Source organism: Gopherus flavomarginatus, chromosome 11 (assembly GCF_025201925.1).
Source record: "Gopherus flavomarginatus isolate rGopFla2 chromosome 11, rGopFla2.mat.asm, whole genome shotgun sequence".
Taxonomy (NCBI): Eukaryota; Metazoa; Chordata; order Testudines; family Testudinidae; genus Gopherus; species Gopherus flavomarginatus.
Genome location: NC_066627.1, coordinates 1,955,588 through 2,098,652, shown reverse-complemented (window position 1 = coordinate 2,098,652; position 143,065 = coordinate 1,955,588). Strand labels below are relative to the sequence as shown.

The following is a 143,065-nucleotide window of genomic DNA, read 5'->3' as shown; positions in this document are numbered from 1 at the left end:
CTCATCCCTGGCAGCTGTGTGAGATCTCGTCAAGGGGAGTTGTTGTCAGATGCTACCAGTGTGGTGCTCTGCTCTGTTCAATGTTGATATCAACTGGCTACGTGCAAGTTCCCTCTGTGTGCTGTCTCAGCTCTGCGCAGATCGCTGACACAGCAGACCCCAAGAGAACCCCCAATGACCACAGACTGTAGTAAGGTACGAAGGCACTTCGGACAAGTTTATTGTCAAAAGAAGCACAATGATAGTTCCCTCTAGATTTTACTCTGCAGGACACTACTATGAGTATGTGCTCCCTGGCAATGGACTCAGCTCAGTCAGTGGTGGGACTTTCCACCTGCCCCCTCGGCTGGACAAAGACACCACCCCAGGGATGCATTGTTTATACACAGGTACAAACAAGTTACACATCACTCCTGATGTATTGAGGTGTAACTCTTCTATGTAGCAAGGTACAACCCCTCTACATAGCAAGGAACAACCCCTCTACGCAGTAAGGTGCCGCCTCTCACCTTGTATATGTTGGTTCGAACAAAACAACTCTCCATCCTATTACTCTTTTGGCCCTGTCTTTGGGATGGTCTGTCTGTTCCTTGTTATCTGTGGGAATGTTCCAGTATCAGAGTGTCCTGGTACCAGTGCTGATACTTCTGGCGTCCAATACACTATATAGATATATGTTTATACAGCATCAGCCCTTTCCTTGCCCAGCTTCTGTGAGCAGGGCCTGCCTCTGGCTCACAGCTTCACTTTGCTTTATGTTAGCAAAGCCTTGACCATTACTTTAGATCAGGCCTTAGGCCTCAAACGAGGCCTCTGATACCAAGGTTTATATCTCCTCTTACTACAGGAGATACTTTGTGTGTCTATCTCTTTTCACTGCTGTGGATCGAAAGCTCCACCCCCAGGAAATCCCTTCTCTGGTCTCTGCAGGACAGGCTTTTGTCTGAGCTCAAATGGTTTCCTCCTCACTGTGTCTCTCACACAGTAATACATGGCGGTGTCCTTGGGTGTCAGGCCGGTCATTTGCAGGTAGAAGTTGGAGCTGTCCTTGGAGGCTGAGAAGTGCCCCTGGATGGTGAGAGAATAATACTCGCTCTGCCTTGGTTTCCAGTAGCTGACCAGCCACTCCAGCCCCATTCCCAGCTCCTGTCTGACCCAGTCCATATAATAGTCGGTGACAGTGAACCCGCTCGAGGCGCATTTCAGCCTAGTGGATTCTCCGGGCTTCTTCAGTACTGGACTGTGACCGGGCCCCTGTGGGAAAGGGGAGGGAGAAAAGCGACCAATGAGGGAACCGGTCACATGAAACCCGATTCCCCGTCAGTTAACAGGAGACGAATATCAATAAAAGCAGGTTACAAAATACATTTTTAGCTCAGTGCAGAAAACCAGAAACTTTTGCTCCCTTCCCCAGTGCATCTATGGGGAGAAAATACCTTCCAGAACCACCCCAAGGAAAAGTAAATGGAGCCAAAGTCTCATTTTCCCTGGTGCTGGAGGGGAAAGTCTTCAGTGGAGTGGCTGGTAACTGCACAGACCGAGGGAGCTGCGGATTGTCTGTCCGGGGGCTGCTGGGAAGGAGAGAGATTTGAAGAGGAGACACTCACCTATTTGCATATCCCTCTCCTTATTAGAGACAAACTTCTTCCCGAGCCATCTCGTTTTCTTTTCTGGGGTTCAGAGAAAACGGACGAGTCCTTTGTTCTTGCTCTGGGCCTGACCCAAAGCTCATAGAACTCGGTGGGAATCTTTCCTTTGACTGTATTAACTGGATCTGACACTCGGCTAATGGTAATACTCAAAATACCCAGAGTCACGTTTTCCAGCCGTCAGTTTTAGGTATCTTCTGGGCGCGCCCCTCACCACAGCATCTCAGCTCCTCACCAGATTCAATGTATTCAGCCTCACCACACCCCAGTGACGTAAAGATGTGCAATCATATTTAGCAAGCGGGGATCGAGGCTCAGAGCGGGAGATTTTGAAAGGTATTTGGGTGCCCTCAAATGCAGGAAGGCACCTTGTGGGATCTACAGAAGTGACCAGGACTCTAACGCCTCTTGATTTCAACGGAATTTAGGGGAAACTTTAGGAGCCTTCATAGTGTCATTAGGGGTCAATGTCCTTTGGGAACCTAATTCACTTTTCAATCTGGCTGTACGGGACTTGCCCAAGCTCCCAAAGGCAGACAGACCTATAATAATAACACGGTTCCAATGGAACAGGTGGACTTTAATTTTGGCTTCATCTCAGATTGATTGGATGACGCAGGGGTTGGATCTGAGGGGAACCTCAGGGTGCAGTTTTGTGGCTGCTTTTCTTTGAAAACTGTTACCCGTTATTTTTCTCACAGATTTCAGGCAAATTGACAGGGTCAAAGTGCAAATGCCGTTTGTGTGTGTAACGGAGCAGGGTAGGTAGGTAACCCACCGCCCCTTGTCAGTCTTGTCCCCAAGGCCCTGCTGTGCCACATTTCTCATTGCTGCCCCCTCGTGGTACATGGGAAAAGCGGACTCTGCAGCCCACCCACCTCTCTGTTTTCCCTCTTTGTATTATTATTCATATTACATCCAGAAAATGAATATTTGATGGGTTTATTTATTTATTAATTTAACCCAGGCTTTTTTTTTCTCCTAGGAAAATGGTCCTTGTGCCAGAGCCACATTTGGTAGAAAAACATTCAACTGGAAAACAAACAGGCAAGCAAAGAAACAAACCCACATGGTGGGGTCTAGTGAGAGATCGGTGTCTTTCTGCTGGAATGTTTCACTGACACTGGAGACATGAAGTGGAATCCCAGCGTGGGTTATTAATTAGGGTGATAGCACCAGAATGAACCAGGTGGAGGATCTATGGCCTGTGTTATGCAGGAGCTCAGACTAGGTTATCACACTGCTCCCTTGAGGTTTATGAATCTGTGACTATCTGGGATGCTTTTGTCTGGGCTCAGAGTCTGTCCTAGGAAGAGGCAAGAAAGAGGAAGGGCCCCAAATAAGAATTTCCCTGACACAACTTCAGAGCCCGATTACTCTCCGTTTGTATGGGAGGGAGGAGCTTCAGCCCTGGAGCCACCCCGTTCCTCCCCGTAGTGGGGCTGTGGTACTGCGGATCAGTGGGGTTAGTGCCAGGGGAGGGGTCGGGTCACAGATATCCATTGGACTCAGACACCCCTAGAGACACAATAACACCCTGAGTGCTGGGAAATAGCTGGGACTGAACCTCGGCCAAGGCCCTTTCCCGGAAGCAGCGGCTCCACTGACCCGGGCTCTGTCCAGTGGGAAATATTCCCCAGTAGCTTTAACCACACGGTACAATCGCGGTTCGCTTCACTCCCCGGAGGTCTCGGGATTTGCAAGGCGAGGAGAGGTTGGCCAGTGGCCGGCAGGGCTTTGTTCGGTGCTGGTGCTTTGAGCATCAGTGTGGGGCGTTTCCAGGGAACCAGGGAGTGAAAAGCTGGAGTCAGATGCGGGTCCACCCAGGGGCGCGGTCTCAGTCCAGTTCCCACAGCCACGCTGGGTGTTTCACCACTGCTCCCACGCGGAGAATGGGAGAAGGGCGAGTCCGCAGCGGGTCTCTGCAGCCAGGCTCCCCCACGGAGTGTGTCTCTGTTTCCTGACATAGCGCGGTGCTCTCCGGTCTCCGCCCAGGGTGTGCAGGGAGACACTGGAGCTGGCCCTGGTATGAATCCCCTGGAAGGTGTAAGAGGAGCGAGTCCTTAGGATTAACCCCGCTCCCGGCTGTCATGGACTCACAGATCGTGCCCACTCTTGGCCCTGTGTGGTCTGGGGGGTGCCCCTTTCAGTGAGACAGCCTTTCTCAGGGATCCACTCTCTCGGGGTCAGGCCCCTCCACCTCCTGGAGCCGCACCTCTCTGAGCCTTAGCACGTCTGTCTCTGCCGTGGGCCCCCTCCGGGAGTCCGCGCACTCTGGACCCCCTGGGCCTCTTCATCCCTGAAGGGGCTGATGCAGCCCTGTTCTCTAGACCAGAGTGACTCTCAGCCAGCATAAAACAGGTGGGTTTATTGAGAGTTGAACACAGCACAGGAAACTCTCATGGCCTCAGGCCTGGCCTCTCACAATAACAGCATATCTAAGTCCCCCTGCATCCAGGTGGGCTCTGCCTGCTTCCCCTCGCCAGCCTGGAGTCCCTCTGCTTCCCAGCTGGGCCTCTGATATCCCGGCCTGAAGCCCTGCCTCTGTCCATTGTCTTCTCTCCAAGTAAACAGGGTTGTAAACAGGAAGGCCTGAGTCCCCTCTCCTCGCAGCTCTCCTCTGGCTGGAACTGGCTGGTCAGATCACCAGGGTCCTCTCTCTGCAGCCCATTGTCCTCCCACTGGCCAGAACCTGTTGTGTCTCCTGGGCTGGGGTCCCGAGTCCCTCTCCGGTCCTCTGTAACAACAAACTCCCTCTCCCCTCACCTCGTTAAACCAGTAATGCCCAGGTACATTGAGTCCCATCCCCTGTGCATGCAAACCCTGGAAAAGACAGAAAACCCCAAGAAAAAACTCCCACTTCGTCACACCGGCACGTTTCAGCTGCTGGATCCTCTGAGCTGCTTCTCTTCGGGATCTCACTGGGTCAGAACAACCTGCCCACCGTGGGAACAGAGGGAAGCGATGACAACAAACATCCCACATCAGCTGACAGGAGACCAGACCCACCCTGTACACACAGGAGAGTCCGACAAGCAGGAGGCTGGTCTGGGCTCCAAACCCCACAGCAACAGGATGGTGGGTTGGAGGTCTGGTGTGGCAGGGCTGTGGGGACTCAGCCGATAGTGGGTATTGGGTCTCAGTCTGAGTAGCTGAGTCTGGAAGGGGGCTCCGGCTCCGAGCTTTGTCTCTTGCAGATGGAGAGGGACAGGCTGCCTATGGATAGAGGGTGACAGACCCACGGGGACAGCACGGGGATGGAAACGCGCTGCAGAAGCACCATTCCGCCTTCTGCGAGTTTGTACGAATAGTGGCAACATTTTAGTGTGGAAAGCCTGGGGGAGTGGGGGTGCTATTTCACCGCCAGTCATTATAAACGTCCCTTGTGTTTCTTCCTCAAAATCTGTGTGCAGACAGGAGCTCAGTGCTCCAGGGAGTCATCACTGACTGATGAGCCCTGAGATTAGCTGGCGTTTAGCCGCCTTAGGTCCATGTTATAAGCAATGTGGCTACACATCCAACCCCGTTCTGCCGACCTAAAGGGCTCTTAAAAGTGGAGCGGGAGTAGCACTAAAAACGACCTTGCTGGGTCGAATTTGGGGTAGTGTGGACGCAATTCGACAGTATTGGCCTCCGGGAGCTATCCCAGAGTGCTCCAATGTGACCGCTCTGGACAACACTTTGAACTCCAATGCACTAGCCGGGTACACAGGAAAAGCCCCGGGAACTTCTGAATTTCATTTCCTGTTTGGTCAGCGTGGGTAGCTCAGCAGCAGGGGTGACCATGCAGTCCCAGAATCGCAAACGAGCTCCAGCATGGAGCAAACAGGAGACACTGGATCTGATTGCTCTGTAGGGAGAAGGATCTGTGCAGGCAGAACTCCAACCCAAAAGAAGAAATGCACATATATATGCCAAACTCACACAGGGCATGGTGGAGAGAGGCTACACCAGGGACACGCAGCATTGCCACATGAAAGTCAAGGAGCTCAGGCAAGCCTACCACAAGACAAAGGAAGCAAATGGTCGCTCTGGGTCAGAGGCCCGTACAAGCCGCTTCTATGATCAGCTGCATGGCATTCTAGGGGGGGACCCTACTACTACCCCACCACTGTCCGTGGAGACCTGCAAGGGGGGAGTCTCACGCATGAGAGAGGAGGATTTTGTGGATGAGGAAGAGGAGGAGGAGGAGAATGTGCAGCAGGCAAGCGGTGAATCCATTCTCCCTGGCAGCCAGGACGTTTTCACCACCCTGGAGCCAATACTCTTTCAAGGCGGGATCCCCAACCCTGAAGGTGGAGAAGGCCCCTCTGGTGAGTGCACATTTGTAACTACACTACAGTGGTTAAGAGCAATTGTGTTTAATGTTTGATTTGCCCTGAACAATTAGGATCCATTTGCAGCCAGTACAGCTACTGGAAAAGTCTGTTAACGTGTCTGAGGATGGAGCGGAAATCCACCAGGGACATCTCCATGAAGCTCTCCTGGAGGTACTCTGGAAGCCTTTGCAGAAGGTTTCTCGGCAGGGCTGACTTATTCCATCTTCTACGGTAGAACACTTTACTACATCAAGCCAGTAGCAAGTAGTCTGGAATCACTGCAGCACAAAGCAAGGCAGCAAAAGGTCCTGGGTTTTGGTCACATTCATGCAACATTTGGTCTTTATCTTTCTGTGTCAACCTCAGGAGAATGATATCATTCATGGTCATCTGGTTGAACTAGGGGAATTTTTGTAAGGGAACAGTCAAATGACCCTGTTCATACTGGGCTATTTGTGTTTGGCTAAAAGGAATCATCCCAGAGAATAGTCACGTGGTGGGGGGAGAGGCAATGGTCCCTCTAATTTTTGTGAGGCCCTGTGGGCAAAAAAATTATTCTGTGCAAATTTTACACAGGCCATGTGTGCAAAAAAAATCTTCTGTGCAAATTGTTGTGCGTGCAATGTTTTTTCGTGTGGGCGGGGTTTAGGATTTGTGTGCGCACGCACAGCTTAGAGGGAACAGTGGGGAGAGCGGGAGGGATCATCCCAGAGAATAGCCACACGGTGGGTTGGGAAGAGGGTTGTGCTGCACATCCACCCCAGAGCTGCAGCCCCTCCTTTTAAATGGCCAACCCAATCGGCATTGCTTGCTATGGGAAAGGAGGGTGCTGCAGTTTGAAACCTTTTCCACGTGTTATGAAGGCAGAAGAAGTCAACCCCACATACCCTTTGGCTTACCATGGCTGCCTGGAAACCAAATTCTGTTGCCCAGCTGTGTGTGATGTGTCACCATACCAGCAGGTGCTCAATATAAAAGGCAAAATTTGACCTTGTACCTAACGCACATGTGCTGTCTGCTGTGAATTGCTTGGTTCACTGTGAAAGAGTCTCCCTTTTGTTCTCAGAAATGCATCTTCTTAAATTTTACTCTCCCTTTTTATCACCCCGCAGGTGTCTATGCTCCCCCTATCATCTCCGTCCCAGAGGTTATTGCAGATTAGAAGGCAAAAAAAACACACTCGCGATGACATGTTTTTGGAGCTCATGCAGTCCTCCCACACTGATAGGGCACAGCTGAATGCATGGAGGCATTCGGTGGCAGAGGCCCGGAAAGCATTAAGTGAGCGTCATCAGAACATGCAGGAGGAGATGCTGAGGCTAATGTTGGAGCAAACAGACATGGTCAGGCATTTGGTGGAGCTGCAAGAAAGGCAACAAGTGCCTAGACCGCCGCCTTATCCATTTTATAACAGCCTGTCCTCTTCCCCAAGTTTCATATCCTTCTCCCCCAGATGCCCAAGAATGCAGGAAGGAAGGCTCCGGGCACGCAGCCATTCCACTTCAGAGGATGGCGCGAGCAACAGAAGACTTCCATTCAAACAGCTTTGATTAGTAGTGTGGCTACAATAGGCAATTTGGCCTTGTCCTTTCCTCCTTCCCCACCCCACCCAGGCTACCTTGTCAGTGATCTCACTTTAAAAAAAAATAAGTAAAGAATGCATGGATTGAAAGCAATAGACTTTATTTCCTTTGCCAGCTGTGGTCGAAGTGGGGAGGGGGGTTGGCTTACTGGGAAGTAAATTCAGCAAAGAGGGTGGTTTTGCATCAAGGAGAAACACACACAGAACAGTCACATTGTAGCCTGGCCAGTCATGAAGCTGGTTCATGTTTACAAAGCGGGTTGAAGAGAAGAAAGCTCATTAATCATAGTAAATGAGGCGGATTCTCTTTCTGCATTGCTAGCCACTAAATAAGATTCTCTCTATTCCAAGAGTGGGCCAACTTTTTGGCCAGAGGGCCACATCTGGGTGGGGAAATTGCATTCAGGGCAATGAATGTAGGGCTGCGGCGGAGGGTTGGGGTGTGGGAGGGGGTGTAGTGTGCAGGAAGGGACTCAGGGCCAGGAGTTATAGCGCAGGAGAGATGTTAGGTGTATGGGGGGCTCAGGGCAGGGGCAGGGGCAGGAGAACCACCAGCTTTTTTGCCGCCTATGCAGCAGAAGGCCCCCCACCCCCCGAAATGCCACCCCGACAGAGGCGGCAGAAGGTCCCGCCCCCGAAATGCTTCCCCCAAAAGAGATGGCAGATGGTCCCACCGCCACGGTCGCACCCCCTAAATGTTAGTGCCCTAGGCGATTGCTTAGGTGGCATACTGGGTTGCGCTGGCCCTGGCCAGGGGGTAAGGATGCAGGAATGATGCGGGGTGTGGCAGAAGGTTGGAGGCTCAGGGCAGGGGGTTGGGGGCTCAGTGCAGGGGTTTGGGGTGCAGGAACGGTGCGGGGTGTGGCAGGGGCTCAGAGCAGGGGGATAGGGGTGCAGGAGGAGTTCAGGCTCCCACCTGGTGCTGTTTACCTGCAGCAGCTCCAGGGTGGCAGTGGAGCACAGAGAGGCTGGGGCAGGCCGGCACCACATCCTTCTGGCCCCTTAGGGAGAGGGAGCAGAGGGCTCCAAACGCTGCCCTCCCCAGTGGATACCTCCCCCGAAGCTCCCATTGGCCGCTGTTCCCTTTGCAAGCCATTGGGAGCTGCAGGGGCGGTGCCTGAAGGTGAGGGCAGCACACAGAGCCCTCTTCCCCCTCTGCCCCGGGGGCCGCAGGAACATGGTGCAGGCTGCTTCCTCCCACTTAGCCCTGTGGCACCATGGGAGCTGCAATCCTGCGAGCCAGATCCAAAGCCCTGATGGGCCGGATCCAGCCCGTGGGCGGTAGTTTGCCTACCCCTGAGCTAGGCCCATCCACGTGCTTTTGTTCCAGTTTTCATTCACTGAAGCCCCAATCCTGCAAACACCTCTGCACAGGAGCCCTCCACAAGCACGACTGTTTGCAGGATCAGTATCTAAAACAGAATAAACTGTATAAAAGCAGCTAGTGACATCAGTGAAAATACCATCACAGACCTATTGCTTCAAACCTTGGAGTGCTCTGCTTTACCCATACGGTCACTCCCAGGTAGTCACAAGCCCCCAAATGCCAGCAACTTGCCAGAAATCTAGTCACCCCTCCATGAAGACTGATCACCCCCCAGCCACCTCCACTCCCTATGCAGCCTGGTCTCCTCAGCCCCCCACCCCCAGCAGCCTGTTCTCCCCAGTCCGGCTGGGGCTGATACATATCAACCCCCCCACACACTTCATCTCACTAACCCCCACCTACCTCCTACTTCTCTCATCACCTCACCTTCTTCCACCTCCTCTCCAGGGTCCAGGAGGCACCTAATTACTGGACCCAGCCTATGGGGCTCCATTAATTAGGTAGGACACCCTACATTCTCTCTTGTGCAGCAGGCATGTCAAACATGGGCTCCTCCAGGGAGGAATGTGGGGGTCTGCGTCTGGATCCTCTGGCTGCGGGGAGTCTCCAGGCTCCGGCCATGGGGGGAGGGCGCAGGCAGAAGGAGTGGAGCTGGGGGCTAGCCTCCCATGCTGGGGAGATTTAAAAAGGGTCCCTTTAAATTGCCTGGGCAATGGGGCTTTTGCCCCCCTCCATGGGCCTGGGCCTGGGGACCCAAGAACCCAGGAAGGGTGGAAGGCTGAGGCTGGTCTAAGTGGCTCATGAACTCCCAAAGGGAGAAGACTGGGGACCCGGTACCATTACAAGGGGGGGTGGGAACTGAAGTCAAGCCCTGGAGGTGGGGAAGCACCTTGGTTCAGAGCTGCCCCTGGGAGGGGACTGAACTGTTGTGTGATAGTCTGAGACCAGGAGGCCAGTGGGAGACCCTGGAGAAGACAGTGGCTGTGACTGGTCCTTGAAGCTGAGAAGGAGCCAGCAGAGGGGGGTGAGAGGAGCAGTCCCCTGCCATTCCCCATCTGGGCAGGTGGGGCTGCCTTAGGGGTAACATGCATGTGTAGAGGTGAGTTAGGTGCTTGATAATGGGATCTGCAAAAGCCAGCATGCTGAGTGGGGAGCTGCCTCAACTACCCCCTAGGACAGTGGTGGGCAAACTTTTTGGCTTGAGGGCTATATTGGTGTTGTGAAACTGTATGGCAGGCTGGGTAGTGAAGGCTGTACCTCCCCAAACAGCCTGGCCCCTGCCCCCTCTCTGCCCCCTCCCACTTCCTGCCCCCTAACTGCCACTACACCATCCATCCTCCCAACCCCTATCTACCCCTCCTCCCCCTGACAGGGCCCCCGGGGACTTCCATGCCTATCCAACCACCCCCTGCTTCCTGTCCCCTGATTCCCCCCGGGATCCTCCGTTCCTCTTACCATGCCATTCAGCGCACCAAGACAGGCAGCCATGCCACGTGCCCAGAGCCACCCACGCCCACACACAGTCTAGAGCACCTGAGGCTGTGGGGTGGGGGGACAGCAGAGGAGGACCCGGGTGCTAGCCTCGCCAGCCAGGAGCTCAAGGGATGGGCAGGAAGGTCCCGCAGGCTGGATGTGGCCTGCAGGCCATAGTTTGCCCACCTCTGCCCTAAGAAATGCTGAGGAGAGGTTTCAGAGGGGTAGCTAGGATCCAAGCACCCTGAAAGCCCAGAAGGACTCTGTGGAGGGGTTCTGACTGTGCCTGCAAGCTCTGCTGTAACCTGTGTTCCTGTTGTCCAATAAACCTTCTGTTTTACTGGCTGGCTGAGAGTCACTGTGGGTCCCAGGAAGAGGGGTGCAGGACCGGACTCCCCCACACTCCGTGACAATTACTCAACCTGGTATTGATGGTGTCCCATGATGTGTTCCATGTAGATGTTTCTGGACCACTTGATGGTGTCAGATACCATGAGCTATCTCGTGAGCCGGGCGTAGCATTGCCAGACTCTGTATGCTTTCAGTACAGGCTCGTTGCGGGGCTCCCATGAGCCCAGGGCTCCCAAGATCAGAGTGTGTATCTGGATCTTGCAGCCCTGGGCTCTGAGGGTGTTTGCCAGCAGGGTGTACTTCAAAGCCTTCCAAATGGCACCATGACATCTACCATGAGGACCTTCTTTTCTGCATCCATCATGATGATGTCGAGTTGCAGTCAGCTGTCTGTCCCTGGGATGGCGGAGTTGACGGTGATCTCCCCCAGGGATGACGGGATGGCTTTCACCAGCCGGTTCTCGATGGCATGTGGCGGTGCCACCAGGCTCCGGAGTGCTATTTCCTTCCACACAGGATGTGGGGCAGGATCTCGTTGGGGTAGCCACACTTCCTGCAGAGCTTGTTCCGGTTGCCATGGCGGATGGCTCCATTGAGGGGAATCCAGCTGAGTCGGGCCCAGTGGACGAACTGCCAGTCGGAGAACCTGGTGAAGTTGTTCCCGGGGAAGAAGTGGTTGCTCGCATCCCACTTGCTGGACACCTCAAACACCTTGCCCTGGTCTGGCTTCCGCTTGTGGTTCTCGGCATAGTGGCAGTGGAAGGCATCTTTGAGGGTCCTTTCCAGCATTGTTCTGGTGGCCGGGGTGACGATGGTGTGATCCGAGGTCTTTAGGAGCAGCACCAGTATTCCCAGCTCCCAACGCTCCTCGTGCCACTTCCAGCGGCAGACAATCCTCTTTTCTAGGCATCTTGAGGTGCTGTGGGTAAGGGACTAGAGAGAGGACAGGTCTCCCCCCGCTCTCCCCAATTCAGCCTCCAGGGAGCCACTGAGGTAAGTGGCGATGTCCTGCTCAGAGGGGGCCCTGGCGATGCATTTCCTAACCACATCCCTTATGGCTTCCCGCGCGATGCTCCTCATTGTCTGCTCTGGGCACGTCAGGAGGCGGAAGGTGTGGGTGATCACCGCCACATTGCACAGGTCACCCATCCGAGGTACGTTGGCGCCGCCTGCCTGTGGGAAATGTAGACGATGTCTGTGCTGGTCCTCTGGGGAAGGTAGAGCCATTTCCTCACCAGCTGCCTGATGGTGCTGTTGGCCTTGTTCAGGGGCACCTTGGCCATGGCCGATCCCCTGAGGACAAGGAGATGCAGGGGATCAGAAAGGTATTGAGGGCATTGATCTTTTGCCAGGGGGCAAACAGGAAGGAGTCAATTTGGCCATGTCCCCCAGGATCTCTGCGATGATGTCTTTGGGTGTCTGTTGGACGCTGACTTCTGTGGGTGTGCCCAGATGTTGGTATACCTCTTCCTCCTACAGGGAGGCCGTGGGCTCACCCTGGATCAGGAACCATGATGCCTGGACCAGAGCTCTGACACCACCATCAACATGGAGGGAGGCACACAGACTTGTGGCTATGCTAGTGTGGTAAATGGGGGTGGGAGCACTCTTTTATGGACACTCAGCCAGTCAGTCAGCTATAAAATCCTTCTTAGTAATGGTATTCTACTTGCCTTACCTGTAAAGGGTTAAGAAGTCTCACTGAAATGCTTAGGTAAAAGGAAGTGAGTTGGCATCTGGCCAAAAGAGCCAATAGTAAGACTGGAAACTTTTAAAATTGGGGAAAAAAAAAAAGAAAAACAAACAAACCACCTTTCCTTTGTGTGAACTGTTGTTCTCTCAACTGGAAAGGCAGAGCAGCAGCTGTAAGGAGCTTGGGCCAGGGATGAAAATTCCTTAGCATTCATACCTGGAATTACTCATTTGGAACTACAGATATGCAAACAGGATGAGAAATGTTAGCTAGATGCAATCAAGTTTCTCTCTTTATTTTGGGCTTGTGGATTCCTCTGTGCTAAACACAGGTGCTTGTGTTTTCTTTTATAACCTTTAAACTGGACCCCAGGGAAACCATTCCTGGTGTTTAATCTTTTTTGTAAATGTTCTTTAACATCTAGCAGCAACCTGATTTTCCAGATGTGTTTTACTCTTTATATATATATATATATATATATATATATATATATATATATATATATATATATATATATATAATAATTCCCCCTCTCACCCCTATGGGTGGTATGTGTCTTCCTCAAACTCAGGTCCTCTACCAGAGGCCTGGGAGTTTGAGGGTTCTGCGCAGTATCTTAGCTGTTCCTAGCACTGCACTCTTCTGGACAGAGAGCTCTGATGTTGTTCCTGGGATCTGTTGGAGCCACTCACCCAGCTTAGGAGTCACAGCCCCGAGTGCTCCTACCACCACTGGGACCACTTTGGCCTTCACTTTCCACATCCTCTCTAGTTCCTCTTTCAGGCCCTGGTACCTCTCCAACTTCTCATATTCCTTCTTCCTGATGTTGCTGTCACTTGGCACTGCTATATCTATCACCATCGCTGTCTTCTGGTCCTTATCTATTACCACGATGTCCGGTTGATTGGCCAGTACCTGCTTGTCTGTCTGGATCTGGAAGTCCCACAGAATCTTAGCCCTGCTATTCTCCACAACCTTCTGTGGAATCTCCCATCTGGTCTTGGGAGGATATAGCCCATACGCTGTGCAGATGTTCCTGTACACAATGCCAGCCACTTGGTTGTGCCGTTCAGTGTATGCTGTTCCTGCCTGCATCTTACGTCCTGCCACTATGTGTTGGACTGTCTCTGAGGCCTCTCTGCACAGTCTGCACCTTGGGTCCTCTCTAGTGTGGTAGACCCCTGGTTCAATGGATCTGGTGCTCAGTGCCTGTTCCTGTGCTGCTATGATCAGTGCCTCAGTGCTGTCTTTTAGTCCAGCCCTTTCCAGCCACTGGTAGGATTTCCCAATGTCAGCCACCTCAGCTATCTGTCGATGGTACCTCCCATGCAGGATCTTGTCTTGCCATGGCACTTCTTCTGCTTGGTCTTCCTCCCATGTCTGCTCCTGCCTCAAGCATTCTCTCAGCAGCTCATCTTTGGGGGCCTCTTACTGCTGTACTCCTGGATGCTTCGGGTTTCGTCCAAGACAGTGGCTTTGACGCTCACCAAGCCCCGCCCGCCTTCTTTCCAGCTGGTATACAGTCTCTGGGTGTTGGACTTGGGCTGGAAACCTCCGTGAATTGTGAGGAGCTTCCGGGTCTTCACATCGGCAGCCTCCATGTCCTCCTTTGGCCAGCTCACTATACCGGCAGGGTATCTGATAACCGGCGTGGATCTTGTTTTTCCCACTGAGCTGGCTCTTCAGGACCTGTCTTATCCTTTGATGATACTTGGATGTTGCTGTCTTCCTTGCCTCCTCATCGTGGATTCCATGTGACTGTGGGATGCCAAGGTACTTGTAGCTGGTCTATATGTCTGCTATGTGGCCCGCTGGTAGTTCCACCCCATCAGTCTTGACTACCTTCCCTCTCTTCACTACCATCCGGCCACACTTCTCCAGTCCGAATGACATCCCGATATCCTCACTGTAAATCCACGTCAGGTGGATTAACGAGTCGATGTCTCGTTCATTCTTAGCATACAGCTTGATGTCATCCATGTAGAGGAGGTGGCTGATGGTAGTTCCACTCCTAAACCCATACCCATACCCAGTCCTTGTAATTATCTCTGGCTGAGAGGGTTTAAGCTTATGCAGAACAGCAGTGGAGACAGTGCATCACCTTGGTATATGCCACACTTGATGGCCACTTGTGCAAGCTACCTTGAATTGATTTCCAGTGTTGTCTTCCATAGTCCCATTGAGTTCTTGAGGAAGGTCCTTAGTATCCTATTGACTTTGTATAGCAGCAGACATTCACAGATCCACGTGTGCGGCATTGAGTCATAGGCTTTCCTGTAATCAATCCAGGCTGTGCTCAGATTCGTCTGTCTAGACCTTGAGTCTTGGATGACTGCTCTATCTGTGAGCAATTGGTGTTTTGAGTCTCTGGTGTTGTTCCCAATGCCCTTCTGAGCTGTGCTCATGTACTGGTCCATATGGTCCTGTAGCTTGGCGGCTATGATACCTGATAGGATTTTCCATGTTGTGGGGAGGCAGGTTATTGGCCGGTTCTATTCCCTTGCAAGGGTCTTTCATGATCAGCACTGTCCTTCCTTGTGTTAGCCAATTTGGGTGGGAGCCTGCTGCCAGCAGCTGGTTCATCTGTGCTGCTAAGCGTTCATGCACTGCTGTTAGTTTCTTTAGCCAGTAGGTGTGGATCATGTCTGGTCCAGGTGCTGTCCAGCTCTTCATGTTCTTGACCCGCTGCTGGATGTCTTCTACTGTGATGGTAACTGGTTTCTGTTCTGGGAGATTGCTGTGCTCTGTTCTCAGATCCTGCAGCCACTTTGCACTGGTGTTATGAGTCTTCTCTTTCTCCTAGTACTGCTCAGTTTCTACTGCTGGTGGCTCTGCTGTTATTGTACTGTAATTGGGAGTACACCTTAGATGGTTCTTTAGAGAACAGGGCATTTACTTTTTTGGCCTCTGCTTCTCTAGTGTATCTCCTTAGCCTGGTAGCCAGTGCTGTGAGCCTTTGTTTAGCAGTCTCTAGGGCTTCAGTTGGAGTCAGGCCCTTGTATTTTTTCAGTAGCCGAGTCTTATCCTTAATCTCTACACCCTTCTGTAGTTCCACCAGCTGACTAACTTCTCTCCGAGTCACCTTGGTCTTATCCTCCAACCTCATTTTCCAGGGTGGGTATATACTGTTGTTCTTCTTGATCGTATAGCCAAGCATCTCCAGGATTACAGAGGCTGTAGCGTATACCAGTTCATTGGTTTGAATTATGGTGGTAGTAGGGATTGTCATGAGGGCCCTATTGGCATCTTCTAACATAATATCTGATGGTACTTCTCCACTGAGCCTTGGTAATTGGTCTCAAGGATTGACTGTAGCTAGTTTCTCCATGATTTTAAGCCTCATATCAGCTGCTGTGCTCTGCAATGGAGGGGGGAGCAGTGAAGTTTCAGCTTCAGGAGTGGACTGCACAGCCACTTGTTCTTCTAGGCCTTCTTGAGTCTGGGAGGTAATGTGGAGTTGGTCTGTCTCAAGCTGTGAGAGCAGCTTCCTCTTTACTATGTTGAAGCGTGGGGTAACTAACTGTTTCTCACAGTAAGTGTGGATGTAGGTCTTTTGTCTATCCATAGCCCCCTCATACATCCCCTCTCCTTAGGTCTACTGTTATAGCAGCATTCCATCAATTCCAGGTTCTCTTGTCTCACCCACGAATGGTTTGTTCCAGTAGCCCACTTATCGTCAGATTGTCCTCGTTCCTCAACATCTGGCTCGGAGCTTGTTAATCCTGGCAACATCTGAGCCGGTATGGCTCTCCTAGTTTGTGTTGCTCTCATGTTTGAGGTAGGCAGGTGATGCTTTAGGGGTACCAACCAGGATTTGAACCCCAGTCTCCCATATTAAAGGGCAGTGCTCTTAACCACTACACTATGTCACATATATAAAGAGTAAAACATATATATATATATATATTACCTGTTTTAAGAACATTATTGGATTTGTGCCTCTTCGGAGGTAAAGTAAAGAGGTCCGTGTGTATGTTATTCAGTTAGCTACTAAGAGGAACACACAGGTTCCAGGTTCAGCTGGTGGCAACAGCTGATTTCCTTTTCTCTTTTCTTTCCAGAGGGGGGTGAAAGGGCTTGAGAGTACCCACAGGAAGGAATTCCCAAGTGCACCTTCCTGGGCTCTCAAGGGGGTCCTGCATTTGCGTGATGGTGGCATTGATGAGACTCAAGGCCAGGGGATCTGGAACCTTGGGAGTTTAATACAAGCCTAGAGTGGTAAGTATTTTTAAGGTCTTTACAAGCCCCACTTTCTGCACTTGGTGTGCCAGAGCAGGCAATCAGCCTTGACAGCCAGTTAGTTAGCTAATATTTGTACCCACAGGTCACTGAGGAACTTCACGACTCTCCGTTTCCAGTCATGTACACAGCGGCCCTGGAAGGCCAAGATAAGGCCAATGGTTACAGATGTTTAGGGCAGGTAAAAACCCTTCTCCATTAGTGATTCCCATGTAATCTGTGCTGCCAAAAGGACTCTCCAGGGTTTGCCCCCGATGCCTCTTTCTTGGCCTCTCGGAGCACAGGACTGACCCTGTCTCTGTGTCTCCAGCGGGGTCTCTGTGCACATGAAGGGAGGATGGAGAAGGCCAGCGGCAAGGTGATCACATATGCATTAAAGGCGAATATCCCTTTACAATCTTTATACTTCTTTAACATTTGATCGTTTTAGATGTGGCTTCAGGCAGGGCCGGCTCTAGGCACCAGCCCTTCAAGCATGTGCTTGGGGCGGCACTTTCGAAGGGGCGGCACACCCGCCTCCCCTTTTTTTTTTTTTATTTTTTTTTTTTTGCTTGGGGTGTCATTGCTGGGAACCGGCCCTGGTGCAGCCACTCGCCCGAGCCGGATCCGCGCCCACTGCCCAGCCCAGCGGCGCCCTGCAGAGCCCACTGGGATACAGGGCGCCGCCGGGAGTGGCAGCGGGAGCAGGACCCCTCCTCCCTCCATCTCCAGCTCCTCACACGCTCTGGGAGCCCCTCTCATCGCCGCCGCAGCCCGGGCTTGGCTCCCTCTCCGTCCCCGGCTCCTCACAGGCTCCGAGAGCTCCTCACACAGCCAAGCTCGGGCTGCGGCGGCAGCGAGAGGGGCTCCCAGAGTCAGGGCCGCCTGGGCGGGGGGGGGGCAAGTGGGGCAATTTTCCCCAGGCTCAGGGCCCCACAGGGCATGTCAGAGGCTCCCCCCGCTTCCGTCTTCCCCCATCCCCCGGTGTCTCAGCTGGTGAGGGGACGTGGCTGTGAGCTGCAGCTGAGTGGCTGGAACTCAGGCCCCGCTGGAGACACCACGCTGCTGCAGTGCTGTCGGGGAGAGGGGGCAAGTGGCATAGTAAGGGACCAGGCCGGAGCCAGGCACCCCCCTACTCCATCCGCCCCAGCCCTGACCCCCAGCTCCGAGTCCAGCCACCTCTGATCTGGGCAACTCCCCCGACCCCATCCCCCCACAGCCCTGACCCCCAGCTCTGAGACCAGCCCCTCTGAGCTGGGCACCCCCCTGACCCCATTCCCCCCACAGCCCTGACCACCAGCTCTGAGACCAGCCCCTCTGAGCCAGACACCTCCCCTGACCCCATTCCCCCCACAGTCCTGACCCCCATCTCCAGGGCCGATGCTACCATTTAGGCAGCCTAGGCAATCGCTTAGGGTGCCAGGATTATTGGGAGGGGCGGCATTTAGCCGGGGGGGGCGGCAGGCGGCTCTGGTGGAGCTGCCGCAGTCATGCCTCTGGGCGGATGGTCGGCTGCTCGCGCGGCTCCGGTGGACCTCCTGCAGGCATGACTGCGGCAGCCCCACCGGAGCCACGGTGCACCAGACCCTCTGCAGGCACCACTGCGGCAGCTCCAGCGGAGCCGCAGGACCAGCGCGCGGGGCGGCAAAATTGCCATCCGCCTAGGGCACTCAAACCCCTAGCACCGGTCCTGCCCATCTCCGAGCCCAGTCCCTCTGAGCTGGGCAGCCCCCGACCCCATCCCCCCCAGCTCTGACCCTCAGCTCCGAGCCCAGCCCCTCTGAGCTGGACAACCCCCGACCCCATCATTCCACAGTCCTGAACCCAGCCCCTGTGAGTCAGGTACCCCCTAACCCAGAGCCCAGCTCCCCACCCAGCCCTGGGCAACAGCAGCACCACCCCCGGGCAGCGACAGCCCATTGGCACCAACCTTCACCATCACCCAGCGACAGCCCATCATGTAATGGCAAATGTATACATACTGTCACGGAGTCACCAGGTGATGCTCCGGAACTGCTCCCCACCCAGCCAGGCAGGACTTTGGGGAGCCTCCTCTCCCTTGGAGCAGACTTGTTCAGGACATGAAGCTCACACGTCTTCACCTCCTGGGTCTCTCCTTGGAGCATTCAGCATCCTCTGCCCCTCCGTGTGCTTCCCACAGCGAGTCCACCCCAGCGGGGTCCTGGGGAAGCCACCGGGTCCTGCACCCCCACTTTGCAGTCAGACGTGACTCTCAGCCAGCCAGTAAAACAGAGGTTTATTTGATGACAGGAACAGGGTCTAAAACAGAGCTTGTAGATACAGCGAACTGGACCCCTCAGCCGGGTCCATTCTGGGGGGCAGTGAGCCAGACCCCCAGGTCTGCCCTCCACCCTTGACCCCAGCCAGCTCCAGACTAACAACCCCTCCCAGCCCCTCCTCTCCGCTCAGCCCCTTTCCCGGGCCAGGAGGTCACCTGATCCCTTTGTCTCCAACACCTTCAGCTGGCACCTTTGCAGAGGAGGGGCCCAGGCCATCAGTTGCTAGGAGACAGAGTGCCAGGCATTTAGGTGCACTGGCCCTTGCTCTGCCAGATACTTAAGAACTGCCATGGGGACACTGAGGCACCCACAGAGTACTCAGAGAAAACATAAAGAACATTCCTAGTTCGTCACACATACCCTTAAAGCATTTAAGGTTTTTATATCATGTATCTGGTGTATTTTCAAATTATTACAAATTAATTTTTGAATGTATTTCACTAGTTATTTTTTACATTTCCAAATACATGTTACTATAGTATTGCAACTTTTTTTTTATGGAAGGGGCCACCAATATTGCTTTGCCCCAGGCCTCCTGAATCCCCTGGATGGCCCTTCCCAGAGTGTGTGAGGAACCGGGGAGGGAGGGAAACGGGGTTCCCTGGAGCCGAGCCCCGGCTGCGGTGGCGGGGAGAGGGGCTCCCGGAGTATGTGAGGAGGTGAATGGCCGGCTGGGCTCATCGGTGCTGAGCAGGTAGCCCCGCAGCCGGAGATCCTCGCCTTCCCTCATGCTGGGGCTGGGCCAGGGCACCGTGAGGCTGAAGAGCGGCAGGTCCGGGGGGCTCTCCAGGTCTCGGCCGCCAGCATGTCGGGTGTGAGGGCGGTGAGCACGAACTGATCCACTTCGGCCACCAGCAGCGCCACGAAGCCCAGGGAGGGGGCCGTGTTCTCCGTGCCGCCCGCAGCTGCGCTGTCACCTGGAAGTACTCCCACTCCGCACCGCTCAGCAGCTCCACCCGCGTGGGGACAGAGTCGCAGTTGGGCCAGGGCTCGGCTGCCATGTGCTGATAGCGGATCCCACGTTTGGGGGAGCCCAGTGCTGAGGCAGCAGGGGGTGCGGGTGGGGGGGTACTGGTGGGCACGAGGGGGAGCTCATGTCTGGGGGGGGCGGGCAGCCAAAAAAATTTTTGCTTGGGGCTGCAAAAAACCGAGAGCCGGCTCTGGCTTCAGGTGTCACTAATACTTCTGTCTCTTTTCTGCCTTGGTCTAAGACGTCACTAATAACATTTGCTTTGCGTTGTTCACATTAAACTGATTTAGGGGAGAAACCAATGTACAAGCGAGGGGCAGAGGAACATTGCCCTGTGGTTCGATTCTCTATAACTGCCCCCTGCAATGTTTGTGCAGCTGGTGTTTACCGTTGGAGAAGTAGGAGAATGGACTAGTTTGCTGCTTGTTCTCATCCACTGTGACAACCCCCATCTCCCGACGGAATCCTCCTTTGTCCAATTGCTAACTATTTAAACAAGTAGCCACCTGCTTTTTCCTGCGGCTGCCCTCGCCTTGGCAGCGGGATAGGGTGGGGGGAGCGGGGAATTTGGTCAACGCTGCCTCATTATTTCCCTTCAAAGAGCTCCTAAAACCCTCCTGTGCCCTGGAGCATAAGGAAGTATTGACAACAGGCTGCTGTTTTGCTGAGGGATCCCTGCCGACCAATATTGTCTTATTGGTTCCTTGTCTCTCCTCCTCCATGTATCTTTCCCTGCTCATCTGTCTCTTGTCTTACAGTTCATAAGCTCCTGGGGCTCTGACCGGCTGTTTGATCTGTTGGTGCAGCGCCTCGCACACTAGAGCCCTGATCCATAACTGACTCCTAGAGGCCATCGTGCAAAATAATAATATAATAATTGACTTCACTTGGAGCAGTAGGAGCAGCTCCTCCCTCATGCCGGAGAGAAGCAAATAAACCATTCGTACTAATTAGCGCTTAGCTGTTTTCCTTTCCCAGCCTGTGTTTACCCGAGGCCAAGGAAGACAAGCCTCAGGAGAAAAACCTGTCCCCTTCTGCAGGCGTGTTTCAACGAGTGTGTCAGCCTTGCTGGTGCAGGGAGAGGAGCACGAGCAGGCAGAGCAGCCTGTCCCGGCTGAGTGTGTTTGCTGCCAGGGGCTCCCCGCTGCTGAGCGCTTCTTTCCCAATGAACACCCGGCGAGGTTTGTGTCTGAGCTCAGCCCGGCTTCTCCTCGCTGTGTGTCTCGCACAGTAATACACGGCGGTGTCCTCCGCTTCCAGGCCGGTCATGTGTAGGTAGAAATTGGAGCTGTTCTTGGAGGCTGTGAATCGCCCCTGGATTGCCGGGGAGTAGCTGTTGTCAGATGATGAATAATAATAAATCAGCCACTCCAGCCCCTTTCCTGGAGCCTGTCGGATCCAGAACATGTTATAGCTGCTGAGATCAAAGCCGCTCACGGTACAAGTCAGTTTGGTGGATTCTCCGGGTTTCTTAATCTCCGGGCTGGACTGGGTGAGAACCAGCTGTGCTCGGGCCCCTGGAGACAAACAAAGCGGGTTGTTAGAAGTAATGTTTAAAAACAGCAGATTAGCTACACAGACAGATACCCTAGAGAGGAGAGAGACCTGTATGTACAGATTAATCTGAACACTCCCTAGTGTGACTCCCCGGCTGGATCTCAGTGTCTTCCCACGCAGGACGAGCTGCGAGGGGATTTTCTGCAGCACTCCCGTATTCAGCACCACGAGCTCTACCGACTTGCCTAGAGAGAAGTTCCTAGATAACTTTAGGAAAAACCCTCAGCGCAGGAACTGCAGCGCGATCTCAGACCGACGATGAACAGAGAAACAAACCCACCGGAGAGGCCAAGCAGGAAAACGCAGATTCTCAGCGGACCCAGCATGGTGATGGATGGGAGCGCGGCCCGGTAAGTCCCTGATAGGATGCGGGGCCGTTGGCTGAGATGCCGGAGTCGGTGGTTAAGTACGGAGTCGGCTGTGGCAGCTTTGCATATTCGGGGGGAAGCCGGGGGGTTGGAAATAAAAGGGGCTGAACCCAGCAGGGGGGCAGGCCGGGCGAGAGGCTGATGGGGGGGGGGGGGCGTGGCGCAGTGAGGGTCGGGGGGTGATCTGATATAGTAGAGAAGAGACCGGAACTCTGAGCCGGAGAACGGGACTAGGTGAAAACAGACGGGGAAGAAGGATTTCCTGCCCCAGACTTGGGACACGAGCTACAGACAATCTGAGAGCGGTGCTTCCTCACTGCCTGTTCTTGGCAGTTTGGTCCCTGGGCCAAGCCCCTCGCCACAGGCCCTGTCGAAGCCCATTGCGTGAGGAACCCCCCCACCCCCCAGGAATGCAGAGCGTGAAAGCTGGGACATAAATAGGCCCCGTCAGTCCCTCTCTGACGCTCCAGGGCTTCATAGTTCTCTGCAAAGTGCACGCGGGGTGTTTTATGGGCTGTGAATCAGGGACCCCGGGGTCAGTTTTGTCTCTGCTACGGACTCACTTTGTGATCTCGGGCCTGTCACTTAGGCTGAGATTTTCAAAGGAGGCAGAAGGAGGCAGGAGTCCCATTGCCAAGCAACGGGATGCGGGTGCCTAAATCATTTGGGTGCCTTCGAAAATCTCAAACTAAAAGATCTGATGGGTTTCTTGGGCAGTGTCCTAAACAGCTGGGTTCGAGTGCAGCCAGGTGGGTAGAACGATCCTGACGTTACTCAGGAAAGGAAAACCCAACCTTTACCTACGTCCCCACTTGCCCTTCTACATCCCAGCCCAGTCTTGAATTGGTCAGTAGCCACAATGCGCTGCACAAGCAGCGAGCGGCCTTCTGCCAGTCTGTGCGAGTAGTGGAAACATTTCGGTGGGCAAAAGCGGCGGGGGGGAGGGAGATGTTCCACTCCCCGGTCCTTATACAACCTCTCTGGCATGTCTTGCTCTTAGTTCATGTTTGCAAAGCGGGTTGAAGAGAAGAAAGCTCATTATTCGTAGTAACTGAGGCGGAGGGATCATGGTCCAGGATGGGTTGTATGTGATGGCCAGTGGAGTTCTGTTGGTACAACATACAGTCCCCAGCTAAAACCCCTCCAACGCATCATCAGGGATCTACAACCCATCCTGGACAATGATCCCACACTTTCACAGGCCTTGGGCGGCAGGCCAGTCCTCGCCCACAGACAACCTGCCAACCTGAAACATATTCTCACCAGTAACTACACACCGCACCATAGTAACTCTAGCTCAGGAACCAATCCATGCAACAAACCTCGATGCCAACTCTGCCCACATATCTACACCAGCGACACCATCACAGGACCTAAACAGATCAGCCACACCATCACTGGTTCATTCACCTGCACATCCACCAATGTAATATACGCCATCATATGCCAGCAATGCCCCTCTGCTATGTACATCGGCCAGACTGGACAGTCGCTACGGAAAAGGATAAACGGACACAAATCAGATATTAGGAATGGCAATATACAAAAACCTGTAGGAGAGCACTTCAACCTCCCTGCACCTGGGAATAGAAAGATATTATAAATCGTATTAATATTAATAGTGATAATAGACTGCTCGCTTGCCCCGATGATGCTTTCCAGGAGAGAAGATACCTTCCAATGCTGCTCCAATGAACAGTAAATGGAGCCAAAGTCTCACTATCCCCAGAGTTGGAGGGAAAAGCTCTCATGGGATTAGATGATAACTGCACAGACACAGGGGGCTGCGGATTGTCTCTGTGTGTGCAGCCTGGGCAGAGAGAGAGAGAGATTTAAACAGGAAGTTTCACCCCATCTGCATATCCCGCTCCTTATAAGAGACGCAAACTCTTTCCCTGAGCGATCAAATTTCTTACCCTCCGATTCTGAGGGATGGGCGAAGAATGTGTGTAACGTTCGGACCCAAACTCCCCTGAACTGAGAAGGGACGTGGCCTTAACTGCATTGACATGGATCAGCTCCTACATGAGAAGCAAATATTTAATCCTGGGCTCTTTAATCTGATGGACAAAGGGTGTAACAGGAACCAGCGGCTGGAAGCTGAAGCTAGACACATTCAAACTGGAAACAGTGCAAATATCTAAGTGAGAATAATTGGCCATTGGACCAACTCATCGATGATCCTGGTGTGTTCTCCATCGCTGACCATTATTTAACAAGACTGTACGTTTTTTCCCTAGAAGATCTGTCTGAGGGATTATTTTCAGGGAAGTTTTCTGGCCCGTGGAGGTCCGATTAGATGTTCGCAATGGTCCATTCTAGCCTTGGAATTCATGAATCAATGAGCAACCAGTCACCTGGATAATGGTGCTGACCTCCCTGCAAAGCGCTTTGAGATCTGAGAGGAAGCGGTGATGGTGTTTCCCAGTCACTTGTCTCTGACAGCAGCAATCAGTGTCACCAGCTTCAGGAAATGGAGTGATACGTGCCCTAGTGGGAAGTTCTGAGATAACTTGCCCAGGGAGAGAGAGAGTTTCCACTTCCCACTAGTTGTAGGTCGCCCTATGCTGTGGGGTTAGTTCCCATAGATTTACAGCATGACGCTCCGGCCACAGAAGTGTTGGAAAGTAGGTAGAGGGGATGGTCAGTTAAGAGGAGATTTTCAGAGGCCCAAAGGGCAATCGGGGGGGCTGAGTCTCATTGAAAGTCGGTGTGAATTGGCTACTGTAACTCCTGTTTGTCCCATTGAAAATCGCCCTTTGAATCTCTCAGTGCCTCAGTTCTCCAGCTGAGATATGGGACTAATGCTTCCCTACCTTGAAATTCACTAGTGATGGTGAAACCCTGAGATACTGCAGGGATGAGGGCCCTCCGAGTCCTTCCCTCGATCTACTTCAGGGATCGGCAACCTTTGGCACACGGCCCATCAGGGAAATCCGATGGCAGCCGGGACTGTTTGTTTACCTGCAGCAGCGCCTGCAGGTTCGTCCCATCGCAGCTCCCACTGGCCGTGGTTCGCCGCTCCAGGCCAATGGGGGTGCGTGAAGCGGGGGCCAACACACCCCTCCCACAGCCAGGCGGGTCCCATTGAATGAAATGGTAGTTTGGGTTTTAAATCTCAGCCCCAAAGAGTCAGTGGCAGACAGATGTGCTGGCTGTGATTTCCAATGGTGCAGAGGAAAAGCAACAGGACTTGTACTGCTGGGGCAGTTGGATGTTTCTGAAAACCCCACACCAAGTCCCGTTTGGTGTTATTTGGATTTTGGTGCCTAATCCCCTTAATCTCCATTGACAATTCCGGCCATTCTCTGCTCTGAGAAGTGTGAAATTTCAGTGAAGGCTCCTGTCTATTTGCTTCTGATGTCTTTATACTGGGCTAGATTGTGTATCCTCTACTCATGTGGAAAACACTTACACCGATAGCCCCTGAATACCGCAGGGCTTTAGGGAGCGACACAGGTACTCACCTGCCTGACACAGAAGTGGTGGGGAAATAAAGACGGAGATGGAGCAGATCTGTTAAAACGCCCGGGTGTTTATTTCACTGGGATTTCCCTTCCGTCGCTCTGAGTCCCACCTGCCCCATGAGTTTCCAGGGCTCAGAGAGATTCAGGTCTCTGTCCCTCTGCGGTGTCCTTGTTCTCTGTAAGAAGGGAAGCGCCAGCCTGTGGGCCCAGAGTCAGTGTGGCCTTTCCTGGGGCTGCCTCTCTTCCTTCTGACAGCACACAGTGACCAGGGGTCCTTTCAGCCCCCCCCCACTCTGCCCTCCCACCTTAGCACTCCCCGGGTCCCCCCTTTCCCGGGGCTGCCTCTCTTCCTTCTGACAGCACACAGTGACCTGGGGTCCTTTCAACGCCCCTGTCACGGAGTGTGGGGGAGTCCGGCCCTGCACCCCTCTTCCTGGGACCCACAGTGACTCTCAGCCAGCCAGTAAAACAGAAGGTTTATTGGACAACAGGAACACAGGTTACAGCAGAGCTTGCAGGCACAGTCAGGACCCCTCCACCGAGTCCTTCTGGGCTTTCAGGGTGCTTGGATCCTAGCTAGGATACCCTGAATTCCGCCCACACAGCCCCAAGCCCCAAACTCCAACTGCTTCCCTCCTGCCACTCCCTTCCTTTGTCCCCTTCCCGGGCAAAGGTGTTGACCTTTCCCCTCCCTTACCTAGCTCAGGTTACAGGCCCTGGCATCGTCCATCTCCTAAAGTCCTCCCCTGCTCTCCCACTCCCCACACAGACAGTCCCTACTGCATCACATCTCTCCCCCCTTCGAGACTGAACTGAGCGGGGTCACTCTGCCCAGTGACCTGGGGAAGTTCAGGGCCCCCTCTCCGGGACAACGCATCCGCTGTCAGGTTGGCACTTCCCTTCACATGGACCACGTCCATGTCATAGTCCTGCAGGAGCAGGCTCCACCTCAGGAGCTTGGCGTTGGCTCCTTTCATCTGGTGCAGCCAGGTCAGGGGAGAGTGGTCGGTGTACACGGTGAAGTGTCGCCCAAAGAGATATGGCTCTAGCTTCTTAAGGGCCCACACCATGGCCAGGCATTCCTTCTCGATGGCCGCGTAGCTTTGTTCCCGGGGTAGCAGCTTCTTACTCAGGTACACGATAGGGTGTCTCTCCCCCTTTTCATCCTCCTGCATTAACACCGCCCCCAGTCCCGTGTCTGAGGCATCGGTGAACACCATAAAGGGTTTGTCAAAATCTGGGTTTGCCAGAACTGGGTCGCTAACCAGAGCCTCCTTCAGCGCCCGGAAAGCCTCCTGGCACTGCTCAGTCCAGATCAACTTGTCTGGCTTCCCCTTTTTGCACAGTTCAGTGATGGGGCCGGCTATGGCACTGAAGTGGGGCACGAACCTTCGATAGTACCCCGCCATCCCAATAAAGGCCTGGACCTGCTTTTTGGTTTGGGGAGCAGGCCAGTCTCTGATCACCTCCACCTTGGCTGGTTCCGGCTTCAGGCAGCCGCTCCCCACCCGATGGCCCAGCTAAGATACTTCAGCCATCCCCACCTTGCACTTCTCAGCCTTTACTGTTAACCCAGCCTTTCGGAGTCGGTCCAGGACTTGTTTAACCTGGGACACGTGGTCCTCCCAGGTCTGGCTGAAGACGCAGATGTCGTCAATATACGCCACGGCAAAACTCTCCATCCCCCTCAGTAGCTGATCCACCAGGTGCTGGAAGGTGGCCGGCGTTCCCTTGAGGCCGAAGGGCAGGGTCAAAAACTCATAGAGCCCCAGAGGGATGATAAAGGCCAATTTCAGCCTGGCATCTGCGTCCAGCGGCACTTGCCAGTAGCCTTTGGTAAGATCCATAGTGGTGAGGTACCGTGCACCTCCCAGCTTGTCTAGGAGCTCGTCAGGCCTGGGCATAGGGTAGGCATCAGATATGGTGATGGCATTGAGCTTTCGATAGTCCACACAGAACCGGATTGACCCATCCTTCTTGGGAACCAGCACTACTGGCGAGGCCCAAGGGCTGGAAGACGGCTGGATCACCCCCAAAGCCAGCATGTCCCTGACCTCTCTTTCAAGATCCTGGGCAGTTTTACCAGTGACCCGAAAAGGGGAGCATCTTATAGGGGGGTGTGACCCTGTCTCCACCCGGTGGACAGTCAAATTAGTGCGTCCAGGCTGGTTGGAAAACAGCTGTCGGTACAGATGCAGCACCCCTCTGATCTCAGCGTGCTGGCCCGGGGTCAGTTGCTCAGAGAGGGGAATCGCCTCCAGGGGGGAACCAGCTTTTGTCCCAGGGAATAGATCCACTAAGGGGTCATCTCCCTGCCCCTCCCAATGTCCACACACGGCCAACACCACATTCCCCCTGTCATAGTATGGTTTCATCATGTTCACATGGTACACCCGACGGTGATGTGCCCGGTTTGACAGCTCCACCACATAGTTTACCTCATTCAGTTGCTTGATAACCTTGAAGGGCCCTTCCCAGGCGGCCTGGAGTTTGTTTCTCCTCACGGGGATAAGAACCATCACCTGATCCCCGGTGGCGAAGGCACGGGCTCGTGCTGTGCGGTCATACCAGACCTTCTGCCTCCTCTGGGCTCGGGCCAGATTCTCCCTGGCCAGGCCCATGAGCTCGGCCAGTCTTTCCCGGAAGGTCAGGACATACTCCACCACTGACTCTCCCTCGGGAGAGGCCTTCCCCTCCCATTCGTCCCTCATCAGGTCTAGGGGCCCCCTCACCCGCCTTCCATACAACAGTTCGAAAGGTGAAAACCCGGTAGATTCCTGGGGCACCTCCCTGTACGCGAACAGCAGGTGAGGTAAGTACTTGTCCCAATCTTGCGGATGCTGGTTCATAAATGTTTTTAGCATCATCTTCAGCGTCCCGTTGAACCTTTCTACCAGCCCGTTGGACTGGGGGTGATACGCTGAGGCCCAGTTGTGCTGGACCCCACATTTCTGCCATAAGGACCGGAGCAGGGCCGACATGAAGTTGGACCCCTGGTCCGTTAAGACCTCCTTGGGGAACCCCACCCGGCTGAAAATTGTCAGCAGCGCATCTGCCACTGTGTCTGCTTCGATAGAGGACAAGGCCACCGCCTCGGGGTAGCGAGTGGCAAAATCCACCACCACCAGGATGTATTTCTTCCCTGACCGGGTCATCTTGCTGAGAGGTCCCACTATGTCCATGGCCACCTTCTGGAAAGGTTCTTCTATGATGGGTAAAGGCCTCAAAGCCGCTTTCCCCTTGTCCCGGGCCTTCCCCACCCTCTGGCAGGGGTCACAGGATTGGCAGTACTGTCGGACATGGGTAAAGACCCCAGGCCAGTAAAAGTTCTGTAGCAGCCTCTGCCTGGTGCGCCGGATTCCCTGGTGCCCTGCGAGAGGGATGTCATGGGCCAGGTACAACAGCTTGTGACGGAACTTCTGGGGAACCACCAGCTGCCTCCTGATCCCCCATGACTCTACTTCCCCTGGGGGAGCCCATTCTCGGTACAGGAACCCCTTCTCCCACAGGAACCTCTCCTTGCAACCTCTCCTCATGGTCTGTACCGCACTAAGGTCAGCCCGGTCCCTGTGCTTCCGCAAGGAGGGATCTTTCTGCAACTCGGCCTGGAACTCAGCAGCTGGGACAGGAATGGGGACCGGCTCTCTCTTGCTGGCTGGGTCTGAGGCCGCAGCCTCTCTGCACCGTGCCCCTGGGCGTTCCCCGCTCCCTGAGTTAGGGTCCTGCACCTCAGGTCGAGTACCTTCCCCGTTTTCGGGGTGCAGTGCCATTTGCCGACTCTGACTACGAGTCACGACCAGGGCACTCTGGGTGTTACTAGGCCAGTCCTCCAGGTCCCCTCCCATTAACATGTCAGTGGGCAAATATTGGTGTACCCCCACATCTTTGGGGCCCTCCTTGGCCCCCCATTTCAGGTGTACCCTTGCCACGGGTACCTTGAATGGGGTCCCGCCCACGCCCATCAGGGTCAGGTAAGTGTCGGGCACCATCCGATCTGAGGCCACCACCTCGGGCCGGGCCAGCGTCACCTCTGCGCCCGTATCCCAGTACCCAGTGACCTTCCTCCCATCCACTTCCAGGGAAACAATGCACTCTTTCCGGAGGGGCAGCCCCGCGCCCACCCAGTAAACCAAAAACCCGGAACCTGGAGCATCCACAGATGGTATGTTGCCAACCCCCCTTTCCTGGGAATGTAGCCCCTCCTCCGATTGGGTTTTTACCCAGTCCACCCTCTGCGGGTTGGGTCTGCTTGGTCTGTCTCTGAGCTTAGGGCACTGGGCCCGTATGTGACCTCGTTGGCCACAGCGATAGCAGCCCATATCTCGTGGGTCCCCTTGAGTGGGTCGGAGGGACCTGCCGCTGGATGTTCCCCTTTTGGGGGGGTTCTCCATAGGCCCCCTTTGGGAGGTCCCATGTTGACTCTCTCTCTGCGTTGAGGCAGGCCTGCTCCTTCGAGACTCCTCCCTGCCATCCCCTGCCCGACTGTCCACAAATTGGTCGGCCAGCTGGCCTGCATGCTGCGGGTTCTCCGGCTTCTGGTCCATCAACCACAGCCTCAGGTCGGACGGGCACTGCTCGTACAGGTGCTCCAGTATGAATAGGTCAAGCAGGTCCTCTTTAGTTTGGGCCCCAGCTGTCCACTTGCGGGCATACCCCTGCGCCCGGTTGACCAGTTGTAGGTATGTGACCTCACGGGTTTTACGCTGGCTCCGGAACTTCTTCCGGTACATCTCAGGAGTCAGCCCAAACTCGCGGAGCAGGGCCTGTTTGAACAGTTCGTAGTCCCCTGCCTCCGCCCCTTTCAGTCGGCTGTACACCTCCACGGCTGTGGAGTCCAGTAAGGGGGTGAGAACTGCGAACCTGTCTGCAGGGTCAACCCTGTGCAGCTCGCAGGCATTCTCAAAGGCCGTCAGGAAGGTATCTATGTCCTCCCCCTCCTTACGCCAGGGCAGCAAGTGCTTATCAAAGCTCTTTGTAGGCTTGGGTCCCCCCTCACTCACCGCAGCTGGAGCCTCACTGCTCCTCAGCCGGGCCAGGTCCAGCTCATGTTTACGCTGTTTCTCCTTCTCCTCCCACTCACGCTGGCGCTGGTTCTCCTCATGTTTACGCTGGTTCTCCTCATGTTTACGCTGGTTCTCCTCATGTTTACGCTGGTTCTCCTCATGTTCACGCTGTTTCGCCTTCTCCTCCAGCTCTCGCCTCTTTAACTCGAGCTCCTCCCGTCTCAGCTCCCTTTCATATTCCAGCCGCATCCGCTCCACGGATGCCGAGCGTTGCCGGGAGGATCCCCTGCTGGGGGGTGGGCTTCGCCGGGCAGATCCCCTGCTGGCCGGGGGTGTCACGGTGCCCTCGGTATACACTGGGCTCCTCCCCGCCCTTCCTCTACGCCTAGGAAGGGGGGGTCTCGGGAAGCCCTCGTCCGCCGGCTGACCACTCCCAGCGGGGACAGACACTGGTGCCTGCGCTGCATCTGCTCGGCTGCTTCCCTCAGAGACAGGGCTCCATTCATTCATGCGGTCTCCCTCCTCCAGCTGGGCAATCAGCTGGTCCTTGGTGCGTCTCCCTGGGTGCAGCCCCCTCTGCTTGCACAGCTCTAGCAGGTCACACTTGCGCCGCTTGGCATACATCTTCCTGCTGGCCACTCACAGGCCGGGGTGCTCGCCGCTCCCCACGGTTTCCAGGGGGACCCCTAGTGCACCAGCCCTTCTTGAGGTCACCACCTCTCTGCCAGGGTCGAGCTGCAGACTCCTCCGCCCCTGGGACCGCTCGCTGCAATCCCCCGGGGGACCCTGTTACTGCAAAGTCCTTTTCACTGGGCGCACACTCCCAGGGGTTAACCACCCCTTCGTTTTACTGCTCCCCAGTCACTTACTGCAGGAAGCGCCGTCCACGGGGTGCAGTATCTCCCACCGCTGCCACCAGTTGTCACGGAGTGTGGGGGAGTCCGGTCCTGCACCCCTCTTCCTGGGACCCACAGTGACTCTCAGCCAGCCAGTAAAACAGAAGGTTTATTGGACAACAGGAACACAGGTTACAGCAGAGCTTGCAGGCACAGTCAGGACCCCTCCACCGAGTCCTTCTGGGCTTTCAGGGTGCTTGGATCCTAGCTAGGATACCCTGAATTCCGCCCACACAGCCCCAAGCCCCAAACTCCAACTGCTTCCCTCCTGCCACTCCCTTCCTTTGTCCCCTTCCCGGGCAAAGGTGTTGACCTTTCCCCTCCCTTACCTAGCTCAGGTTACAGGCTCTGGCATCGTCCATCTCCTAAAGTCCTCCCCTGCTCTCCCACTCCCCACACAGACAGTCCCTACTGCATCACAGCCCCCCCAACTCTGCACTCCCTGGGTCCCCCCTTTCCCGGGGCTGCCTCTCTTCCTTCTGACAGCACACAGTGACCTGGGGTCCTTTAGGCCCCCCTACCCGACTCTGCCCTCGCTCTTTAGCACTCCCCGGGTACCTCCCTTTCCCGGGGCTGCCTTTCTTCCTTCTGACAGCACACAGTAACCGGGTTCTTTCAACCCCGCTCCCCCATTCTGCCCTCCCCGGGTACCCCCTTCCCCCAGGGCTCTCTCCTCCCACACACGGAGTTAAAGGCGCCTGTGTCTGGCGGGTCCTTCGGCTCCTCCTATGACTTCAACCGAGGGTCGCTAACAGGTTCCTATAGCCGGGGCTCTCTGCCCTCCCGGAGCTGGGGGTGAAGGCAGGGGGACAACGCCCTGGCAACGGGTCCAATCCTCTGGCAGACACACTTTTCCTACAGCTTCTTCCTGGCACACCCAGCTTCTCCAAGGGCTGCGATTGTTCTGGTCCCCTTCTCCTCCAGTTAAATTTGACTGTGTCCGGGAACAGAGTCATATCCTAAAAAGTGATATAGGCACTTAAGGTTCAAATCCCATTAGCTTTCAGTGACCCTAAGTCACTTGGGGATAGTTACCCAGAGTTTGTTCACAGGAGTAACCATTGCCAGGGTTGCTGAGGGCTGCAGTGTTAGCAGGAGACCTGGATTCTCTCACTGGGGGGTTTTAAATGGCTGTAGATGTGGTTTCCCAGGAGCCTGCCACACCCAGTGCTTGTAGCCGATAACGGTGTAGCCGGAGGTTTTACATGTCACCCTCATAGACTCTCCAGGCTTCTTGATTTCTGCCCCAGACTGGGTCAGCTGGATCTGGGAGCTGACACCTGAACATGAGTAACAATAAGGAAGGAAAATATGATTAATTTCTCTCCCCTTCCTTCCTCTGCCCAGATTTATCCAGGTCCTTCCATTGCCCCAGCCCCTTAGAATGATGTGATCTGGGGTATTCAGGACGTTCTCCCCACAATGCCCCAGTGAGGTAGGGAAGTGCTTGTTGTCATCACTTCCCTGACAAGAAACAGAGGCACAGAGAGACCCAGCCTGACAATTTCCAAGCCGCCCAAGGGATTTTGACACCGAGTTCACTGGAAAACCAATGTGAAATTGGCATCCAAATCCCCTAGGTAACTCTTCGCATTAAATGATTCGTTCAAAGAATTATTGAGTCCTGGTTGTATGTCTTAACCCTAAAGCCCGGCTTCCTGTGCTACCCCAGCTATCCTAACTCACTGCTTGTACCTTAATCCACTTACCCGAGAAGGCTGCCAAAAGGACAAGGAACCCCAGACATGTCATTTTAATTCTACCCCAGACACCTTGTGCGGTGCAACAACAGCAACTGTCTGGCTGCCCGGCAGATTTCCAGGGAGGATCAGTCGCTCTCCTTTATCGGGACATTTTCCTACTTCATTTGCATGTGGCCATTGCAAAGCATTTAAATAAACCGCAGCTGCACCGACCTCGGCAAATAAATGACCTCAGAGCCGAGACTGACAAACTGATGGGGCCATTGCAGGGAATTCATGCCCTGATTCAGGAACGCAGGAAGCATGTTTTTAAGGTCAGGCTTGACAAAGCCCTGGCTGGGATGATTTGATTGCGGTTGGTCCTGCTTTGAGCAGGGGGTTGGACTAGATACCTCCTGAGGTCCCTTCCAACCCTCCTATTCTATGATTCTATGTTGATATCAAGTGGACTTCGGTTTGAGTTCAGAGTTAACGGAAAGCTGGAATGTTAAGATGCATCATCTCGAGTTAGGACAGTGTAATACCCCTGGGATATGGGGAAAATGCAATAACTGAAGCTATGATGAACACGAGCACTCTCCTTTGGTGAAAGGTGCAGGTGAGCTGTCATTTCTAACCCCCCAGGAGTGAGTGCTGGGTTCTCACTTCCCAACGATTTCACAAGTCTGGTTTATGACCAAATCCTGGCTTTGAAAATCCCGGTCTTATGTATGGGAGGAGGAGAAAATCCTCTCAGTGTTGCCAGGGTCCCTTGTTATGAAATATTTCCCTCCAGTCTCACACACAACATTTTCCTGCCACCACGTGGCTACAGACTTTCCTTCAGCTTTAGTTCATTCTGAGAGTGTTTGTCTCTTGTCAGCCTAAAATATGTTCCTCTGGGGATTTCTGTTAAACCCTGGAAAATCTCTTCTCAAAGTAACATATTTTCTCTTTCCCTCTCCCTCTGGTTTATGTGTCTGTCACCTCTGTGATCTGGCAGGCTAGGATCCCAGAGTCCTCCTTGTCACAGCAGCAGAGGAAGAAGGTTGTATCTGAACCCGCAGAAGAGTTGCGGTGCGGGGGATCAGACGAGATGTTCATTTCTCGGTTAGAACGTGGGACTCCAAGAAGTCCTGTTCAGTTTGCTCTGTGTGTACAGACTTGCTCTGTGTTGATTGACTTAACAGACAAAGAAAGCAATTACAAGCCTAGCTAACAATGAGAACTTGCCTAGCGGCTGGCCACATACATGAATTTCAAAGCCAATTAATGAAAACGCACTGAGTGGGGCGCTGTCTGATCTCCCTGCTAGGAGATGCTGAGGAAAGGTTGGGTCCTAAGTCCCACCTGTTAAAGGGAGTTAGGTGCCTAACACCAGTTGGGATTCATAGCCCTCTCCTGGAGTCAGGTGCCCCAGCTGTTACTTAACCCCCCACCACGCAAAGTCCTTGTGCCAGAGAAGGATTCGTTGGTGCTTCCCTTAGCTTTTAGCCTAGTGGTTAGAGCACTTGCCTGGGACATGGTAGAGCCAGTTAAATTCCCTCCCCCACATCTGATTTGGGACTGGGATTTGAGCCCACATCTTCCACTGTCAAGGGGAGGGTGACTCTGGGGTGCAGACACCCCCATTCTCTTTCAGACCTCATGAGTATTAAATTAGTCAGAGTGGAACAGCTTCAAGAGGAGAGATTGAAAGACCCCTCCCCAAAATACCCCATAGCCTGGTGCTTAGGCCATTCACCCGGGAGCGTTTTGCTGCTGTGACAGGTGATGGTGTCACAGGAGCCTAATTCATACTTTGAGAAGTGACTTTGGAGACAAAAAAATGTATTTACTATGAGGCTTAAGTGAGTGAAGACCCTAAGAAATTTGAGGGAAATTACCCACAATCTGTTTACATGGGCAAATGATCTCTGGGGTGACTAAAGGCTCCAGTGTTAGGAGGAGACCTGGGTTCTCTCATTGGGGGTTTTTGAATGGCTGTAGATGTGATTTGTGTCACTGTGTGTATCTAGTACAGTAATACGTGGCCGTGTCCTCGGTTCTCAGGCTGCCCAGCTGCAGATAGGCCGTGCTTATGGAGGTGTCCCTAGTGATGGTGAATCGCCCCTGGAAAGCCTGGGCATAGCCCGTGCCATCACTACTGGGATTAATATATCCGATCCACTCCAGCGCTTTCCCCGGAGCCTGCCGCACCCAGTTAATGTTGTAGCTGGTAAAGGTGTAGCCAGAGGTTTTACATGTCACCTTCGCAGACTCTCCAGGCTTCTTGATTTCTGCCCCGGACTGAGTCAGCTGGATTTGAGAGCTGACACCTGTAAATAAACAACAATAAAAACACAGTTAATTCCATTCTTTTCCTTCTCTTCCCAGGTTTATCCAAGTCCTTCCATTACCCTCCTCATGGCAGTATCTGATCTGCTTGTGTGTAATAATGAATTCATCCACACCACACTCCTGGGAAGGAGGGAAGTGCAGTTATCCCCATTTTGCATAGGGGAAACTGAGGCAGAAACGCAGCCTGAGATTTTTCAAGCTGTCTAAGGGATTTTGACACCTAGTTCCCATTAAAAATAATGCAAATTGTGTATCAAAATCCTCTTGATGGCTTTGAAATTCTATCCTATGTGATTTCTTTAAAGCTCTAGGATTTGGAATCCAGAATTCCTGAGTCTCTCTGCTCCGTCTTAGTCTTAAAACCATTTCCCCTATCCTAGCCCAGCAGTCCTAACCAGAAACCTGTAGGTTCATCCACTCACCTGAGAAAGCTGCCAAAAAGAAGAGAAACCCCAGACAGATCATTTTCATTCTCCACAACAACCTGGTGGGCTGCAAAGCAGTAACCCTTCATCTGCTGGCAGCTCTTCGGTGAGGGTCTCCTGCTCTCCTTTATCAGCCAATTTCCCTTCTTCATTTGCATGTGGGTGTTGCTAAATCATTTGACTAAACCTCAGATTCACCTGCCGTTACAAATAAATGACCTCAGAGTTTAGCGGGACCCAGTCATGGAGGATGCCAGAGCAAATGAATGAAATTTAGGCACCAATCCAGGAAAACACTAAATCACTCTGAGCTCAGTGGTACTTAAATACGGGCTTAAAGATTGTTGGTAAAATCCAATATTAAGGTGTGTAATACTGGGCTATCCAAATGTAACACCCAGGATATGAAACTGAAGCAACAGAATCAATGAAGGTGTTAACACCAGCGCCCTGCACTGGTGGAATACGGACCAGTCCTGTGATTTTCAGACCCTCCGAGGAGCGCTGGGTACTCAGTTCCCACTGACTGGAAAGGGATTTGGCTGAGCAAACCCTCGCTTTGTCCTCAGCACCTATGGGTGGAATTTTCAGTGATTCCCTGTGAGTGTTCCCGGGTTTGGTCTTTGGGAAGAAATGTTCCATAATCGAACATGACATTCTGCTGCCCCCATGCGGGTCTGATAAACAGAGAAAAAATTCCCTCCTTTTCTTCCTTTAGGTTAATGGAACTTGCTCGTTTTTGTCTCCTGGCTGTAACCCATGGGACAGGAGGGCGGGGGGGCGGCGATTTTTATTTGACCGCTGATTTGCTTTTAGAATTGTTTCCAGGGATTTTCATTCATCTGCCAAAAGTCCATTTGTTCTATTTACAAGAAACTTCTCTTGGAAGCACCTGTCGCTGCAGTTGTCTGAACGCTGGCTGCACTAGGAAGGATGGGTGTGCAGTTAATGAGCAGGTTTGCTAGGGACAGTCAGTGAGCAGGGGTGGTTATGTTATAGGTTGGTGTTATCCACAAACAGGAGGCGAGACTAGTTGCTTGTAATATCCTGACCTGACCCTAAATGATATTAATTTAGAGAGTCCTCTTCAATGTATTGAGTATGTAGGCATGTCTGTGTACGTCCTATGAATAACCAGCCAAACAAACCAATGTTCAGTGTGGCCAAGAATGTCACTTGTCTTGCAGTTGGCCAGTTAGGCTAAGAATTTCAAAGCCACCAAAGTGAGCTGGAATCCCAAATTGTGCATCTAACTCCTGTAGTCAGCTCGGGAAAAAATCCATTCTTAACTGTGAGCAAGTGGCAGCCTCTCCCTGTGCTGGCCCAGGGGTTTGCATGGCTGTGACTGGATTTCTTCTCACTGATCCTCTCACACGTAATACTGGGCGGTGTCCTCGGGCTTCAGGCCGGTCATTTGCAAATACAGCAGGTTGTTGGGATTGTCCCTGGAGATGGTGAATCACCCTTGACTAAGGGCCAGGTGGGTCTTAAAACTACAATACCCACCTGCTGAAGTGAAAAAAACAGATTGACAGAGCTGAAGAGTACCCAGAAGTCACCTACTACAGGACAGGCCCAACAAAGAAAATAACAGAACACCACTAGCCATCAACTACAGCCTCCAACTAAAGCCTCTCCAGCACATCATCAGAGATCTACAATCTATCCTGAAAGTTGACCCCGCACTCTCACAGATCTTGGGAGACAGGCCAGGCCTTGCTTACAGACAGCCTCCCAACCTGAAACAAATACTCACCAGCAACTGCACACCATACAACATAAACACTAACCCAGGAACCTATCCTTGCAACAAAGCCCAATGCCAGTTCTGTCCACATATCTATTCAAGTGACACCATCATAGGACCTAATCACATCAGCCATACCATCAGGGGCTCGTTCACCTGCATATCTACCAATGTGATATATGCCATCATGTGCCAGCAATGCTCCTCTGCCATGTACATTGGCCAAACAAGACAGTCTCTACGCAAAAGAATAGATGGACACAAGTCTGACATCAGGAATCATAATATTCAAAAACCAGTGGCATAACACAACCTCACTAACCACTCAGTAGCCGATTTGAAGGTGGCAATTTTGCAAAAAAAAAAAAACTTCAAAAACAGACTGCAAAGAGAGACTGCTGAACTCGATTTAATATGCAAATTACATACAATTCACTTAGGTTTAAAGAGAGACTGGGAATGGTTGGGTCATTACACTAATTGAATCTATTTCCCTATGTTAAGTTCTCCTCACACCTTCTATGGGTCAGCTCAATTATCACTTCAAAGGTTTTTTTCTCCTGCTCATGATAGCTCATCTCAGTTGATTAGACTCTTCCTGTTGGTATGCGTACTTCCACCTTTTCATGTTCTCTGTCTGTATAAATATCTCCTGTCTGTGTGTTCCATTCTATGCATCCGAAGAAGTGAACTGTAGCCCACGAAAGCTTATGCTGAAATACATTTGTTAGTCTCAAATGTGCCACAAGTACTATTGAACTCAATGTAATTTTGACTTTACACTGTTTTTGCTTTATGCGCTAACCACGGAACGGAACCCTAGTGTAAGATGAGACAGACCTGTAGATAGATAGATAGATAGATAAATAGATAGCTAACTAGATAGGAGCTAGTGTCATAATATAGTGTCCAGCCAGTGTCTTAACAAAGTCCCAGGGACCAGGCGATTCTGGTGCTTCTATTGTGCCTGTTGCTAGTGTGTTGCTGGGTAAAGATATCACAACTCTGTTAAACCAGGTTGATATCATGACCAGGGCACCAGGAAAGCACGGAGGTGATTTGACTGTTTTACCCACTGACTGTGTGGAAACTTTTAACACGAAGGAAATAATTCCAAAGCTTGTGTGTGTTGAGCTTGGTAACTCGCCTCTTGCCAGCAAGAAGGGCGGCAAAGGGAAAGAGAGCGCCTCTAACCTTTAACTATGGAGTCTAGCAGCTTGCCTGGAAGGGGGCTGTATAAAAACCCTCTGGATGGGCCAGAGGTGATTCTGGGTTTAAGTGATGCTCAGAGGGAGATGGTTGTGGCTCATGTCACAGACTCACAGATCGTGCCCACTCTTGGCCCTGTGTGGTCCGTGGGGGTTGCCTCTTTCAGTGCGACAGCTCTTCTCGGGGGTCCACTCTCTCTCGGGGTCAGGCCCCTCCACTTCCTGGAGCCGCACCTCTCTGAGCCTTAGCACATCTGTCTCTGCCGTGGGCCCCCTCTGGGAGTCCATGCACTCTGGACCCCCTGGGCCTCTTCACCCCAAAAGGGGCTGATCCAACCCTGTTCTCTAGATCGGAGTGACTCTCAGACAGCATAAAACAGGAGGGTTTATTGAGAGTTGAACACAGCACAGGAAACTCTCAGGGCCTCAGGCCTGGCCTCTCACAATAACAGCACATCCCAGTCTCCCTGCATCCAGGTGGGCTCTGCCTGCTTCCCCTCGCCAGCCCCGAGCCCCCCTGCTTCCCAGCTGGGCCTCTGATATCCCGGGCCTCAAGCCCTGCCTCTGTCCATTGTCTTCTCTCCAGGTAAACAGGGTCATAAATAGGAAGGCCTGAGTCCCCTCTCCTCGCAGCTCTCCTCTGGCCGGAACTGGCTGGTCAGGTCACCGGGGTCCTCTCTCTGCAGCCCATTGTCCTCCCATTGGCCAGAACCGGTTGTGTCTCCTGGGCTGGGGTCCCGAGTCCCTCTCGAGTCCTCTGTAACAACAAACTCCCTCTCCCCTCACCTCGTTAAACCAGTAACACCCAGGGACATTGAGTCCCACCCCCTGTGCATGCAAACCCTGGAAAAGACAGAAAACCCCAAGAAAACCCCCCACTTCGTCACAGCTCAGCAGAGCGATGCGTCTGTGGAGCAAGATAAAGGGGAATTGTTGCTTAAAGAATCTCTTAAGGCAAAGAATCCTCATGGTAGTTTTGCAGCAGTTTGCTGTAACTGAGAGGTGTGAACGTGATTTGATTAATGGAGAGTAGAGATTTCAAAAGGTCTCTCACCTCTCATATGGCACCTTGGGGTATGAAGGGGTATGGTCCATGGTAGCGGTCACTGTGCCAGCCTGGTGTCGCTGTCCCAGCCCGGCATGACCATCCGAGTCACAGCACCAAATTGTGGAAGAAAACAGAGTCTTCACTCTCAGGTTGGATGCAACAAATCAGATTACAGTTTATTTCGGGCAATTGCTCGAGAAGAATACACAGACAGAGAGTATCTCTGCCTCAGTAGTTCTCTAAAGAATAAACAATTTAGCACAAGTTCTTATAGCATTTAGTCACAGACACTAACGACAAACAATTGTGTCTTGTTTATACATTTTCCTTCCTCAAACCTTGCTTATCTCAGTATTTCTCACTACTCTCACATTTTATTACTATCTCCAAGGCCAGGTCAAGCTGACTCTGCTTTGCTGTTTACCACTCGCTTCTGATGTAAACCCTGCTTGTGGAAGTCTTGCATTGTGAGAGCTGAGGTTTAGTCTAACTCTGCTTTGTCTTGACCCAACTGAGATACCTGAATATGAAACCTTTTAATCTTGTTTCCACAGCATCATGTGCCAGCAATGCCCCTCTGCCATGTACATTTGCCAAAGTGGGCAGTCTCTATGCAAAAGAAGAAATGGACACAAATCAGACATCAAGAATTGTAACATTCAAAAACCAGCAGAAGAGCACTTCAATCTCCCTGGACACTCAATAACAGACTTAAAAGTCACCATTTTTCAAAAACAACAACAACAACAACAACAAAATAAAAAACAGACTTCAACAAGAAACTGCAGAACTGAAATTAATATGCAAACTGGACACCATCAAATTATGCCTGAATAAAGATGAGGAGTGGCTGGCTCACTATGAAAAGTAATTTTCCCCCCCTTTGATATTCACCCCTTCTTGTCAACTTTTGGGAATTGGCATCTTCCACCTTGATTGAATTAGCCTCGTTAGCACTGACACTCCTCTTGGTAAGGCAACTCCCATCTTATCATGTGCTGTAATATATATACCTGCCTACTGTATTTTTCACTCTATGCATCTTATGAAGTGGATTTTAGCCCATGAAATCTTATGCCCAAATAAATTTTAGTCTCTAACGTGCCACAAGGACTCCTCGTTGTTTTTACTGATATTGTAGTTGAACTTTAGGCTGTTTTTAGTACATTTACTGCCGTGGGTTTCTTTCATCCATTCTTGGGATGCCAGTTCTCCGATGTCCTGGATATCCACCTGCCAAGGCACATTGGTGCAGTTTCCTGATATTTGCAATTGTTGCTCTGAAGGAACAATGTGCTGGGTCTTGATTCCCAGATTTGAAGCAGGTGAGGCTCGCTGAATCCCACTAACATCCTAATGTTAATGTCCCCTCCTGAATGCCAAGCAAACCCCAGGGACCCTAAAAGGACTGACCTCTCCTTGTTCCCGTACTAGCTTAAGGCAATCAATATTCTATATAGTGGCTTTAGGGCTCGTACAATTTCCCATCATAATATTAGCGTATCCAGTCATCAAAGACAACCTAGATTTGGAAGAGGCTTTTGGTGATAGCCAGCCAGCCATTACATTATGGTGATGAGCAAACCCCTTTTCCCAACATAAGCAACAGCTGGTATGATTGAAAACTGATGGATTAATCCAACATTGGACCATCATCCAGAAATCATTTCCCCATGCATTGACTGCATGGATGTTGATAGGCCAGTGAATAGGGTTGGCTATTAGACAAACAACATGTAACATAGTCTATCTATCTATCTCCATCCACCCCCTCTATCTATCTATCTATCTATCTATCTATCTATCTATCTACCCCTTAACACCCCATCTATCTATACACACACACACACACACACACACACACACACACACACACACACACACAGAGTTGTGACAGAAGCTTCTTCTTTATGGTGCCTGGGTTACTTGTGCTCTTCTGCTGGCACCAGCCTTCTTCTTCTTTTGAACTCTGAAAGACAAAATAGACATTTTTCTATCCCTCCTCCCTCCACCGGTAGGGTAACAATTAGAGGTTACTGATTGGAATCCCCTTGCCATGGTGTGAGCTGTGAAGAATGGAACCATTTTAACTTTTGCTTGTTTAGCCTTTTTCTCCAGATTTCTCCCTGGTATACTGCTGGGCTGGCCTTTCCCAAAATGTTCACTGGGCCTTCTCATTTCATACCCAAAGACTGAGCTTGTTCTGCACATATTCGATACAGCACCTGGTCTCCAACCTCCCACTCAACAGGCTTCTTCACCCAGCCCAGCCTTTTATCCACCTTTCTTACATTAAGGCCCAATTGTTCCGCTATTTCCTTGTGGGTTTCTGTTAATGCCTCTAAAAGGGACTGGATCCATTGGGCATTTAGCACTTTGGGTTGTCACTCATCTGGAATATCTATATCTAGCTACCATTGCTGGGGTGTTCTCCTGTCCCTTCCTGTCATTGCTGCAAAGGGAGTATAACAGTGACTTGCTGACCATAGGGCCATTAGAATCATAGGCAGTTTTTCATCCCAATCTTTTCCATTTTCTATTACCATTTTTCTTAAAGCTTCCTTTGGAGTACGGGTGGTTTGTTCCACTTGTCCTGGGGTTTGGGGGTGGCCCCTAATGTGGAACCTTTGCTTAATGCCTAATAATTTACACATTTTCTGTCCTTTCGCTAGGAGGAAATATCGTGGGCAATGGTTGTTCGCAGACATTTCGATGAAATCCTTCGAGAAGTTCCGGGTTCCCAAAAGGACTCTTAAGGATGCCACATCAGTAGAGGTGGGAAGTTTTCAAATTAGTTCCACCCGTTGTGCATCTTCGGTTCATCCTTCCTTTCTCAATATGACCCCTAAGTGTTTTACCTCTTGTTGTACCAACTGAGCCTTGGCTCTACTAGCCTTAAATCCAGTATCCTGAATGATTTGTAACACATTCTCAGGGATTCTATCAACCTCCTCCCTACTGTCCCATTGCACCAATATATCATCAGCACAGGAAATTACTCTTTTTTGGACTTCGGGTGTCAATTTTTCCCACATTTTGATCATATGGGAGTGACTAATTGCAGGGGCATTATGAAAACCCTGGGGAACCCTTGTAAAACACAACTGTTGTTACACACTAACAGATGAATGGCTCTTTAAAAAACACTGTCATCACATAAAATCCACATTAGGTCACACTCCCAATGCAAAACTGATGCAGGAAGGGTTGTCCCAGACCTCGGCGGATGCATCATTGGCTATTCCCATTCTTGTTCTGTTTACTACGGCTTCAAACCCAATAGTAGTGTGTAACAGAAGGTCTTGTGGTCCAGTTAGTGTAAGTCCGGAGTAACTCGAGTCTAGTGAAAGCAGCTGCTGTGACTTTACACCAGCGGAGGATTTGGCCCCAGGAGCAATTCGCTCCATCCTCTGGGTCTGATGCGAACCCCAATGCGTTTGTTCCCTTTACACCGACAGACGCTGTCCTGTGAGTCTAACACCGAGACGGGGCCCAGGGGAGCCAATGCGCCAGGTCTGCGAGGGGAGAGCGACTCAGACCAGGACTCACTCCGGATTGGGGTTCACAGGTGAAGCGAGGGGATCTCTGCACCCAGCGGAGCTCTGGGCAGGAAGGGGAGACACGTTGCCCGGGAACGGAAGGGTTAAAACTGCCGGGAGGTTTGTGTTACATTCACCCGGGTGCCGGGTCTCCTGTGTGAGCCCGGAGCGGTGTGTGTGTCACTGCTGCCCCCGCGCGGCTGCCGGGAGAAGGGCGGTTCCGCAGCCTGGGTTTTTGTAGGGTCACAAACCGGTTTCGTGTCACTGTGTCTCTCGCACAGTAATAGCGGGCGGTGTCCTCGGGCTTCAGGCCGGTCATTTGCAGATACAGCTCACTCTTGGGATCATCCCTGGAGATGGTGAATCGGCCTTTCACTGAATCAGGGTAATATGTACTACTCCCACCCGTGCTTATATCAGCGACCCATTCCAGTCCCTTCCCGGGAGCCTGGCGGACCCAGTGCATGTAGTAGTAATCGCTGAAGGTGAAGCCGGAGGCTTTGCAGGAGAGGCGGAGAGAGTCTCCGGGCTTTTTCACATCCCCTCCGGACTCCACCAGCTGCACCTGGGACCGGACACCTGGGGATAAAGACAGGGTGTAAATATCGGTATAAAAAGCAGCGTTAACACAATATTCTTGACTCTGCCAGTTATTCAGAGGAGGAAAATACCTTCCAAAGCCGCTACAGCGAAAATGAACAGGAGCAAAAATCCCATTTTCCCGGGTGCTGGAGGGGAAAGTTCTCAGGGACTGGCTGGTCACTGCACAGACCCAGGGGCTGCGGATTGTGTCTCCGGGTGCAGCCTGGGCAGACGGAGGCACAGATTTAAACAGGAAAGTGTCTCCCTCATTTGCATGTCCCTGCTTTATAAGAGACACACACTGCTGCTGCCAGTGATCTGAGAGACTCGCCCTAGGGCTCTGGGTGCAGGAGTCAGACTGTCCTGTCCTATGTATCTGTGCGGCGCTGGGCACAGGACGCTGGGATCCTCATTAGGCTTTCGGACCCCTATTAATTTCATCTGGTGACCCCTGGTTTGTGTATTTTGGGAAAGGGTAAATAAGTTCTTCACTGCTTCAACCCACGCGGCTGCGGCTTCTCTTTGCGAGACCTGCAGGTCTGGGATTGAGGTGTTTAGAGCAGGGGAGATGAGTAGCCTCATTTACACCTTCCCCTTTTGCTAAGGGACTGGGGGATTCAACTGCGAGTGGGCTCCAGATCCCAGCCCCAAGCTCACGGAGGAGAGCGACAGACTAGAGCGTCTAGCAAGGGCTGTGTGACTGTGTCTTTAGCACGGTGCCTGATACTTGATTAAGCCCTGGTAAATTCATGTATCACCCTCAGCATACAGTGCTGGGGCCTGTCATTGCAACACCGATTTTCCTACCGTGCGCACAGGATAAGCTGGTTAAACGGGGCTTGTTATTTAGTGTCCCTGAGTTTGATGTTGAGAAGTTGGGCAGTCAGCACCTCCCGAGAGGTGCAGCAATATGGGTCCCCAATATGGGGCACAGTGGCCATTGGACACAGCCAGTCCATGTGTAAAGCGAGAGAACAAAGGAAAATCCATTTGCTGTTATGCTGTTGAAATAAGGTATTTCCTGTGGCATGTGTGAAAGCACCGGGGCAGTTAGGCACTCTGTGCCCAGGGGACAGGAATGGCCTTTGGACACGTGTTTCTATTTCTCCTCAAACACCTCCATTCTCTGGGAAGCAGAGACATGGGGAATAACACTGGTGTCCGTTCGAGCCCCTTCTTCTTGGCTTGGGGACCTGTTGCTGCAATGGTGCTGCTTTTCTGTCTCTCTAGGGTTGGTCCTGTTGGCTCAGGTTGAAGATGTCGGTTGTTTGTGCCCTGGGAACACTCATCAATTGCGTTATTCTTGCTGTGTCTCTGCTCACCTGGCGCACATGGAATTCTCCCCCTGCTCTGCACATTGGCTAATGTCAGCACTAGTGTGGGGACCCCAAACTGCCCTTATCAAAGGTGTACGAGGTGCAGTAGGAGTGTGCATGAAAACAGGCCCATTTCCCACCCAGCTGACACAGTCCTAAGTGTGGACAGAAGGGGGAAGGCAGGGGAATCAGAATTGTGCACTTCTAAACTGCTGCCTGGGGTGATGAGATTTCTCTGGCTAGGCGGGACACAGGACAGGCAGGGGCCCTTGTGTAAGGCCCTCCACACGGAGTGAATTTCACCCACACGCAATTATCCATGGGCTGGGGGGAGAGATCACCTCTAGATTAGTGACCCCCCTTCCAGTCAATCATCTTCATTTGGGGCTCTGCACTGCCACTGACCTCCCCTTGGGGCTCAGCTTACAGTTAGGGTTAGGGTTAGGGTGCAGGAGCAGTTCGGGCTCCAGCCTGGTGTTCCTTACCTGGAGCAGCTCCAGGGTGGCAGTGGAGCACAGAGTGGCTGGAGCAGGCTCCCTGCCTGCCCTGGCTCTGCGCCATTCCCGGAAGCAGCTGAACCACATCCTTCCGGCCCCTGGGGAAGAGGGAGCAGAGGGCTCCACACGCTGCCCTCGTCTGTGGGTACCTCCCCTGAAGCTCCCAATGGCATTTCGGTTTTACCCCACTGGCTAACTAGGAATCATCATACAAGCATTTTTCTTGGATACTCCAATTTTCCCTTATCATCACCAGCCACACTCCTTATGGGGATGAATAGTTATGAAAACCAATACCCTAGTAAAAGAAAAAGTGTTCTCCCGATCCCAAAGCACCAAGCCCCAGACCCAGGCCAATATATAAGTCAAATCTTACCCATAAATCATGCTGTTGCCAATCCTTTAGACTCTAAAATCTAAAGGTTTATTCATAAAAAGAAAGAAATATAGATGAGAGTTAAGATGGGTTAAATGGAATCAAATACATACAACAATTGCAAAGTCCTTGTTTCAACCTTGATGGAATTACTGGTGATTTAAACCAATCAAATCTTTGGAGTAAAAACATCCCAGTTTGGATAGGTCATTCAGTCAATTGTTCAGAGCATCAGTTTCAAGCATAGATCCTCCAGAGATCAGAAGCAGGATTGAAAACAAAATGAAGGGCTTTCTAGGGCCTTTTATATCCTCTGCCATTGGTGACTGGGGAGGCCTCAGATGTTTCACTGTCATCCAGGACACGAGCCATCATACCGTGATGAAATTGACGTACCATTCGTAAGAATCTGTCTGGACAGCCGAATTTCAACATGATCCTCCACAGGCCCTGGCGACTGACATAATCAAATGCTTTTATGAGGTCCACAAAAGTTGTGTAGAGTTCACCATTCTGCTCTTGACATTTCCCCTGTAGCTGACGTGCAGCGAAGATCATGTCAATAGTCCCATGTCCCTTGCAGATGCCACACTGTGATTCTGGCAGGAAGCCCTGCTCTAGGTGAGTGATCAATCGGTTCAACAGAACCCGTGCAAGAACTTTCCCCGCTGTAGAGAGCAGCGAGATTCCACGGTGATTGTTGCATACCTGGCGATTGCCCTTCCTCTTACAGAGGTGCATGATGGACGTGTCTCTAAATTCCTGTGGAATGGATCCCTGCTTCCAGAAGGACTGAAACAGCTCAGTGAGTTTCCATAGCAGCACGGGTCCACTGACTTGATACACCTCTGCTGGTTTGGCATCTGACCCTGGGGCTTTGCTACTTGACAGCTTGTTGATGGCTTTCTTCACTTCATCCTCTTCTGGTGAAGCATCCATGGAGTCATTGACTGCAACCTGGGGCATCTTGTCAATGGCCTCATCATTGATGACTGAGGGGCAGCTGAGGACTGCTTCAAAATGTTCAGCCCATCTCTGGAGAATCTGCATCTTCTCTGTAAGGAGCACAGTGCCATCAGAGTTCAGGAGGGGAAAGCTCCCAAAAGACTATAGACCATAGAGTGTGTTGAGGACTTCATAAAACCGCTTATAGTCGTTTCTGTCCGCGTACGCCTGTATTTCATCTGCTTTGGCACTCAGCCACAAGTCCCGCATTTTCCACAGTCTGTTCTGTACTGTTCTGCGAGCGTTGATAAAGGCGGTCTTCTTTGTCTCTGAGGATGGATCGTTCTGATATGCATGATGCAGGTGGTGCTTCTCAGCAAGTAAGGCCTGGATTTCTGCATCATTTTCGTCAAACCAGTCTTGCCGTCTGCATGTAGAGGGCCCCAATACCTTTGATGCAGCTGTATGGACAGTGTTGCAGAATCGCTCTCAGTCTTTCTCAGCGTCATCCTCAATACGTAGATCAGCAAGCTCGTTCTCTAGGTCTTCTGCTAGATTTTCAGTGATGCAGCTGTTCTTCAGCTTCGACACGTTGATCCTTTGAGAGTCTTGCAGCCTTGTGGTCGTCTCTTTGGCATGATACGGAGCTTCATTTTGGATACTATGAGCCTGTGATCCGTCCAAAAGTCAGCACAGCACATATCTTTTGTAACCCTGACATCTTGTCTGTCCCTTCTCCTGATGATGACATAGTCGATCAGATGCCAGTGCTTGGAACGGGGATGCATCCACGAAGTCCTTTTATGGGTAGGGAGGCAGAAGACCATATTGGTGATCAGAAGGTCATGTGCTGCACAAGTTTTCAGCAGTAACAGGCTATTGCTGTTATGCTTTCCCACTCCATTATTCCGAATGACTCCTTCCCAGGCTGCAGAATCACATTTGACTCTTGCGTTAAAATTGCCAAGCAGGATCAGCTTGTCTGTGCGGTGCACTGATGATAGCAGAGCATCTAGTTCTTCTTAGAATTAATTCTTCACATCCTCTGGGTTGGTCATTGTGGGAGCGTATGCGCTGATCAAAGTAGCTTGTTTTCCTTTTTGAAGCGGACGCTGCATTGTCATGAGTGGGTCATTCACACTCTTGGGGGGACTGGCAAGTTTCAGAACAAGATGATTCTTGATGGCGAAGCCAACTCCAGATTTGCGATGCTCATCACTGCTGCGGCCACTCCAGAAGAATATATAGCCTCCGCCTGACTCGGACAGCTGTCCTTCATTAGCAAGGCCTCAAGCAAGGGTGTGTTTTAGCACCCACTTTGTTCAGCATGATATTCTCTGCCACTCTGACTGATGCCTTTCAACACTGCAGTGAAGGAGTAGGCCTGAAGTACAGAACTGATGGGAAACTATTCAATCTGAGATGACTGTGTGCCATCACCAAGGTGAAGGAAACTGCACTTCGAGACTTTCTCTTTGCCGATGATTGTGCTCTGAATGCTAGTACAGAGCCAGAAATGCAAGCTAGTATGGACAAGTTTTCATCTGCATGCAACAACTTCGGTCTCACCATTAACATCAAGAAGACTGAGGTCATGCACCAGCCAGCTCCCCACGCTCCGTACTCAGAACCGTCCATCACTGTAAATGGACAGAGACTTCAGGCAGTGGACCACTTCACATGCCTGGGCAGTACCCTTTCCCGAGCAGTGTCAATCAATGATGAAGTAAACTGCAGAATTGCTAAAGCCAGCTCTGCATTTGGCGGATTGTCCTCCAACGTCTGGGAACGCTGAGGGATCAGCCTACCAATGAAGCTGAAGGTCTGCCGAGCAGTGGTGCTTCCAACTCTGCTGTACGCCTGTGAGACATGGACTGTCTATTGAAGTCATGCACAAAGGCTCAATCACTTCCACATTTCCTGTCTGCAAAAGCTTCTAAAAATCAGATGGCAGGACAAAGTGCCCAATACTGAAGTCCTTACCAGAACCAGTCTGCCATCAATTCACACACTGCTGATGAGAGCCCAGACCAGATGGACCGGACATGTCGTGAGAATGTCAGACGAGCGCATTCCTAAACAGCTCTTCTACGGAGAACTCACCCAGGGAAAGCACTCCCATGCAGGACAAAAGAAGTGGTTCAAGGATACACTGAAGACCTCTCTGAAGTCCCTGGAGATCAACACTGCCACATGGGAAACCCTCGCACTGAACCATCCAGCATGGCGCAGCCTCATTCACACAGGCAGTAATACCTTTGAGGCGAGGCGTACTGCTGAGGCTGAAAGAAAGCGTGAGCTACGCAAGTCCGGAGCTGCCTGCACATCATCGACAGTGCCATCACATGTCTGCCCGACGTGTGACAGGACCTTCCACACCTGAATCAGACTGATCAGTCATCTTTGGACGCACAGAGCCCGGTCATCCAATGAATGAGTTGTTGAGGTCTTAATCGACAACGATGGACAAACATCATCATCATATCCTCTGCCATGTGGAAGGACCCTGATTTTCATACTGTGGAAAATCACAGCAGCAAGATGGAGTTTGGAGTCACATGGGCACGTCACATGTCCCTGCATAACTCAGTTTGTGGGCGGCAGCCATTGCTCACATGCTACCTTTAATGTTCCCAGGAAGGCTTCTCGGATGTGGATTGGAGTTTCCCAAGGTCCACTATCAGTTAAGTGTTTCTTGATTGGGCACTTACTCAGAATAGTCCTGTCTCAAAGTGCTTGGCTAATGCTACTTGAAACCAAACACATTGAGAAACAAGTACATAGCCAATATTCATAACTTCAAATACAAAAATTATGCACACATATAGTCAGCATAATCATAACCAGCAAATTACAACCTTTCCATAGATGCCTCGTTTGATCTCCTTTGTACAAGATTTGGTGCAACTATAGGACCTTGGTTGCAACAATGATCTATATGGTCACAGCTCATGTCAATAATGTCACACCACAATGACTGGTGGGTCTCACAGGAAACCAGGAAGGGGATTAGGGTGGCTGCTGTGCCCATCGCTGCACAAATGCAGAGTCTGGGACAATCTCCCTCCCTCTCCCTGAGCCCTTCTGAAACTAATAAATCAAATCAGTTTGTGTCTTTTATCAGGAGCAGGATATGCAAATTAGAGTGAGTGTTTCCTGTATAAATCTGTCCCTTTCAGTTGCACAGAAGTGTTATGTCAATCTTCTTCTTCTTCTTAGTATTAGTGTCAATATTATTTTCAACACCCACTGTATAAGGGAATAATACAGATAAAAATGTCAAAAAAACTAAATGAAAGTCTCTATGGGAGCGCTGGATAAAATAATAAAAAAGAACAATAATACATAGACCTTAGGAGCTGAGCCCTGTCCCTGTGTTGATACATTCTGACACAGGGGGGAGTTTTTAAAGGGTCTTAACTTAAGCAATGTAACTTCTCAAATCCCATGGGAGTTGGAAACCTCTCAGCTTTGAGTTCCTTTCAAAATCTGAGCAGACTCCCTAATAGGTGAAGGACATGTTGTATCTCAGGGGAGATCCAGTGCGCTCAGAGGCACAGCTCAGCAATATCTAAGTGGGGGCAATCTTGTAAATATTATGTAAAATCCCACAGCAGTCTGGGGAAGGGATATTCCAAACAGTGTAAGGGACACAGTAGGTCGGGGGATGATTTTCAAGGGTGCAAGTTAATTCGTGATTTCATGTAGACCCTAGAACAATTTCTTAGGCATTTGCGTAACCTCATCTCTGTGCAGGAGACCGCTTCCAGTTCAGCACAATTCGTGGTGCCCTGGATTTAACTTCACACTTAATTCTCGGTAATGCCAGTGGCTATTCAAGATCTGACAGAATATTTGTCTCATATCACTAAAACATATAGAAATCCCTAAATATTTACATGCTGGTAGTAGCACAAACACGCTCTTTAATACTAATGCCTTAAATGACTTAATATAACAGCATTTAATTGTAATTCACTGCTGCCCTCTGCGGCGTGTTGGTAAAGTGGTACCATTTCACCTCGGTTTTTGTTCCGTGTTTAATAGCTGTAATCTGCTCACTGTGTGCCTAGCCCACTAACACCAGGCGGTGTCCGCGGGCTTCAGGCCCGTCATTTGCAAATACAGCAGGTTGTTGGGGTTGTCCCTGGAGATGGTGAAGCGTCCCTTGAAGGGCTGGGGTAGCTGATGATAGCTGAAGTTGGGTGTATTTCCCTGATCCACTCCAGTCCCGTCTCAGGGGCCTGGCGGACCCAGCTCATCCATCAGAGGGGTAGCCGTGTTAGTCTGGATCTGTAAAAGTAGCAAAGAATCCTGTGACACCTTATAGACTAACAGATGTTTATCCAGTAGCTGTTGAGGGTGAACTCGGTGGGTTCCCAGGAAAGGCAGCTCATCCAGTAGCTGTTGAGGATGAACCTGGTGGGTTTACAGGAAAGGCGGTGAGAGAGTCTCATTGAAAATCATTGTCAATTGGCTACCTTAACTCATGTTTGTCCCATTGATAATCTCCGCTTTTAAGCTCTCCGTGCCTCAGTTTTCTACTTGGGATATGGGACTAATGCTCCCCTACCTTAAAATTCACTAATGGTGGTGAAATCCTCAGATACTTCACGGTTTTAGGGTGCATTTGTCTGTTTCTCAGGAGTTTGTCCTGAATTTCGTGTTCTCAGTTGTGACAACCAAGGCACGGTTACAGCCAGATCCCCAATTAGTGTAAATCAGGAGTAACTCGAGTCTAGCAGAAGCAGCTGCCGTGACTTTACACTAGCAGAGGATTTGGCCCTGGGAGCAATTCGCTCCATCCTCTGGGTCTGATGCGAACCCCAATGCTCTTGTCCCCTTTATACTGACAGACTCTGTCCTGTGAGTCTAATACCGAGACGGGCCCGGGGGAGCCAACGTGCCAGGTCTCCGAGGGGAGAGCGACGCAGAACAGGACTCACTCCGGATTGGGGTTCACAGGTGAAGCGAGGGGATCTCTGCACCCAGCGGGGCTCTGGGCAGGAAGGGGAGACACGTTGCCCGGGAACGGAAGGGTTAAAACTGCCGGGAGGTTTGTGTTACATTCACCCGGGTGCCGGGTCTCCTGTGTGAGCCCGGAGCGGTGTGTGTGTCACTGCTGCCCCCGCGCGGCTGCCGGGAGAAGGGCGGTTCCGCAGCCTGGGTTTTTGTCTGATCACAAACCGGTTTCGTGTCACTGTGTCTCTCGCACAGTAATAGCGGGCGGTGTCCTCGGGCTTCAGGCCGGTCATTTGCAGATACAGCTCACTCTTGGGATTGTCCCTGGAGATGGTGAATCGGCCTTTTACCGAGTCACTGTAGTATATGCTGGTGCTGTAAATGCTGGCGATCCACTCCAGCCCCTTCCCGGGAGCCTGGCGGACCCAGCTCATGCCGTAGCTGCTGAAGGTGAAGCCGGAGGCTTTGCAGGAGAGGCGGAGAGAGTCTCCGGGCTTTTTCACATCCCCTCCGGACTCCACCAGCTGCACCTGGGACCGGACACCTGGGGATAAAGACAGGTTGTAAATATCGGTATAAAAACAGCGGTAACACAATATTCTTGACGCTGCCAGTTATTCAGAGGAGGAAAATACCTTCCAAAGCGGCTACAGCGAAAATTACAAGGAGCAAAAATCCCATTTTCCCGGGTGCTGGAGGGGAAAGTTCTCAGGGACTGGCTGGTCACTGCACAGACCCAGGGGCTGCGGATTGTGTCTCCGGGTGCAGCCTGGGCAGAGGGAGGCACAGATTTAAACAGGAAAGTGTCTCCCTCATTTGCATGTCCCCGCTTTATGAGAGACACACACTCCTGCTGCCCGTGATCTGAGTGACTCGCTTTAGGGCTCCAGGTACAGGAGTCAGACTGTCCGGTCCTGTGTCTATGCAGCGCCAGGCACAGGGCGCTGGGGTCCTCATTAGAGTTTCGGACCCCTATTAATTTCATCTGGTGACCCCTGGTTTGTGTATTTGGGGAAAGGGTAAATAACTATTTTACTGCTGGAACCCACGCGGCTGTGGCTTCTCAGTGCCAGAGCTTCAGGGTCTGAGGACTGAGGTGTTTAGAGCAGGGGAGATGAGTAACCTCATTTGCACCTTCCCCTTTTCCTAAGGGACTGGGGAATTCAACTGCGAGTGGGCTCCAGATCCCAGCCCCGAGCTCGCGAGGGAGAGTGACGTAGAGACTGTGACACTTGGCTGCACTGGCGCTTTAGAGCGCTGCAACTTTCTCGCTCTCAGGCGTTTGAAAAAAACACCCGCCTGAGCGCTGCAAGATACAGCGCTGTAAAGCGTCAGTGTAAACGGTGCCCCAGCGCTGAGAGCTACACCCGATGAGGAGGTGGTTTACCTGCAGCGCTGGGAGAGCTCTCTCTCTAGCACTGGCGCTGCCACCGCACTCGCACTTCAAAGTGCTTCCCGGCAGCCCTTTGAAGTTTCAAGTGTAGCCATAGCCGGGCCTGATACTTGATCGAGCCCAGGGTATGGCTACACTTGCAGCTGTACAGCGCTGGGAGTTACAGCTGTCTTGGTACAGCTGTGTAGGGACAGCGCTGCAGTGTGGCCACACTTGCAGCATTTGCAGCGCTGTTGGGAGTGGTGCATTGTGGGCAGCTATCCCAGCATTCAAGTGGCTGCAACGTGCTTTTCAAAAGAGGGGAGTGGGGTGGAGTGTGACAGGGAGTGTGGGGGAGAGAGAGCGAGTGGATTTTTGGAGCTGACACTGTTGTCAGCTCCCTGCTTTGCAAGTTCTAAGGACTGGAAGACACACAGCACCAACCTTCAATCATTTTAAAAGCGTCGACCCCTTCCCCTACCCCTCTCTTATTCACTAAATGTGAATTATGCACTCCTAAATAGCCTTCAGACCACATAAGCAGTTGCTCAAAACGGACTTCCCCCTCCCCCTCCGCCATGTGGCTTCTCTCTTCAAGCAAACAGCTGTGAACCTTCCAAAGCAATTCCCCTGCCTGCCTCCGCTCCCTCGTGTGATGCAGAAGGGACTGTCTGTGTGGGGAGTGGGAGAGCAGGGGAGGACTTTAGGGGATGGACGATGCCAGGGCCTGTAACCTGAGCTAGGTAAGGGAGGGGAAAGGTCAACACCTTTGCCCGGGAAGGGGAACAAAGGAAGGGAGTGGCAGGAGGGAAGCAGTTTGAGTTTGGGCTTGGGGCTGTGTGGGCGGAATTCAGGGTATCCTAGCTAGGATCCAAGCACCCTGAAAGCCCAGAAGGAGTCGGTGGAGGGGTCCTGACTGTGCCTGCAAGCCCTGCTGTAACCTGTGTTCCTGCTGTCCAATAAACCTTCTGTTTTACTGGCTGGCTGAGAGTCACTGTGGGTCCCAGAAAGAGGGGTGCAGGGCCGGACTCCCCCATACTCCGTGACACCTCGCTCCAGCAAACAGGAGCTGTGTTTGTTTTTTAGATAAGCAGCTCCAGGGTGCCCAGAGTTCAGCCACTCTTCCGGTTTGTTATGAACAGGCATTCTGGGATACCTCCTAATACCCTGGAGGCCAATTACAGTGCTTTTGGTGGCCACACTTGATGAGCAGCACTGCATCACCAGCGCTGCAATCGTTATCCCCCAAGCAGACCAGGCGTACAGCCAGCGCTGCAGCCAGGGAGCTGGATGTGCCTTGCAGGTGTGGACAGTTACTAAGTTGCAGCATTGTAAAGCCACCACCAGTGCTGCAACTCTCCAGTGTAGCCATGGCCCCAGGTAAATTCACATATCATCCCTAGCATCGGACACAGCCGGTCCATGTGTAAGGCGAGAGAATAAAGGAAAATCCATTTGCTGTTATGCTGTTGAAATAAGGTATTTTCTGTGGCATGTGTGAAAGCAGCCGGGGCAGATAGGCACTCTGTGCCCAGGGGACAGGAATGGCCTTTGGACACGTGTTTCTATTTCTTCCCAAACTCCCCCTTTCGCTGGGAAACAGAGACGTGGGAATAACACTGGTGTCCGTTCGAGCCCCTTCTTCTCGCCTTGGGGACATGTTGGTGCAATGGCGCCGCTTTTCTGTCTCTCTAGGGTTGGTCCCGATGGCTCAGGTTGAAGATGTCGGTTGTTTGTGCCCTGAGAACACTCATCAATCGCGTTATTCTTGCTGTGTCTCTGCCCACCTGGGGCACCTGGAATTCTCTCCCCGCTCTGCACATTGGCTGATGTCAGCACTAGTGCGGGGACCCCAAACTGCCCCTAATCAAAGATGTACGAGGCGCAGTAGGAGTGTGAGTGAAAACAGGCCCATATCCCACCCACTTTTCAATTATCCCCATATTGACTGGGGAACATTTCACTTCAGGACGAAATGCAGAGGTAAAATTTCTCTATACTTTTAATGACTGCTTCATGGAGCAGCTGGTATGGCAACCCACAAGGGGAGAGGCAACTCTAGATTTAATCTTGAGTGGAGAGCAGGAGCTGGTCCAAGAGGTAACTATAGCAGGACCTCTTGAAAATAGTGACCATAATACAACAGCATTCAACATCCCTGTAGGGGGAAGAACACCTCAACAGCCCAACACTGTGGCATTTAATTTCAAAAGGGGGAACTATACAAAAATGAGGGGGTTAGTTAAACAAAAGTTAAAAGGTACAGTGACTAAAGTGAAATCCCTGCAAGTTGCATGGGCCCTTTTTAAAGACACCATAATAGAGGCCCAACTTCAATGTATACCCCAAATTAAGAAACACAGTAAAAGAACTAAAAAAGAGCCACCGTGGCTTAACAACCATGTAAAAGAAGCAGTGAGAGATAAAAAGACTTCCTTTAAAAAGCCAAAGAGGAGTTTGAAGAACGGCTAGCCCAAAACTCCAAAGGTAATAATAAAATGTTTTTTAAGTACATCAGAAGCAAGAAGCCTGCTAAACAACCAGTGGGGCCCCTTGACGTTTGAGATACAAAAGGAGCGCTTAAAGACGATAAAGTCATTGTGGAGAAACTAAATGGATTCTTGGCTTCAGTCTTCATGGCTGAGGATGTTAGGGAGATTCCCAAACCCGAGCCAGCTTTTGTAGGTGTCACAGACTCACAGATAGTGCCCACTCTTGGCCCTGTGTGGTCCATGGGGGTTGCCCCTTTCGGTGAGACAGCCCTTCTCGGGGGTCCACTCTCTCTAGGGGTTAGGCCCCTCCACCTCCTGGAACCGCACCTCTCTGAGCCTTAGCATGTCTGTCTCTCACCGTGGGCCCTCTCAGGGAGTCCACACACTCTGGACCCCCTGGGCCTCTTCACCCCCGAAGGGGCTGATGCAACCCTGTTCTCTAGACCGGAGTGACTCTCAGCCAGTATAAAACAGGAGGGTTTATTGAGAGTTGAACACAACACAGGAAACTCTCAGGGCCTCAGGTCTGGCCTCTCACAATAACAGCACATCCCAGTCTCCCTGCATCCAGGTGGGCTCTGCCTGCTTCCCCTCGCCAGCCCCGAGCCCCCCTGCTTCCCAGCTGGGCCTCTGATATCCCGGCCTCAAGCCCCGCCTCTGTCCATTGTCTTCTCTCCAGGTAAACAAGGTCTTAAACCGGAAGGCCTGAGTCCCCTCTCCTCGCAGCTCTCCTCTGGCTGGAATCGGCTGGTCCGGTCAACGGGGTGCTCTCTCTGCAGCCCATTGTCCTCCCACTAGCCAGAACCGGTTGTGTCTCCTGGGCTGGGGTCCCGAGTCCCTCTCTGGTCCTCTGTAACAACAAACTCCTTCTCCCCTCACCTTGTTAAACCAGTAACACCCAGGTACATTGAGTCCCACCCCCTGTGCATGCAAACCCTGGAAAAGACAGAAAACTCCAAGAAAAAAACCCCACTTCGTCACAGTAGGTGACAAATCTGAGGAACTGTCACAGATTGAAGTGTCACTAGAGGAGGTTTTGGAATTAATTGATAAACTCAACATTAACAAGTCATCGGGACCAGATGGCATTCACCCAAGAGTTCTGAAAGAACTCAAATATGAAGTTGCAGAACTATTAACTAAGGTTTGTAACCTGTCCTTTAAATCGGCTTCGGTACCCAATGACTGGAAGTTAACTAATGTAACGCCAATATTTAAAAAGGGCTCTAGAGGTGATCCCGGCAATTACAGACCGGTAAGTCTAACGTCAGTACCGGGCAAATTAGTTGAAAAAATAGTTAAGAATAAAATTGTCAGACACATAGAAAAACATAAACTGTTGAGCAATAGTCAACTTGGTTTCTGTAAAGGGAAATCGTGTCTTACTAATCTATTAGAGTTCTTTGAAGTGGTCAACAAACATGTGGACAAGGGGGATCCAGTGGACATAGTGTACTTAGATTTCCAGAAAGTCTTTGAAAAGGTCCCTCGCCAAAAGCTCTTACTTAAATTAAGCTGTCATGGGATAAAAGGGAAGGTCCTTTCATGGATTGAGAACTGGCTAAAAGACAGGGAACAAAGGGTAGGAATTAATGGTAAATTCTCAGAATGGAGAGGGGTAACTAGTGGTGTTCCCCAAGGGTCAGTCCTCGGACCAATCCTATTCAATTTATTCATAAATGATCTGGAGAAAGGGATAAACAGTGAGATGGCAAAGTTTGCAGATGATACTAAACTACTCAAGATAGTTAAGACTAAAGCAGACTGTGAAGAACTTCAAAAAGATCTCACAAAACTAAGTAATTGGGCAACAAAATGGCAAATGACATTTAATGTGGATAAATGTAAAGTAATGCACATTGGAAAAAATAACCCCAACTATACATACAATATGATGGGGGCTAATTTAGCTACAACGAGTCAGGAAAAAGATCTTGGAGTCATTGTGGATAGTTCTCTGATGATGTCCACGCAGTGTGCAGAGGTGGTCAGTAAAGCAAACAGAATGTTAGGAATCATTAAAAAGGGGATAGAAAATAAGACGGAGAGTATCTTGTTGCCCTTATATAAATCCATGGTATGCCCACATCTTGAATACTGTGTACAGATGTGGTCTCCTCACCTCAAAAAAGATATTCTAGCACTAGAAAAGGCTCAGAAAAGGGCAACTAAAATGATTAGGGGTTTGGAGAGGGTCCCATAGGAGGAAAGATGAAAGAGGCTAGGACTCTTCAGCTTGGAAAAGAGGAGACTAAGGGGGGATATGATAGAGGTCTATAAAATCCTGAGTGATGTGGAGAAAGTGGATAAGGAAAAGTTATTTACTTATTCTCATAATACAAGAACTAGGGGTCACCAAATGAAATTAATAGGCAACAGGTTTAAAAAAAATAAAAGGAAGTTCTTCTTCACATTGCGCAAAGTCAACTTGTGGAACTCCTTACCTGAGGAGGTTGTGAAGGCTGGGACTATAACAGGGTTTAAAAGAGAACTGGATAAATTCATGGTGGCTAAGTCCATAAATGGCTATTAGCCAGGAGGGTAAAGAATGGTGTCCCTAGCCACTGTTCATCAGAGGATGGAGATGGACGGCAGGAGAGAGATCACTTGATCATTGCCTGTTAGCTTCACTCCTCCTGGGGCACCTGGCATTGGCCACTGTCAGTAGACAGATACTAGGCTAGATGGACCTTTGGTCTGACCCAGTACGGACGTTCTTATGTTCTTATGTTCACCTGGCACAGGCCTAAGTGTGGACAGAAGGGGGAAGGCAGGGGAACCAGGATTGTGCACTTCAAAACTGCTGCGTGGCCTGGAGAGATTCCTCTGGCTAGGCAGGACACAATACAGGCAGGGGCCCTTGTGTAAGGCCTTCCACCCGGGGTGAATTTCACCCACACAGAATTATCCATGGGCTGAGGGGGGAGGTCACCTCTGGATTAGTGACCCCCCTTCCAGTCAATCATCTTCACTCAGGGATCTGTACTGCCACTGACCTACCCTTGGGGCTCAGGTTCTCCCTTCACTGGGAGACAGAGGGAGCCTCGCACTGGAGACTGGCTGATCAGAAAGCCCCGGTGAGTCAGTGGGGGCATCGCAGAGTGAGGGCGGATGCACCTGCTTCTTCTTCGCTAAAATAGCCACTGAGCATCTGCTCCCTGCGCTCCCCGCGGCAGATGGAGTCAGCAGAGCCTCTCTCTCCCCTGGCAGTTGTGTGAGATCCCGTCAAGGGGAGATACTTTGTGTCTCTCTCTTTTCACTGTTGTGGATCGAAAGCGCCACCCCCAGGAAATCCCTTCCTTGGTCTCTCCAGGGCTAGATTTTTGTCTGAGCCTAGGTCAGTTTCCCCCTTGCTGCGTGTCTCGTCTCGCACAGTAATACATGGCAGTGTCCTCGGATCTCAGGCCGGTCATTTGCAGGTAGAAGTTGGAGCTGTCTTTGGAGGCTGTGAAGCCCCTGCATGGTGGGAGAATAATACTCGTTCCCTGGTTTCCAGTAGTGGACCAGCCACTCCAGCCCCTTTCCCGGCTCCTGTCTGACCCAGTCCATATAATAGTCGGTGATAGTGAACCCGCTCAAGGCGAATTTCAGCTGTGTGGATTCTCCGGGCTTCTTCAGTTCTGGACCGGACTGGGTCAGAGCAACCTGTGACCTGGCCCCTGTGGGAAAGGGGAGGGAGAAAAGTGACCAATGAGGGAACCAGTCACATGACACCCAATTCCCCGTCAGTTAACAGGAGACGAATATCAATAAAAGCAGGTTACAAAATACGTTTTTAGCTCAGTGCAGAAAACCAGGAACGCTCGCCCCCTTCCCCAGTGCATCTATGGGGAGAAAATACCTTCCAGAGCCGCCGCAAGGAAAAGTAAATGAAGCCAAAATCTCATTTTCCCTGGTGCTGGAGGGGAAAGTCCTCGGTGGAGAGTGACTGGTAACTGCAGAGACCCAGGGGCTGCGGATTGTCTGTTAAGTAAACCTGAAAAACCACTTTATTTGCATGCATATAGTGCTGGTACTGACTCTCAATGGGAGTGCTATTGTGTGACAAAAGACCTTTAACAGTCTGGTAATGGCTTCTTGCTTAACATGCAAGCCACAAACTGCCAGAGAGAGCAGAAAAAAAAAATTCTCTCTGGTTCCCTTTTAAAACCAACTGTTTCTCTCTGCTAAAAAGCCCTTAGCAGAGAAAAGAAAAATATAATATTCCTACTGGCTTCTGGATTCTGTCTATCTCCCAACCGCTGCTACTCATATCATAACCTTAGTCCCAGATTTGGACCTTAGCGTCCAAAATATGGGGGTTAGCATGAAAACCTCCAAGCTTAGTTACCAGCTTGGACCTGGTACTTGCTGCCACCACCCAAAAAATTAGAGTGTTTTGGGGCACTCTGGTCCCCCTGAAAAACCTTCCCTGGGGACCCCAAGACCCAAATCCCTTGAGTCTCACAACAAAGGGAAATAATCCTTTTTCCCTTCCCCCCTCCAGGTGCTCCTGGAGAGATACACAGAGACAAGCTCTGTGAATCCAAACAGAGTGACTCCCCCTCTCCGTTCCCAGTCCTGGAAACAAAAAGCACTTTCCTCTTCACCCAGAGGGAATGCAAAATCAGGCTAACAAATCCAACACACACAGATCTCCCCTGATTTCTTCCTCCCACCAATTCCCTGGTGAGTACAGACTCAATTTCCCTGAAGTAAAGAAAAACTCCAACCGGTCTTAAAAGAAAGCTTTATATAAAAAGAAAGAAAAATACATACAAATGGTCTCTCTGTATTAAGGTGACAAAATACAGGGTCAATTGCTTAAAAGAATATTGAATAAACAGCCTTATTCAAAAAGAATACAAATCAAAGCACTCCAGCACTTATATTCATGCAAATACCAAAGAAAAGAAACCATATAACTTACTATCTGATCTCTTTGTCCTTACACTTAGAAACAGAAGATTAGAAAGCAGAACTACTTCTCCAAAGCTCAGAGAAAGCAGGCAGACAGAAAACAAAGACTCCAGACACAAAATTCCCTCCACCCAAAGTTGAAAAAATCCGGTTTCCTGATTGGTCCTCTGGTCAGGTGCTTCAGGTGAAAGAGACATTAACCCTTAGCTATCTGTTTATGACAAGCCAAAATCTCATTTTCCCTGGTGCTGGAGGGGAAAGTCCTCGGTGGAGAGTGGCTGGTAACTGCAGAGACCCAGGGGCTGCGGATTGTCTGTCCAGGGCCTGCTGGGACAGAATGAGATTTAAACAGGAAACCCTCGCCTATTTGCATATCCCTCTCCCTATGAGAGACAAACTCCTTCCTGAGCCGTCTCGTTTTCTTTTCTGGGGTTCAAAGAAAATGGACGAGTCCTTTGTTCTTGCTCTGGGCCTGACCCAAAGCTCATAGAACTCGGTGGGAATCTTTCTGTTCTAAGGCCATGGCTACACTTACAGTTTTGCAGCGCTGGTAGTTACAGCTGTGTTCGTACAGCTGTGTAGGGCCAGCGCTGCAGTGTGGCCACACTGACAGCTACCAGCGCTGCAGTGTGGCCACATTTGCAGCACTTGCAGCGCTGTTGGGAGTGGTGCATTGTGGGCAGCTATCCCACAGAGCACCTCGTCCCATTTTGGCGCTGTGGCTTGTGGGAAGGGGAAGGAAGTGTGCGGGTCTTTCCGCTTCCTGTTCCAACGCCGCGTGGTGCTTTGCTACACATTCCGAGCAGTTTGGCGGCATTGTGAGTCTGCAGCACGATTTCTGAGTTTTCTGTTACAAATGGAGCCTGAGCTGCTGAGGACCTTGCTGATGAATGTTGCCAGCACATCACGCATGGCAGTGGAGCTATTCCTTCAGCTGCAAAGTGAGAGTGAGGAGTCAGACGATGATATTGAAACGCCTGACGCTCAAGACACTCAATTGCTTGTGGCAGTAACAGACGTGCTCTGCACCGTGGAACGCCGCCTTTGGGCTCGGGAAACCAGCACTCAGTGGTGGGATCACATCGTCCTGCAAGCATGGGATGACGAGCAGTGGCTGCAGAACTTTCGGATGAGAAAAGCCACTTTCATGGGACTGTGTGCTGAGCTCGCCCCTACCCTGCAGCGCAGGGACACGAGATTGAGAGCTGCCCTGCCAGTGGAGAAACGGGTGGCTATTGCAATCTGGAAGCTGGCAACTCCAGACTGCTTCAGATCGGTGGCGAACCAGTTTGGAGTGGGAAAGTCCACCGTTGGAATGGTGCTGAGGCAAGTTTGCAGGGCCATTAATCGCACCCTGCTAAGAAGAACTGTGACTCTGGGGAACGTGCAGAACATTGTGGATCGCTTTGCAGAAATGGGTTTCCCTAACTGTGGAGGGGCAATAGATGGGACGCATATTCCTATTCTGTCCCCACCCCACCTGGCATCAGAGTACGTTAATCGCAAGGGGTATTTCTCCGTGGTTCTGCAAGCGCTTGTGGATCACCGTGGGCGTTTCACTGACATTTACTCAGGATGGCCTGGAAAGGTGCACGATGCACGCATCTTTCGGAACAGTGCCCTGTTCAGGAGGCTGAGGGCCGGGACTTTTTTCCCAGACCGCAAGATCACAGTAGGGGACGTCGAAATGCCCACTGTGATCCTTGGAGACCTCGCTTACCCCTTAATGCCCTGGCTCATGAAACCGTATACAGGGAAGCTTAACAGGAGCAAGGACCGGTTCAACTACAGGCTGAGCCGGTGCAGAATGACTGTGGAGTGTGTTTTTGGCCGTTTGAAAGCCCGCTGGAGGTGTCTTTATGGGAAGCTAGATTTGGGGGAAAGCAGCATCTCCGCTGTTATATCCATGTGCTGTACCCTCCATAATATTTGTGAAGGGAAGGGTGAAAGATTCAGTGAGGAATGGACCTCCGAGGTTCGACGCCTAGAGGATGAATTTGCACAGCAAGAGAGCAGGGCTACTAGAGAGGCCCAGGAAAGGACTTCAAGGATTAGGGATGCCTTAAGGGAGCAATCTGATGCTGAGAGCCAACAGTAATGTTTGGTGCTTTTGCTGTGCTCCTTTCTACCTTGGGGTACAGTATTTACCACTTCCTGCAATAATAAAAAGTATTGTAAAAGCCGTAAAATCCTTTATTCAAAGTACAGTACATAAAAGGCCAGGGCGGTTAGGGTGGTGGACTGTACATTCAGAGGTTTGAATATGTCCTGTCTGGATTACTGTTCAATGTCTGCTGCACTTCAGGATTACTATGCTGCAGAGTAATGGGGGTGGAGTGCACAGGGTAAGAATTGTAGTTATCAGGGCTGGTAGGTGATCGTACAGGTGTTGGGGGCAGTTGGGGGTAATAAGAAACTGGCTGCTGGAGAAAGGTGTTTTGTGCAATACTGGGGAACAAGAAAGAGAGCTTTGGGAGGGGTGTGGGTTACCACTGTACAGATCTGCCTGCATGGCTACGAGAGACTCGAAAGAGTCAGTTTGGCGAGCCAGGAGGCTTATCATGTGCTTTGAGGTTTTTTTGGTAGCCAATTCCTTTCTCCTGCTTTCTGTTTGCCTCCACTCATACATTTTCTCTCTCCATTCCTGTGTCTTCCTACTTTCTCTGTTGTAGTGATTCATAACTGCTTTGATCAACTCCTCTTTTGATTTTCTTGGATTTTTTCTCAAGTTCTGCAGCTGACCTGAGGCCGGTGATCCGGCTGCATTAGTCAAGGTCACTAAAAAAAACATAGATAGAAACATGTAATACACAGAGGCTACATTGTTTATTATCACACACTGAAGGAGTTTGTAGACTTTTTGTAGCATCCTTCCCACATACCTAACGTAACACAGAGAGGCCAGGGAAGCCAAGGCATGGCGAGCAATGGGGTGAGTGTTTCTGCCCCGACTTCACCTGGGAGGGGGAACTGACTGGGAGGGGGAACTCACTGGGGTTTATCTGCACTGGGTACAGGAGGTAGCTGGTTGCCTGCACAGGGGACAGTAGGGAACATGAAGCTGGCGAGCTGCTGGCGGGGGGGGGGAGGGTGGTCCGCGGAACTGCTGGCCTGCTGGTGTGGGGGGGGAACACACCGCGGGGCTGGCTGCCTGCTGGAAGGAGGTGGGGAGACTGGAACGCACCATGGGGCTGGCTCCTGCTGGAAGGGGGTGGGGAGACTGGAACGCACCGCGGGGCTGGCTACCTGCTGGAAGGAGGTGGGGAGACCGGAATGCACCGCGGGGCTGGCTACCTGCTGGAAGGGGGTGGGGAGACTGGAACGCACCGTGGGGCTGGCTACCTGCTGGAAGAGGGGGGAGAGACCGGAACGCACTGCGGGGCTGGCTGCCTGCTGGAAGGGGGTGGGGAGACCGGAATGCACCGCAGGGCTGGCTACCTGCTGGAAGGGGGTGGGGAGACTGGAACGCACTGCGGGGCTGGCTACCTGCTGGAAGGGTTGGGGAGACTGGAACGCACCACGGGGCTGGCTACCTGCTGGAAGGAGGTGGGGAGACCGGAATGCACCGCAGGGCTGGCTACCTGCTGGAAGAGGGGGGAGAGACCGGAACGCACTGCGGGGCTGGCTGCCTGCTGGAAGGGGGTGGGGAGACTGGAATGCACCGCGGGGCTGGCTGCCTGCTGGAAGGAGGTGGGGAGACCGGAATGCACCGTGGGGCTGGCTGCCTGCTGGAAGGAGGTGGGGAGACCAGAATGCACCGTGGGGCTGGCTGCCTGCTGGAAGGGGGGGGGGGGGGGGGACCGCGAACCTGGCGCCCTGCACTCAAGTATCCCTAAATTCTCAACAGAGTTTCCTACTGTCAGATATATCACTGCTGTGTGTTACCTGGGAAGAGAGGGAGGGTCTTCTACAGCAATGTGGATTCCGCCCTGGCCCCTATGCAGCTTGCCTGTGTGCAGCCATGGTCCCCCCACCCCTCGCTGCACAGTGGATCGGATGAGTTAGCCTGACTGGGACAAGGACCACGGTGGCTCTCCCTATAAACTTGCGAAAGCACATTGCGCACGCTCTGGATGCAACTTTTCAAGAGATTACCGAGACCGATTACAGAGACGTGATAGAGCAAATCAATGGGCTATTCCACGTTTAGGCATGCATGCAGGCAGCCATAACCCAAACCGTCCTCTCCCAAAACATAAAATCTACTTACCCCGAGCACACTCTTCTGCTTCTTCCTCACCAGCAACTTCCAGCTGCTGTGACTGGCTAGCCTCCTCCTGGCTTGAGAAGAGCTCCTGGCTGCATGCCTCCTGGGACTCCGGGGTGTCTCCCTCCACGCCAGTAGCCTCACTGTCGGCTTCCTCTACACCCTCCCCCACTTCTCCCTGCTCTGAACTCTCCATCGTGGTCCTCGGATTGGCAGTGGGGTCACACCCAAGTATGGCATCCAGCTCCTTGTAAAAACGGCAGGTTGTGGGGGCAGCTCCTGAGCGGCGATTTCCCTCACGAGCTTTGCAGTAAGCACTGCGCAGCTCCTTTACTTTTACCCTGCACTGCAACGTGTTCCGTTCACGGCCCCTTATCAGCAAGGACTGCGATATCTGCCCATAGGTATCATAATTTCTCCGGCTGGAGCGCAGTTGTGCTTGCACAGCTTCCTCACCCCAAACACTGATGAGGTCCTGCAGCTCGGAACTGTTCCATGCTGGGGCTCGTTTGGGGCGTGGAGGCATGGTCGCTGATTGATTGATTGATTGATTGCACTCCACACCTGGCTGGGCAAACAGGAAGGGGATTTTTAAAATTCCCGGGGCATTTAAAGGTGGGGTCAGCTGAGCCCAGGGCAGTGGAGTGTGCAGGATTACCAGAGAGGCTTAAAAGGTATGCTGGGATACCTCCTTATACCCCGGAGGTCAATAAAAGTGCTGGTGGGCGTCCACACTTGCTGACCAGCGCTGGATCACCAGCGCTGGAATCGCTACACTCGAGGTTCGACAGGGTGTACAGCCAGCGCTGCAACCAGGGAGTTGCAGCGCTGGCCGTGCTTTGCAAGTGTGGCCACATCCTAAGTTGCAGCGCTGTAACCCCCTCACCAGCGCTGCAACTCTCTAGTGTAGCCATGAAGCATTGGATGTGACACTCTGCTAACAGTAATGCTCGAAATAGCTAGAGTCATATTTTCCAGCCTATTTTAGGTACATCTGGGTGCACCCCTCACCATAGCATCTCAGCTCCTCACCAGATTCGGTATATTCAGCCTCACCATACTCCAGCGATGTAAAGAAGTGCAATTGTGTTAAAGCAGGGACCCAGGGTCAGTGCGGGAGATTTTGAAAGGTATTTGGGTGTCCTCAAATGCAGGAAAACACCTTGTGGGATCTACAGAAGTGACCAGGACTCTAACGCCTCTTGATTTCAATGGAATTCAGGAGAAATTTTAGGAGCCTTCATAGTGTCATTAGGGGTCAATGTCCTTCTTTGGGAACCTAATTCACTTTTCAATCTGGCTGTACGGGACTTGCCCAAGCTCCCAAAGGCAGACAGACCTATAATAATAACACGGTTCCAACGGAACAGGCGGACCTGAATTTCAGCTTCATCTCATATTGATTGGATGACGCAGGGGTTGGATCTGAGGGGAACCTCAGGGTGTAGTTTTGCGGCTGCTTGTCTTTGAAAACTGTTACCCGTTATTTTTCTCACAGATTTCAGGGGGATTGACGGGGTTAAAGTGCAAACGCAGTTTGTGTGTGTAACGGAGCAGGGTAGGTAGGTAACCCACGGCCCCTTGTCAGTCCTGTCCGCAAGGCCCTGCTGTGCCGCATTCCTCATTGCTGCCCCCTCGTGATACATGGGAAAAGCAGACTCTGCAGCCCACCCCTCTCTGTGTTTTCCCTCTTTGTGTTATTAGTCATATTAAATCCGAAAACGAATGTTTTGAGCCATCTGTTCAGTTATTCTTTTAACCCAGGCTTTTTGTTCTCCTAGGAAAATGGCCCTTGTGCCAGAGCCACATTTGGTAGAAAAAAACATTGAACTGGAAAACAAATAAAGAAGCAAAGAAACAAGCCAGTGCCCAAAGCTGAAAGATCGGTGTCTCGCTGCTGCAATGTGCCACTGGCCGTGGTGACACCGGGTGGAATCCCAGCGCGGTGAATTAATGAGGGTGATAGCACCAGAATGAACCAGGTGGAGGATCTATGGCCTGTGCTATGCAGGAACCCAGACTAGGTTGTCACACTGCTCCCTTGAGGTTTATGTATCTGGGAGGCTTTTGTGTGGGCTCCGAATTTGTTCCAGGCAGAATAATAAGAATTTCCCTGACACCACTTCAGGGCCCGATTGCTGTCAGTTTGTGTCTGTGTGTGTGTGTGTGGGGGGGGCGGGGGGTAGAGTGACTCGCTTTCCTGCTCTCTCTGCCCAGCACGTATCCCCAGCCAGGCGCCTAGCGGATTTCGGTGCTTACAGGGTGCAGGCTTTGAGGATCTCGGTGGCATGTCTGATTTAGGCACATAAGGCGGCAGGTAGGTGCTGAATTCACCTTGTGGATCTAGCCCTGAACACACATGGAAAGCCGCTGGCAGGTGGCTGTCCAGCGCTCCTAGGATCCATCCGGAATCCAAACCTGTCTGCCCGGGCTGAGATTTTCTAGAGCTCCCGAGGGGTTAGAATAGGCACGAGGTGTCCGGATCTCTAGGGCAGCCTGGAGACCCCCCGCCTGGCTGGTAGGGAGGGGGTTGAACTAACGTGTTTTCATTCACTGTAATGTCGCTTCTGTCAGTGAATATTTGGGGGTGGAGGGGGCTGAGGGGCGGAGTGAGGGGCACAGAGTGTCCTGGGGAAAGGGGGAGTTGGGGCTGGTCTCTGCTAACAGCGCGGTCAGTCTGTGTCTGTATCTGTGTGTGTGTGGGGGGGGGGGGCGGGGGTCACAGGCGGGCAGCTGCGGACAGGAGTTTTCTCGCTCACGGTCTCTGCGCTGCGAGCTGTCGAACTGCAGCGCCCCCCAGCGGAGAGTTTGTGCTTAGCCAGCGAGGGCGGGTTTCTGTCTGAGCTCAGCCCGGCGTCCCGCACTGTGTGTCCCGCACAGCGATCCCGGGCGGCGTCCTCGGGCTTCAGGCCGGTCAGCTGCAGATACAGCAGGTTGTTGGAGTTGTCTCTGGAGATGGTGAATCGGCCTTTCACTGAGTCTGCGTAAAACTGTTGGCTCCCATCAGCAGGCCCGGCTTTAGGAAGTGCCGGGCCCAATTCAAACAGTTTTGACTGGGCCCCGGCATGGGTGACTTAAAAAAAAAACACAAAGAAAAAACACGTGGGGCTTGGGCCTTCCCTAGCTAGAGATGCCTTTTTAATTTTTACTCACCCAGCAGTGCTCTGAGTCTTTGGTGGCACTTTGGCAGTGGGTCCTTCACTCATTCCAGGTCTTCGGTGGCACTGAAGGACCCACCACCGAAGTGCTGCCGAAGACCCAGAGCGAGCAAAGTACCCACCATCGAAGTGCTGCCAAAGACCCAGAGCGAGCAAAGTACCCGCCATCGAAGTGCTGCCAAAGACCCAGAGCGAGCAAAGTACCCGCCATCGAAGTGCCGCCGAAGACCCGGAGCGAGCAAAGTACCCGCCATCGAAGTGCCGCCGAAGACCCGGAGCGAGCAAAGTACCCGCCATCGAAGTGCCGCCGAAGACCCCGAGCGAGCAAAGTACCCGCCATCAAAGTGCCGCTGAAGACCCGGAGCGAGCAAAGTACCCACCATCGAAGTGCCGCCGAAGACCCGGAGCGAGCAAAGTACCCGCCATCGAAGTGCCGCCGAAGACCCAGAGCGAGCAAAGTACCCGCCATCGAAGTGCCGCCGAAGACCCGGAGCGAGCAAAATACCCGCCACCGAAGTGCCGCCGAAGACCCGGAGCGAGCAAAGTACCCGCCACCGAAGTGCCACTGGAGACCCAGAGCGAGCAAAGTACCCGCCACCCAAGTGCCGCCGAAGACCTGGAGCGCCGCTGGGTGAGTAACAATTAAAAAGGCGCCTCTGGCCAGGGAAGGGATTCTCACTGGGTGCGGGGCCTTCTTAGATGCCTGTCCCGATTCGGAGGAATTGGTGGAATAGGACTAAAGCCGGCCCTGCCCATCAGTGTAAATGAGAGAGACCCACTCCAGGCCCTACCCGGGCGCCTGCCGGACCCAGCTCATGTGGTAGCTGCTGAAGGTGAACCCGGAGGCTTTGCAGGAGAAGCGGAGAGATCCCCCAGACTTCTGAATTCCACCTCCGGACTCCACTAGAAGAACCTGGGACCGGACATCTGCGGGCAGGGGGAGGAAGAAGGAAAAAAGCTACTAGGAATCCTGTTAACACGCGACCTGAGCCAAAGCTCACAGAAGCCGTTGGGAAGCTGCCCATTCATTTCACTGCGCTTTGGGTTGGGGCAGGAATGTACAAACTTCCCTGGAGTCTCTCACCGGTATTGGGGGCGAGGGAGGGGAGAATTACCTGGAAGGGCCGCTAGAGCAAAGAGAAGATTCAGCCACAATATCATGCTGCTGACGCTGGAGGGGTTTCCGATGGTAACTGCAAGATCTTGGCCTGCTCCCGTTCATACTCTACCGTCCAGGAGGACACTAGATTTATGCAGGTCCCTGAGACACTGAATTTGCATCTCCCTCTCTTTAAAAATCACACCCCAGACCGCAGCCCTCATTAAACTCAGGCCTCCCGGAGACGGGTTCGGAGGAAGAAGATATTCGGTGGGAGAAGGAGAGTTAGAGTCTCTCCGATAGGCTCATTTCTGCAGTGACCTCTAGGGATGCTTGCTGCCTCTGAGAGCATGTCTACACTACAGGATTATTCCGATTTTACATAAACCGGTTTTGTAAAACAGATTGTATAAAGTCGAATGCACGCGGCCACACAAAGCACAATAATTTGGTGGTGTGTGTCCATGTACAGAGGCTAGCATCGATTTCTGGAGCGTTGCATTGTGGGTAGCTACCCCATAGCTATCCCATAGTTCCCACAGTCGCCCCCACCCATTGGAATTCTGGTTGAGATCCCAATGCATGATGGTGCAAAAACAGTGTAGCGAGTGATTCTAGGTAAATGTCGTTGCTCATTCCTTCCTCCGTGAAAGCAACGACAGACAATCATTTCGCGCCCTTTTTCCCTGGATTGCCCTGGCAGACGCCATAGCACGGCAACCACGGAGCCCGTTTTGCCTTTTGTCACTGTCACCGTACGTGTACTGGATGCTGCTGACAGAGGCAGTACTGCAGCGCTACAGAGCAGCATTCATTTGCCTTTGCAAGGTAGCACAGTTGGTTACCAGTCATTCTGTATGGTCTGCTGTGCCATTTGTAAATTGGCGATGAGATGACGGTTATCAGTCGTTCTGTACCATCTGCTGCTGTCATGGATGCTCCTGGCTGGCCTTCGCTGAGGTCGGCTGGGGACGCAAAGACAAAAATGGGAATGACCCCCTGGGTCATTTCCTCCTTTATGTTGTATCTAAAAATAGAGTCAGTCCTGCCTAGAATATGGGGCAATTATACTAGAGAACCAGTGTATCAGAGAACCAGAAAGCACAGCCGCTCCTTGTCAGATCCCACAGAAATGATGAGCTGCATGCCATTCTAGGGGGAGTCCCTGCAACAACCCCACCCGTTACTTCCCTCCTCCCCCAACCCTTCTGGGCTATCATTGCAGGGTCCCCCACATTTGTGTGATGAAGTAATAAAGAATGCAGGAATAAGAAACACTGACTTTTTAGTGAGATAAAATGAGGGGGAGGCAGCCTCCAGCTGCTCTGGTAGTCCAGGCAGCACATGTAGGACTCCCACATCCTGGGTGAGTGCCCTAGCTATTAGGATAAAGATTATGCGGGAGGTGGCTGCTGCTTCCTCCCCCAGCATGTCTTAGGTGCCTAGCTCTAGAGAGTTTATGACTGAGAATCCCACCCTCTGGCCTTGTCACGCAGCACTATGCTGAGTCCCTGCTGGGGCCTCTGTCTGGAGAGTTTTTCAAATGCTTTGGCATTTCGTCTTCTGGAACGGAGCTCTGATAGAACAGATTTGCCTCCCCATACAGCGATCAGATCCAGTATCTCCCGCACTATCCACGCTGGAGCTCTTTTTGGATTTGGGACTCCATCACCACCCGTGCTGATCAGAGCTCCATGCTGAGCAAACAGGAAATGAAATTCAAAAGTTCGCGGGGCTTTTTCTGTCTACCTGGCCACTGCATCCGAGTTCAGATTGCTGTCCAGAGCGGTCACAGTGGTGCACTGTGAGATACCACCTAGAGGCAAATACCATTGATTTGCGGCCACAGTAACCCTAATCCGATATGTTAATACCGATTTCAGCGCTACTCCTCTCGTCGGGGAGAAGTACAGAAACCGGTTTAAAGAGCCCTTTATATCGTTATAAAGGGCCTTGTTGTGTGGATGGGTGTAGCGTTAAAATCGGTTTAACACTGCTAAAATAGATATAAACGCGTAGTGTAGACCAGGCCTGACAGGCAAAATGCACCATCGATTGTTCACCTGCCTCTGAGCTCTGTATGTTCTTCATCTGTGAGTCCTTGCCACTGTGTGTCCCAGTGCATAGAGCGCTAGGCTGGGCCATGGGACACTGGCTGTTTATTCCTTGGTCTGCTGGATTTCCTTGGATAAATCATTTCTCTCTGTAAAATTGGGACACAGACCCTGACTCTCCTTTGTGAAGTGCTCTGAGATCTCCTGCTGGAAATCGCTATATAAACGCTAGGGGTTAGTGTTATTACTAATGTCTGAAAACATCTTTTTCTTCTTCTATAAGAAGGAGGAGGCAGGCATTGGAAAGCAGGGGTTCTGGAACAATTTGTGTAGTGTGGGTGCTGAGAGACATTGAACCCAGGGCTGGGGCTTCCATTTAGGCAACTTAGGCGGTCACCTAGGAAGCCAGGATTTGGGGGCGGTGGTATTTTGCCACCCTCGGCGGCAATTCGGTGGCGGGTCCTTCCACGCTCCGGGTCTTCGGCGGAAATTCTGGGGCAGGTCCTTCACTCGCTCCGGGACAGCTGCTGAAGTGCCCCGAAGACCTGGAGCACGGAAGGACCCCCACTCAGGGCTGGATCTAGCCGTTTCGCTGCCCCAAGCACGGCGGCATGCCGCGGGGGGCGCTCTGCTGCTCACCTGTCCCACGGGACAAACGGACCCTCCGCAGGCTCTCCTGTGGAAAGTCCACCGGAGCTGCCTGCTGCCCTCCCGGTGAGCGGCAGAGCACCCCCAGCGGCATGCCACTCCAAGCACGCGCTTGGCGCGCTGGGGCCTGGAGTCGGCCCTGCCCCCGCCGCAGAATTGCCGCTGATGGGGAGAGCGGGAAGGACCCCCGGAGCTGTGGGACCAAGCGGACCCTCCACAGGGACACCTGCGGGAGGTCCACCGAAGCCTCGGGACCGGCGAGTGGCAGAGCTTGGGGTGGCGAAATGGCTAGAGTCGGCCCTGCGCCTAGGGCACCAAAAACCCTGGCGCCTCTCCTGATTGAACCCAACTGGAAACCATGATTATCATGGAAACCACTTCAAGCCCGGATTGGAGCAACACCCCTAGTTCCACCACTTGTGTTTGAAACTCTTCCTTGCAATGCTGGATGCCCAGACAGAATTATTATTAGTTTAGCACCTTAAAATAAATGCGAGTTGGGTGTGGGTACCCCTAGCCCGCTTTGAATATTGTAGCCCAGAAGCCCTAAAGAGCTAAACTCTGCTAAATCATATAGCGAAAATGGACAGTTGGTACCTGAAAGAATCTCCAGCCTTGGATTATAACCGGGCACGTATTTGTACACGTGTGTAACTGTAAGTAACAGAGAACTCCCGTTGCTTTGAGTGGGACTAATTGTAAAAAAATCTGTTGCACAGAAGTGTTATTTCACTCTTCTCCTTCTTAGTATTAGTGTCAATATGATTTTCAACACTCACTGTATATAGGGAATAATACAGATAAAAATGTCAAAAAGCTAAATGAAAATCTCTATGGGAACACTGGATAAAATAATAAAAATTAACAATAATACATAGACCTTAAAAGCTGAGCCCTGCCGCTGTGTTGATGCATTCTGATACAAGGGAGCTTTTAAAGGGTCTTAATTAAGCAATGTAACTTCTCAAATCCCATGAGAGTTGGAAACCTCACAATTTTGGGTTCCTTTGAAAATCCCAGGCACACTCTCTAATGGGCGGAGGACATGTTGTTTCTCAGGGGAAATATAGTGCGCTCAGAGGCACAGCTCAGCAACATTTCAGTGTGGGCAATCTCTTCCAAATGCTATTATGTAAAATCCCACAGCAGTCTGGGGTTGGGATATTCCAAACAGTTTAAGGGAGACAATAGGTCAGGGGATGAATTTCAAGGATGCAAGTTAATTCGTGATTTCATGTAGACCCTAGAAGAATTTGGTAGGTCTTGATTCAGGAAAGCGCTTAGGCATTTGCGTAACCCCATCTCTGTGCACGACACCGCTTCCAGTTCAGCACAATTCGTGGTGCCATGGATTTAACTTCACACTTAATTCTCAGTAATGCCAGTGGCTATTCAAGATCTGACAGACTATTTGTCTCATATCACTAAAACATATAGAAGCAGCAAAGAGTCCTGTGGCACCTTATAGACTGACAGACGTATTGGAGCATGAGCTTTCCTGGGTGAATCCCCACTTCGTTGGATGCATATAGACACCTCTAAATATTTACATGCTGGTAGGAACACAAACACGCTCTTTAATACTAATGCCTTAAATGATTTAATATAACAGCTTTTAATTGTAGTTCACTGCTGCCCTCTGCGGAGTGTTGGTAAAGTGGCATCATTTCAGCTCGGTTTTTGTTCCTTATTTATTAGCTTTAATCTGCTCACTGTGTCTCTAGCACAGTGATACCGGACGGTGTCCGCGGGCTTCACGCCGGCCATTTGCAGATACAGCAGGTTGTTGGGGTTGTCCCTGGAGATGGTGAAGCGTCCCTTGAAGGGCTGGGCGTAGCTGATGGTAGTTGAAGTTGGGTGTATATCCCTGATCAACTCCAGTCCCGTCTCAGGGGCCTGGCGGACTCAGCTCAGCCAGTAGCTGCTGAGGGTGAACCCGGTGGGTTTGCAGGAAAAGCGGACAGAGTGTCCTGGCTTTTTCACATAAACTTGGGGGACCAGGCGCTGGAACTGCGACTGGGCACCTGGGAAAAGAAAGATATTATAAATCATATTAATATTAATAGCCATAATAGACTGCTCCCTTGCCCCGAAGATGCTTTCCAGGGGAGAAGATACCTTCCAGAACTGCTACAAGGAACAGTAAATGGAGCCAAAGTCTCATTATCCCCGGAGTTGGAGGGAAAAGCTCTCAGGGGATTAGCTGATAACTGCACAGAGACAGGGGGCTGCGGATTGTCTCTGTGTGTGCAGCCTGGGCAGAGAGAGAGAGAGAGATTTAAATAGGAAGTGTCACCCCATCTGCATATCCCGCTCCTTATAAGAGACGCAAACTCTTTCCCTGAGCGATCAAATTTCTTACCCTCTGATTCGGAGGGGTGGGCGAAGAATGTGTGTAAAGTTCGGACCCAAACCCCCCTGAACTGAGCAGGGAGGTGGCCTTGACTGTATTGACATCAGATCAGCTCCTACATGGGAAGCAAATATTTAATCCTGGGCTCTTTAATCTGACAGACAAAGGGTGTAACAGGAACCAGCGGCTGGAAGTTGAAGCTAGACACATTCAAACTGGAAACAGTGCAAATATCTAAGTGAGAATAATTGGCCACTTGACCAACTCACCAATGATCCTGGTGTGTTCTCCATCACTGACCATTATTTAACCAAGACTGCAGGTTTTTTCCCTAGAAGAACTGTCTGAGGGATTATTTTCTGGGAAGTTCTCTGGCCTCTGCAGGTCTGATTAGATATTCGCAATGGTCCATTCTGGCCTTGGAATCCATGAATCAATGAGCAACCAGTCACCTGGATAATGGTGCTGACCTCCCTGCAAAGTGCTTTGATATCTGAGAGGAAGCGGTGATGGTGTTTCCCAGTCACTTGTCTCTGACAGCAGCAATCAGCGTCACCTGCTTCAGGAAATGGAGCGATACGCGCCCTAATGGGCAGTTCTGAGATAACTTGCCCAGGGAGAGAGAGAGTTTCCACTTCCCACTAGTTGTAGGTCGCCCTATGATGTGGGGTTAATTCCCACAGATTTACAGCATGAGGCTCCGGCCACAAAAGTGTTGGAAAGGAGGTAGAGGGGATGGTCAGTTAAGAGGAGATTTTCAGAGGCCTAAAGTGTAATCAGGGGGGACTGAGTCTCATTGAAAGTCGGTGTGAATTGGCTACTGTAACTCCTGTTTGTCCCATTGAAAATCGCCCTTTTAATCTCTCAGTGCCTCAGTTCTCCAGCTGAGATATGGGACTAATGCTTCCCTACCTTGAAATTCACTAGTGATGGCGAAACCCTGAGATAGTGCAGGGATGAGGGCCCTCCGAATCCTTCCCTCGATCTACTTCAGGGATCGGCAACCTTTGGCACACGGCCCATCAGGAAATCCGCTGGCAGCCGGGATGGTTTGTTTACCTGCAGCAGCGCCTGCAGGTTCGTCCCATTGCAGCTCCCACTGGCCGTGGTTCGCCGCTCCAGGCCAATGGGGGTGCGTGAAGTGGGGGCCAACACACCCCTCCCACAGTCAGGCGGGTTCCATTGAATGAAATGGTAGTTTGGGTTTTAAATCTCAGCCCCAAAGGGTCAGTGGCAGACAGATGTGCTGGCTGTGATTTCCAATGGTGCAGAGGAAAAGCAACAGGACTCGTACTGCTGGGGCAGTTGGGTGTTTCTGAAAACCCCACACCAAGTCCCGTTTGGTGTTATTTGGATTTTGGTGCCTAATCCCCTTAATCTCCATTGACAATTCCGGCCATTCTCTGCTCTGAGAAGTGTGAAATTTCAGTGAAGGCTCCTGTCTATTTGCCTCTGATGTCTTTATACTGGGCTAGATTGTGTATCCTCTACTCATGTGAAAAACACTTACACCGATAGCCCCTGAATACCGCAGGGCTTTAGGGAGCGACACAGGTACTCACCTGCCCGACACAGAAGTGGTGGGGAAATAAAGACGGAGATGGAGCAGATCTGTTAAAACACCCGGGTGTTTATTTCACTGGGATTTCCCTTCCGTCGCTCTGAGTCCCACCTGCCCTATGAGTTTCCAGGGCTCAGAGAGATTCAGGTCTCTGTCCCTCTGCGGTGTCCGTGTTCTCTGTAAGAAGGGAAGCGCCAGCCCGTGGGCCCAGAGTCAGTGTGGCCTTTCCGGGGGCTGCCTCTCTTCCTTCTGACAGCACACAGTGACCTGGGGTCCTTTCAACGCCCCCCCCCAACTCTGCCCTCCCACCTTAGCACTCCCCGGATACCTCCCTTTCCGGGAGCTGCCTCTCTTCCTTCTGACAGCACACAGTGACCTGGGGTCCTTTCAACGCCCCCCCCCCCAACTCTGCCCTCCCACCTTAGCACTCCCCGGATACCTCCCTTTCCGGGAGCTGCCTCTCTTCCTTCTGACAGCACACAGTGACCTGGGGTCCTTTAGGCCCCCCACCCCCACTCTGCACTCCCACCTTAGCACTCCCTGGGTCCCCCCTTTCCCGGGGCTGCCTCTCTTCCTTCTGACAGCACACAGTGACCTGGGGTCCTTTCAACGCCCCCCCCAACTCTGCACTCCCTGGGTCCCCCCTTTCCCGGGGCTGCCTCTCTTCCTTCTGACAGCACACAGTGACCTGGGGTCCTTTCAAGGCAGGGGGACAACGCCCTGGCAACGGGTCCAATCCTGTGGCAGACACATGTTTCCTACAGCTTCTTCCTGGCACACCCAGCTTCTCCGAGGGCTGGGATTGTTCTGGTCCCTTCTCCTCCGGTTACATTTGACTGTGTCCTGGAACAGAGCCATATCCTGAAAAGTGATATAGGTACTTAAGGGTCTAAATCCCATTAGCTTTCTCCGACCCTAAATCACTTGGGGATAATTACCCAGAGTCTGTTCACAGGAGTAACCATTCCCCGGGATGGCTGCAGTGTTAGCAGGAGACCTGGATTCTCTCACTGGAGGGTTTTAAATGGCTGTAGATGTGGTTTCCCGGGAGCCTGCCACACCCAGTGCTTGTAGCCGATAACGGTGTAGCTGGAGGTTTTACGTCACCCTCATAGACTCTCCAGGCTTCTTGATTTCTGCCCCAGACTGGGTCAGCTGGATCTGGGAGCTGACACCTAAACATGAGTAACAATAAGGAAGGAAAATATGATTAATTTCTCTCCCCTTCCTTCCTCTGCCCAGATTTATCCAGGTCCTTCCATTGCCCCAGCCCCTTAGAATGATGTGATCTGGGGTATTCAGGACGTTCTCCCCACAATGCCCCAGTGAGGTAGGGAAGTGCTTGTTGTCATCACCTCCCTGACAAGAAACCGAGGCACAGAGAGACCCAGCCTGACAATTTCCAAGCCGCCCAAGGGATTTTGACACTGAATTCACCGGAAACCCAATATGAAATTGGCATCCAAATCCCTAGGTAACTTTTCACATTAAATGATTCGTTCAAAGAATTATTGAGTCCTGGTTGTATGTCTTAACCCTAAAGCCCGGCTTCCTGTGCTACCCCAGCTGTCCTAACTCACTGCTTGTACCTTAATCCACTTACCCGTGAAGGCTGCCAAAAGGACAAGGAACCCCAGACATGTCATTTTAATTCTACCCCAGACACCTTGTGCGGTGCAACAACAGCAACTGTCTGGCTGCCCGGCAGATTTCCAGGGAGGATCAGTCGCTCTCCTTTATCGGGACGTTTTCCTACTTCATTTGCATGTGGCCATTGCTAAGCATTTGAATAAACCGCAGCTGCACCGACCTTGGCAAATAAATGACCTCAGAGCCAAGACTGACAAACTGATGGGGCCATTGCAGGGAATTCATGCCCTGATTCAGGAACGCAGGAAGCATGTTTTTAAGGTCAGGCTTGACAAAGCCCTGGCTGGGATGATTTGGTTGCAGTTGGTCCTGCTTTGAGCAGGGGGTTGGACTAGATACCTCCTGAGGTCCCTTCCAACCCTCCTATTCTATGATTCTATGTTGATATCAAGTGGACTTCGGTTTGAGCTTAGAGTTAACGGGAAGCTGGAATGTTAAAATGCATCATCTCGGGTTACTACAGTGTAATACCCTTGGGATATGGGGAAAATGCAATAACTGAACCTATGATGAACATGAGTACTCTCCTTTGGTGAAAGGTGTAGGTGAGCTGTCATTTCCAACCCCCCAGGAGTGCTGGGTTCTCACTTCCCAACCATTTCACAAGTCTGGTTTATGACTAAATCCTGGCTTTGAAAATCCCGGCCTTATATACGGAGGGAGGAGAAAATCCTCTCAGTGTTGCGGGGGTCCCCCCAGTCTCGCACAGAACATTTTCCTGCCATCACGTGGCTCCAGACCTTCCTTCAGCTTTAGTTCATTTTGAGAATGTTTTGTCTCTTGTCAGCCTAAAATATGTTCCTCTGGGGATTTCTGTTAAATCCTGGAAAAGCTCTTCTCAAAGTGGCATCTTTTCTCTTTCCCTCTCCCCCTGGTTCATGTGTCTGTCACCTCTGTAATCTGGCAGGCTAGGATCCCAGAGTCCTCCTTGTCACAGCAGCAAAGGAAGAAGGTTGTATCTGAACCCGCAGAAGAGGTGCGGTGCGGGGGATCGGACGAGATGTTCATTTCTCGGTTAGAACGTGGGACTCCAAGAAGTCCTGTTCAGTTTGCTCTGTGTGTACAGACGTCTTGCTCTGGTCTGTCTGAATTAACAGACAAAGAAAGCAATTACAAGCCTAGCTAACAATGAGAACTTGCCTAGCGGCTGGCCACGTACATGAATTTCAAAGCCAATTAATGAAAACGCACTGAGTGGGGCGCTCTCTGACCTCCCTGCTAGGAGATGCTGAGGAAGGGTTGGGTCCTAAATCCCACCTGTTAAAGGGAGTTAGGTGCCTAACACCTCCTGAAGTCAGGTGCCCCAGCTGTTACTTAGCTCCCCACCACGCAAAGCCCTTGCGCCAGAGAAGGATTCGTTGGTGCTTCCCTTAGCTTTTAGCCTAGTGGTTAGAGCACTTGCCTGGGACATGGTAGAGCCAGTTAAATTCCCTCCCTTACCCCGGCCTGATTTGGGACCAGGATTTGAGCCCACATCTTCCACTGTCATGGCGAGGGTGACATTGGGGTGCAGACACCCCCATTCTCTTTCAGACCTCATGAGTATTAAATTAGTCAGAGTGGAACAGCTTCAAGAGAAGAGATTGAAAGACCCCTCCCCAAAATACCCCATAGCCTGGTGCTTAGGCCATTCGCCCAGGAGCATTTTGCTGCTGTGACAAATGACTGTGTCACAGGAGCCTAATTCATACTTTGAGAAGTGACTTAGGAGCCAGACAAAATCTATTTACCATGAGGCTTAAGTGAGTGAGGACCCTAGGAAATTTGAGGGATATTACCCACAATCTGTTTACATGGGCAAACGATTTCTGGGGTGACTAAAGGCTCCAATGTTAGGAGGAGACCTGGGTTCTCTCACTGGGGGTTTTTGAATTGCTGTAGATGTGGTTTGAATCACTGTGTCCCTAGCACAGTAATACGTGGCCGTGTCCTCGGTTCTCAGGCTGCCCAGCTGCAGATAGGCCGTGCTTATGGAGTTGTCCCTGGTGATGGTGAATCGCCCCTGGAAAGCCTGGGCATAGCCAGTGCCACCACTACTGGGATTAATATATCCGATCCATTCCAGCGCTTTCCCGGGAGCCTGCCGCACCCAGCTAATGTAGTAGCTGGTAAAGGTGTAGCCAGAGGTTTTACATGTCACCTTCGCAGACTCTCCAGGCTTCTTGATTTCTGCCCCGGACTGGGTCAGTTGGATTTGAGAGCTGACACCTGTAAATAAACAACAATAAAAACACAGTTAATTCCATTCTTTTCCTTCTCTTCCCAGGTTTATCCAAGTCCTTCCATTACCCTCTTCATGGCAGTATCTGATCTGCTTGTGTGTAATAATGAATTTATCCACACCACAGTGCTGGGAAGGAGGGAAGTGCAGTTATCCCCATTTTGAAGAGGGGAAACTGAGGCACAAATGCAGCCTGAGATTTTTCAAGCTGTCTAAGGGATTTTGACATCTAGTTCCCATTAAAAATAATGCAAATTGTGTACCAAAATCCTCTTGATGGCTTTAAAATTCTATCCTATGTGATTTGTTTAAAGCTCTAGGATTTGGAATCCAGAATTCCTGAATCTCTCTGCTAAGTCTTGGCCTTAAAACCATTTTCCCTATCCTAGCCCAGCTGTCCTAACCAGACACCTGTAGGTTCATCCACTCACCAGAGAAAGCTGCCAAAAAGAAGAGAAACCCCAGACAGATCATTTTCATTCTCCACAACAACCTGGTGGGCTGCAAAGCAGTAACCCTTCGTCTGCTGGCAGCTCTTCGGTGAGGGTCGCCTGCTCTCCTTTATCTGCCAATTTCCCTTCTTCATTTGCATGTGGGTGTTGCTAAATCATTTGACTAAACCTCAGCTTTACCTGCCGTTACAAATAAATGACCTCAGAGTTTAGCGGGACCCAGTCATGGAGGAAGCCACAGCAAATGAATGAAATTTAGGCACCAATCCAGGAAAACACTAAATCACACTGAGCTCAGTGGTACTTAAATACGGGCTTAAAGATTGTTGGTAAAATCCAATATTAAGGTGTGTAATACTGGGCTATCCAAATGTAACACCCAGGATATTAAACTGAAGCAACAGAATCAATGAATGTGTGAACACCAGCGCCCTGCACTGGTGGAATACGGACCAGTCCTGTGATTTTCAGACCCTCCGAGGAGCGCTGGGTACTCAGTTCCCACTGACTGGAAAGGGATTTGGCTGAACAAACCCTCGCTTTGTCCTCAGCACCTACGGGTGAAATTTTCAATGATTCCCTGTGAGTGTTCCCGGGTTCGGTCTTTGGGAAGAAATGTTCCATAATCGAACATGACGCTCTGCTCTCCCCATGCGGGTCTGACAAACAGAGAAAAAATTCCCTCCTTTTCTTCCTTTAGGTTAATGGAACTTGCTCGTTTTTGTCTCCTGGCTGTAACCCATGGGGCAGGAGGCTGGGGGTGCGGTGATTTTTCTGCGATGGCTGATTTGGTTTTAGAACTATTTCCAGGGATTTTCATTGATCTGCGAAAAGTCCATTTGTCCTATTCATAAGAAACTTCTCTTGGAAGCACCTGTCACTACTGTCGTCTGAACGCTGGCTGCACTAGGAAGGATGGGTGTGCAGTCAATGATCAGGTTTGCTAGGGACAGCCAGTGAGCAGGGGTGGTTATGTTATAGGTTGGTGTTATCCACAAACAGGAGGCGAGACTAGATGCTTGTAATATCCTGATCTGGCCCTAAATTATATGAATCAAGAGAGTCCTCTTCAATGTATCGAGTATGTAGCAATGTCTGTGTGTGTCCTATGAATAACCAGCCAAACAAACCAATGTTCAGCGTTGCCAAGAATGTCACTTGGCTTGTAGTTGGCCAGTTAGGTTAAGAATTCAAAGCCGCCAAAGTGAGCTGGAACCCAAATTGTGCAGGCCTTGTCTACACTACAGAGTTGCAGCGCTGGTGAGGGGGTTACAGCGCTGCAACTTAGGATGTGTACACACCTGCACAGCCCGGCCAGCACTGCAACTCCCTGTTTGCAGCGCTGGCCATACACCCGGTCGAGCCTCGGGTGTAGAGGTTCCAGAGCTGGATCACCAGCGCTGGTCATCAGGTGTAGACACTCACCAGCGTTTTTGTTGACCTCCGTTGCATAAGCAGGTATCCCAGCATACCTGAAGAAGCCTCTCTGGTAATCAAGCAAACTCCACTGCCCTGGGCACACCTGACCCCTCCTTTAAATGCCCTGGGAATTTTAAAAATCCCCTTCCTGTTTGCTCAGCCAGGTGTGGAGTGCAATTAATCTATCAATCACTCAGCGACCATGCCTCCACACACCAAAAGAGCCTCAGCATGGACCAATGCAGAGCTGCAGGACCTCATTAGTGTTTGGTGAGAGGAGGCTGTGCAAACACAGCTGCGCTCCAGAAGGAGAAATTATGATACGTATGGGCAGATATCGCAGTCCTTGATGAGAAGGGGCCATGAACGGGACGCCTTGCAGTGCAGGGTAAAAATTAAAGAGCTGAGGAGTGCTTACTGCAAAGCTCGTGAGGGAAATCGCCGCTCAGGAGCTGCCCCCACAACCTGCCATTTTTACAAGGAGCTGGATGCCATACTTGGGTGTGACCCCACTGCCAATCCTAGGAGCACGATGGAGAGTTCAGAGCAGGGAGAAGTGGGGGAGTTTGTAGAGGATGGAGACAGTGAGGCTACTGGCGTGGAGGGAGACACCCCGAAGTCCCAGGACACATGCAGCCAGGAGCTCTTCTCAAGCCCGGAGAAGGTTAGCCAGTCACAGCAGCTGGAAGTTGATGCTGAGGAAGAAGCTGAGGATCGTGTTCGGGGTAAGTAGATTTCTATGTTTTGGGAGAGGAGGATTTTGGTTATGGCTGCCTGCATGCATGCCTAAACGTGGAATAGCCCATTGATTTGCTCTATCACGTCTCTGTAATCTGCCTCGGTAATCTCTTGAAATGTTGCTGCAAGAGCGTTTGCAATTTGCTTTCTCAAATTGATAGGGAGAGCCACCGTGGTCCCTGTCCCGGTCAGGCTAACTCGTCCGATCCACTGTGCAGCGAGGGGTGGGGGGACCATGGCTGCACACAGGCAAGCTGCATAGGGACCAGGGTGGTATCCACATTCCTGTAGAAGACCCTCCCTCTCTTCCCAGGTAACACGCAGCAATGATATGTCTGGCACTAGGAAACCCTGTGGAGAGTATAGGGATAATTGAGTGCAGGGCGCCAGGTTCGCATTTCCCCAGCCCATGGCGCTGTTTTTAACCCCCCCTTCCCAGCACGTAGCCAGCCATGCGGTGCGCTCCTGTGTTCCCCACACCCCTTCCAAGCAGGCATCCAGCCCCGCGGTGTGCTCCTGTGTTCCCCACACCCCTTCCAAGCAGGCATCCAGCCCCGCGGTGTGCTCCTGTGTTCCCCACACCCCTTCCAAGCAGGCATCCAGCCCCGCGGTGTGCTCCTGTGTTCCCCACACCCCTTCCAAGCAGGCATCCAGCCCCGCGGTGTCCTCCCGTGTTCCCCACACCCCGTCCAAGCAGGCATCCAGCCCCGCGGTGTGCTCCTTTGTTCCCCACACCTCTTCCAAGCAGGCATCCAGCACCGCGGTGTGCTCCCGTGTTCCCCACACCCCTTCCAAGCAGGCATCCAGCCCCGCGGTGTGCTCCCGTGTTCCCCACACCCCTTCCAAGCAGGCATCCAGCCCCGCGGTGTGCTCCCGTGTTCCCCACACCCCTTCCAAGCAGGCATCCAGCCCCGCGGTGTGCTCCCGTGTTCCCCACACCCCTTCCAAGCAGGCATCCAGCCCCGCGGTGTGCTCCCGTGTTCCCCACACCCCTTCCAAGCAGGCACCCAGCCCCGCGGTGTGCTCCCGTGTTCCCCACACCCCTTCCAAGCAGGCATCCAGCCCCGCGGTGTGCTCCCGTGTTCCCCACACCCCTTCCAAGCAGGCATCCAGCCCCGCGGTGTGCTCCTGTGTTCCCCACACCCCTTCCAAGCAGGCATCCAACCCCGCGGTGTGCTCCCGTGTTCCCCACACCCCTTCCAAGCAGGCATCCAGCCCCGCGGTGTGCTCCCGTGTTCCCCACACCCCTTCCAAGCAGGCATCCAGCCCCGCGGTGTGCTCCCATGTTCCCCACACCCCTTCCAAGCAGGCATCCAGCCCCGCGGTGTGCTCCCGTGTTCCCCACACCCCTTCCAAGCAGGCATCCAGCCCCGCGGTGTGCTCCCGTGTTCCCCACACCCCTTCCAAGCAGGCATCCAGCCCCGCGGTGTGCTCCTTTGTTCCCCACACCTCTTCCAAGCAGGCATCCAGCCCCGCGGTGTGCTTCTTTGTTCCCAACTCCCCTTCCAAGCAGGCATCCAGCCCCGCGGTGTGCTCCTGTGTTCCCCACCCCCCCCTCCAAGCAGGCATCCAGCCCCGCGGTGTGCTCCCGTGTTCCCCACCCCCCCTCCAAGCAGGCATCCAGCCCCGCGGTGTGCTCCCGTGTTCCCCACACCCCTTCCAAGCAGGCATCCAGCCCCGCGGTGTGCTCCCGTGTTCCCCACACCCCTTTCAAGCAGGCATCCAGCCCCGCGGTGTGCTCCCGTGTTCCCCACACCCCTTTCAAGCAGGCATCCAGCCCCCCGCGGTGTGCTCCCGTGTTCCCCACACCCCTTCCAAGCAGGCATCTAGCCCCGCGGTGTGCTCCCTTTTTCCCCACACCCCTTTCAAGCAGGCATCCAGCCCCCCGCGGTGTGCTCCCGTGTTCCCCACACCCCTTCCAAGCAGGCATCCAGCCCCGCGGTGTCCTCTCGTGTTCCTCACACCCCGTCCAAGCAGGCATCCAGCCCCGCGGTGTGCTCCTTTGTTCCCCACACCTCTTCCAAGCAGGCATCCAGCCCCGCGGTGTGCTCCCGTGTTCCCCACACCCCTTCCAAGCAGGCATCCAGCCCCGCGGTGTGCTCCTGTGTTCCCCACACCCCGTCCAAGCAGGCATCCAGCCCCGCGGTGTCCTCCCGTGTTCCCCACACCCCTTCCAAGCAGGCATCCAGCCCCGTGGTGTGCTCCCGTGTTCCCCACACCCCTTCCAAGCAGGCATAAAGCCCCGCGGTGTGCTCCCGTGTTCCCCACACCCCTTCCAAGCAGGCATCCAGCCCCGCGGTGTGCTCCTGTGTTCCCCACACCCCTTCCAAGCAGGCATCCAGCCCCGCGGTGTGCTCCTGTGTTCCCCACACCCCTTCCAAGCAGGCATCCAGCCCCGCGGTGTGCTCCTGTGTTCCCCACACCCCTTCCAAGCAGGCATCCAGCCCCACGGTGTGCTCCCGTGTTCCCCACGCCCCCTCCAAGCAGGCATCCAGCCCCGCGGTGTGCTCCTGTGTTCCCCACCCCCCCTCCAAGCAGGCATCCAGCCCCGCGGTGTGCTCCCGTGTTCCCCACCCCCCTTCCAAGCAGGCATCCAGCCCCGCGGTGTGCTCCCGTGTTCCCCACCCCCCTTCCAAGCAGGCATCCAGCCCCGCGGTGTGCTCCCGTGTTCCCCACACCCCTTCCAAGCAGGCATCCAGCCCCGTGGTGTGCTCTCGTGTTCCCCACACCCCCTCCAAGCAGGCATCCAGCCCCGCGGTGTGCTCCTGTGTTCCCCACACCCCTTTCAAGCAGGCATCCAGCCCCGCGGTGTGCTCCCGTGTTCCCCACACCCCTTTCAAGCAGGCATCCAGCCCCCCGCGGTGTGCTCCTGTGTTCCCCACACCCCTTTCAAGCAGGCATCCAGCCCCGCGGTGTGCTCCCGTGTTCCCCACACCCGTTCCAAGCAGGCATCCAGCCCCGCGGTGTCCTCCCGTGTTCCCCACACCCCTTCCAAGCAGGCATCCAGCCCCGCGGTGTGCTCCTGTGTTCCCCACACCCCTTCCAAGCAGGCATCCAGCCCCGCGGTGTGCTCCTGTGTTCCCCACACCCCTTCCAAGCAGGCATCCAGCCCCGCGGTGTGCTCCCGTGTTCCCCACCCCCCTTCCAAGCAGGCATCCAGCCCCGCGGTGTGCTCCCGTGTTCCCCACACCCCTTCCAAGCAGGCATCCAGCCCCGCGGTGTGCTCCCGTGTTCCCCACCCCCCTTCCAAGCAGGCATCCAGCCCCGCGGTGTGCTCCCGTGTTCCCCACACCCCGTCCAAGCAGGCATCCAGCCCCGCGGTGTGCTCCTTTGTTCCCCACACCTCTTCCAAGCAGGCATCCAGCCCCGTGGTGTGTTCCTGTGTTCCCCACACCCCTTCCAAGCAGGCATCCAGCCCCGCGGTGTGCTCCCATGTTCCCCACACCCCTTCCAAGCAGGCATCCAGCCCCGCGGTGTGCTCCCGTGTTCCCCACACCCCTTCCAAGCAGGCATCCAGCCCCGCGGTGTGCTCCCGTGTTCCCCACGCCCCCTCCAAGGAGGCATCCAGCCCCGCGGTGTGCTCCTGTGTTCCCCACCCCCCCTCCAAGCAGGCATCCAGCCCCGCGGTGTGCTCCCGTGTTCCCCACCCCCCTTCCAAGCAGGCATCCAGCCCCGCGGTGTGCTCCCGTGTTCCCCACCCCCCTTCCAAGCAGGCATCCAGCCCCGCGGTGTGCTCCCGTGTTCCCCACACCCCTTCCAAGCAGGCATCCAGCCCCGTGGTGTGCTCCCGTGTTCCCCACCCCCCCCTCCAAGCAGGCATCCAGCCCCGCGGTGTGCTCCTGTGTTCCTCACACCCCTTCCAAGCAGGCATCCAGACCTGCGGTGTGCTCCCGTGTTCCCCACCCCCCCTCCAAGCAGGCATCCAGCCCCGCGGTGTGCTCCTGTGTTCCCCACACCCCTTCCAAGCAGGCATCCAGCCCGCGGTGTGCTCCTGTGTTCCCCACCCCCCCTCGAAGCAGGCATCCAGCCCCGCGGTGTGCTCCCGTGTTCCCCACACCCCCTCCAAGGAGGCATCCAGCCCCGCGGTGTGCTCCTGTGTTCCCCACACCCCTTCCAAGCAGGCATCCAGACCTGCGGTGTGCTCCCGTGTTCCCCACCCCCCCCTCCAAGCAGGCATCCAGCCCCGCGGTGTGCTCCTGTGTTCCCCACACCCCTTCCAAGCAGGCATCCAGCCCCGCGGTGTGCTCCCGTGTTCCCCACACCCCTTCCAAGCAGGCATCCAGCCCCGCGGTGTGCTCCTGTGTTCCCCACATCCCTTTCAAGCAGGCATCCAGCCCCGCGGTGTGCTCCCGTGTTCCCCACACCCCTTCCAAGCAGGCATCCAGCCCCGCGGTGTGCTCCCGTGTTCCCCACACCCTTTCCAAGCAGGCATCCAGCCCCACGGTGTGCTCCTGTGTTCCCCACCCCCCCCCTCCAAGCAGGCATCCAGACCTGCGGTGTGCTCCCGTGTTCCCCACCCCCCCTCCAAGCAGGCATCCAGCCCCGCGGTGTGCTCCCGTGTTCCCCACACCCCTTTCAAGCAGGCATCCAGCCCCGCGGTGTGCTCCTGTGTTCCCCACACCCCTTTCAAGCAGGCATCCAGCCCCGCGGTGTGCTCCCATGTTCCCCACACCCCTTCCAAGCAGGCATCCAGCCCCGTGGTGTGCTCCCGTGTTCCCCACACCCCTTCCAAGCAGGCATCCAGCCCCGCGGTGTGCTTCTTTGTTCCCAACTCCCCTTCCAAGCAGGCATCCAGCCCCGCGGTGTGCTCCTGTGTTCCCCACACCCCTTCCAAGCAGGCATCGAGCCCCGTGGTGTGCTCCTGTGTTCCCCACACCCCTTCCAAGCAGGCATCCAGCCACGCGGTGTGCTCTGGTGTTCCCCGTCCCCCACTCCAAGCAGGCATCCAGCCCCGCGTTTCTTCCCCACCTCCCCCCCCGTCGCCAGCAGGACGGCATGAACGCGGACCAAAGAAGCCCCACCCCCCAAGCAGCTAGCTCACCACCTTCCAATTCACTACTGTCCCCTCTTCAGGACACCAGCTACCTCCTGTACCCATTGCTGATAAACCCCAGTGAACCGCTGGTCAATTCCCACTCCCAAGGGGAAATCGGGGCAAAACCACTCACTCCATTGCTCGCCATGACTTAGCTTGCCTGCCCTCTCTGTGTTATGTGAGGTATGTGAGAAGAATGCTACCAAAAGTCTAAAAAGTCCCTCACCAAGTGATAATAAACAATGTAGCCTCTGTGTATTACATGTTTCTATGTCTCGTTTTTCTAGTGACCTTGACTACTGCAGCCGGATCACCGGCCTCACATAGGTTGCAGAGCTTGAGACGGAATCCTAGAAAATCAAAAGAGAAATTGATGAAATCTGTTATGAGCCACTACAACAGAGAAAGTAGGAAGACAGAGGAATGGAGAGAGAAGACCTATGAATGGAGAAAGAGTGTACATGAATGGAGGCAAACAGAAAGCAGGAGAAAGGAATTGTCTGCCAAAAAAACCACAAAGCAGTTGATAAGCCTGCTGGCTCGCCAAACTGAGTCTTTCGAGTCTATTGTAGCCATGCAGACAAATATGTACCATGGTAACCCACAGCCCTCCCAAAGCCCTCTTCCTTGTTCCCCAGTATTTCCACAAAACAACTTTCTCCAGCAGCCAGTTCCTTATTATCCCCAGCTGCCCTCAACACCTGTAAGATCACCTACCAGCCCTGATAACTATAATTCTTACCCTGTTCACTCCACCTCCATTATTCTGCAGCATAGTAATCCTGAAGTGCAGCAGACATTGAATAGTGATTAAAATAGGACATATTAAAACCTGTAAATGTACAGTCCACCACCCTATCCCCTTGCCTGTTATGTACTGTATGTTGAATAAAGTTTTTTTTTCTATTTCTTTCACTACGTTTTATTGTTGCTGGAAGTGGTAAATATTATACACCAAGGTAAAGCAAAGCACATCAAATGCATCAAACATTACTGTTGGCTCTCAGCATCAAATTGCTCCCTTGAAGTATCTCTAATCCTTGAAGCCATTTCCTGGGCCTCCCTATTAGCCCTGCTCTCTGGCTGAGCAAACTCCTCCTCCAGGCATCGAACCTCAGAGGTCCATTCCTCACTGAATCTTTCACCCTTCCCTTCACAAATATTATGGAGGGTACAGCACGCGGATATAACAGCGGTGATGCTGCTTTCCACCAAATCTAGCTTCCCTTAAAGACAGCGCCAGCGAGCTTTCAAACGGCCAAAAGCACACTCCACAGTCATTCTGCACCGGCTCAGCCTGTAGTTGAACCGGTCCTTGCTCCTGTGAAGCTTCCCTGTATACGGTTTCATGAGCCAGGGCATTAAGGGGTAAGCGGGGTCTCCAAGGATCACAGTGGGCATTTCGACGTCCCCTACTGTGATCTTGCGGTCTGGGAAAAAAAGTCCCAGCCCTCAGCCTCCTGAACAGGGCACTGTTCCGAAAGATGCATGCATCGTGCACCTTTCCAGGCCATCCTGAGTAAATGTCAGTGAAACGCCCACGGTGATCCACAAGCGCTTGCAGAACCACGGAGAAATACCCCTTGCGATTAACGTACTCTGATGCCAGGTGGGGTGGGGACAGAATAGGAATATGCGTCCCATCTATTGCCCCTCCACAGTTAGGGAACCCCATTTCTGCAAAGCCGTCCACAATGTTCTGCACGTTCCCCAGAGTCACAGTTCTTCTTAGCAGGGTGCGATTAATGGCCCTGCAAACTTGCATCAGCACCATTCCAACGGTGGACTTTCCCACTCCAAACTGGTTCGCCACCGATCGGTAGCTGTCTGGAGTTGCCAGCTTCCAGATTGCAATAGCCACCCGCTTCTCAACTGGCAGGGCAGCTCTCAATCTCGTGTCCCTGCGCCGCAGGGTAGGGGCGAGCTCAGCACACAGTGCCATGAAAGTGGCTTTTCTCATCCGAAAGTTCTGCAGCCACTGCTCGTCATCCCAGGCTTGCAGGACGATTTGATCCCACCACTGAGTGCTGGTTTCCCGAGCCCAAAGGTGCCGGTCCACGGAGCTGAGCACGTCTGTTACTGCCACAAGCAATTTACTGTCTTCACAGTGAGGCGATTCAATATCATCGTCTGACTCCTCACTCTCACTCTCACTTTGCAGCTGAAGGAATAGCTCCACTGCCAAGCGTGATGTGCTGGCAACATTCATCAATAAGGTCGTCAGCTGCTCAGGATCCATTTATAACAAAAATAGCAGAAAAAGCGCTGTACAATCACAATGCTGCCACACTGCTCGGAATGTGTAACAAAGCACCACGGGGCATTCGAACAGGAAGCGGAAAGACAATCACACTTCCTTCCCCTTCCCACAAGCCACAGCGCCAAAATGGGACGAGGTGCTTTGTGGGATAGCTGCCCACAATGCACCACTCCCAACAGCCCTGCAAGTACTGTTAAATGTGGCCACACTGCAGTGCTGGTTGCTGTAAGTGTGGCCACTCTGCAGCGCTGGCCCTATACAGCTGTTCTAACACAGCTGTAACTACCAGCGCTGCAAAACCGTAAGTGTAGACATACCCTCACTCCTGTAGTCAGCTCGGGGGAAAATCTCTTTCTTAACTGTGAGCAAGTGACAGCCTCTGTCTGTGCTGCCCCAGGAGTTTTCATGGCTGCAGCCCTTTCCCGGGAGCCTGATGCACCCAGTCCATTCAGGAGCTGCTGAAAGTGAACCCAGAACCTTTGCAGTAGAGTTTTAGGGACTCTCCTGTTTTCTGAGTCGTCCACCGGACTCCACCAGCTCCACATCACACCGGACACCCGTGAACACCAAACATACCAGTAATGTGCCCAATGCATAGCACAATATAGACTGTAACTATTTATTGACATAACTCTAGGGAACAAGAATGCACTTCAGAGAGAGAGCAGAGAGCAAGAGAAGTAATCTCAATGGGGAGAGCATGATGGCAAATGGAGAGAAACAGACCCAGGGGCTTCAGAAAGGGGTGTAGTCTGGAAGAGTCTCTAGGCACCTTGGCTTCAAACAGGTGGCTTCCTCTCTGAATTTGCCTCATGGCTTGTTTGTGGTGCATACAGAGCAACTGGATGGGCTTGTGGTTAAAGCACTGGACTCAGTGTTGGTCTATACACACACCTGCAGGAAAATAATTGAATTTGTTTATTCACACCTTTGGAAACTAAGGCTTGAATTAGAGCACTTGAATGAAGGAATCCACACAGAGCCTGGCACGTCAACCTCAAAGGCTTAACATCAATATAGTGATTGGGGTGGAAAATTCATGGCAAAGGTGCAATTTGCAATGGGAAGTCACTTGGGAGCATAGGATCAGCCAGACTTAGAGTCTCAAATTGATAAAATTGTCAGGCCGGTGTTATGCCAGAGCTCAGACTATGTCCTGAAATCTCTGACTCTAAGAAAGTGACCTAAAGGAGTTAGGGACACTGATTTGATTATTATTATTATTATTATTATTATTATTATTATTATTATTATTTTGTAGTGCAGTTTGAACACCTAAACCTTAGGTCATCTGTCAATCCCTGCCTTTATTTATTGGGGCCTGACTATTAAAAATATTGAGGAAAATAAAGAAGCAGATAGGTGCTAAGTACCTAACTTCTATCGAAATCTATGGGAGTCAGGCATCCATCTGATTCTGAAAATCCCAAGAAGGGCCTGTCTGCTTTTTCTGTCACCTAAATACTTTGCCAAACTTGCCTTTAGGTCCAGATTTTTCAAGATGTTGAGACACTGATGTGCTCAGCATTGAAATCCAAAGTGATTTAGGAGACTGAATCTCACCTTCAAATATGTAGATACCCGGTAACATCTGGTCCCTAGTGCTGCCATTTGCCACCTGTAAAAAGGAGAGAATGATACTTCTCCCCATTGCAAGTGTCAAAGCCAGATTCAGGACTCACAGTTCGTCAGACCACTCTGTTTATTAGCAAAGTGCTCTGCTAATACACCCAGATAATGTGAGCACCATGCAAGACTCAAACTATCTAATTTATACAGATAAAAGGATGCAAACTGAACAAGATAACAAAAGGAAGCAGAACTGATAGGTTTACCTGGGCTAGACATGCACATCTTACTTCCTTACTAACTATTACTGGTCTCCTGTTAATGTCCCACCATTAGCTTGAGTGGACTCATTGTTTCATACTTCAATGTTTCTCTTCCTGAGAACTATATTTCAACGTTCCTTAGTTCTGCTTAAAGGAGCATACAGCATTTCTTTAATCCATTCTATTTTTACAATCTAATTCGTTCTACTTTCACAGGGTTTCGTGGATATGAGCAGGCATTAAAGTTACTTACAGGACTTACCCCTCCTGCCGGAGTCCTGAGGGGAGCGTGACCTCTTCTGGAAGGGGCATGGCCTCTCAAGATTTAAAGGACCAGGGGCACCAGCTATGGCTGGGAGACCCAGATCCTTTAAATCAACCAAGGGCTCCCAGCTGAAGAGGTAGGTGGGAGGCTCCTGGAGCTCAGGGGAAAATTAAAGGGACCGGGGCTCCGGCCGCCACGGGGAACCCCAGGTTTTGCGGGGCTGCGACCGAGATTTAAAGGCCAAGAGCTCCTGCCACTGCGGGGAGCCCCAAGCCCTTTAAATCCTGGCCCCAGCCCGGCCACCGGAGCAACGGGCGCGGGGGTTAAAGGGTTCTGGGCTGACTGCTGCTGCGGCAGTCCAGATCCCTTTAAATCCGGCCCCAGCCTGGCCGCTGGAGCTGCAGGCGGGGGGTTTAAAGGGCTCTGGGCTTCCAGCTGTGGCGGGGAGCCCAGAGCCCTTTAAATCCCCACAGCGAAAGACGGTGTGGTCTGGCATGGTGTACTGGCTCTTACCAGTATGCCGTACTGGCCTGTACTGGTTTACTTTCACCTCTGTGTGTATGTGTATGAATGTGTCACAAACAATGCAGCTGCAGCCTGCCACCGACCAGCAGCGACCCCAGCAACCGGAGAGCCAACAGGTGCCGCTGGACGGGGTCTGCCAAGGAGTAAGTAACCAAGGTAAAAACCACAGCCAGCCAACAAAGGAGGGAGCCAGGCGGGGGGGGGGGGGGGGCTAACTCAGAAGTGGATGAAGGACAACTGGAATAGCCTTCATGAAATGTACAAGATATTTAGAGAAAGTTTTGTCAATTTCAGCCTCTGCACTCTGCAGACAGGACAAAACAAAAAGATCTGAGATTGCACCCGATGTCCTAAGGACGTTTCAGGTGTTTAAATCAATATAGAAAGAGGGTAGATTGGAATGAAAACTACTATTTCTTTAAAAGGAGGCACAATAATTTCCCTGAATATTCAGTTTTCCCCTCTAATCCCTTTGCGGTTTTGTCTATGGGGGCTGTTTGCTTTCCCTGTAAATCTTTAGTTGCTTTAGCAAAATTGCTTTGCCCAAAATAAACCCTAATCATCATGACACATCTTTCCACCATGGTCTCCATTTTTTTGTGTTTTTTTTAAACAGTAATATTTCAAGGAGGATCTGCAAGCAGTGTGGACATCACAACCATGATCCTCTGCCGGGGAAGGGAATGGGATACATTTAAACTTGGAAATGGTTCCTGATTTTGATTGTTTACGAGATCCCCTCATCCCAGGGACAGAAAAGAACTGCCCCTGACATGGTCACCCACACCCAACAACAACTGGGAGTGAAATTAACAAGGATGCCAGAAATGGCTCCTAACTCTGGGCACTGAACTGCACAGGGAACAGCTGAGTTTAAACTGTTCTTTTGCAGGCAGCAGCTGCAGGCATCTCAGCCAGTCTACTGCAAGCTAGAGCCTAGAGGAGACCCCCTGCTGAGGGGAGGGGGGAGGAATGGGGAGGAATGCAGAGCCTTGTCTGCAGCCTGGCTGGAGGAGAGGGAGGGAGGAGCCGAGTAACCAATGTGACAGTGAGTTTTCCTCTTCCACCTGCTTTTATTAGCTTTGGATTTAAGCTGCGCAGCCAAATTCTTGTATTTGTTGTGTATATTAGTAGGAGAGATCCTCTCATCCCCGGGGGCAGGCAAGGACTGCCCCTGCCATGGTCAAACACATCCTCCCCTTGACTCCCTCCCCCCAGCTCCTGTGAATGAAATTAACAAGGATGCCAGAAACCTAGCCCTGGAGGCTGAACCATCAGGGAACAACTGAGTTTAAACTATTCTTATGCAAGGAGCAGGCTTCTCTCTCCCTCTCTCAGTCAGTCTCCTTTTCTTACCGGTCCTCCGTACTGGCGCATACCAGCTTACTTTCACCTCTGGATATGAGGATAAATTCGTGTTTGAGGTGCTGCAGTGCTGGATTGGTGGGGATAGTGTAACTATCCAGCTAGAAAAAGTGGATTCAGCCCTTGAGGCTGAGTTCAGACTGGTGAATTTCCACCTGTCATGTCACTGATAGAAAAGGTTTCAGTCCAATATTGTTTGTGTTACAATAGCACCAAGAGTACCCAGCTGAGTTTAAGGCCTCGTGCCTGTGAGACCATGCTGTACACAAAACTCTTACAGCCTATAGCTGAGATTTTTTTCAAAAATGTCTAGTGCATGAAAAGCGACTTTAATCCTTGTAAGGCCTGATGCAAAAGCCCTTTACAACTCAGTGGATGCCACCCCACTGAGTACAACATCATTTGTGCCATGCCCTGTGTTCATAAACCTGATGCTGGAAACTTTTTGTCTGTTGCGCAAAATATCAATGTAAATGTCTTCACCAGTTTGCAATGGAGTTATCTCTAAATCGGAGCTAATTATGGTGCAGAGGATGCTTCCCTTATAGGGTGGTCAATTCTGATTGATGCTGAAATCTCTCAGAGCAATCAGATTAGTAGAAGAGCCCTGGGCAGATTCCTAGATAAGGATAAAATACCAAATCTGACTAATTATAGTGAGACTATTGGCAGGATTGAGGAATGAAGGAATGAAGGGTTTTGTCCAATATTAGTGAGATCATGGACCTTCGCCTGTCAAAGACTCAATGTCATTTTTGCATGATCAACAACAGGCTGAGCTGGTGCAGAATGACTGTGGAGTGTGCTTTTGGCCATTTAAAGGGCCGCTGGTGCTCGCTTTATGGGAAGCTGGACCTGGCTGATGACAACATCCCCGCAGTTATAGCAGTGTGCTGTACCCTCCATAACATTTGTGAAGGGAAGAGTGAAAGATTCACTCAGGCATGGAACTCAGAGGTTCAACACCTGGAGGTTGAATTTGAACAGCCAGAGAGCAGGGCTATTGGAGGGGCCCAGCACGGGGCTGCAAGGATCAGGGATGCCTTGAGGGAGCAATTTGAGGCTGAAAGCTACCAGTAAAGTCTGAGGTCCTGCGTGGGAGTGAAGTGCAGTGGTTCCAATGTTAGTAGGAATCAGTGTTTGCTACACTGACTTGCAGTGCCTGGTGCTTTCCTGGGCTAAGGTATCTTCTACTTTATGCAATAATAAAGAATGTTTTCAAAGCCAAAAAATCCATTTGTTGAAAAGAAAATTCATTTATTGAAAAGAACCACAACTGCTTGGGAAACAGAAAGGACATGACACATCTGTGCTGTGTGGAATGAGGGAAGGGGGTGGGATGGGGAATGGTACAATCATACATTTGTGTATGTCCTCTTCTCATATTCAGCCGTCAGCTCTAGAGTGCTGTGCAATGAGTGCTGCACTTCAGGCTGGCTAATTCATGGTGATGGAGGTTGAGTGCAGTGGATAAGGGTCGTAGTTTGCAGGTCTGAGTGGTGACGCTACAGGTGTTGGAGGCAGTTGGTGGTGATAAGAACCCGGATGTTGGGGAAAGTGGGTTGGATGTGACATGGGGGCACAAGGGAAAGAGTTGTGGGACAAGAGCTGCGGAGGGAGAGGGGGCGAGCATGGTAGTGCCCTGCCTTCATGGCTATGAGCGCCTGGACCGAGTTCGCTTGGTGCTCCATGATGCTTACCAGCCACTCCGTGCTTTTCTGCCAGAGCACCGTGCTTTTCTGCCAGCACTCCTCATTCTGCTGGTGAATTCTCCTTTCACTCTCCCTCCACTCCTGTGCTTTTAGATTCTCATTAAGGGACTGCTGCATTACTTCATGCAGCATGTCTTCTTTGCATCTACGTGGCCTCTTTCCAATTCTTAGTAGCCTCTCGACTGGTGATAACACAGACAACTGATGTTTCAAGGTTGCATCTGTAAAGGCAAAATGCAGCTCTTAACAGAGGCAGCATTGTTCACATCGGACAGAGCAATGATTCCCCCATACTTAAGGTCAAGCACATTCTACACTATAACATAATTTGCCCATCCCAAAGCAAGTGCACATAACCCACAGAAGCCCCAAAATGGTGAGTAAGCACAGGGTGAAGGGGGATTGATTGTTTCACAGCCGTACTATCCTCTGGGTTTCTGTGCCATGGGGAGAGCCAACAGTGGCAGGTGGCCCCTATACTGAACACTGTCTCCACATTTTTCACAGGATGAGTTCACCCGGGAAGATATCACGCGCTGAGCGTGACTTGGGAAGCAAGGGAGGATCTTCTACTGCAATGTGGCTTCCGCCCTGGCCCATGTGTGGCTTGCCTGTGTGCAGCAATGGTCCCCCTGCCCCTCACGGCACAGTGGCCTGGATGCGTTAGCCTGACTGGGACAAGGAGCACAGTGGCTCTCCCAAGAAACCTGCACAAGCGCATTGCCCAAGTTCTACAAGAGACCTTTGAAGAGATCACTGAGGCCTATTACCGCGATGTGAGAGAGCACATCAAAACCCTATTCCACATCTAGGCATGCATGCAGCCCTAACCTTCCTCACCCCAAGAGCCCACACTGAACAACTTCCTTCCCAAAATAAAAGACGCTTACCAGGCACCTCCTCTGGTGTTTGTTCTTCCCCAAGCACTAGACACCGTGACTGGCTACCTTCCTCCTGGTTTGAGAACAGCTCCCGGTTGCATGCATCTAGGGATGCCAGGCTGGCTGCCTCCTCCTCAGCACCCTCACTCTCGCTTTCCTCCTCCTCCCGCCTTGTTGCACTGGGCTCTGAAGTGTCCACGGTGGTACTTGGAGTGGAGGTCGGGTCACCCCCAAGTATTGTGTCCAGCTCTTTGTAGAAATGGCAGGTTGTGGGGGCAGCACCAGAGCAGCTGTTTGCCTCGTGGGCTTTGTGGCAAGCATTCTGCAGCTCCTTCACTTTAATCCTGCATTGCAGTGCATCTCGGTCATGGCTCCTTTCCATCATGGCCCTTGATATCTGCCCGAAGGCTTCGTAATTCCTCTGGCTGAAGCCCAGCTGGGACTGGACAGTTTTCTCCCCCGAGATACTGATGAGGTCCAGCACCTCACCATTGCTCCAAGCTGGGATTCACTTGGTGTGTGGAGACATGGTCACCTGGAAAGACGCACTGAGAGCACTCCACGCCTGGCTGAGCAAACAGGAAGGGGATTTTCAAAATTCCCAGAGAATTTAAAGGGTGGGTCTGATGGTTGGTCACCTGAGGGCAGGGCAGTAGCATTCAAACTGATGACCAGAGTGGCTAGAACAGGCTTTGTGGGACACTTCTGGAGGCCAATCAGAGCACATTAATAGACCCGGGCATCCACACCGGCTCTGTGGTGCTCCAGTGGGGGTGTAGCAAGTGTTATTCCTCTCGCCGAGGTGGAGAACCAGGAGCACTCCAGCCTTGGAGTCCCAGCGCTCTACGTGCCTTGCCAGTGTGGACGCGTCCTGAGTTAGAGAGCCCGGGCTGCTTTATGTGCTCCACCTCACAAGTGCAGCCAAGCTGCAGCTGGGACTTTCTCTCCTGGCCGCCGCGGGAGGTTCTTGTCTGAGCTCACTGTGTCCCGCACAGTGATACCAGGCGGTGTCCTCGGGCTTCAGGTCGGTCAGTTGCAGATACAGCAGGTTATTGGATTGTCTCCCGAGATGGTGAATCAGCCTTGGACGAGCTGGCGGAGTTTACAGTACTGCCAGCCCAGTAGCTTACATGAGAGATACACTACAGGCAACTGCCAGGAGCCTGATGGGCCCAGCTCATCGCGTCCTCTCCAACGGTGAACCCTGAGGCTTTGCAGGAGAGGCAGACAGTCTCCTGGCTTTTTCACATCCCCACCTGATTCCCCAGCACCTGGGACAGGACACCTGGGAATACAGACAGGTTACAAACACATTGGTATTAGAATCAATAACTCAATATACTGCAGGGTATTCAGGGGAAAACATATCTTGCAGAGCTGCTACAATGAAAACTAAGTGAGTGCAAACTCTCATGTTCCCAGGGGCTGGAGGGGAAAGTTCCCAGGGGACTGGTTGGCAACTGCACAGACCCAGGGGCTGTGGATTGCGGGTACACCTGGGCAGAGGGAGACACAGATTTAAAAAGGAAACTCCCACCCTTATTTGCATATTCCCCTTCTTATAAGAGACACGAACCCTGTCCCTGAATGCTCGGAGGTATTGGGCCTGGGGCTCTAGGAGAGGAGTCGGACTGGTGATAACTCAGTGAGTGCGGGGCCATCGGACCACACAGCCGCTGGTGAGAAACCGCTCCCATCCCTCCAGGTGTAAGGGCCGAGCTACGGTCTGCTCCAGGGACTAGAAAGACTAGAGCCTTTGGCAGAGTTTGGATGAGGTCTTTGGAGAGGAGGCTATTCGGTCAGCGAGCAGGGCAGCCTCGGGTAAAAACCTGTTTTGTATTGATGCCAGAGGGGTTCGGAACCTAGCGGTGCTTTCACAATGTATTAGAGTTACAGTGGCAGTGGGTGATTTGTCAAAGGAAAGTAAGACCGTTAGTGCCCAGTTCCCAACACATTGCAACAGAGTTTCTAACACCCAGAACAATTAGGCACTGTGGAAAATCCAGGTCCTGGTTATTACACCTAGAACAGTTGATCCCCAAATAGTCCTCTGCTGAGCTGCGCATTTTCACTTCAGTGTCTGCTAAGGGCCACACTGGAACATGTTAAAGTCAAGAAGCCCCCGTTGTTATGGACACATGGTCATGTCTGTGTGGATACAGCGATCTGAAACCTGAGGACAGATCTGTTCCTCGCTCTGGTTGCAGCTCCCGTTCCCGTGCCCAGGGCCGGATTGTCTGGGGAAGTGCTGCCCCCGCGCGGCGCATGGCGGAAGGGCGGTTCTGCCGCTCGGGTTTTTGTACGAGCCCTGTCGGGGTTCCCCGCACTGTGTCTCGCACAGTAATAGCGGGCGGTGTCCTCGGGCTTCAGGCCGGTCATGTCCAGGTACAACAGGCTGCTGGGGTCATCTCTGGAGACGGTGAATCGCCCTTTTACCGAGTCACTGTAGTATGTGCTGGTGCTGTAAATGCTGGCGATCCACTCCAGCCCCTTCCCGGGAGCCTGCCGGACCCAGCCCATCCAGTAGCTGCTGAAGGTGAACCCGGAGGCTTTGCAGGAGAGGCGGAGAGAGTCTCCGGGCTTTTTCACGTCCCCTCCGGACTCCACCAGCTGCACCTGGGACCGGACACCTGGGAATGAAGATGAATGAGGGGGAACATGAGTATCTAGGGCAGCAGAATAACAATCTCCCGACTGACGCTACAACACACGGGAAGGGGGAAAATACCTTCAAACGCTGCTGCAATGAGAACGAGATACAACCAAAGCCTCATTGTCCCGTGTTTGGAGAGGAGAGTTCTCAGGGGGGTGGTCTGGTGACTTCCAGAGACAGGGGCTGCAGATTGTCTGTCGGGTGCAGCCGTGCAAGTGAGGGAGTCAGATTTAAAGAGGAAACTCTCAAGCCTATTTGCATATTCCGCTCCTTATAAGACACATTCATTATTTCCGGAGGCACAGTCCCTACAGCAGACTGGAATTCTGGGCTTGGATCCCATTGCCTCATGAGGGTGGCTATGGTTGCATGTCATCAGCCTCCCAAGTCTGTGGCTCAGAACAAGAGCGGCTGTTCGCCAGCTTGTCCTACGGTAGGCTTGTCTAAGCTCCTTTACTTTCACGCAGCATTACTGTGTGTCACTGGTGCAGCCTTTATCCACCAACCCCTGTGTGATTTTGGCATAGATCTCAGCGGTTCTTTTGCTGGTCCAGAGCTCTGCCTGCACAAACTCCTCCCTCCACACAGCAATCAGATCAGTGTCTCCCTCTCCACGAATCTAAACTCTAAATTTAACCCTATTAGTGATCTTAAACATTAACTCGAACTCTAAATCTAGAACGAATCTTAATTCTACATTTAATTTATGGTGGGACATTCACAGAAGGATCAGGGGAGTATAGAGCCCTGTCTTATTCAGTGAGAGCTGCGCTTGTAAGAAACAGCTTCTGTAAAAACATGCTACTTTATTTGTACATGCTTGAAAATTGTTATCATAGTTCTGCCATTATCTCAGTCATTATGATTTTGAATAGAAACATATCCAGAACAGATCCCTGGGAACTCCAATTGCTATGCCCATTTTATTTATCATTATGTCCATCTAGGTTTCATTTCCATAGTTTGTTTATGAGAAGGTCATGGAAGACAGTATGAAAAGCCTTACCGAAGGCAAGATATACCGCAAGTACTGCTTGTTAGCTTGTTACACTGTTAAAGAAAGCTATCAGGTTGGATTTACATGTGAGACTGCTTGAAATACCCTTTTTAGCAAAGTAGAACCTCTTGCTGCTGTGGGTAGCAGATGGCCTTTTTTTTTAAAGCAAAGTAGGACCTTGCACTGCCGCGGGTAGCATGGTCCTACAGGTTGTATTTTTACACACACATATATGTACGAAACTGCAAACTATAGGGATGTGCTACCTGTAACACTGCAATGTGATGAAGCTGATTCCTCTGTAGGAATCAGCTACATCCCATGGCCTTTTTTTCTAGCAAAGTAGGACCTCTACTCCTGCAGGTAATGAATTCTTACCATTAACGGTTCCTGAGAAGGGCCAGACCTGTTAGCCTTGTGGGTGGACAGTGGGAGATCTATTCATGGTACACCTCACTCTGAATCTATACAAGTGCTTCTGGTGAGGACCCAGACTGCTGAGACAGGGAGTCCAGGAGGCATGCACACCAGTGACATAGTAACTGTAGTGACTCCATGGTGACATAACTTGAATTAACCCACACTTAAACTGTAGATATGGCCTCAGGTCTGTGAAATGTTTGGGAGTGTGAGGGCAGACTATGATTCATTCAGGTGTTTCGGCTCTAGGCACTGGAACTGGCCTTACTGCACCCACCCTACGGGCTCAGGAACAAAGCGGCATAAAAAAGATCTTATTTATTTATTACAATGTCTTGACTCGAGGGTGTATAACTCATGATTTTAGAAGTCTTGTGGTTGTCAAGATATCTTGGGGTTGCAGATGTGTGTTCATTAGATTTTGAAAGGAAAAACTATGAGTGGGTTGAACAAAGAATTAGATCAGTCCCTCAGGATAAGTACATTGGCTATTATCCAAGATAATCAGAGATGCAGGCCCATGCTCTGCAGGTCCCTAAACCGTCCTCTGACTGCCAGATGCTGGGAGTGGACAATGGGATGGTTCAGTGAATCATTGCCTGGTCTGATCATTCCCTTAGAAGCACCTGGCATTGGCCATTGTCACAAGACAGGATATTAGATTAGGTGGACTATTGGTCTGACCGCCAATATTTCCGCCATTGGTGGATTGACTCAAAACAAAGTTTTAACACTAGGCCAGACATTCAGTCAAGGTGGAAGTCAGATGATCCAACAGAATAAACATCTGCTCTAAAAATAATAATAAGAAACTAAAATAAAAAATCCAGGGAATGCCAGAAGCAGATAAGGGAACTTGGGAAAGTGCTCGGAGACTCTATGCACTCAGATACAGTGATGGGGGATTCTTTGGTTCTGAGGGGATCTGTGTAAAATGTTTCACTGAATTCAGTCTCAGGGATTATCTACACTGGCAAGTGAAAGCACTGTAACTTGCTGACTCAGGGGTGTGAAAAATCCCCCCCTCCAGCGCAGCAAGTTGGAGCGCTTTAAAGTGCTCGTGTGGACAGGCTCGGCTCCCAGTGCTCAGAGCTAATCCCCAGTCAATTTCCATCTCCTGCTCAGATCTTGGGCACCCCCCTGCTCTGATTCGCCCCCTTTGCCTTGTTTTAACCCCTCTAAATAGCAGTCAGCAGACTTTCACGGCTAATGAGGGCAGGAAGAAGGGCAGTGGCTTCAGCAGCCTTTACTGAGCATACTCAGTTCATGTGACCACACAAAAAAGCCACTTTGCTCAAATAAAAAAGCCTCTGCCCCCCCCCCCAGCTATTTTGCCAGGCAGTGGTGTCCCAGTGCCAATGGGGTAACTGCTGCCCCCTCTGTCCCGGCCTGTGCCAGGTTTTCCCTCTGCCACTCTTTGCCAGCACCTCCCTCCTTGGCTTAACTCCGCCCCCTCTCCCCCATTCCTGATTTTACCCTTTAGCCCCTCTCTTAGTGCCGCCACCAGCTGCTTGGCCCCCCAGACCAGTCAATTTCCTCCCCCTGCTCAGACCCTGCCCCCCCTCCTGCGATTTGCCCCCTGTGCCACTTTTTAAGTCCTGTCAAAAGCAGTCAGCAGAATCCTACGGGTATAAGGGCAGCGGAAGGGCAGTGGCTTCAGCAAATGAACTGAGCATGCTCAGTACGTGGTAAGTAGCACAATTCTACCAGAGCAGTATCCTTCAATCCACCTGCCGGGCCCCAAGGTGCTGGCGCTGCTCCCAAACGCAAACCATAGTGACCCCAGGGTGCCCCCTGCGTAGGACACGCTGCTGCTGCCAGGGCCGGCGCTAGGCTTCTGCCACCCCAATAATTAAAAGAAAAAGGTGGCCAGAATGCCCCTGAAAATGTGGCGCCCCAAGCACATGCTTGGTTTGCTGGTGCCTAGAGCCAGCCCTGGACACACGTTTCCTACAGCTTCTTCCTGGCACACCCAGCTTCTCCAAGGGCTGGGATTGTTCTGGTCCCCTTCTACCCCAGTTAAATTTGACTGTGTCCGGGAACAGAGTCATATCTTGAAAAGAGATTTAGGCACTTAAGGTTCTAAATCCCATTAGCTTTCACTGACCGTAAGTCACTTGGGGATAATTACCCAGAGTCTGTTCACATAGGTAACCATTGCCAGGGTGGCTGAGGACTGCAGTGTTAGCAGGAGACCTGGGTTCTCTCACTGAGGGTTTTTGAATGGCTGTAGATGTGGTTTGTGTCACTGTGTCCCTAGCACAGTAATACGTGGCCGTGTCCTCGGTTCTCAGGCTGCCCAGCTGCAGATAGGCCATGCTTATGGAGGTGTCCCTGGTGATGGTGAATCGTCCCTGGAAAGCCTGGGCATAGCTAGTGCCACCACTACTGGGGACAATATATCCGATCCACTCCAGTGCTTTCCCGGGAGCCTGCCGAAGCCAGTCAATGTTGTAGCTGGTAAAGGTGTAGCCGGAGGTTTTACATGTCACCTTCACAGACTCTCCAGGCTTCTTGATTTCTGCCCCAGACTGGGTCAGCTGGATCTGGGAGCTGACACCTGAACATGAGTAACAATAAGGAAGGGAAATGTGATTCATTTCTCTCTTTTTTCCCTTCTCCTCCCAGATTTATCTTTCTATTGCTCCCCCCAACCATAGAATTATCTGAGCTCCTTGTGTGCTCATGAATATATCCCCACAACACCCTACCACATAGGGATGTGCTGTTATCCACATTTTACCAATGGGAAACTGAGTCACACAGAGATTCAGCCTGGGATTTTCCAAATGCCTAAGGGATTTCGATACCTAGCTCCCAGTAAAACCGACAGGAATTTAGTACCCAGATCCCTTAGGTAATTTTCATATTAAATGACTGGTTTCAAGTCACATGTGAAAGAAACAGGATTCAAACACAGAAGACTGGGACTCAATAATTCTATCTTAGTCATAAAACCATCCGATGCTCCACCTGCTGTCCGAGCTAGCTGCTTGTACATTTACGCCACTTACCTGAGAACGCTGCCAAAAGGACAAGGAACCCCAGACACGTCATTTTAATTCTACCCAGCCACCCTTTGCGGTGCAACAGCAACTGTCTGGCTGCCCAGCAGATTTCCAGGGAGGATCAGTCGCTCTCCTTTATCAGGAAGTTTTTCTGCTTTATTTGCATGTGGTCATTGCTAAAGTATTTGAATAAACCTCAGCTGCACCGACCTTGGCAAATGAATGACCTCAGAACCCAGAGTGACAGACTGATGGGGCCTTTGCAATGGAATTCATGCCCCAGTTCAGGAAAGCAGGAAACACTCTGTTAACAATGGGATTTTGATGTGAGTTTAGATAAAAATGGGAAGCTCGAATGTGAAGATGCATGAGATTGGGTTACTAGAATGAAATAACCCAGGGTATGGAAAATACTCACTAACCGAAGCTATGAACATGAGAACTGTACTGTGGTGAAATGTGCAGGTGAGCTGTGATTTCCAGAACCCCTAGGAGTGCTGGGTTCTCACTTACCAATCTTTTCACAGGTTCGGTTTGTGACCCAATCCTGGCTTTGAAAATCCCGGCCTTATGTATCAGAGTAGAAAATCCTCAGGAGTGTTTCTGGGGTCAGTTTTTATGAAACATTTCTCCCCGTTCTCACACATGACGTTTGCTGCCACTGACCTTGCTTTGGCTTTATTTAATGCTGGAGAGTGTTTTGTGTCTTGTCAGCCAGAAAATAGCCATTGTTTTTTTCTTTGAAGGCTGATTTAGATGTTGAATGTGACTCTGCAGAATTATATTAAACCCTGGAAAATCCCTCTCTAAAAGTCACATCTTTTCTCTTTCCCTCTCCCCCTGGCTCATGTGTCTGTCACCTCTGTGATCTGGCAGGCTAGGATCCCAGAGCCATCCTTGTCACAGCAGCAGAGGAAGAAGGTTTTATCTGTCTGCACAGTGAGTGGGAGAGCAGGGGATGACTGTAGGTGATGGACAGGACCTGAGCCTGTAATCTGAGCCAGGCAGGGTGGAGGGGGAGTCAACACCTCTGGGAAGCTGGACAAAGGAAGGGGGCCGGCTGGAGAGGGTTTTTCAGTTTCGGTTTTGGGCTGGGTGGGTGAATGCAGGGAATCCCAGGCTGGGGTCTAAGCTCCCTGAACCCCCAGAAGGACTCGATTGAGGGGTCCTGACTGTGCCTACAAGCTCTGCTGTAACCTGCATTTCTATTGTTCAATAAACCTTCTGTTTTACTGGCTGGCTGAGAGTCACTGTGAGTCCTAGGAAGAGGGGTGCAGGGCCCTGACTCCCCCAAACTCTGTGACAAGGGGATCGGAGGAGATGTTCATTTCTCGGTTAGAACGTGGGACTCCAAGAAGTCCTGTTCAGTTTGCTCTGTGTGTACAGACGTCTTGCTCTGGTCTGTCTGAATTACCAGACAAAGAAAGGATTTACAAGCACAGCCAGCAATGAGAGCTTGCCTAGCAGCTGGCCATGCATGTGAATTTCAAAGCCAATTAACGGAGCTGGAAACTCAAATTGTGCATTTAACTCCCTTAGGGAGCATGGAAATCTTACTCTTAAGGTTAGCCAGTGAAAACAACTCTCTGTGCTGCGCCTAGGAGTTTGGCTGTGGGTGGATTTCGGCTCATTTTGTCTCTAGCTCAGTAATACAGGGCGGTGGCTTCAATCTGCTCACTTGCAAACAGAGCAGGGTGTTGGGATTCTCTCTGGAGATGGTGAATCCCCTTTGACTGAGTCTGCGTCGTACGTATCCTACTTAATGGCAGATAAGCACTGCAGCCCGTTCCCCGGCGTCTGGGTACCCATTTCAGCCAGCAGCTGCTGAAAGTGAACCCAGAGCCTTTGCAGGAGTCTCCTGGGTTTTTGCGTCCTTCACCAGCCCTACATCGCATTAGATATCTGCAAACACCAAACATGCAAGTAATGTACCCAAGGCATCCGTACAATAAATACATTGTAACTCTGTTTCTGGAAATATTTTGCTGGAAGAAGAACACCCCGAGGGAGCTAGGAGGAAAAGAAGAAATCCAGAGAAGTTGCTCCTGCTAATGGTGATGAATGAAGAGAAATAGATTCAGGTCTGCAGAAAGGGGGAGGTAGTTTGGAAAGTGTGGGTAGGAGCTCAGGTCTCAAATAGAAGACTGGATTTGAATGATTTTGTTTCCAGCACACAAAGGGGGACTAGATGGGCTGGCTGGCTCACAAACTTACAGCGAAATAACGACATCTTCTGTTGAATTCACGCCTCCCAAAAGTGCAGTAAGATTGAACCTGGACACACTTTGAATTGGGAATGCGGGACACACACCCAGACAGGCACTGAAATCATAAAGCTTTAGAATCAGGTTAGATGTTTGGGTGAAAGTTCATGGTGAGATTTGACTTTCAATAGGACCTGTGTGCTCCTAAATCGTTTAGGACCATTGGCTCTGTAGCGGGACAGTCATCCCGCTTCGGCCCTAAAAGGGTTAAAAGCCAGCGCTTGGCGAGGGCTGGGGCTGAGAGTAAAGGTTCGGCTGACTGGGGAAGCAGTCACAGCTGGCTCTGTAAAAGGGCTGTGAACCAGCAGCTGAGCCAGTCTCTCTCTAGCTCTTGAGAGAGAAGGATTAGGCTGCCTGAGAGATGGGTACTGGAGATAGAACAGGGCTGGGGAAAGGCATGAGGAGCTGGGGAGCTCCAGCCTGGCGAATCTCCAGGCTGCAGGCCTGGTCAAAGGTACTGGTCAAAGGCCAAAACAGGTACTGGGGTTGCAAAGGTGCAGCCCAGGGTTAGGCAGAGGCAGCAGGTCCAAACCCCCCTGGCCGGTGATGAGTAGCCATGACAGACTGTTGTCTGACAAAGTGAGTTGGGGGCTAGATGAGGACTGGCAGTAGCCACTGAGGCAAGGTGGGGATAGAGGATAGGGGGTTCCCTGGGAGGGGAGACCCAGATTGTGGGGTACTGCTGGGGGGCAGAACCCTGAGGTAAAAGGGCACCGGGATCTGGGAGGGATGCGGAGCCAGTGGCAGGTGAGACATCGGCCAGGAGGAGACGCTCTGTATGCTGGAGAGCTAATTCCCAAGATAACCAGCAGGAGGTGCCAGGCCAGGGAGTCCTCATGTTGCTACAGGCTCAATCACTGGAAAATCCCTGGAAGAGCCTGTCTGCCTCTGTAGGTGCTAGACCCACCAAGGGGAGTTAGGCTGAGGCCTGGCATTCCTACCTGTAAGACCCTGCCACCCAGGGCAATCCCACCCCCTGAGTTAGGTGCCTCCGGCCCCCATGAAACACATGGGCAGATGTCACGGGCTGAGGGGCCTTTTGAGGCAAGCTGGGCTCTGCCTGGCCCATGACTTGGCAGCTATTCCTTAGCTGCACGGGTGAGCTGGGAACATAGGAGCTGGTTAGTGACCCCAGCTGGGTGTAATGGGGGTTCATTAGCCCAGTTCCTGAGCCCAGCTGTGGTGGTGAGGGAGGGTGAGCATTGCTCCCATAGAGCTGGGAGCTCAGTGGTAGGGAGAGGCCTAGAGGGAGGGGATCCAGGCAGAGTTGCTGGAGGAAAGTCTAGGTAGTTTGGGACAAGCTGTGGCCAGAAAGCAGAGCTATGGGAGTGGGGTGAACTCCTGTGCTGGGGCTCTCATGAGGGAAGGGTTTGTGAGGACCAGAAAGTGAGCTAGAAGCCCATGAAGGGTGGAAGGCTGGTTTACGTGGCACTTGGACTCCCAGTGGGAGAAGCCCAGGGGCCCTGTACCCTCACAAAAGGGAGGGACCGAAGTGAAGCCCAGGAGAGGGAACGGACCTTTGGTTCAGAGCTGCCCTCTGGTAGGGGGCTGACCTGTTGTGTGATGGGCTGAGGCCCAGTGGGAGACCCTGGAGACGACACTGGCTGGGACTGGCCCTTGTGGCTGAGAAGGGGCCACCAGGGGTGTGTGAGAGGAGAAGTCCCCTGCAACTCCCCATCTGGGCAGGGGGGCTGCCCTAGAGGTAACACGCATGTGTAGAGGAGAGTTAAGGGCTTTATAGGGGGATCTGCAGAAGCCAGCACAATGAGTGGGGAGCTGCCTGACCTACCGCCTAGGAAATGTTGAGGAGGGGTTGGGTCCTAAGTACCACCTGTTCAAGGGAGTTAGATGCCTAACTCCAGTTGGGATTCACAGGCCCCTCCTGGAGTCAGGTGCCCCAGCTGTTTACATATGAAAATGTGCCCAAACCCCCTTGTGCCAGAGAAGGATTTGTTGGTGCTTAGCTTTTAGCCTAGTGGTTAGAGCACTTGCCTGGGACATGGTAGAGCCAGTTTAATTCCCTCCCCTACCCCGGCCTGATTTGGGACCGGGATTTGAGCCCACATCTTCCACTGTCAAGGGAAGGGTGACATTTGGGATATAGACACCCCCAGTGCATCCCATTCTCTTTCAGACCAAATGAGTATTCATTTAGTCACGGTGGAAGAGTATGAACAGGAGAGATTGAAAGACCTCTCCCCAAAATACCCCATAGCCTGGTGCTTAGGCCATTCACCCAGGAGCGTTTTGCTGCTGTGACAGGTGACGGTGTCACAGGAGCCTAATTCATATTTTGAGACGTGACTTAGGAGACAGAAGAAAAATCTACTTACAACGAGATTTACATAAGAGTTAGACCAAAGGTCCATCCAGCCCAGTATCCTGTCTACCGACAGTGGCCAATGCCCGGTGCCCCAGAGGGAGTGACCCTAACAGGCAATGATCAAGTGATCTCTCTCCTGCCATCCACCTCCACCCTTTGACAAACAGAGGCTAGGCACACCATTCCTTACCCATCCTGGCTAACAGCCATTATTGGACTTAACCATCATGAATTTATCCAGTTCTCTTTTAAATGCTGTTATAGTCCCAGCCTTCACAACCTCCTCAGGCAAGGAGTTCCACAGGTTGACTGTGTGCTGTGTGAAGAAGAACTTCCTTTTATTTGTTTTAAACCTGCTGCCCATTAATTTCATTTGGTGGCCTCTAGTTCTTGTATTACAGGAATAAGTAAATAACTTTTCCTTATTCACTTTCTCCACCTCACTCATGATTTTATATACCTCTATCATATCCCCCCTTTGTCTCCTCTTTTCCAAGCTGAAAAGTCCTAGCCTCTTTAATCGCCCCTCATATGGGACCCATTCCAAACCCCTAATCATTTTAGTTGCCCTTCTCTGAACCTTTTCTAGTGCCAGTATATCTTTTTAAGATGAGGAGACCACATCTGTACACAGTATTCGAGATGTGGGCATACCGTGGATTTATATAAGGGCAATAATAAATTCTCAGTCTCATTTTCTATCCCCTTTATAATGATTCCTAACATCCTGTTTGCTTTTTTGACTGCCTCTGCACACTGCGTGGACGTCTTCAGAGAACTATCCACGATGACTCCAAGATCTTTTTCCTGACTCGTTGTAGCTAAATTAGCCCCCATCATATTCTATGTATAGTTGGGGTTATTTTTTCCAACGTGCATTAATTTACATTTAACCACATTGAATTTCATTTGCCATTTTGTTGCCCAATCACTTAGTTTTGTGAGATCTTTTTGAAGTTCTTCACAGTCTGCTTTGGTCTTAACTATCTTGAGCAGTTTAGTACCATCTGGAAACTTTAAGTGAGTTAGGAGTCTAAGAAGTTTGGGGGAAATTACCCCCTGTCTGTTTACATGGGCAAAAACTCTCTGGGGTGACTAAGGGCTCCAGTGATCTCCAGAGACGTGGGTTCTCTCACTGAAGGTTTTTGAATGGCTGTAGATGTGGTTTGTGTCACTGTGTCCCTAGCACAGTAATAAGTGGCTGTGTCCTCAGTTCTCAGGCTGCTCAGCTGCAGATAGGCTGTGCTTATGGAGGTGTCCCTGGTGATGGTGAATCGCCCTTGGAAAGCCTGGGCATAGCCCGTGCTACCTGTATTGGGATTGATATATCCGATCCACTCCAGTGATTTCCCGGGAGCCTGCCGTACCCACTGCATGTTATAACTGGTAAACGTGTAGCCGGAGGTTTTACATGTCACCTTCACAGACTCTCCAGGCTTCTTGATTTCTGTCCCAGACTGGGTCAGCTGGATCTGGGAGCTGACGCCTATAAATAAACAAGATAAAACCCCAGTTAATTCCATTGTTTTCTTCCTCGTCCCAGGTTTATCAAAGTCCTCTGGTGCCCTCCTCACAGCAGTTTCTGATCTGCTTCTATGTAATAATGAATTCATCCATACCACCCTCCTGTGAAGTAGGCAAGTACAGTTATCCCCATGGTTGAGATTTTGACACCTACTTCCCTTTAAAGATTAATGAAAATTGAGTATCCAAATCCACTAGGTGGCTTTAAAATTCCACACTGTGATTTGTTCAGAGTTAGGATTTTGAATCCAGAATCCCTGAAACCCACTGCAACGTCTTTGCCTTAAATCCGTCTTTCCTGCCCTAGCCCAGCTGTTCTAACCAGACACCTGTAGGTTCATCCACTCACCTGAGAAAGCTGCCAAAAAGAAGAGAAACCCCAGACAGATCATTTTCATTCTCCACAACAACCTGGTGGGCTGCAAAGCTGTAACCCTTCGTCTGCTGGCAGCTTTTCAGTGAGGGTCGCCTGCTCTCCTTTATCACTCAGTTTTCCTACCTCATTTGCATGCGGGTGTTGCTAAATCATTTGACTAAACCCCAGCTTCACCCGCGGTTACAAATAAATGACCTTGGAGTTTAGAGGGACCCAGTCATGGAGGACGCTAGAGCATGTTAATATAATTTGGGCCCCAAAGAAGGAAAACACTAAAATCACTTTGACGTCAGGGGGGACTTCAATGTGAGCTTACAGATACTGGTAAACGCGAATGTTAAGGTGCCAAATTGTGGGTTACCAAAGTGTAACACCCAGTGGATAGGAAACCGAAATAACCCAGAATCAATGAATGTGTAAACACTAGCACCCTTCACTGGTGAAGTACGGATGTGAGCTGTGATTTCCAAAACCACCGAGGAGTGCTGGGTACTCAATTGCCATTGATTGGAAAGGGATTTGGGTGAGCAATCCCTCACTTTGAACATTCCAGCCTTTGGTTCTGTGGTCAGTAATTCCTTGGGATTGTTCCCAGGTTCAGTCTTTGGGAAGAAATATTTTGTAATCGAACATGACACTTTGCTGCCACCATGTGGGTCCGTCCCTTTGGTAAACATAGAAACTATTTCCCCCGGTCTTCCTTTAGATTAATGTAACTTGGTCATTTTTGTCTTCTGTAAACCATGAAGTAGGGAGGTTTATTTAAAGGCTGATTCGATTTTAGAACTTCTTCCAGGGATTTTTCACTGTACTACAAAAAATCCATCTGTCCCTTCATAAGAAATCATAGAATCATAGAACATTGGGGCTGGAAATTTCTCTCTCTGGAAGTTTGGCTTCACATCCATCCTCCTTAGTGTAGCAATGAGAAGTTTTGATGTGAGCATTCAGTGAACAGGTGATAGATGTTATATGTTCGTGTTATATAGATAAACAGGAGGTGACACTAGATTCTTGTAATGTCCTGACCTGGCCCTCGCTTGTATGAATCCAGGGAGTTCTCTTCAACATATTAAGTATGTAGGAATGTCTGTGGGCGTCCTAACAATTAACAGAAAAACAAGGCAATGTTAAGCATTACCAAGAATGCCAACTTGTCTGGTAGTTGGCCACTTAGGCTAAGAATTTAAAAGCCACCAAAGTATCTGGAATTGCAAATTGTGCAGCTAAGTGAGCAGTTCACAAACTGTGGTTTGGGACCCCAAAGTGGGTTGTGATCTCATTGTAATGAGGTTGCCAGGGCTGACATTAGACTTGCTGGGTCCTGGGGCCAAATCCCGGGGCTGAAGCTGTAGGCCAAGCCCTGTTACCTTGTGAGGAGGTGGGGGGGGGGACCTCAGGCTTCAGCTTCATCCCTCAGCAGCAGGGCTCAGATTACAGGCCCTCTGCCTTGGGCTGAAGACCTTGACTCCCCTGCCTGGGGCAGCTGCGCTCGGGTTAGCTCAGGCTTCCCTCTCCCCCTTGGGAAGTGTTGTAATTTTTGTTGTCAAGAGGGGGTTGCGATGTTTGAGAACCCCCGATAACTTCTTTAGGCAGCTTGGAAAAATTTCAAGTGACAGCCTTTCTCTGTGCTGCCCACAGGGGTTTTTGCATGGCTGTGAGTGGATTTCTTCTCACTGTGTGTGTCTCGCACAGTAATAGCGGGCGTTGTCCTCGGGCTTCAGGCCGGTCAGTTGCAGAAACAGCAGGTTGTTGGGATTGTCCCTGGAGATGGTGAATCGGCCTTTGACCCAGTCTGTATGGTAGCTATCTCCCCAGTCCTGCCTAATGCTGGCTACCTACTGCAGCCCTTTCCCAGGAGCCTGACGCACCTAGTCCATCCAGTAGCTGCTGAAAGTGAACCCAGAGGCTTTGCATGAAAGTTTTAGGGACTCTCCTGGTTTTCTGAATCCACCACCAGACTCCACCAGCTCCACATCACACCGGACACCTGTGAACACCAAACATGCCAGTAATGTGCCCAGTGCGTAGTACAATAGATAACGTAACTGTTTATTGACATAACTCTAGGGAACAGGAACACACCTGAGAGAGCAGAGAGCAAGAGAAGAGATCTCCATGGGGAGAGCATGATGGTGAACGGAGAGAACTGGACCCAGGGGTTGCAGAAAACGTTGCAGTTCAGAAAGTGTCTCTAGGGGCCTTGTCTTTAAACAGGCAGTTTCCTCCCTGAATTTGCATGGCTTGTTTGTGGTGTATAAAGAGCAGCTGGATGGGCTGTGGTTCAAGCACTGGGCTGAGGGCTGATTCACACATACACTTGCAGGAGAATAATTGTATTTGTTTAATTCACACCTTTACAAACTGAAAGTTTGAAATAGAAGACCTGGCCTAAAGGAATGCACAGAGCCTGGCATGTCAGCCTCGACGGGTTAACATCAGTGCAGTGATGTGGGTGAAAATTTATGTCACAGGTATAATTGCAATGGGAAGTCAATTGTTAGCATAGAACCAGCCAGGCTGAGAGTCTCAAACTGGTAAAAATCCTCTGGTCTGTGTTATGCAGGAGCTCAGACTGTGCCCTGAAATCTCTGACTCTAAGAAAGGAACGTAAAGGAGTTAGGGACACAGATTTCATTTTTTATTGTTGTTTTAGTGCAATTTGGACACCTAAATCTCAGGTCATCTACCACTCCCAGTCTTGATTTACTAAGACCCGGACCCAGCTATTAAAAATATTGAGGCAAATGAAGAAGCAGATAGGTAGGTAGTTGGATTTTTAAGAGCACAAAGGCACCTCATTTCTATTGAAATCTATGGGCGTTAGGCACCCAGCCTATTCTGGAAATCCCACAAGATGCCTGTGTGATTCTTCAGGCAGTGACAGACCAGAGTGTTCAAGGTATCTAGGCTGCAAATTGTCACGGTGTGGAGGCACTGCTGCGTTCAGCGGTGTGGTGCCTAATCGATTTAGGAGCCTGAATCTCATGACCAAGTATGGAGATGCCTTGAAAAATCTGGGCGCTAGTGCTGCAGCTTTCCACCTGTAACAAGGAGATATCGTGTCACAGGGGTTCAGGGATGGAAAGAAAAATTACTATTTGAGGTGCTGCGATATTGGGTTGATGGGGTCTATATAATGATCTAGATAGAAAAAGTGAACTTAAGGTTGAGCTTACAATGGTGGATTTCCACCTGTCATGTTACTGATAGAAAAGGTTTCAGGCTAATATTGTTTGTGTTACAATAACACCAAGAGGACCCAGCTGAGTGTCAGGCCTCGCCCCTGTGAGACCATCGTTTGCACAAAGCTCTTACCAGGCTGAGATCTTTTCCAAAGCCCCTTAAGGGATTTGGAGGTCCAAATGAATAAGAATTGAGAATCCCAATTTTTTACTGGGCTTGAAAATCCCACTGTAACTAAGGAAAGGGGCGCAGGGAGAAATAGAGGCACAGATCATGGCAGGGCTTGGCCCAACAACAGGGAAGTGACAGGCTGGGGAAAAATCCTTGGCTCCTGGCTCCCAATCCAACAGCCTAACCACTAGTGCACACAGTGGAATTTCAAGGATAGCCAACTGCTTTATGTAATAATTCCAGTTAGTTTCATTTCTATCATTTGGGTTTGTGTGTGTGAAGGTGGAGGTGGGTGGGGGCTGGTGTTCCTCCGAGGATTTAATAGTCATTCAATAGGGAGAGAATACAGAATTCACACTTTCCTTGTACCATGGTGTTTGCATCTGACACACAAGCACGTGACCCTGGGAAATGCCCAGTTGTTTTTCTTTTGCACATAGTGCACTGATACTCAGAGCTTTTCTAAAGCTTTAGTCAGCCCAGCTCCAGGATGTCCCTCTGGGTATTGGCTTTGGTGTCTACCACTGAGCCCACCTCTGCACAGTGATACAAATCCAGACAGAAATATGCAGCTGCACAAACTGCTTGTAACTCATGCACAATCTTCCTCTTCCCCTTTCAGCGTCAGCTTCTCAGTGTGGAACCAGGAAATTGGTCAGAGCAGGACTTAGCCAGGCTGTAGGATAGAAATGTCTCAATCTTGATTTTCTTTTTCTTTTTAATTTCACCCCACAGTCAAAATATCTTGAAACACAAGATCAAGCTGAGAAAAGTGCCTCAATTGGTGAAAACCGGCACAAATCCAGTTCTGCTGATTTACCCGCTGCCCCCTGGACTCCAGAGGAGCTCTGGCTATTGACACTGGCTGCATGGCCACCCAGCTGGCATTAACTGGGCTGTGCTGAGTTACGCTGAATGGGATCTGGCCCATTTACATCAATGAAGTCACACCTATTTACATCTTTAGAGCTCTTGGCCTGTTGGCACCAGGAAAGCTGAGTTGATTCACACTGGCTGTGGATCAGGCTTTCTCTGCCTCCTGGCACAGGCTACAGGGGCACAGCATTGGGGAAGGTAAGAGCTAAGTGGCTGTAATGGTTTGTCCCACAAATGCGTTAAAAGGCTCAATTCTACAAGGGTCAAAATGTCTCCCCTTCAGTCGGTGTGAGTGGGATGGAGGTGTCTGAACTGCTCCTTTGGTGATGTGTTTCGCAGCGTGTGCTCTGCGGGGTGGGTTGCTCAGAGGAGGTTCCTGTTTTTGTCCCAGCCCTCACTGGTTTCTATTCAGTGTGTCTCTCGTACAGTAATACGTTGCAGTGTCTTCATTAGTCATGGAGCCGAGCTGTAGATAGTAGGCGTTCTTGGCTGTGTCTCTGGAGACAGTGAGCCGGCTTGGGAAGGACTGGGCGTATACTACACTTCCGTCATTCTTGATAAGCCCCAGCCATTGCCATGCTCTGCCTGGACGCTGCCTTACCCAGTGCCACCAGCAGCACCCATCAGTGATGGACACCCCAGAAACAACACAGGTCAGTTTGAGAGACTCTGATGGTTTCAGCAATCCCTGGCCGGATTGAATGAGTGTCACTTGAGAAGAGACACCTAGTGAAAAAGAGAGAAATGAATTCGACACCGTATAGTCCTTTAACTAAATGAACACAATACTGCAGCACTCCCCATAGCCTTACTTGTAGGGGAAACCAAAGCAAGAAGAGAGATGAGTAGCAACTTCATAGCTGGGTGAGAGTCCAGGCACGAGTGTCACCAGATAAACGTCCTCACTGAAGGAACAGGAGAGCAGAGCTCCGTATATGAACAGGGAACGAGGACTGGAGATTTGCATGTAGCATTTTGATGTCACAAAGGACACAAAAGGCCTCATAGGATGATGATCGCCCTGAGCATAAGGTGAGCACAAGGCATATATATATTTCTGCCTCTACAAATATTGCAATTGAAAACAAAAAGAATTCTCTTTTATCAATCACAGGTTTTTTTTTTTTTGTTAAGTTTTTTTTTTAAATTTGTTATTCAAAGAAAAAATGTAAGGGGAAACCTCAACATTAAGGTAAAAATAATATTAACAAAATGTTAATTTTTTGATTGGGCTTTTTATAAACTTGTTTGCGCTTTTAAATATAGTTAAAAATGTCATAACCAAAATGTTTTAAAATAACAATTTATGCACAAAGTTGACCAAACAATTTTAACAGGTTTCCACCTTTGGCTCCCAAACATAACAAAGCATCATGAGAGTATCCCTCAAATACCCTCAAAGTATTTGCATGTATCTATATTTAAAATTTATTTTGGTTTAATTTTATAGTTGGTTTAATTTGATATGCTTTTCTTTTATTATGTTATGTTAATAGGAAGCAACGGTTGTTAAAGTTTGTGCTTCTAAACAGTTAACGAGTAAAATTGGTATCACAAGCAAATCACTCTAAAAAGCTTGTTAAAATTATGTTACTAAAAACAAAGCGTTCAGCAAGGGAAGCAACACACTTTCTCATGGAAGATTGTGAGCATTTCTTTTAGCCGTTAAGCAGTACATTTAGTCTTAAATATCAGTAATGCACCCAAATGAAAATGAATGTCTAGACAACGACTGCAAAAGTACAGCTTTTGTTCTTATTACATCGTAAACAAACTAAGTTAAACTGCGTATTAAGTTTGGGTTACTGAAAACAAAAACACAAACACAAACAAACAAAACCCACTTTTATTATGTTAACTAACTAGCTGTTTAAGTTGCCTCCCACAGACCAGACACCAGAAAATATCACACCCTGAAGACTCAGTATATAGTGAAGAAACCCCTAAGCATCAAGAAAAGAGAAATGAAGTGCTTTATAAATAAGAGACTGGTCAAATACACCTCTACCTGCCATATATGGACCATTAAGTTAACAATCAGCTAAAAACCAGTAGCTGGACCAGGAAAACTCTCATTTAATTTTAACTTGGTTACTGTGTAAAAACAACTGTATTCTTGCTGTACTCCTGTATTATCATTGTACTGATGTATTATTGCTGCATTGTATTATTGCTGTACAACATGTACAATGTGTATAACCTTGCTAAACTGTTTAACCAACCCACAGGTAAAAATCAGCAAACGAATGGCAGCAAACCACATGAAGGCAAGGAAAAAACAAATTAGTAAAGAAACTAAGTTACATAGTAACTATAAATTGGGTAAACAAATTGCCTGTTAGTACCAGTCATAATTTGGATCAGTGACACTGCATCCTAACTGAGGCACATGTTAGTCAAAACAATCTTGTTCAGTGTCTGGGTACCAATATTAAAGCCTGACACAGCAATATTTGATAAATTAGTTACTGTCCATTCCGTAGGTTATCTGGAAGACAGCATCCATAAGAAACAACTGAATCTACACCAACTACTGGTGTATCACAGAGCAGTTCAACCAGTGGAACAGAGGAGCTAGCCACTTCTGTTTCCTGCCCAGTACAGCTTACCAGAGGGTGACAACTAGCACAAAGGGTAACCTATAACATGAATGGACAGTACTGTGTAGTAACTAATTACAATATATTTATATATAAAGGCCTCAGTGGTAGTGTCACTACTCCAAATTTCTGTTTTATTTCTCATACACATAGCACTGGGGGACACACTGTCACAATCCCGATCCCAGTATTTCAAATCCCTCAGCCTGCTGCTAATGATGAGACAGGTGATAACTGGAATTGCCCTAATAAGAGTGTGTTTCTATCTGTGTCACCAGAGTAAAAGGGCCAGAGTACAACACCAGACTGGAAAGACATGGTTATGCTTGGAGATATGGTGGTGTCATATGTACACATACATACTATACATATATGCCCATACACACTATATATATATATGTATGCCATAGCCATATAATTCATATATATTAATTATTTGGGAGTTCCTCTAAGACTGAATCATAATATTACATTCCTCAGTCATGGTCATGGGCCTAACATTCCCAGGCCCACCATAAGGGACTAAAAAATAATTGGATAATAAAATCTAGCAGTTGTACGTGGAAATGTGCAGACTAAACCAACAGATGAGGCATGAGTGAATGGATGGTAAAATAAAGTAATCACATGACAGTGTTTAGCCCACTGGGTTATCTTTAGTCCATGCATTATGCTTTTCTGAGATGATGGGTAAACATCCTCCCCATAAAAAGACAAAAGGTGGGAGAATATAGTAAGAGGAGGCCCTGAGATATAAACCTTGGTATCGGAGGCCTGGTTTGAGGCCTAAGACCTGAACTAAGGTAATGGTCAAGGCTTTGCTAACATAAAGCAAAGTGAAGCTGTGAGCCAGAGGCAGGCCCTGCTCACAGAAGCTGCCAAGGAAAGGGCTGATGCTGCAGAAAGAGACACACCTAAAAGGTGCTGGACACCAGAGATCAGAACATTCACATACTTGTACACTCCACACAGATAACAAGGAACAGACTGACCCATCCCAATGACAGGCCAAAAGGGTAATATGATGGATAGAGTTGTTTTGTTCGAACCAACTTATACAAGGTGAGAGGCGGCACCTTACTGCATAGAGGGGTTGCACCTTCCTACGTGGAAGGGTTGCACATCGGTACGTCAGGAGTGATGTGTAACTTGTTTGTACCTGTGTATAAGAATGCACCCCTGGGGCAGTATCTTTGTCCAGCCGAGGGGGCAGTGGAAAGTCCCACCACTGGCTGAGCTGAGTCCATTGCTAAGGAGCACATAAGTACTGGCAAGCTGCACCTTAGCAGCACCTTGGACTTCGTTTGCCAGGGAGCTGGAGATTGTGTTTCTCTTCGACAATAAACCAGGCCAACGTGCCTTCGTACCTTACTAGAGTCTGTGGTCACTGGGGGTTCTCTCAGGGTCTGCTGTGTCAGCGATCTGCGCAGAGCTGGGGCAGCACACAGAGGGATCACACGCGCGCAGCTGATTGTTATCAACACTGAACAGAGCAGAGCAGCACACCGGTAGCCTCTGACAACAGGTGCCTCTGAAAATCTCTGCCTCTCAGATGTGCTCAAGGTCTCTTTAGGTTTGACATTAGTGCTGGGTGGGGACTGGAGTTCTGTTTCATGAAACAGCCCGTGAATCTGAATTTCTTTCCATTCTGAAACAGAATGAAAACAAATTTCAAGATTTGTCCATGTCACAATTTAAAAAAAAATAAAATAATATTTTGGGGTCAGTCAGGATGTTTAATTCTGATTCTGGCCTTTCAAAAAACTTACTTTTTTTTTTAATTTAAAGCAATAGTCCTTTCCAAATGAAACTCAGTTGAACTCAGTTGAAATGCTGTTTAAATGGGATGTAACAAGATTACCAAAATGCTTCCTTTAATGTTCTTGAAAACATAATTTCACATAAATCAACATCGGTTTTGAGCCACTTTGATTTCCACAAAAGACGACATTTTTCATCAAAATTGTTTGGTTTAAAAATTTCCCCCAGACACCCGGCCGACAATCCTCTAAGTGTCATTAGCTCCAGCCCTGAAGTTTCTCTCGAGCCACATACCCAGACAGACAGACATGTTCATGAGCGTTTCAGTCACATGAGATTTTAGATGCTCAATTCTCATTCAAATGCCCCCAACTGCCATGAAAATAAATAGGTATTTGGGTATCTGAATCCCAGAGGCAAACTCAGAAATCCCAGCGTCTATCCCCTCTCGGTGAAAAGACCAAGAGAGACTCTCATTGATATATCAGGATATTTTGGTACTTGCCCTGAGGTTACCAGCACTTACTGGTGTGTGTGATGCTATGGGCTGTTCTCCAAAACTCAGGCCTAATGATTCCAGACCAGCAATGTGCTTCCAAATTGCTGCCCTGGAGAAGACAGAATTGATTAGGCCTGGGGATAGAAACTAACGCTGCATTGGTGAAAGCACAGTGATGTCTCCATAACTCACCTTCAGTAGCAGTATCCTAATGCAGGTGCTCAGGCACTATGTTACTGGGAGTCACAACAATACACAGAGAGAGACAGAGGAGACTCTAGTATACTGGAGAAAATCTCTAGATGTGGGTGGATGGACAGACAGACAGACACTGCAGCGAGAAGGATGGATGGATAGAGAACGTGGAAGAAGGAGGCCTACTGAGGAAGACTAATAGATTTTTAAGGCCAGAATGGACCATTAGAACATCCAGTCTGACCTACATGGAATTTCAGTGGGTATGGGGCACCTAATTCCCTTAGGCTGGTTTGAACTGTCTGCTTCTCCTCCTGAATCTAGTCCCACAAATGAAAGCAACAGATCAATAAAAAGTGAGGCATCTGAAGAAGGCTGCCAAGTAATTCTACATAGAAAAAACATCTTTTGCTGCCCTCACCCTTGTCACTTACTTGGCCTGACAATCAGTTTAGAGCCAGATCCAAAAATCAACCTGTTTGCTGCTCCTGTATATGGCACAGTGATTTAGAGCCAAGCAAAAACCCCCCTCTCTTACTCTAGCCTCAACAGGGCTTACAAGTGTAAGCAGAGTCAGGATAAGCTTTACCCTGACATCTGGTGGAAAGAATTTCAGAGAGTGTATTTGCATAGGCACGCCTACCCTATCCCAGACTGCCGAGCTGTGGGACTGCTTGGTGACAAATGACTCACCCTCAGTTGGGTGGTACTTGCTAGACAAGGGACATGGGTTCCAAAACCCAGTGAATTGAGCGAGCGGGCGAGCGGGCGGGGGGGGCTGGGTATCTGTGCCTGGTGGGGGCAGTTTCCTTGTGGAGCCAGAAGCACCAGTTCTCCCCCCTCTCTCCACTGTAGAATGCCAGAGTTGATTGTTTTATTCCCTCAAGAATCTAAATACAGGTTACTGAGCTGAACTCACTTTGGGCTAATGGTGCACTAGCACTGGGGCTCCCCTACTAAGAGCTGAAATCACTAAAGAGCTGAAATTACTGAGCTGAGAGCACTGAGTACTGTGCTAACTAGTGGGGGAGCCTGAAGCTATACTGTGGAACAGAGCAGCTGGCGGAGTGGAGCAGTTGTGGGGATGGCTGGAGTGGATCACGGGACAGCTGGTGGCAGCGGAGCGGCTGGCAGAGCGGAGTAGCTGTGGAATGGGTGGAGCGGTCCACAGAGCGAGCGGAGCCGAGCAGTTTGCAAAGAGAACTGGAGCAGCTCATGAAGCAGAGCAGCTGGTGGAGCGGAGCAGTTTCTGAGGACGGCTGGAGGAGCAGCGTGGAGCGGCTGGTAAAGCGGAGCAGTTCGTGGAGAAGGCGGAAGCAGAACCCACGGAGAGGCAGGGCAGTTGGCCCTGGACCACGTAAGGTGCCCCTTTCTACCCAGGCTGGGGGGAGGGACCTCTACAGATAAACTCTCGAACTCTGGGGTGGCATTGACCAGAGACTTTTGGGTTGTTGGACTTTGGGGTGATTAGACTTAAACCCCTAAGGCGAAAAAGGACAGTGCCAAACGTACTTGGAGGTGGGTTTTTGTTTATGGTTTGTGTTATAACCCTGTAAGTGGTGTTTCTCCAATGGGATGCCGCATTGATTCCTTCCTTTATTAAAAAGATTTTGCTACCCTCAGACTCCGTGCTTGCGAGAGGGGAAGTATTGCCTCCTAGAGGCGCCCAGGGGGGTGTGATATGTGAGTGTCACAGGTCACTGGGTGGGGGCTCGAGCCGGTTATGCATTGTGTTACTGAAACGGAACCCCTGGATACTGAACCCGGCCCTTGTTGCTGCCAACTCAGAGGGGCAGAAGGGTTACACAACTTTGGGGGAAAAGTAGGAGCCTGATGATTTTGGAGAAGCTCTTGAGCTCATGTGAACTGGCACTTGTGCATTGATGTAACACCACTGACATCAATGGCTCATCTGCTGGGATCCCACCCCATTGACTCCAATGGGGCTATGATTGGTTTATACCAACTGAGGATCAGACCCCATTGACCGTGGAGCTATGGCTGATTTCCATCAGCTGGGGAGCTGGCCACTCACCCCAGTGGAGCTCAGCCCAGGTTACACCAGCTCCAGAGATTCCTGCCAATAACCCCACATGGCTGGAATCTTTCTGGACCAAAATGGCTGCAGGTACCTACCGAGTTTGATCCGCAGTTTAGTTCCTTTTCCAAAGATGAGTTTGTTCATGTTTCCTGAATACGCACTGTGAGGATCCCCCTTACAAAAAGGGTCTTTACTGAGTCACTGCTCGTTTCCTAGTCCCTCCAGAAACCTGCTGTGCACCTCACACCAACTCCTTGGTGATTTCTCGATTGTCTAGCCACAAACCAATTGTGTACCATGAAATCATACACATTAGATTTGGAAAAGACCTCTCCCTCTCTCTCTCTCTCTCTCTCTCTCTCACCAAATGGTCAGACAACCTTCAGTAACTCAGCGTTTGAATATGAATGAGATATATTACATTGTACATACTGTGCAGTACAAAACCACTTACTTGGTTTAACAGAGAGGTTGGTTCCCTTCCCAAAGATGAGCTTTGTGCTGCTCCCCCATAGTTTCCACAGCAATACACGACATTACAAGAGCCGTATACGGGAGAGCGAGAACCTTTTCCGCCACAGAGAAAGTCTTCCTACCTTTACATCTTTGCTGCTTTTGCATAGGACAGGGTTTCTCAAATAGGGGTCACCGCTTGTGCAGGGAAAGCCCCTGGCGGGCCAGGCTGGTGTGTTTACGTGCCCCATCTCCAGGTCTGGCCGATCACGGCTCCCACTGGCCACGGATCACTGCTCCCATTGGCCAGGAGCTGCAATCAGCAGGACTTGTGAATAGGGCAGGTAAACACACAGGTCTGGCCCACCAGAGGCTTTCCCTACACAAGAGGTGACCCCTGTTTGAGAAACCCTGGCATAGGAGATTAAGGGCCCAGGGATCATGAACTTCCTTTTTTCCCTAATAAAACTGAGTTTAGGCCCATACAACAATTACTGCTGTATCCCCCAATTGATTATAAATTCAGTGTTATGAACATTACTCTTCCTTTAGATTTGCCACAGTGAAGTGAAGTCCTAAGTTAGTACATATGGAATGATCTCTGTTATTTGTCCATCCTCTCTCTATCCCCACTCATCATCCATGTATACATCTAAGCAATGGTACAGCCATCAGAACAGTATCTGAGCAACTCTGGAAATGGATATATTGCATTTGCAGAAATTCTATTAAAACCTCACTGCTCACTTGGTTTGACAGTTTCATTCCCTTTCAAAAAGTTAGCTTAGCGCTGAATCCTCCAGAGTCCCCACAGCAGCTCTTAGTTTTACAAGAACCACAGAGCGAGAAGAAGGAACATTTTTCTGTCCAGTGGAAGGCTCCCTGCACTTCCATCCTTGGTCATGTAATACGGGAGGGTTAAGGATCTAGGGCCAGAAGTTTAAAGGTAGCTGAAGATGCAGATAGGCACAGAGTTGGAATTTCAATACAACCTTCTTGCCTAATTCAAAGGTAGTTGGGTACTGAGGTGCTTTTGGAAAGATGCCCTGTCAGCACCTTCAGTTAGGAAGTTCTTCCTAATGTCTAAACCTTCCTTGCTGCAATTTAAGCCCAGAGGTTAAGGAGGACACATTTTCTCCCTCCTCCTTGTAACCCTTTGTAACCCTTTTCTGTACTTGAATCTGTTATGATGTCCCCTCTGTCTTCTCTTTTGCAGAATAAACAAACCCAATTTTTTCAATCTTCCCTCCTAGGCCATATTTTCTACACCTTTCACCATTTTTGTTGCTCTTTTTTGGATTTTCTCCAATTTGTCCACATCTTTGCTGAAATGAGGTGCTCAGAACTGGACACACTACTCCAGCTGAGGCCTAATCAGCGTGGAGTAGAGCAGAAGAATCACTTCTCTTGTCTTGCTTACAGTACTCCTGCTAATGCCTCTGTAGCTCCTGCCTGAGAAGGCTGGAAAGCAGCCCTGGAGACGGCTGCAGCTCTGAAAGCCTGGGCTGATTGGGGAAGCAGCTGCAGCTGGGCCACGCCTCACTCAGGCCACAGCTGGCCTGTATAAAAAGGCTGTGAACTAGGAGCTCAAACAGTCTCTTTCTCTCTCTTTGTAGAGGGAGAAGGGCCTGGCTGCATGGAGCTGGACACAGGGTACCTGATTGGAGCAGGGCTGGGGAAAGGCAGAGGAGCTGGGGAGCTCCAGCCTGGAAAGCCCCAGGCTGTGGCCCAGCATAAGGCCTACAGGTACTGGGGGTTGCGGAGGGCAGCCCAGGGATAGGCCAAGGCAGCAAGTCCAAACCCTCCTTGCCGGTGATGAGTGGCTGACGCTGCAGTCTGTCCCGGGGTGCGGGGGCTAGACAGTGACTGGCAGTAGCCATATACTGAGGTGAGGTGGGATAGTGGGGGGGGTCTCCCAGGGAGGGGAGACCCTGAGAGAAAGGTGTTACTGCCAGGGGGTATCACCCCAGCTAAGAGGGCACCAGAGTCCAGAGAGGGACATGGGGGCCAAGCAGTAGTGGATCACTGGCCTGCGGAGGGCGCTCTGGGCTGGAAATGGAGCTAATTCCCTGAGACACCAGCAGGAGGTGCCGCAGGGGTGAATCTGCACCTTTACAACATCCCAGAATCACATTTGTTTTTTTTGCAATGGTGTTACACTGACTCATATTTAGCTTGTGATCCACTTTGACCCCCAGATCCCTTTCCGCAGTGCCCCTTCCTAGGCATCATTATGTGGCACCAAGCCCGATGGGGCCTGGGGTAGCTCCTGTGCAGTATAAACAACAGTCATGGAGGCCAAGGCTGGGATTCTCAAATGAACCAAAGGAGGTTCGGCACCCACAGTTTCTGGGGCTGAGAGCTTCTATCAAATTATTTTTCCAGGACGCAACGTGCATTGGCAGTAATTTGTCCCTGGGTTGTTCCAATGTAAATACAGGCAATGTCACACCACAAATGTCTGTGTGGTTTTGTATGTAGGTGCTTTTTAAACTAGTGCTTCCATTCCAGGTTCTGTGAAAGTTGTTAAAGTCCCACAGGTGAGAATCGCGTGAAGCACTGATTTCATTCACTCATGAGCTTTTCCTTTAACCCTCTATATAGGGCCAGGTTTCTAAAGAGGTTCCACTTGTGAGGTTTGCACACTGCAATATCCGTGTGTGAATCTGCACCTGGGAAATGGGTCAAGATGCAGAATTTGGATTCCAGAGATGGGTCTAGTGACTTCAGTTTGCAAATCAGTGCCCAGAACTGACTGTTTTAATTGGGGGAGGGGGCAAAGAAAACACCTTTTCAATGGAAAATGGCTCTTCACACCAATCATTTTCACGTGGTGCGAAATGTGGGTTTTTATTTCTTCTTTTCTCTTTTAGTCAAAATGGAATGAATCTAAAACTTACAGTTCAGTTCAAGTTGAAGTTAAATGAAAAAAATAAAAAAAATCAGGTTTTGATTTTTCATATTCTTCTTACACCTCCTTTCCCCTCCCTCCCATTGGACAACGCAATGGCTGGGCAAAAGGGAGGAGACCATTTGTTTGGAAACAAATTATTAGCAGACTTTAAATTTTTTTATTGAATCCTCAAAAAAACAATCACAGAAAATACTTAACATTCTTGACCAGTTCAGCCAAAAAATAGCACTATAAATAAACACTATGATTAAGGCTCCGTTTTCATCGCAGAGCTCATGGAAGTCACAAATTCTGTGACTTCTGCAGCAGCCTGTGCAGCTGGCCGGGGAGCTGCCTGAGCCACCTATCTTGGGTGCCTCCACCTCCCAGCAGTAGGAGTTTGGGTATGCGGGGGCTCAGGGCTGGGGTGCAGTGCAGCGCTTACCTGGGGGGCTCCTCTCCCTCAGCTCCTAGCTCCATGTGATGCCTCTGCCAGCAGGCACCGTCCCCGCAGCTCCCATTGGCTTTGGTTCCCAGCCAATGGGAACTGCAGAACTGGGGTTTGGGGTGGAGCAGAGGCAGCAAGTGAAGCCAGGAGCTGGAGGTCAGCACTGCCCTGGAGCTGGGTTGGGAACCTGCCAACTCTGCCTCCCGGGCCAGCATCCTGGCGGCCCCTGGACTTCCCCCCCCCCCCCGGAACTTCCCCCTCCAAGTTTTAGTCAGAGGTGTATAGTACAAGTCATAGACAGGGCCGCCAAGAGTAGGGGTCCCTGGGGCAAATTGCCCCACTTGCCCCCCACGAGAGTTTTTCAGGGCCCCTGGAGTGGGGTCCTTCACTTGCTCTGGGCCCCCCGGAAAACTCTTGTGTGGCCTGGGTCCCCGGAGCTGCTTCCGCTTCGGGTCTTTGGTGGTGTGGGGAGGTCCTTCCTCCCCGAGGTGGAAGGACCCCCTGCCGCCAAATTACCGCCGAAATGGGACCTGCCGCCGAAGTAGGACCTGCCACTGAAGTAATTCGGCGGCGGATCCCAGAGCATAAGGACCCCCCGCCTTCGAATTACTGCCGAACCAGAGGTCTCCCACTACCGAAGACCCCGGGGCTCGTGAATCCTCTGGGCAGCCCTGGTCATAGGTCACATGCTGTGAATTTTTGATTACTGCCCTTCATCTGTCCATGACTAAAATACATGTGACTAAAAGGTAGCCTTAACTGTGATTACTGTATTTCTTGTGAGGCTGGTTATCCACTGAAACAAGCCCCAGAGGGAAGTGGTGGAGGAGTCTTTGTCTCTCAATGTCCTCAAACAGAGATTTAACACTTTAGTCAAACACAAGTTCTCAAACTCACGGCAGGGCTGGCTGGGTGAAGGTTAATGACATGTGATGTATACGAGAACAGAGAGATGGTCTCATGGTCCCTTCCCTTTGTGTCTAGCTCTCGCCACATGTTCTATGGCGGGCTGGATTTCCTAGCATGGGGTTCAATATTCTACTGGGCAGCAAGGCACCTTGGCTTGGGTTGTTGCAATGCTGAGCAGAGCAACATCTACACACCTTTACGGACCTGGGCCAGGCAGGTTGCAGATTGTCAGAAGGGGTCCGCTCCCCTACCTCTGCTCCCATTGAAGTGAGTGCAAACTAGGTCAGCACAGAGTAACTCTGAAAAATCCCACCCTAAGTGATTTGCCAAAGTCGCATGCAGCACCTGTAGCAGAGGTAGCATTTGAATGCAGACTTCTGAGTCCCGGTCCAGTGACTTAACTGTAAATCTGCCCTCCCTATCAATCCCTCTTGCCCATCGTTGTAGTATCTGACTGCTTATTAAAAAGTGGAAATCGGCCCTGAAGTTCATGGTGGTTAATGATTACTGCTGATCCCATAAATCATTCCCTAGGCTGGCGCGTGAGCATCTGCCCAGTGGTACACTCTGCTGAATTGCTTCCCCAGAGAAGAGAGAAGAAATTAGCCCCTGGAGGTGTGTTTGCTGGGTTAAAATGACCCACCTTAGCACAGTGGTCCCTCTACAAAGCACCTGAGATTTGCCATGAACAGCGAGAAGAGATTTCTTAAATGTAGCAAACTCTCTTTAAGATCACCATGGCAGCACAAAGTCTGTTGCAGGGTAGAGTCTGGTATCTCTCTCGTTAACCCGTGTAGTATCTCAGCAGCCTCCGTAGAGGTTCCAAGATTTCATTTACCCAGCTTGGGTGAGACTTGTTCATCAAATTGCATCTGAGGAAGTGGGTATTCACCCACGAAAGCTCATGCTCCAAAACGTCTGTTAGTCTATAAGGTGCCACAGGATTCTTTGCTGCGTTCATCAAATTTTAATCTGACAATTTGCTCAGTGAAATTTATGATCTTTTCTTCAATTAATGCATTTTTTCCCACTATTCTTTCAGTTTGGAGGAAAAGGGACAGACACATTTTGTGACAATTTAGTCAATGGATATAATGAGATTTTTTTTCAAGAAAATATTAGATGCTTAATTTATTTTGTTTCCATCACTCAAAGACGGCTAAGAATGCTGAGTGACTTATTCTGATCTATGCAGCGGGGTGCAGAGGAGAAGGTGACTGGGGTGCTGTACTGCTCGTATCTCGAGAAGTGAGATGTTTACACTATTGCACTCAGTGTCATGTTGTTCATGTCTCTAGACTGACATTTTCGGATGAGCCTCAAGGAGTTAGACACTCAAATCCACTGAAAGTCTTTGGGAATTGGACACCTACCTCCCTTAGTTACTTTTGAAAATCCTCATCTCCATCGTCTAAATTTTCAAAAGTGTCTGTTCATTTTGGGTGCCTCATCTTTTGGCCACCTTATGACATCTTCAAGGAGCCTGATCAGCAGAGCGTCCTCAGGATTTTCTGAAAATCAGGCTTACTTAGACACTTAAGGCCAGATTGTAAAGATGTTAAGGTGTGTAAAGATGCATATAGGCATCGAGTGGGCTTTTCCAAAGTGCCCAACTCCCATAGATTTCAATGAGAGTTAGGCACCTCGTCACTCTGGAGAATGCTACCAGGTACCAAAGGTACTTCTTTAGGTACCTAAATACATTTGGCTACTGAGAGTGTAAATGACTTGATATTGGGACCATGTTTTGTTTTGTTTCACTTCTTTTCTGTGTGCCTCAGTTTGTCCACTTGTCTCACAGGCGTAACAATACAGCCCTCCTTTGTGAACCACTTTGAGATTAAAAGAGGAGGGTGCTACATTGCTCTTATTTATTGTTGTTGTACAGCCTCTAGCACATTGGGTCCCCAGCAGCAGCCCTGCATTTCAGGACAATTAATTGTAATCAACATCTCACCTCAGAAACCAATGCAACTAACATCACACTAGTCATTGGCCTGGTTCCCCTGCAGGAATAAATCTCTATGGCTGAGCTGAATTCAATAGGCTAGATCAACAGCTGGTTTTGAACAGGATGATGTAGCTCCACTGATTTCATACAAGTTTTTATTGGCTGAGGATCACACCACGTCCTCACCTCTCAACCCGCTGAGGCCCAAAGAAGAAAAACAACGTGTGGCAAACACCGCAGATGAGTGACACACAAATTATTCAAGCAGGCAACTTGATGATGTGCAGGGCCGGCTCTAGACATTTCTCCGCCCCAAGCATGGCAGCACGCCGCGGGGGGGCGCTCTGCCGCTCACCGGTCCCGCGGCTCCGGTGAATCTCTGGCAGACGTGGGTGCGGAGAGTCCGCTGGTCCCACGTCTCCGCCTGCAGATGCTCCACTAGAGCCGCGGGACCAGCGGACCCTCCACAGGCACCCCTGCGGGAGGTCCACCGGAGCCGCCTGCCACCCTCCCGGCGACCAGCAGAGCGCCCCCAGCGGCATGCCGCCCCAAGCACGCGCTTGGCACGCTGGGGCCTGGAGCCGGCCCTGATGATGTGGGATTCCTGTGTAATGGCCTCTTTGTCTCCCCACGGTTGGATGTCTGTTTCCAAACATCAGTGCTGGGGTTCAACAAGAAGCCATACATTTGGTGAAGGGATTCCTGAGCAAGGTCCTTTGGATGCTGTGCACAGGAGGTCAGACTAGATGATCATTATGGTCCTATAGAATCTAGAAATCGATGAACCTCGGATTCATGATTCTCTGCATTTCTGATGAGAGTGAGAAATATCCAATCTGTGTGGAATGTAAGTTACTGTGAGTAAAACTCATTAGATTTAGAGCTGGTCATAAAATTTGGGGTGTTCTTTCTGACTATGGAAAATGTTCAATATTTTCTTCAAAAACTCGGAAACTTAAAACGTTCACTCCAAACTTGTCAGAGACCATTTTTTTCCCCTGAAAACTGCCAGAAACTGAAAATTGTTTAGTTCAAATGTGGAAAATATTCAGTTATCACATGTTTCTTTTCTGGTAAGATATATATGAGCCAAAGAGAAATGTAGGGCCAGCTTTTCAAAAGTTTTTAAGCATCTAAAGAAGATGATAGGTGGTGGGTGGGATTTTTTTCTAAGTGCCTAAGCATATTAGGCATATAATGTCTATTGATATCAATGGGATTTAGGTACTTATGTGCCTTTGAAAATCCTTTACAAATACCTTTAAAAATCTATCCCTAACCTATGTAGATGTTTTTGAAAATCCCATTGCTGCATCTTTTGGTGCCTTAATTCCTTTGCAAGTGTGATCCATGGACACTTACCACCACATTTTCTTTTAGTCAAAAACCCAATTTTCTGGGGCTTTTTCAGTTTGTTTTTTGGAAATTTCTAACAGCAGAATTTCACCCAGATGTAGAGATGCCCCCTGACATGAAGGACACTTGAGAGGATTTTACAAACCCTGCTGTATAATTTGTTCGTTATTCAATAGCTCAATGGGGAATGGAGAACCACACTTCAACTGTGGAAGAGTTCATCCTCTTGGGGTTTCCCATCCGACAGGAGACAGAGATCCTGCTCTCTGTGGTGCTGCTATGCTTGTACCTTTTGACATTATTCAGCAACATGGTCATTCTCTGCATTGTCTATGCTGACGGCCACCTACACACCCCCATGTACTTCTTCCTCTGTAATCTCTCAGCATTGGACCTATTTTTTACCTCGGTGACTGTGCCCAAGATGCTGCAGAACCTCCTCTCGGGAGATAAATCCATCTCCTTCGCTGGCTGCATGGCCCAGTCCTACTTCTACTTCTTCCTGGGCACGGTGGAGTTCTTCCTCTTGACCTCCATGTCCTACGACCGATATGTTGCCGTATGCAGCCCACTGCATTACCCCATCCTCACGAGCAGCCGTGTCTGTGCCCAGATGATGATGACCTGTTGGCTGGGTGGGCTTCTCTCCATCCTCTTCCCAACCATCATGATTTCCAGGTTGTCCTACTGCCGTTCCAATGTCATTGACCATTTTTTTTTGTGATTCTGACCCCTTGCTGGAGCTCTCCTGCACTGACACACATCTGGTTGAGCTGATAGACTTCATGTTATCTTCTCTTGTCATCCTCGGCTCATTAACCCTAACGATGATCTCCTATGTCTTCATCATCTCCACCATCCTGCGCATCCCAACCAACACTGGCCGGAATAAAGCCTTCAGCACCTGTGCCTCCCACCTGACCCTGGTTCTCATGTCCTGCAATATCTCCATCTTCATGTATGTGACACCGTCACAGAAGTCCACTTTGGAGATGCACAAGATCCCTGCCGTGCTCAGCAGCATAGTTAACCCATTGCTAAATCCCTTTATCTACACCTTATGGAACAACATAGTCAAGAAGGTTTTGAGGGAGACTTTCAGCCACAGCAAAGCACTTGTATTTCGTAGTGTGGGCGGATTATTTTTGATTTGTGCTGCTCCTTGCAGAAAGAGAAGTGTAGCATAGGAATGAGCAGATCCATGGGTCAGACCCATCGTCCGTCTAGCCCAGTATCCTGTCTCTGAAAGTCACTACCACCAGATGTTACAGAGGGAGATGTGAGAAACCTCACAGCAGCCAGGTGTGAGATAACTTGCTCCCCATGAAGGACTCATCCCAATCCCTGTTACTTAGAGAGTGAAAGCAGAAATTTTTATCTCCCTGCTTAAACAAAAACTGCCCTTTTTTCTATTAACTATTTTAACTTTGGATATTTTTGTCATCGATATAAATATCTAGTCCCTCTTTAAATCTTGCTAAATTCATTTTTTGTGTAATTTAAGGCCATATTAGGTCATCTAGTCTGACCTCTCCTGTATATCCTAGGGCATTAAATTTCACACTGTTACTTCTGTACCTTTTTGGCCTCTAATATCCTGTCTTGTATGGACAAGCAGTCCCTTTTGTCAGGTTCTGCATTTGCCACTTTTCAATCTCATTGACTTCCCCCTTCTGATTTTATTGAGAGACAGTGAACAGAAATGCCTGATTTACCTTCACTATTTTATTGCCTGTCATCATGTCATAAGAACACAAGAGAACATGAGAGTGGTCATCCTGGGTCAGACCAAAGGTCCATCTAGCCCAGTGTCCTGTCTTCTGACAGTGGCCAACACCAGGTACCCCAGAGGGAATGAACAGAACAGGGAATCATCAAGTGAGCCATCCCTGTCACCCATTCCCAGCTTCTAGCAAACAGAGGCTAGGGACACCATCCCTGCCCAGCCTGGCTAATAGCCCTTGATGGACCTATTCTCCATTAACTTATCTATATCCCCTCTTCTCTGTCTCCTATCTATGGTTAACAATCCCAGTCTTTCCAATCTGTTGTCATATGAGAGTTTTGGGATGGGTGGACAAGCCCTGTGAACAGTACTTCACAATCCAGATAGGCAGCTCTGGACAGGCCAATCCGCATGGTAGAATCATAGATTATTAGGGTTGGAAGGGACCTCAAGAGATCATCTCGTTCAACCCCCTGCTCAAAGCAGGAGCAATCCCCAGTCAGTTTTTTACCCCAGTTCCCTAAATGGCCCCCTCAAGGATTGAACTCTCAACCCTGGGTTTAGCAAGCCTATGCTCAAACCACTGAGCTGAAGAAACCTGCATCACTAATTCTCTGTAGAGATTATGCTTTCAGAGCAGAGTGTGCAAAATGCAATTATTGGGTCTGTCTACACGCACGGCAGCAAGGAGAGTGCAGACACCATGTGTCCAGCTGGCCTGGGTATTAATAGCTGTGTAGATGGCGAGACACAGCTTGTGTGAGTAGAAAAGAGTTTCCTACATGCATGAACCTCAGGGTATGTACCCGACACAGCTCTCTAGATGCCCAATCATGCTCCCACTCTACACTGCTATTTTCCATTGTGTAGTGTCTCACTACCTCCCCGCAGCTCTTCACTGCATCTTATAGCTACGTGTGTGTTGCCTGTACTCTCCACACCACCATGGCTCTAGCAATAGAGTCATAGCAGATTCTAAGCCTGAAAGGAACCATTAGATCACCCAGTCTGGCTCCGTGTGTGATAAAAGCCATAGAATTGTTTCCAGTTACTCCTGGATTGAGCCCAATAACTTGCATTTGACTAAAGCATCTTCCAGAATGTCATCCAGCCTTGGTTTCAAGACATCAGGAGATGGAGAATCCATCACTACCTTTGATAGTTTGTCCCAGTGGTTAATCACCTTCAGTGTGAAAAGAATTGTACCCTAGTTCTGATTTGAATTTGTCTGGCTGTAACATGCAGGTAATGGTTTTTCTCATGCCTTTCTCCAGTAGGTGATCGAGCCCTTGTAGTATCTGGTATTTGTTCCCTCTGATGGTACTTGTACACCAGAACCAAGCCATATCGATGCTTCTCAAATGAAGTTTTGCGTGTGTGGACCAGACCTCAGACTCGAACATTTTTCCGAATATCCCATCAGCTTCCTTTGTCACCTTGGGAAAGTGATTCAATCTGTCCGTCCCTGGGGCCAGATCCCCAGCTGGTGTAAATCAGTGCAGCAGCACTGAAGATGCTGGAGTTATGCTGATCTACACCAGAAGAGGGTCACATCATCCTTTGGCAATGGGGTCAAATATCTCAGAAATAGCCTCTCCTCTGGTTCTCATCCAGCCGTGAGGTTTGGTAGGATTCCCAGGTCTATTCCGTGGGCTCCTGGCTAAAGATTACAACTCAGCGACGTTCATTTCGATTGTTCCCCTGAGAAGATGGAAGTGATTAGATCCTGTTTTGTGCTGGGTAAGCTAGAGGAACCAGCTTCAGATGAAGGCATGTCATCCTCAGCAGGAAACACCAGTGGCATTTTGTATCTGTAGAGGACAGATTTCTTAAGCACAGGCCATTCGTGACCTTTAGGATCACTGTAGAAGGCTGGATGCTCATTATGTGTTGTTAGCAAGCAGAGTCCAGGGGCACTGCACAGAATAACTAGCATTAGAGAGACTATTCTATTATCCTTACTACACCTCAGCATAAACCAGGAGTGATTCTGTTCGAGTTAGATGGGCTCATGTTCTTACTCACTCCAGTGTTAATCAGGAGTGACTCCACTGAAGTCAATGGGACCTGTTCTCTGCTCATCTGATGTAAATCAGGAGTAACTCCACAGCAGTCAATGGGGCTTATTCTCTCACACTGGTGTAAATCAGGAGTAACTCCACAGCATTCAGTGCAGCTGATTCCCCCTTCATTCATCCTGATGTAAACCAGTGGTAACACCAAAGGAACCAGCGGAGCTGTAACTCTGTAAGTAGTGTAAACGAGAGGCAAATCGGCCTTACTCTTACTTCTAGTTTGCAAGCAGCAACATAAGACTAGGGAGGCTGGAGCAGACCAGGGGCCTATCTAGCAGCGTCTTCTGTCTCCAGCTGCAGCTGGAACCAGCTGCTTCAGGCGAGGAGGCAAGCAAGGTAGTTACGGGATATTCTACCCACATGGGACATTTCTTCCTAAAAACAAACAAATCCATAACATTATAGAAAATGTTTGATAAAAAAAGCCACAACCTAATATACATGAAATATTTTCATAATCCCCTCCCAGAATCATTTAAGAAAGGCAATGTTAATAAAACAACCTTTCTTTTAAAAAAAAAATTGAGCCGTTCAACTGACCTGCTAGGTGACCTTGGGAAAGTCACTTCCTGCTCTGCATCAAAGCTTCCCCATCTGGAAAGTGGGGGTGTTGATCCTGACCTCCCTGCTCCTATCCTTAACCCTGATACTGAGCTCCTCTGTACACAGCACTTCCAGAGCTACTGACGAAAAGCACCAGGTACAAGTTAAGCATTAACGTGCGATATTAACGCTGGTGGTGGTGGGGAGGGGGGGATTAAAAATGTGCTTTGAATAAGCGTTTGGAGAATGTTGAAGTTGTTTTGGGAAATGTTTTGAAAGTGACCATTTTTCTTTGTTTGGTTGGGTTTTTTAATATACTTTAAAAAAATCATTATTTTCCTTCTGAAAATTATCAAAAATGTTTTCAGAAAACTAATAATTTCCATAAGGCATTCTATATTGCTTAAGGCCATATCTGTATAAAACCATGAACATTTTCATTAAAACCAGGCCATTTTAAACAAAAATATTTTCATTCCACACATTTCAAGTAGCTCTGCTAAATACTAAAGCTCGCTGGAAATGGAAATCTGTATTTTGACAAAAATATTGAGGATTTTGAAGTTCTTTTAGCTGGGTAGAGATTGAAATGGGCGATTTACTGTGAATTTTAAAAAAGTTAGTGGTAAATAATTTGTAGTTGAATTTATTTTTTTAAACATGGGCTTTGGTAAACCATTTCAATAAGCAATATATTAAAGAAGGCAGCGCATTGTTCATGGAAAAACAAAACTTTCTCTTTGATGAAAGACTGTTCTTTGACTAGTTGCATGAAATAATGCTGGAGGAGAAAAAGAGATTGTTCAGACATGACGACTGATTTTACATGCAAAATAACAGTGTAGCAGAATGAGATGAATAAGCCACCCAGGATAGAGTAAGGGAAAGGAAGTGGGAGAGAGGCACAGTTCTTAACAAGTCATTAGCATCAATCATTAAAAAAGGTTACGCTGTCACTGACTCCAGCCAGTGATGGACTCTGCGAATGATTCATCCATGTGGGCGTAATATCCATGTGGGGGACAAGCCATTAGGTACAGATTCGGTCCTATCTGGAGAGAATGTAACCCTGAGTCAAATTCACTCCTGTGATGAGGCTACTTCCCCCTTGGCCCCCTAAGCCCATTGTGAAGCCTGGTGTGAAGTCAATGAGCAGCTGGGTTCTCTGCATTCTTGTGCCTTTGGGTTTTCAGTCTCGATGGCAGCCTAAGGCACTTGGAAAATCTCCTGCCACTCGAATCCTTTGGCTTGGTTGTTCCTCAGACCATAGATGGAGGGGTTAAACAGCTGGGTCACCACAGTGTACGGGAAGGACACAATTTTGTCAAAATCCTGCCTGCCCCGTGGAGCTGGTGGGATTTCTCTGAAGATGATCTGCTGTGCAATACCCACAGCCATGGGATGGGCGGAGCAGGTGGAAAAGGACTTTTTCCTGCCTGTGGAAGTTGGGCTGCACATGACAATGGAGATGATGGTGACCATCAATGGGACATAAATACAGCTGTCACCAAGACCACTACGTTAGTGATCCCCGTGTCCCTGCAGAAAAATTGGAGCAACGGGGCTGCATCACAGTAGAAGTGGTTTATGATGTTGCGGCCACCAAATGGCAAATGAACAAGAGAACAGTGGTGGGAAGCACCAGTAGGAAACTCCCCAGCAAGTGGCCAGGCACTGACTGGAGGCAGACTCTGTTGCTCATGATGGTGATGTAAGGTAGTGGGTTGCAGATAGTCAAACATCTTCCCTTTGAGATGGATACCTACCAACTATGGGCACTTGGAGAAATTCTGTTCAGGCAACTGAACCAAGCAGAGGATCCCAAATGAGTAGAATAGATAGATAGACGGATAAAAAGAGGGGGTATATGAGGATGGATAGATAGATAGATCGAGGGGCTGAACGGGGATGGATAGATAGATAGTGGGGGTGTATAGGGATAGATAGATAGAGAGGGGGTGTAGAGATAGATAGATAGTCCATGGGATGTGAGCTCTGAACTGCCTAAGTTACAACTGAAAGTGGACTTAGCCACATCTAAATCACAAGGGCCAGAGTTTTAAAGGTACTCAAGGTACCTAACTACTGTTGATTTCAATGAGATGTAGGTGCCTAAATATCTCTTAAAAACTCTGGTCCTTAGACATTGCAGCGCTGAGCAGAGCCCACCTAAAGACCTTTACCAGTCGGTGCCTTTATCAGTCTGTGACTCAGTTCCCCATTTATAAAATGGAGATAATGATGTTGCCTTTCCTTCAAAAGGGCACTATGAATATAAATCTATGAATTTTTCTCAGGTGCTCTAATGCTATTACCTCCATGGATTTGAGAATCTCAGGCTAAATGGATGAATTACTAATGCCATTCTGAGATGGAGAACTGAGAAACAGAATGGTAGAGTTAGCATCTGGAGAGGAGTCGGTGACCCATCACCCACTGGATTTCAGGGGTTTGGGCCCTTTGCTTCCTTTGATAATTCAAACCAAAGAAACTTAAGCCGAGCCACACAAGGATTCTGAGGCAAAACTGGGTTCAAAACAGCTCCCCTGACAACCATCCAATTTTCTTAACCCTAAGAAAGTCCTTCTGTTTTCACTGATAGAAATACACTAATCCGCATGAGTAATGGCAGGATACTAACCACAGACTGTCAGCACAGAAATTTGTCACTTCCTGGGTATGTAAAATTTGGGCCCTGATCCAGAAGGTGAGATCTGAGCACACTTTAGCTTACTGGGCCCCTAGTGAGCTGGGGTTTAGGTGTCTGGACACCTAGAGTGGGATGTGGTGTGCATGTGAATTTTGCTTCTGGATCTTTTAAAACGCCTAAATATCTTTCCAAATGTGGCCCTGAGACATGATGCTCGGGAATTTCAGAGGAGCCCAAGGGAATGCGGCAAGTATTGGATTCCATTAAGATGTGGACACCTAAGATTTCTTTTGGAAAATCCAAGCTTCAGGGCCACATTGTTAGGGGTCTTTCTAGGCGTAACTTCCTTTTATATGAATAGGAATTAGACACCTAAATACTTCTTAAAAACTGGGCCTAAGAGACTTGCCAAGGTAAATACGGAAGACGTCAGAGTTGAACAAATGTTGATTCCCCCTCCCCCAACTGAGTCCTTTCCCCCAACACCACCCTTCCTCCTTGGAACGGGGGGTTACCTACCAAGGGGGATTTTTATTCTATGGCAGCCCAAAGACCCAATAACCAAAGAGCCAGTGGATCTTGGGATGAATCTGATGGGAGACCCAAAAGAAGGAAGTGTATTGCAAATACCAACATATGCAGTAAGTTTACTGTTTAACCAAACCAAATGTTATAACTTTACTCATGTCCAGACAAAAGAACGTGTTTAGCCTTTGTCCAGGAGAGCAATATTGATGTTGTTGCAGAACATCATCCACTGCTTCCCAAAGGAGAGATTTTTCTATTCTTCCTCTTCTCAGTCATTTTATGAAGAAAGACAAGGGTGATAGCCAAAGGGACAAAGGACAATTTGCACCCAATTCCTACTGCTAGTCCCTGGGTGTTGAGCACCTGGAGTAAGATTCTGCTTACACACATCAGTGGTAAAACTCTGAATTCAGTGCAGCTGGGCTTTCGCCCCCACCTCTCTCTGTACCTTTGAAAATATCCCCTACCAAATCAAGGAGGAAACAAATAACTTCTTCCCATTCCACTTCCAGCATTTCTGTCATAGAAATTGATACTTTTATAGCATTTAAGGGCAGAAAGGCGCATTTGATCATGTAATCTGTTCTCCTGTACAGCACACACCACGGTAGCGCACCCAGTCACACCTGTATTGATCACAGTAACTTGTTTGGCTGAGGACAGGTCTACGGCACTGCTTAAATCGATCTAACTTATGTCACTCGGGGGTGTGAAAAGACTCCCCCAGAGTGATGCAAGTTACAGCAACCTAAGCACTGTCCACCCCAGCACTATGTCAGTGGGAGATGCTCTCCTGATGACATTGCTGCTGTCTCTTGCAGAGGTGGAGTAATTATGCTGGTGGGAGAGCGCTCTCCTGTCAATACAGAGCATCTTCGCCAGACGTGCAGCTGTGCCGATGTAGTGCTTCTAGTGCAGACCTGCCCTAAATCAAAATATCCCAGAAAGGCATGTGGCCAAGACTTGAAAACAGCGAGTGAGAGAGAGAATCCACCACTTCTCGTGGTAGTTTTTTTCAGTGTTAAAGATAAAGGTCTTATTTCTCATTTGAATTGGTCTGGCTTCAACTTCCAGCCCTTTGTTTCTATTCTGCCTTTCTCCACTAGATTCAGACACACTCTGGCACCTGGGAGTACTTGTATATCATGAACAAGTCAACTCCTAATCTTCCTTGTAATAAATTCCATAGATTGAGTCTCTTGTGTCACATTATAAGGCATCTACCCATTTCTAAGATCTACTCTACAAGGCCTGGATTATCCTTTGTGCAATGTAGGATGGCATGCGACATGGGGTGCTGATCTCCGCTGGGGTCTTTAAGCATTGCTACAATACAAGGTGTGGTAAGAAGCCACCAGGGGAGGCTAGTGGAGGCCAGGTATAGAACAGGATGTGCCTATTTCTTAGCAACTCAGTAGAAGTGATAAGCCAGGACAGGCTTTCCCCAAAAACAAGCACAACTAGACTCCATGAATATCCATTTAATTCTGCTATTGACCGGGTGTCTATACAGTGACCAGAACGATAGGTGTTGACTGGCTTCCTTTTCCAGAGGAAGTTACCCTGGATACGTTGGTTCCAAAGTGCAGCGTCTTACATTGCGTTCAGGACTCACCTAAGCCCAATTTAAGGTTGGAACGATATCAAAGATATTCACTTTACTCTTGGATCTTTTGATTTTAATTTTTTCAGACCTGATTCGGATGTTTAAAACATACTCTGTCACAGGCATCCTTCAGGGCCTGTTTGACTTGTTCGTTCCTGAGAACATAGATGTAGGGATTAAAGAGCTGGGTGACCACCGTGTAAAGAAAGGACACAACATTATCAAAGTCGCACCCACCGCACTGACCTGGTCGGATGTACCTGAAAATGAAGCTACTGTACAATATCATCACAACCGTGAGGTGGGCAGAGCAGGTGGAAAAGGCCTTTTTCCTGCCCGCGGAGGATGGGATGCGCATGACCGTGGAGATGATACAGCCATAGGAGATGATGGTGATCATCGGCGTGCTGAGCAGCGTAAGTACAGCTGTCACCAGGGCCCCTACTTCAATGATCCCGGTGTCTGTGCAGGAGAATTGGAGCAATGGGGCTGTGTCACAGTAGAAGTGATTTATGATATTGGGGCCACAGAACGGCAAGTGGACAAAGAGAACGGCGGTAGGAAGCACCAGGAGGAAACTTGCCAGCCAGCAGCCAAGCACTAAGTAGAGGCAGACCCTGTTTCTCATGACAGTGATGTAATGTAGCAGGTTGCAGATAGCCATGTACCGGTCAAAGGACATTACAGCCAGGTGGAAAAACACAGAGAAGCCCAGGAAGAAGGAGAAAAATGACTGAAGTAAACAAGTGGGGCGAGAAATGGCTTTTCTCCTGTCAGGAGGCTGTAGAGGAACCGGGGGATGATGACGAGGGTGAAGCATGTTTCCAAGAAGGAGAAGTTCCTGAGGAAGAAATACATGAGCGTTTGGAGGCGATGGTCCACCAGGGTGATGGTGACAATGATGATGTTTCCCATCAGGATCAAGAGGAAGGTCGCTAATAGAACTAGGAATATGACGATGTTCAAATGATTGTCGTTGGTAAGTCCCAACAGGATGAATTCCACCACTGCAGTGCAGTTTGGCATTTATGGTTCACCTTGAAGCAAATAAACAAGACATATTACTGCTTTTTAAAAAAAGCACAAAATGACAGAGTTTTTTGTTTCGTTTTTGTTTTGCAGAACAGATAGGAGAATGAATCAGACAAATACTTTCAATGAGAGTTCAGAAAGTGAGCGAGATGTATGGGGATAGATAGCTCAGTGTTTCTCACTGCATCCCACAGAGCAGAACAAGTGCATTGCCTGAGGCTTTCTGCTAAAATGAGGGGCAGCGAAATAGACAGCAGAGCTGACACTTAGGGCACCTCCATGAGGTTCAGTGGTTAACGTCCCCTCCAGGTGAATGGCAGTGATCCACACTTCTCTCTGCAGCCTCAGGCAGATGTAGCTGCATCGCTATATATTGGTTACAAATACAGTGCATGCCCCCATCTTCACGCCTTTCCTCCCTGGAACCCACCGCCTTCTGATTTTGAATACAGGCATAATTTGAATGTCTACATTTTTGATCATTCAGGTCATCCAGTTTATACCATGTTCCAGCAGCTCCAGAAATCTGTGGAGAAGCTCTTCTTGAATTGAGTATGGTTGGGATTAATGCTGTGAAAATGCTGATGCCTGTGCAGAGGTCCTTATGGAGTAGGAGATGTACAGAGATGAGGACACAAATATTTTTCGAGAGGAAGAGCTGCTCACCGCATCTCAGAGAGATCCCTGTCTCTTTTCAGGTTTAGTTTCCCAACCTTCTCCACTCTCAATGTTCTAATCTTTTTAACTATAGTTCTCCATGACTTTTAATCCACAGCACAAACTGGTCCCCTACCTCTGAGGACTACCCATTTTGGAACAAGGTTAATGTAGCTGTGGTTTGTGGGATATATTTGGGGTCGGGTTTTGAATTCAGGACATTTGCCGTCAGTTGTGCCCCAAACTACACAAAAGTTTAATTTTCCTTTATATATTTCCCTTTAAGAGGATTCCTAGAAGAATATTAACTGCATTCTCCAATGAAGAACTAATCTTGTGCTTTGACCTAAGTTTACCAATAGATTTCTCACCGTCAACATCTGCTTCATCCCTTATCTCAACCAATCTGTTTATCCTACCCACAGAGTTGTGTCACATTATGCACTAACATTAAAAGCTGTTTAAGCACAGACTCCATCTCCATCTAGGCCATGGGTGGCTCCAATATGGTCCCACAAACAAAACAAAACATAAACTATAACAATGATAACAATACCCACCAAGTTCTTCAATTCATTGTCACTCTAAACTCCCACCCCGGCAGTCGTGCATCGTGCATCCTCGCTCAGATGCTGGGATGTTGGAGACCTCTGAAATACATGGAGCAGGAACGGAAAAACTTGCAATCTTGCAGCTACTGAACTGATATGCTCCAGATTAGGTCTGTCGTCCAACAAAACATGGGGACAGACTTCGGTGTTTGCTCCTGTGACAAATAGCCGCTGTTTTTTTAAGAATTGTGGTGCATGGAATTCTTCTTCACCACTGGCTGTGACCCCTGAGACCAATTAGCTAATGTGCTTTGCTGAGAAAACACTCCTGATCCTTTCTTCTGAACATTTGGGGATACACTTGTTTGCTTGCTATGGGCAAACCAATGAACTCCTTCACCATTTGCAGATTCACTCATTTTCATGGCACAACACGGAATGGAAATAGTAAACGTGACTATAGTATCATGCCTTCTGAGAAATTGGCCCAGGTTTATAAAGGTATTTAGGTGTCTATTGGAATTTTCAAAGTCACATAGATCAGGTTTCTCAAACAGAGGTCACCCATTGTGTAGGGCAAACAGCGACCACATTTGAGAAAGCCTGAAACTCACTGATTTGAATGGGTTTTAGTGACCTAAGTGCTTTTGAAAATCTCCAAATACCTTTAAAAAATTGGCCCTTAGGATACAAAATCCCATTGACAGTCAATTGGATTTAGGTTTCCAGATTTTTAAGGTATTTAGATGTTGACACTCAATGGGATTCAAAATCCCTTTTGAAAATGAGATTTAGTCTCTTGAATCAGTTAGGCATTGCAAGGCTGAGCAGCAATACTTAAATACCTAGGTCCAAATGCCTACATCACTTTTTGAAAATGAAATGTAGACTGCTAAAGCAATTAGGCGTTGTGACTCTGAGCACAGCAACACCTGAAAAACTGTTATGAGCTTTCGTTCTTGGCTCTGCTTGTGTTCAGAGAAACAGAACTTTGTACATTCTTTGTAAATAAAAAAGATTGAATAAAAGACAATACCAGATTCCATCAATTTCTACTTCCAGCTAGAACAGCCCCAGGGCCCTGAAATTTGAGTAGCAACTCAGGTTGAAATTTAAGGGCCACATTTTTTTTTTGATATCTCTCTCTTTAGCTCCTAAATCAGTTTGGCATTGCAACATTGAGTGCAGGAATGTCTAAACACCCTAACCCTTAGATTCAGATGTTCAAAGCTACCTAAGAGATTTAGACACACAAAATCCATTTTGAATGAATTGAAGTTGGGTATTTACATATCTTAGGGACCTTGGAAAATTCCAGCTTTATTCTCTCTGTCTCAGACTTTTCAAAAGTTTAAACCTCATTGTCTGTCCATGCAATTTAAGAGTTTGGAGTGTTGCATCCATGCTGGTCCCAGGATATGAGAGCGACAAGGTGGGTGAGGTGATATATTTTATTGGAGCAGCTTCTGTTGGTGAAGGCACAAGGTGAAGTGGCCAGTTAACACCCCTGCAGTCATAGGACAAAAAAGGGGGATTAGTGAACAGATCAGGTAATCGTGAAGTGATCCATCCTCCCATAATGCCACATGTTATGATAGGCATGTACTGTCCATGGATCTTGAAAGGTGTGTTTCAGGGGGTGCTGATCATTGTAGAAGTAGAGAGATGGCTGCAGGTTTTGCACCTGTCGTTATGGCAAGGTCTGGTGACGCACTGTGGTGCTGTGTCCTGCGCCCTGGGGAGTTTACTTCTGACGATGAGCTCAGTCAGATTGAGGGGTTGTAGGATGGCCAGAAGAGGCAGGGGTTGGGTTAGATTATTTTCAGGATGTGGTCCCCATCCTGCTTGGGTTGTAATGGTTTAATTGTTTAAAGCTAGCCCTGTGGGTTGAGTGTGGGTGTGGTAGGTGACAATTAGGGCTGTGCAGTTAGTTTATTTTCTGTATTTGTCATAAAACATACAGCTAAGGGTAGCATAAAGTCTCTCCTTTCCCTGTAAAGGGTTAAGAATCTCAGATAACCTGGTCGGCACCTGACCAAAAGGACCAATAAGGGGAGAAGATACTTTCAAATCTGTGAGGGAAGGTTGTTTGTTTTGTCTCTTTGTGTGTTCTCTCCTGGTCAGCGAGGAACCAGGGCAGCGAAAATACATCTTCTAAAACCACATCTGAACTAAGCATCCAATATTACAGAAATAGCAAGTAATAGCAAGGAAATGCATTCGGTTATCTTTTGTTTTAGCTTGTAAATTTTCCCTGTGCTAAGAGAGAGGTTTATCCCTGTTTTTGTAATCCTCTGTGTTTTGAATCTGATTACTCTGTGAATTACCTTCTGTCATAAACAGATAGTTAAGGGTTAATTTCTCTTTTACCTGTAAAGGGTTAAGAAGCTCAGTAAACCTGGCTGACACCTGACCAGAGGACCAATAGGGAGACAAGATACTTTTAAATTTCGGTGGAGGGAAGTCTTTGTTTGTGCTGTTTGTTTTGGGGGTTGTTCACTCTTGGGACAAAGAGGGACCAGACATACAACCAGACTCTCCAAATCTTTCTGAATCAGTCTATCATGTTTCAAACTTGTAAGTATCCAGGCAAGGCGGATTAGTCTTATGTTTGTTTTCTTTCAACTTGTGAATGTTTTTCTTTTGCTGGAAGGATTTTTACCTCTGTTTGTTGTAACTTTGAATCTAAGGCTGGGGGCAGGGGAGGTCTCTCTAGTCTATATGAATCTGAATACCCTGTAAAGCATTCTCCATC

At 50.2% G+C, this 143,065-nt stretch overlaps 1 protein-coding gene, 1 pseudogene and 5 gene segments (V, D, J or C); 1 reads left to right on the top strand and 6 right to left on the bottom strand.

Moving 5' to 3' along the window:
* Nucleotides 1-34,856: 34,856 nt before the first annotated feature.
* Nucleotides 34,857-35,713, bottom strand: LOC127031695 (immunoglobulin heavy variable 1-8-like). The segment is given in 2 exon segments: nt 34,857-35,173; nt 35,618-35,713. Coding segments are annotated over 2 exon segments (366 nt in total).
* A 7,582-nt stretch (nt 35,714-43,295) lies between these two features.
* LOC127031694 (Ig heavy chain V region 6.96-like) lies at nt 43,296-43,958 on the bottom strand. The segment is given in 2 exon segments: nt 43,296-43,741; nt 43,834-43,958. Coding segments are annotated over 2 exon segments (492 nt in total).
* A 7,974-nt stretch (nt 43,959-51,932) lies between these two features.
* On the bottom strand, nt 51,933-98,881 carry LOC127031886 (Ig heavy chain V region 3-like). The segment is given in 2 exon segments: nt 51,933-52,384; nt 98,767-98,881. Coding segments are annotated over 2 exon segments (483 nt in total).
* Nucleotides 98,882-101,709: 2,828 nt separating this feature from the next.
* Nucleotides 101,710-103,207, bottom strand: LOC127031693 (immunoglobulin heavy variable 1-8-like). The segment is given in 3 exon segments: nt 101,710-101,730; nt 102,319-102,668; nt 103,123-103,207. Coding segments are annotated over 3 exon segments (414 nt in total).
* A 4,588-nt stretch (nt 103,208-107,795) lies between these two features.
* Nucleotides 107,796-109,666, bottom strand: LOC127031894 (immunoglobulin heavy variable 1-8-like; the record flags this gene model as incomplete). The annotated part of the segment is given in 3 exon segments: nt 107,796-107,805; nt 108,886-109,189; nt 109,577-109,666. Coding segments are annotated over 3 exon segments (363 nt in total), but the record flags the coding sequence as incomplete, so codon positions are not given.
* A 19,463-nt stretch (nt 109,667-129,129) lies between these two features.
* LOC127031692 (olfactory receptor 6M1-like) lies at nt 129,130-130,129 on the top strand. The gene is given in 2 exon segments (XM_050918768.1): nt 129,130-129,654; nt 129,656-130,129. Coding segments are annotated over 2 exon segments (999 nt in total).
* An 8,023-nt stretch (nt 130,130-138,152) lies between these two features.
* On the bottom strand, nt 138,153-139,096 carry LOC127031691 (olfactory receptor 6C4-like; annotated as a pseudogene).
* Nucleotides 139,097-143,065: the final 3,969 nt, after the last annotated feature.